A 107,038-nucleotide genomic window follows, 5' to 3' on the forward strand; every position below is an offset into this window, starting at 1 on the left:
AACAATGTAACCAGGCTTGATCAGATATTCATGGAATGGGTTAGATATAAGGTGGATATGAGCAACCTGGCAAACTGAAAGTACAGTCACTAGGTGAACCTACACAACAATATACTTTGTGCTCTTATTATTCCTACAACATAAACCTTCATGGGTTGAACTCCTAAACCCTTATAAACTCCTATATTCTTATAAAAACAAAAATATTTTCACAACAAGCAAATGCACACTACACAGAGCCTGCAATCTGTCAAAGAAGATAAGGTTCAAAAGGAAGAACAGGAAGTTCTGATAAGAAGATGTGAAGCTCCCTGGAGAAGGTTATGTTTAGTTTGTACTTTGTGTAAGGTAGCACAGGATTTGGGGCTCCTCGGGAGAAATTGTACTCACTGCCTGATAGGACTTCTTGAAAACAATGATTCCAGGCTAAAAATTTATCTCTCCCAGATGCCAGGAACTGGCAGGGCAAATATGATCTCCTGGGATCTCTTGGATTTAAATCTTACAATAAAGTGATGGTTGATGGAGGACCAGTATCAAATTGAGGTCAACCGGTTGGACTGGTGGAGTCTGCCATCTCTAGGCTGGTCATCACTGTACTTCAACATCAGTGGATAACTTTATGTACTGTGCAACTTCATTGTGTGCCCTGATTTATCAGTGGGTTTTCTGACCAGGTTGTGCACCTGTATGGCTTTTCCACAAACATATAACCACGTGCTTGGGATGACATGTCAGGATGTTTTGAATTCTCAAGTATGACCTGCATGCCTCTGGGCTATGTTAATTGCATCTTAGCTGCTAAACCCAAAGACTTGTGAATTCTACAGGTAATTTGAATGGAGAATCTGCAGCTGTTAATAAGCCTGAGAAAGTGCTTTCTTTCTTTATGTGAAGTACTTTCTGAGGCAACAGGGGATAGTAGGAATGTTAGATATGCAACTACCTGCAGAGGTATGAGACTGCGATCTGCTGCAGGAGCATCTCAAGCATGGGTCAAAATGCACTTATGCGTCACTAAGACACAGGTCAGTAGCATTTTCAAACATTTTTGATGGCTCAGAGTGGTCTGTATATCCTCTATACTTAGTCAAAATGCAATTTTATTTGTCTTTGTCACTACACATTTGCTGCTGGAGAGCTAACACCAAACCCAGCACTCCTCAACTAAAAGGAGGTGAAACATCAGATGCAGAGTCTGAACAGCCAGCTAGAGCTGGTAACCAGAGAAACAAAGGAGTTGTACGAATGCCTCACCTCCATCACTGAAGGATCCGCTAATAATAAGTATTAATTGTATTCAGTGCTATGGTGAAAAAGCGTGGCTCCACAATTATACTCTTAGTTTATTTCATCTATGATCTGAGCTTCTGTGTTTCTATATCTTTACATATCCCTTTGTACACCACAGTATCGCTAAATATTTCCCAGTAGCAGAACCGTGTTGGATTCCAGCCCCCATGTGTTCTCTGTGATTTGCTGGCCATCTAATAGCTGCATCATGTTTTCCAGTCCAAGTTCATCCATTTTCCATCCCTGGCTTACTGCCCCTACCTTGCCCCAATGACATCAACTTCTAGCACTGAGTGGAGCATGATCTCTTCCTCCTAGGGTTTTCCACTGTGCTGTAAGACTGTGTATAAAACTACTCCCACTCTACAATGTAGTAGAGGCATCTTAACATGAACAGCCGGACATCTTCCCTTTCCTTTCTATCTCCAGGTATTCACCTTATATATTAGACTTGCACATCCAGAAGGGCATCCCATCAGTGGTGACCATCTGTGTGGTAGAGGCAGGAATGCAATGCCCACATTGAGGTATAGACATTTGAAGAGAATGCTAGGCTCATGAGATTTAATTAGGTTTATGTGAGCCACGCAGACAAACAAATTTTCTCATACAAAGCAAATTAAATTCGGAAGACCCTGGCAAAGTATTAGGATTGGTACTTGTTCATTTTTGGGCACTTTCTTGTAATCCCAATGTTGGGAACAGGAGATATTGGGAATAAGGTTCTTCTGCCTCTACAATAGATGTGCAAACGAGAGACGAAGAAGGAGAATTAAAAGAGGGGAGAGACATTAAAAGGAAGAAGGAGAGGTTTCAGGGGGAAAGAAGAATGGCAGTGTGAGGGGGGACGGAGAGTGGGTGAGATTTGGAGATGTGGAGAGATAAGGTTGAGAAAACCTGGCATGTTTCCTGGAATTGCCGTTCAGATGTTTTGGTATACAAGGTTGTAATACCAAAACTGGGAGCAGAGATGTGGAAATGAGAATAAGAATGAAGAGGAATAACTTGGATGGAGGCTAAAGGGAGGGATTGATATTATTTGTGTTTAGGAGAACAGTGAATTTGATCCCAGTCAGAGATATGTAGGAAAACATTGTCTCTTCATCTTCATCAAAAATAGGGACCACATCTTGGTAACATCTTGAAATGAGAAACAGGGCAGGAGAACTTGCCACAAATATCTGCAATGAAAGTAGTTGAAGGTAGTAGAGACGAACTCATGTCTTATGACATTCAGTGTATACAAAGAGATCTCAATGTACTTTCCTTTTTTCAGCAAAGTATTCATTTTGAGATTATGTGATTCATGATCATTAATGATGGAGACATCAGAACATAAATATCTTGACTTTGAGCATTCACTTTGGGATGTATACTGAGTGATTATAATGTAATATTTTTACAGAATGTATCTGTGTAGTTACAGGTTTGTGATCTCTTTTTTTGTTTATTTTTAAAGTAAATTAGAAAAAAAGTTTGTTTTACATGTCAATATCAGTTCCATTTACCACTTCCTCAGCTGACCACAAATAGCCACCTATTCCATCCCCTTCCTGCTTGTAAGGGAGGATGTGGCATTCAGTGGGTATCTTCAAAGTCTGTCATATAATGTGAAGCATAACCTAGGCCCTTCCCCATGTATCAAGACTGAGAGAGACACCCACTATGTGGAATCGTCTCTAAAATTTCATTAATATGCCATGAATAAATACTCATCTACTACCAGAGGCCCCATAGATTTCCAAGGTCTCATCATTGACACAGAAGTTCATCGGTTCTGGATTAGACCTTTGCTTGTTACTCAGCTTTCAGTGTAAATAGCATGAAATCCCACATGTTCAGGTCAGCTGATTCTGTGGATTTCAACAGGCTAGTCTTGTCCCCTTTGATCAACTTTCCTCCCTCACTTCAACTGGTCTCCAGGAGTTCAGTATTTAGCTGTGGGTGTCTGATTTTGCTAATGTTACCTACAGAATGAAGGCTCTAGGATGGCATATAAGGTAGTCATCCTTATCAATATCAGAGATGGGCATTGAAGGCAGCCTCTCCACTATTAGTTACATTAATAGGTGATGTCATACATGTAGACCTCTGGGCACTTACCTAGTGCCAGATTTCTCTTTAAATACATAATGGCTATATCTATATTATCTCTTATCTTGCTCTCCTTTACTTTTCCTTTTTGGGGAAGTCCTGTGTATATGTCAATAACGCACTGTTGGCCAATAGACAAGCAAGATAGGTGGGACTAGGAGTGCAGGAAGACTCTGGGTAGGAGAAATACAGGAAGTTACGATGTAGCCCGCCAGAGAAATAAGATGTCTAGAACTTTGCTCCAGTATAAGAAATACTTAGATTAACAATTATGGGATAAACACTTAAGTCAGAGCTAGCCAGTAAGAAGCAAGAAAGGTCAACAGCTTCATAATTAATACATCGTCTTGTGTGTTATTTGGGAACTACAACGTGGCAGAGCCCAGGCAACTGACGAGAGGTAAACCAAAGTGGCTAGCAAGGAAAAGTCTTCTCTTTACAGTACTTGAATTCTCTGTTACAGTGCAGTATAGTGATGTCACAGTGTATAATTGTTATAGAGCAGTATAGTGATTTCACGATGTATAATTGTGAAGTTATGGTGCAGTATAGTGATGTCACAGTGTGAAATTGTGATAACACAGTGCAGTAGAGTGATGTCACAGTGTATTTTTTGAGATCATACTGCAGAATAGTGATGTCACCGTGTATAATTTTGATCTCACAGTGCACTATAGTGATGTCACAATGTATAATTGTGATGTCATAGTGCAGTGTAGTGATGTCACAGTGTATAATAGGGATGTCATTGGGCACTATAGTGATGTCACAGTGTATAATTGTGATGTGATTTTGCAGTATAGTGATTTCACAAGCTATAATTGTGATGTTATAGTGCACTATATTATATAATTGTGATGTCATAGTGCAGTATACTGATGTAACAGTGTGTAACAGTGATGTCACAGTGCATTATAGTGTTGTCACAATGAATAATTGTGATGTCATAGTGCACAATAGTGATATCACAGTGTTTAATTGTGATGTCATAGTGCAGTATTGTGATGTCACAGTGTATAATTGTAATGTCAGAGTGCTCTATAGTGATGTCTCAGTGTATAATTGTGTTTCATATTGTAGAATTGTTATTTCAAGGTGTATAGTTGTGATGTCATAGTGCAGTATAGTGACATCACAGTGTATAATTGTAATGTCAAAGTACAGTATAGTGATGTCAGAGAGTATAATTGTGAGATCATAGTGCAGAATAGTGATGTCACAGTGTATATTTTTGATCTCACAGTGCACTATAGTGATGTCACAATGTATAATTGTGATGTCATAGTGCAGTATAGTGATGTCACAGTGTATACGTGCGATGTCATAATGCAGCATAGTGATGTCAGAGTGTATAATTGTGATGTCTCAGTGGTCACTATTGATGTCACAATGTATAATTGTGATGCACTATTCTGCATAATTGTGATATCATAGTGCAGTATAGTGACGTCACAGTGTATAACTGTTGTAACAGTGCATTATAGCATCGTCAAAATGTATAATTGTCATGTCATAATGCAGTATAGTGATGTCACATTGTATAACTGTGATGTAACAGTGCATTATAGTGTTGACACTATGTATAATTGTGATGTCATACTGCACAATAATGATGTCACAGTGTATAATTGTAATATCATATTCAGCATACTGATGTCTGTGTATAAATGTGAAGAAACAGTGTTCTCTAATGATGAAACAATGTGCAATTGTGATATGATTGTACAGTATAGTGATGTTGCAAAGTATAATTGTGATGTTATAGTGCATTATAGTGTATAATTGTGATGTCATAGTGCAGCATACTGATGTCACAGTGTGTAACAGTGATTTCAAAGTGCTCTTTAATAATGACACAATGTATAATTGTGATGGGATTGTGCAGTATAGTGATGTCACAAGTTATAATTCTGATAGTATAGTGCCCTATAGTGTATAATTGTGATGTCATAGTGCAGTGTAGTGATGACATAGTGTATAACAGAGATGTCACAGTGCATTAGAGTGCATTATAGTGTTGTTACATTGTATAATTGTGATGTCATAGTGCAGCATAGAGACGTCAAAGTGAATAATTGTGATGTCATAATGCAGAATAGTGATGTCACATTGTATAATTGTGATGTAACAGTGCTCTCTAATGATGACACATGTATAATTGTGATGTGATTGCGTAGTATAGTGATGTCACAAGGTATTATTGTGATGTTATCATGCACTATAGTATATAATTGTGATGACATAGTACAGTTTACTGATGTCACAGTGTATAACAGTGATGTCACAGTGCATTATAGTGTTGTCACAATGAATAATAGTGATATCATAGTGCACAATAGTGATGTCACAGTGTTTAATTGTGATGTCATAGTGCAGTATTGTGATGTCACAATGTATAATTGTAATGTCACCGTGCTCTATAGTAATGTCTCAGTGTAAAATTGTGTGCCATACTGTAGAATTGTGATGTCACAGTGTATAATTGTGATGTCATTGTGCAGTATAGTGACGTCAAATTGTATAATTGTAATGTCACAATGCAATATAGTGATGTCAGAGTGTACAATTGTGAGATCATAGTGCAGAATAGTGATGTCACAGTGTATATTTTTGATCTCACAGTGTACTATAGTGATGTCACAATGTATAATTGTGATGTCATAGTGAAGCGTTGTGATATCACAGTGTATAAATGTGATGTCATATTGCACTATAGTAATGTCACAGTGTATAATTGTGATGTCATAGTGCAGTATTGTGATATCACAGAGAATAATTGTGATGTCACAGTGCACTCTATTGATGACACAATATATAATTGTCATGTTATAGTGCACTATAGTGTAAAATTGTGATGTCATAGTGCAGTATAGTGATGTCACAGTGTGTAACAGTGATGTCACAATGCATTATAGTGTTGTCCCAATGTATAATTGTGATGTCCTAGTGCAATATTGTGACATCACAATGTATAATTGTGATGTTATTGTGCAGTATTGTGATGTCACAATGTATAATTGTAATGTCACCGTGCTCTATAGTAATGTCTCAGTGTAAAATTGTGTGCCATACTGTAGAATTGTGATGTCACAGTGTTTAATTGTAATGTCATTGTATAATATTGTGATGTCACAGTGTATAATTGTGAAGTCACAGTGCTCTAAAGTGATGTCACAGCGTATAATTGTGATGTCACAGTGTACTGTCGTAATGTCAAATTGTTTAAATGTGATGTCACAGTGCTCTAAAGTGATGTGACAATGGATAATTGTGAGGTCATAGTGCACTATAGTTAATACATGGTGAATAATTTGATGTCACAGTACAGTATGGTGGTTTAACAATGTTTAATTGTGATGTCACAATGCATTATAGTAATATCACTGTGTAAAACAGTGATGTCACAATGTATACTTGTGATTTCATAGTGCAGCCTAGTGATATCAGTTTGTATATTTATGATGTCATATTGTAATATAGTAATGTCACAGTGTATAATTTTGTTCATAGTGCACTATAGTGATGTCACAGTGTATAATTGTTATGTCATAGTGCAATTTAGTGATGTCACAATGCATGAATTTGATGTCATAGTGCCCTATACTGATGTCACAGTGTATAATTGTGATGTGATAGTGCAGTAGAGTAATGTCAGAGTGTTTAATTGTGATGTCATAGTGCAGTATAGGATGTCACAGTGAGTAATTGTGATGTCATAATGCAGGATAGTGATGTCACAGTGTGTAACTGTGTTGTCACAGTGCACAATAATGATGTCACAGTGTATAATTGTGTTGCATACTACAGAATAGTGACATCACAGTGTATAATTTTGATGTCACAGTACACTCTATTGTATAATTGTGATGTCATAATGCAAAATAGTGATGTCACATTGTATAATTGTGTTGGTGTTGTGCAGTATAGTGATGTCACAGTGTATAACTGTGATGTCATAGTGCAGAATAGTGATGTCCCAATGTATAATCGTGATGTAACATTGTACTATGGTGATGTCACAGTGTATATGTGTGATGTCATTGTGCAGCATACTGATGTCACAGTGTTTAATTGTGATGTCACACTGCAGTATAGTGATGTCACAGTGTATAATTTTGATCTCATAGTGCACTATAGTGATATCACATTGTATAATTGTGACATCATAGTGCAGCATAGCGATGTCACACTGTATTATTGTGATGTCATAGTGCAGTATTGTGATGTCACAGTGTATAATTGTGATGTTATAGTGCAGCATAGTGATGTCATAGTGTATAATTTTGTTTTCACAGTGCACTGTAGTGATGTCAAATGATATAATTGTGATGTCACAGTGCAGAATAGAGATGTCAGAATGTATAATTGTGATGTCATAGTGGAACATAGTGATGTCACAGTGTATAATTTATTTACAGTGATAAATCCACCGTTGCAAGAATCTTATGTTAACTTATAGATGTTGTGCTAGGACATGGATCGCCAACACTGGATTAACCTTGCCTAAAAGCTACGTCTGGAAGGAAGATCAAGTACACCATTCATAAATAAACCAAATAATAGTTGTACCAAGACTATATCTGGAAATAATACCAGTGTACCACAAAATTTCTATATAAACTAATGGGAAGAAAGAAAACACAACAAAAACCCCAATCAAGCAAAACAAAACAAAATCAACACATATTTATCCCTGAAGTTCCACATTCAATTTCATGGAAATTTAAACTGCAACAATAAAATGTGCATTTTTCTTTTTCTCAGTCATGTAAAGCATTTAAAACTTTAAGAAGCAGTCTTACCTGTTATACCTTTTCTTTTACTCATAGGCCAAAGAACTGACAGAGGATTTTGAAAGAGAATCTTGTGTATGAGGCATCAGTATATTCAGCTGCTGAACTACGTGTCCAGTCAGAGCTAATACTGAATACACTGATTGACATTAGAAAGTGAAGATAGGGGACATGGAGAAAGAGATGTCAGACACTGAAAGCAACTAAAGGAGTAAAATCTAATTTCTGAACATCCCTAACAGAATTTAAAATTTGTATTTTAAAATGAATCTAGACTACATAAAACTTGCCTCAGTGTCATAATTAGGAAATTTATTTCACAGATTTTTACATATACTTACAGATTTTCAATTTCTTTTGCATAAGGTTTCAATTTTTACTCTGTTTTTTACTATGTTACTTAAATCTGATGCAAAATCAATTTCTTTTAGACCTAATTTTAAAAGCTTGATTGCCCTTGTAAGGACGTGAGAAAATCTATAATCCATAATAAATGCTAAGTTATTTATATGTGAAATATGTGTATGTTCACAAGCAGATATATAGCATTTATCCAAATGGTTTAAGAAAGACTAAAGACAGAAATAAAGTGATGCCTTATAATAATTAATTAATGCAAAGGAAAGAGGTTAAAAAGAGGAAGGTGGAAAAATAAAAGCTCTTACCTTATTCTCTTTTCTCATCTGTGCTGATAATGGATGCCCCTTGACATGATGACACCCTGACAGTCTGTGGGTACTTAATAAACTCATACCAAAATATGCAAAGGTTCACTGAGCTCATTTTTTACTGCTAAGAATTAAACTATCCCCTTAAACACACCATGCAAAGATAACTCGTTTTTACCTTTTTTGCTTTAAGTTTTAGAACATTCCCATCAGTAAAATAATGTTAAGGCAGTGAAATGCCTGACACTTAAAATGTTGAATATATTCAGAATTAATTTTTTACAAAATTTATGGGCTCATAATTTACCAGTAACATAAAAGGTTTAAAATTAATAAAAATGGGTGTGGTTGGGATGGGTGGTAAACCACACACAGAACTGTATACCATTTTTATGCTTATTCAGTCCCGAATCAGAACATAGACAGATGTATTCTACAATGACAATCCACTGACCAACATTGTATCTCTCAAAATTGTTCAGAGTTACATTTGTGCTTTCTGGCACATTTAATTCCTGAAAAAGCACTGTATGTGAGCTGTGTTTGGGCATCTGGATATTAAGTGTTCAGCAGCATTTATTAAACAGCACTAATTGTCAACTTGGGATTTTGAAAGCAATGAGAAAAAATCAGACTCAATATGGAGAAAATGAACACTTAACACGATTGAGTTATGTTATATATCTCTCAGTCTAGTCAAAACCAGTTATATCTTATTTCCTCTAACATCAAATTACATCTCATGCATTTTGCAGTTAACCACCCGAAAGCACCACCTTCAATACAAGCGATCATTCACAGATGCATTTTCATTGAGAGATGCTTTAAATAGGCAAAAACCATGAGTGGGATTTAGTGTGCACAAATACCAATTTCCAAGCCAGTTACCCCTTTGCATATTTTTCTGAGGGGGCATCAATACATAAAAAACAGAAGCTCATAAGTACATCCTATTCCTTGTTATTTTCCAAGCTGAGAGTTTCATCTTGCATTAGTCACCAAATGGTCTCTATCATAATGGTGGGTGTCAATGAATACATTAACTTTATGGAAATTTACAGTTCTTCCATGCATCTATAATATGGTTAAGTCTGGTAATCACTCACCTACTTTTTAAAATCTCCCCCACTCAAACTAAAATCCACACAAATATAAATCTTAATTTTAATCTCAGATCTTAAAAAATTTTTCCTAAGATTAAAGAACAGTCCACAAAAATAACATAATCTGATGTAGATTATCTGGTTGCACCCTAAATAGAGTTTGACCTGAACTTGATGTCTATTTTGAAATCTATGAATTAAGTTCTCTTCATATTTAAATGAGATAACTAGTAAATAGTTGTCAGAAACTGAAAAATATTAAGCAATGACCACTTTGTAAATATGGTGCAAATCTTTTGTTTCTACCTCAGTAACAACTAAGCCTATAAAAGGCAATACATTATACTCTAACGTAAAGATGATTTTCTTGTCTGTTTGCTTTGGACACTATGAAAAGTCTACATTGTTATCAAAGGAAAAGAAAAAAATACTACCTTGTGTGTGTCACTGAATTTGCTGATCTCTCAGGATATCAAGTCTCTTTTGCCTTCCTCCATTTCTATAGCATTTATATCCTCCTAAAAGTAAAATAGAAAGGAATATGTATTTACATACATAAATGTAAAAATGTCATGATTTAACATTTTTTACAGCTATTAACACAACTAAGAAAAAATTTACCAACTTGGCAGTAAAATTTAATCTAAAACTAAATAATAACAGTAATAAAATCCCAAATCTCACAACTAGTACCACACACATAAAATCAAAGTTTACAATTCAATGAACCTTGCTGATGACTGGATAAGGAATAAATGGTGCCACTGGAAATCTATAGACAATATGCAGAGGAACACGCAAGACTTTTTAAAAAACAGTTCACATTGTGTTATAATTCAACTGTCTACATATTTACACAATACATTCCTTGTGATATTTTCTTGATTTCAAATTATAAAAAAATATTTTCCTTAAGCTTAAATCCCTCCTCTATCTCCTATAACATCCACTCTTTTCAATAACCCAAATAGAGGAGAGGACAGGAAAAAATGTGTCTTAAGGGTAGCAGGATTTACCAAGAAGTGATGGCCCACACCTGTAATCCCAGCACTGGGGAGGCAGAGTTAGGGGATCACTGTGAATTCAGTCAGGCTGGTGTACAATTCAAGTCCTGTTACACAGAGAAAACCTATCTCAAAAAAGCAAAGCAAAATAAAATCAAAAAGCATAGTAGCAGGATTATTTCCACATCTGTAAGATATAAGAAATAATCATACTTAATAATATTCACCACTTCATATGTACTTGAATGCACAAAAATATATTGGTCTATTCTACAAAAAGATTTGTCGCTGGGTGGTGGAGGTGCAAGCCTTTAATCCCAGCACTCGCGAGGCAGAGGCAGGCAGAGCTCTGTGAGTTCGAGGCCAGCCTATTCTACAGAGAAAGTTCCAAGACAGCCTCCAAAACAACACAGAGAATCTGTCCTGAAAAAACAACAAAAAAAGATTTGCCTATAATTCTTGCTAAAGAGCATTATTTCTATAACATATACTATCATTATCAATTAGTTACTGTCCTCCTTCCACATCAATTGATGAGGAAACATTTTATTTTACCTAATATCTGACAAACTGTATGAATTCTATTCCCAATGGACATACCAAGTAGACCCACTTTAAGGACTAAATGAAAAATAATTAAAGTAATACAACTCTATCTAGTAAAAGAAAAACTTGAAATGCCCCCAAAACACTGAAACACAAAATATAACCTTCTACTACCTCTTAATATCTAATAGGTACTGTTTATAGCACATTTTTAGGGGAAAAGCTCAGGGCAGGGTCTCTCTGTATAGCTCTGAAGCCTGTTCTGGAACTTGCTCTGTAGACCAGGCTGGCCTCTAACACACCGAAATCCACCTGCCTCTGTCTCCCAAGTGCTGGGATTAAAGGCATGTACCACATCCACCCAGCATTAGTTTATAGCGATTTTCATGACATAAACAATCCCTGAGCTTCGAAACAAGTTAAGTGAATTATGCAAGCAGGTTAAAGTGGTAGCAACAAATAAAGAAAATATGTATACCTTGAAATTTTTCAGAAGAACCTTGTACTCTCATCCAGCTCAACACCAAGCCACATTTCTACAAAAGAAAAATAAGAATTTACCACTTAACAAGATGAAATAGTTTTCAAGACAAGTAAGATGACAATTAAATGCTACAGAGTGTGGTAGTTGACACCTGTGATCCAGGAGGCTGAGGTAGAACAAACAAGTTTAATGGCAGAATGGTTCACAATATGTGACCCAGTTTCAAAATACCACCACCACAAAAAGTAAAAGCTTAGCAAGATCATGCCAGTAACTAAGCTTCTTAAAATAAATTACTAAGCCACCCATAAACATGAGACATAAAACAAATTGCTTAAACAAAAACAAAAAACATAAGGCTTTAACCAGGCACTGATGTCACACTTTAATCCTATCACTCAGGAGTTTGAGACCAGCCTGATCTATAGAATGACTTCCAGGACAACCAGGACTACAAATAGAAACCCTGTCTGGAAACACCAAAGATGATCCGGGCAATCATAGAACATGCTTTTAATCCAAGCACTGAGGAGGCAGAAGCAGGCAGTTCTCTGAATTTAAGGCCAGCCTGGTCTAGGGACCAGGTCGACAGCGTGAGTTCCAGAGAAGTTAGCCCCGAATGCCATGTACTTCTGGACTGGGACACTCGGGGAAGCAGACACAGATTTTTGCCAGTTTCTCAAGCAGACGCAGCCTAGGGCACTTCCTCTACCTCCTGCCCCATCCAATCCTGTAGGATGGCCACCACCGATGGCAGCCAGCTGCTCCAGGCAGCCTGGGAAAGCAAGCAATTTTGGACCAAAGATCCAAGGGGTCACACTCACCCTGGCCACGTCAGAAGAGCACCAAGGAACCCTAGGTCTCCGGTTTCCTATGCGGGGTTCCTCTGTCTCTGCCTGGTCGTGTCCTGCCCCTCATCCTCGAGGACACCTGCTGTGAGAGCCATAGACTCAGGCCCTGGCAGCGAACATTGCTGGCAGGGCCACCATCAGTCCCACACACTTCTGGCATGCAACTTCTCTCTACATGCCCGGGCAGTCTACTGGCATCCTAGGTTTCTGCCTCAGCTGCCACTGTTGTTTCCCACCAGAACTTGCAGCCCACAGAGCAGGTCGTCCCATGCCCGATGCTAGAGGCCTAGTCAGTGTCATAATTCCTGGCCTCTGTGACATTGGCCACTAGCTAGGGAGAGAACTGAGCACCAGGGATGACACCAATTTGCAAGCTAAGCAATAATGGAGAGACCAACTCGAATGCCCATTCCTGATAATGAACTCGAATGCCCATTCCTGATAATGAACTTGATGTCTATAACCATCCTGGAGCCTTCATCCAGTGACTGATGGAAGCAGAGGCAAACACCCACAGTTAAACACTGAACTGAACCCATAGCACCCAGTGACAGAGAGAGAGGCACGCTGAGCAAATTGGCAAAGAATGGGCTGGCAAAAGCAGCAGGGACAGCTGATCCAAACAGGGGAGAGCTCTTGGACCCCAGACCAACAGCTGTGAGGCCAGCATGGGACTGATCCAGACCGCCTGAATGTTAGAGTCAGTGAGGAGGCTTGGGCAACCCATGCGGCCCTGAGCAGTGGATCAGTGTTTATCCCTAGCATATAAACGGATTTCATGTGTCCATAACACAAAGAGGGATGCTTTCTCAGGCTGGATTCTTAGGTGAGTGCTTGGACCCTGCCCTGAGTGAAATGACAGACTCTAGATATCCCCTATGTGGAAGGAAGTAGTGATAGGGTGGGAGGGTGGGGTGGATGATGGGGGTGCAGAAGGAGGGGAGGGAGAGGGAACTGGGATTGACATGTGAAGCAACCTATTTAAAATTAAAGTAATAAAAATAAGATAAAGCAAGTAAGTAATGGTCTTTCATATTAACTCCCACAAGGTGGCAGCAAATTTAAGCTCCCATGGATGATGTGATGAACGACTTAAATAATTAGATAATTCAATAACAATGACTTAAGTATGTAGATAATCAATTAGTGAGATAACATCCCATTATTCACCCCTGGGGAGACACACAAGACCTGTAAATTTGATTGAAGTGATCAAATAATGCACAATTACATCCAAGAAGGTGGAGACAGAATCTGTTCATGCTCAAATAGATAATAACAGATCTGAATAATTAGAAAATCAGATGAGGAGAAGTTCTGTCCCCCTTGACACCCACAAGGTGGCTCCAAACCTCACTGCTCACAGATTATGACATGAAGGCTTTAGATAATTAAGTTATTAATTAATTGTACGGTTTCGTATCATCAGCTCCCAGGAGGAAAGACAACACCCAGCTCATGAAGGACGCCATGTTCACGGATTTTAAAAATCCAATAATTTAACTGTCACAGGATCTGATGACCTCACTTGATGAACCCTGTCTGGAGGACGTCATCACCGCGGTCAACCAAGTCTCCGCAGTTTTGACATAGTCACAGCACTGCAGGACTGGACCTAGGCATCCCCTATCCCTGCAGAGCCGCCTGTCGTGAACTGTGACGTCATCCCTGGCAACGCCCCACCCCTCAGATGCTGTGGCAGCAATGGCACCGGCCCCCCACATGCTGCTGTCAATTGTGCTTGTCATAGTGGAGTGCAACACATGCGAGGACGTGGAGGAGGAGCAGCGAGGCGCTAACCTCGACCACCATGCTCAGCTGGATGGAGTATTTGTGCTTCCTGTTGGTGGGAACCATGGCGTCTTCAGGACTACATCTCCCAGTGTCCCTCGTGCTCTTGACAACCGGCATCACCGCCCCACCCCTAATGAATGATGTCATTGTGGATGAGAATAATTCAATAACTCTATGGTCCTGCAACATTGAAAAGACTGATGCCAAATTAAGTGTGATTCAGGTAAGTAAAATTCTATGCTTTTCTGGTAATTCACAGTATTCGTGTTCTATTTAAGAGAAATTGAATACCAGTTGACCATAGGAAGAAAGGCCTTGGTTCTGATAATTTTCACCATGAGAAAAATATTATTTTCTTTTCTGTGATGCTACATATTCACTGCCTAAGATACCTACCATACTTCAGAGATACATTCTACTCCCCAGTATTATTAAGAAGCATATTTTTGCTTGAGGAGGCCTACAAACCCATTAAAGTTGATCAACCCTCAGTTGTATCACCCATGGATCAAGGAAGAAATAAAAAAAGACATTAAGAGTTACTAGAATTCATTGAATACAAATATATTACATAGCCAAACTAATGGTACACTTTCAAAACAGGCCTAATAGGAAAGCACATAGCATTATCTGTCTACATAAATAATCTAGATAACTCCCACACTAATGACACAGCATGATACCTGAAATCTCTAGAAATACCTAGGAGAATTAGGTGTCAGCAAATAATCAAATTGGTGGTTGAAAACATAAAAATAGAAAGAAAAGTAACAATACCAAGAATCAATGAAATAAAGAGTGGGATCTTAAAGACAATAAACAAGGTACACAAACCTTTTCCAATCTAAGCAAAAGGCAGAGAGTAAATATGAAAATGTACAAAACAGAAATCTAAGGGGAGACATAACAATGCGCACTGAGGAAATTCAGAGGATAATCAGGGCAAATTTTGAAACCTGTACTCCACAAAATTGGGCAATTTTCTCAATAGGTATCACACACCAAAATTAAATCAAGAACATATAAACAATTTACATAGACCTACAATCCATAATGAAACAGAAGCAGTCTTCAAAATTATACAATCCAAAAAGAACCCAGGGACAGCTGGATGCAGGGCAGAATTCTACCAAAATTCAAGGAAGAATTAATATCAATACTCCTCAAATTATTTTTTCTAATAAAAATGAAGATTCAGCGCCAAACTCTTTTTTACACATATTCAATCACCTTGGTACCAAGCCACACAAGATACAACTAAAAAAGATAATTAATTGGATTATTTGGTGTTTTTTTCATGACTAGATTCTTGAGTTCTTTGCATATCTTGGAAATCAGCCTTCTGTCAGATGTGGGGTTGGTAAATATCTTTTTCACCCTATGGGCTCTCATTTTGTTTTGTTGACTGTGTACTTTGCCTTACGGAAGGTTTCATGAGGTCCCATTTATTAATTGTATATATCAATGTCTGTACTAATGGTATCATATTCAGGAAGTATTCTACTTTACCAATTATTTGAAGGTACCCCCAATTTCTCTTTTAAGAGGTTCAATTTTACTGGTTTTATTTGAGGTCTTTAATGACTTTGGACATACTTTTTGTGCATGGTGATGAATATGGACCAATCATTGTTATTTCAAGAGAGTTTGAAACCTTTTCTTTACTGGTTAAGTGAGGTGTCCCTGAATTCATGTCCTTTCCAGAAAAGCAAAGAAATGTTTTGGGAGCATCAATATGAGAAAACTGTTTAAATATAGTGTTTAAACTAGGAGACAAACAGTTTTTACATTAGGATCATTCACAGGGAACTCGGCTATTCCAATTCCCATTCCCATTACTACAAGAGCATTCCAAGATCTCCTTCCTAGTACATGTCTCCAAGGTTTACAATCACTAACTTAGACAATGTTTGCCAGAGACTGTATGCCCAGGGTGATTCTGTAGAATGGTAATGGGATTGAAGATTGTATAGGATTCAAATTCTCATACACTGTAACACTCTGCCAATGCAAAGGCATCATGTGAATCTTCAGAGAACATATATACAGAAAGCTTATGGAAACCACATTCTTAGTCAGCAGTATCTAGATGTATCAGAACAAAATTCTTTGACACTGGGCAGAGTCTGATTCACAGATTTCTCAGTACACAATTTCAACATCTTGACATGGACTGTGGCAATGAACGTTAAGCTGTCATCTGTACAACAATTTCATTGGTATCCTACAATTAGTACAATCTCGCTAGGTGATACTGACATTTGTATCTAGGGTTTTAGAGGTCATCACATAAAAGAAGTAGGACATGTCCCACATTAGAGATAAACTCCTGTGCATTTTTCCACATTCTTCTCTAAGAGATGGAATAAAATCTTGCTGAAGGTAGGCAATGATGGAAAGCTCTCCATTTTATCGATAACTCTGAGTCCTTTAATAATCTTAATCCACAGTTTTACTTTGTAGGAAGAAAAACATTCATCCACAACAGAGCTTGAACTGTTTATCAACTCAATATATTTTCTCTGATATTAGGTAGTCTTTACTTGGAAAATATTGATAGCTACAGGCAAAACACAGAGATTTTTCTATGAACAGGTTAAGAGAATCAGTGTATATAGATGCTGTCATTAAAAAATATACAGATGGTGAAGTGACTGAGAAAGAAATTAGAGAAACATCACCCTTTACAATAGCCAGAAACAGCATCAAATATGTGGGAATAATGTTACCCAAGGAAGTAAAAGAGTTTTATATCAAGAAGTTTGAGTCTTTAAAGAAAGAAATTAAAGAGGACACCAGAAAATGGAAAGATCTCTCATGCTCTTGGATTGGTAGGATCAACATAATAAAATGCCAATCTTGCCAAAAGCAGTCTACCGATTCAATGCAATCCCTATCAAAATTCCGGCACAATTCTTCACAGAACTCGAAAGAAAAATAATCAACTTTATATGGAAAAACAAAAGGCTCAGTATAGTCAAAACAACCCTGTACAATAAAGGAAATTCCGTAGGCATCACCATACCTGACTTCAAGCTCTATTATAGACCTATAATCTTGAAAACAGCTTGGGATTGGCACAAAAATAGGCAGGTAGACCAATGGAACCAAATAGAAAACCCTGATTTTAACCCACACACCTATGAACACTTGATTTTTGACAAAGAAGCTAAAACTATTCAATGGAGAAAAGAAAGCATCTTTAATAAATGGTGCTGGCGTAACTCTTTGCTGGTATGGAGAAGACTGCAGATAGATCCATGTTTATCACCTTGTACCAAACTTAAGTCCAGATGGATCAAAGATCTTAACATAAATCCAGCCACACTGAAACTTTTAGAAGAGAAATGGGAGATACTCTTCAACGAGTTGGTACAGGAGACCACTTCCTGAACATAACACCAGTGGCACAGACACTGAGATCGACAATTAACAAATAATACCTCCTGAAACTGTAAAGCTTCTGTAAGGCAAAGGACACAGTCAGCAAGACAAAATGTCAGGATACAGAATGGGAAAAGAATTCACTAATCCCACATGTGACTGAAGGATAATCTCCAAAATTTACAAAGAACTCAAGAAGCAAGTTTCCAAAACACCAAAGGATAAAATTAATAGGTGGGGTAAAGAACTAAATAGAGAATTCTCAATAGAGGAGGCTATAGTGGCCAGGAAACACTTAAGAAAGTGCTCAACATCCTTCTCCATCAGGGAAATGCAAATCAAAACAACATTGAAATACAATCTTACTCCTGTCAGAATGGCTAAAATAAAAAGAAAACACCGGAGACAACTTATGATGGAGAGGATGTGGAGAGAGGGGAATACTCCTCCATTGCTGGTGGGAATGCCAACTCATACATTCACTTTGGAAAGCAGTATGGAGATTCCTCAGGAAAACGTGAATCAATCTACCACAACACCCAGCATTACCCCTCTTAGGCGTATATCCAAAAGAGGCAAATTCATACAATAAGGGCAATTGCTCCACTATGTTCATAGCAGCATTATGTGTAATATCCAGGACCTGGTAGCAACCTAGATACCGCTCAACTGAAGAGTCAATAGAGAAAATTTGGTACATTTACACAAGGGAGTATTACTCAGCAGAAAAAAACAACAACAACGGAATCTTGAAATTCACAGGTAAATGGATAGCACTGGAAGAAACCATCCTGAGTGAGGTAACCCAGTCACAATAAGACAAACATGGTTTGTACTCACTCATATATGGATTTTTGACATGAATCAGGATAGTGCCCGTCTGCACTTCCACTGACAGAGAGTCTGCGAAACAGAAAAGAACCTAAGAGATATGCATGGCACCCTAGAGAAGAGGAATGAGGCACGATCTTCTGAACAGATGGGGAAAATGGCAACGCATGGGGGGGAATGGAAGCTGGGAAGAAGAGAGGGGTAGAAGAAAAACAAAGAGTAGGTCATGGGGGAACAGGAAGGATGAGTTGAAGGTAGAATAGGGAGATGAGGGAATCAAAAATGTTTTAGAATGCTACTTTCCTATTACTCAGTGACACATCAGTGGATTTTGACCCAGGCTTGAGATGTCCTTGCAGAGGATCTCAGCTCTCACATCTCTGAAGGTAGCTTCATGTCTTATGCACCTGCTTTCCCCTGTCCTCTGAGCACCTATTTCACATAAATAAAGAAAAAACTTACTCAGGTTTATTCACTGCTGCAGAGTCTCCAATCAAATTACCTGAAGAATCCACAAGTCTGTGTGTTTAGAAGCAAGGAAGCAATTGCCATAGTCCACAGGCATGCATGTCTTTCCTGAGAATCAAAAACATCCCTACATCTCACTCCGAGCACATGGTTATAGGTGGGAGGAGAATCCAGAGAGGTCCAGAATATGATCTTCAGACTCAATAAGTAATGTCACTGACAACTCAGGGCACACAGAGAATGTCCAGAACACCTAAAGTTATCCAATGATATTGAAACAAAGTAATGACCAGCATAGATCTGGCACACTCCACTAGCCCTCCCTCCACTTGGTCTCATTTTGATCTGGTCCTCAATTAACCAATACTGTACTGTAAGATTTCAAACCAAGAGCTACCAGGAGAACAGCTATTTACTTGTCTGTTCCTGGCTTCTGGTAGATACAAAATAATAGACTGGAATCCTTGACTTCCAGAAGGCCTGTCAGGCAATAAAGCCCAAATTCTTCCCAGAACCCCCAATTCCTGATCTCCATTACTCTAAGTCTAAGCTAAACACAACCTTCTACAGGGAGCACCTCATCTTCTGCCCAGGGCTTGCTATACTTCCTTTGGAACCTTTTCTTATTTGACAGTTTATACTGGAGCTTAATATCAGTCTTCTCCTTCCTCTCTGTGGTCTGTTTCCACTCCAAAAGCAGTAGGTGTTGCTACAACACATGTTACCTCACAGGATTCCATGGTCACGAGGACACAATGGAATTTCAAGGAAGGGCCTGCTTATGTCATGTGGAATGAACATGGCCTCCCCGCTAAACAGCGTTCCTCATAACACAGCAGAAGTCAGTTTTTACTATTTGGGAATCTCTCTTGGGACACAAAGCAAAACCTAAAACAGTTCTTTCTTCCAACTAAAGATTGTAAATCCTTTGAGTCGCCCACATGTTGGGTTAACTCTGCAGATTACAGACTCTCTGAAGTGTGCATTTGCTCCCTGTGAAAAAAAACTTTTCTAGTTATTAGAGTAATTAGGGGTTGAGGACTTGAACCCAGGCATGTTTGTGACCTGTAGGAATAATATGAGCCCAAAATAAAATGTTGGGTAGGCTCCCATAGTGACTCTATTTTCATTTTGCCTGAATTCGTAGATCCACCTGGTATCTAATCCATGCCATGCATATCTGATGTGAGCTTAAGCCTTTCTACACTATTGCGTTTTAGCGAAAAAGAACCTCCAGCCAGTCAGAGTCTTAACCGGAATTACCCCAGTCTTGCCCAACTGACATGAACATCTAGCTTAAAGAAAACACTTCTCCACCTAGGGTTTTTCCACTGTGCTATAAGCCTGTATATAAGGCTGCTCTATCTCTATAATAAAGAAGATACCACTTAGGACAAAGAAGCAGACATCTTGGTGCCAAACTCCGGCGATCCCAGCTAGGTGAGCTTGGGTCTCCGGGGGAACCCCCTTCTGCTGCCTGACCCCCATCCGCTCGATCTTCCAGGCCACTCCTGGCAGACCTGCCCACACAGGAAAGACATCAGCCCTTCCAGGCTCCAAAATCCAGGGATCCCAGCTAGGAAAGACATCAAGCCCTTCCAGGCCCCAAACTCGGGCGATCCCAGCTAGGAAACACATCAGCCCTTCTAGGCCACAACTCCGGCGATCCCAGTCAGCTTCAGGAAGGAAGGAGATCAGTGGAGATGGAAAGACCCCACCAGCATCTACTGGAAGAAGAAATGGGAAGAAGACAGAATAAGAGCTCACTCAGCAGTGAAAAGACAAACATGACTCCACCAGAATCTAGGGAACCCATGCCAGCAAGACCTGAAAAGCACTTCATAAATGAAGTAGAGGAGACAGACCTTAAAAGTCATTTTATGAAGATGATAGAGACCCTCAAAGAAGAAACGAGGGTGTAGCAATCCTAATATCTAACAAACTATACTTCTAATTAAAATCAATCAAAAGAGATGAAGAAGGACATTTCATATTCATCAAAGGAAAAGTCCATCAAGAAGAAGTCTCAATTTTAAACATCTATGCCCCAAATAAAAAAGCACCTACATTTGTGAAAGAAACATTACTAAAACTCAAATTGCACATAAAATCGCACACACTAATAGTGGGAGACTTCAACACTCCTCTCTCACCGCTAGACAGGACCTCCAGAGAGAAACTTAACAAAGAAACAAAAGAACTAATAGAAGTTATGACCCAACTGGGTTTAACTGGCATCTATAGAACATTCCATCCAAACACAAAAAGATATACCTTCTTCTCAGCGCCACATGGAACCTTTTCTAAAATTGACCACATAATAGGAAACATAGCAAATCTCCACACATACGAAAAAATTGGAATAATCCTCTGTATCCTCTCAGACCACCATGCATTAAAACTAGAATTCACACAATTCACAGAAACCCCACAAACTCATGGAAATTGGACAATACTCAATTGCACCATCCCTGGGTAAAGGAAGAAATAAAAAAGAAATTAAAGTCTTCCTGGATTTCAATGAGAATGAAGACAGAACATACGCAAACCTATGGGACAATTTGAAAGCAGGGCTAAGAGGAAAGTTCATAGCACTAATTGCCCACATGAAGAAACTGGAGAACAGTCATTCTAGAGAATTAATAGCACAGTTGAACGTTCTAGAACAAAAGAAGCAAACTCACCCAGGAGGAGCAGACGCCAGGAAATAATCAAATTGAGGGCTGAAATCAATCAAGTAGAAAACAGGAGAACATTGAGCACAATCAATGAAACAAAGAGTTGGTTCTTTGAGAAAATCACAAAATAGACAAACCTCTGTCCAAACTAACCAAAAGACAGAGAGAGAGCATGCTAATTAACAACATCAGAAATGAAAAAGGGGACATAACAACGGACTCTGAGGAAATCCAGAGAATCATCAGGGCATAGTTTGAAAATCTGTACTCCACAAAAATTTGAAAATTTAAAGGAAATGGACAATTTCCTGGATAGATATAAGTAGCAAAAAACTAAATGAAGAGAAGATAAACAATCTAAACAGACCTATAACCCTTAATGAATTAGAAGAAGTCCTCAAATGTCTCCCAAACAAAAAATGCCCAGGCCCAAATGGCTTCAGTGCAGAATTTTACCAGAAATTCAAAGAAGAGTTAACTCCAATACTCCTCAAAGTATTCCTCACAATAGAAGCTGGAGGCTCACTGCCAAACTCTTTTTACGAGGCTACAATTATATAGATACTCAAACCACACAAAGACACCAGTAAGAAAGAAAACTATAGACCAATTTCCCTCATGAACATTGATGCAAAAATACTCAATAAAATACTAGCGAACCGAATTCACGAAATATCAGAAATATTCTTCAGAAATATCATCCAACATAATCAAGTAGGCTTCATCCCAAGAATGCAGGGATGGTTCAACATTAGAAAATCTATCAATGTAATCCATCATATAAACAAACTGTGAAAGAAAAACCATATGATCATCTCACTAGATGCTGAAAAACCCTTTGACAAAATCCAGCACCCCTTCATGATAAAGGTCCTAAAGGGTTCAGTGATAACAGGAACATACCTGAATATAATAAAAGCAATATACAGCTAACATCAAACTAAATGGAGAGAAACTCAAAGCAATTCCACTAAAATCAGGAACAAGACAAGGCTGTCCACACTCTCTATACCTCTTCAATATTGTACTTGAAGTCCTAGCTACAGCAATAACACAAAAAAGGAGATAAAGGGGATAAAAATAGGAAAAGAAGAAGTCAAGCTTTCAATATTTGCAGATGATATGATAGATTACATAAGTGACCAGAAAAACTCTGCAAGGGTACTCGTAGAACTGATAAACACCTTCAGCAAAGTGGCAGGATACAAGGTAAACTCAAAAAAATCAGTGGCCCTATTATATACAGACGATGATGTGACTGAGAAAGAAATCAGAGAAACCTCACCCTGTATAATAGCCATAAACATCATCAAATATCTGGGGATAATGTTAACCAAGGGGGTGAAAGACCAGTATATCAAGAACTTTGAGTCTTTAAAGAAAGAAATCAAAGAAGATTCCAGAAAAATGGAAAGATCTCCCATGCTCTTGGATTGGTAGGATCAACATAATAAAAATGGCAATCTTGCCAAAAGCAGTCTACAGATTCAATGCAATCCCTATCAAAATTCCGGCACAATTCTTCACAGACCTGGAAAGAACATTAATCAATGGAAAAACAAAAGGCCAAGGATAGCCAAAACAATCCTTTACAATAAAGGAACTTCAGGAAGCATCACCACACCTGATTTCAAGCTTTATTATAAAGCTATAGTCCTGAAAACAGCTTGGTATTGGCACAAAAATAGGCATGTAGGCCAATAGAACCGAATTGAAAAACCTGATTTTAACCCACACACTTATGAACACTTGATTTTTGACAAAGTAGCTAAAACTATACAATGGAAAAAAGAAAGTATCTTCAACAAATGGTGCAGGCATAACTGGGTACTGGTATACAGAATACTGCAGATAGATCCATGTTTATCGCCTTGTACAAAACTAAAGTCCAAATGGATCAAAGATCTCAACATAAATCCAGCCACACTGAAACATTTAGAAAAGAATGTGATAGATACTCTTCAACGAGTTGGTACAGGAGACCACTTCCTGTACATAACACCTGTGGCACAGTCACTGAGATCGACAATTAACAAATAGAACATCATGAAACTAAAATGCTTCTGTAAGGCAAAGGACACAGTCAACAAGACAGAAAAGCAGTCCACAGAATCGGAAAAGATATTCACTGACCTCACATCTGACAGAGGGCTAATCTCCAAAATTTACAAAGAACTCAAGAAACAAGTCTCCAAAACACCAAAGGATCCACTTGAAAGGTGGGGTACAGAGCTAAATAGAGAATTCTCAGTAGAGGAGGCTAAAATGGCCAAGAGACACTTAAGAAAGTGCTCAACATCCTTAGCCATCAGGGAAATGCAAATCAGAACAACTCTGAGATACCATCTTCCTCCTGTCAGAATGGCTAGAATCAAAAACACCGAAGACAATTTATGCTGGAGAGGATGTGGAGAGAGAGGTACACTCCTACACTGCTGGTGGGAATGCTGACTAAAACAGCCTCTTTGGAAATCAGTATGGAGATTCCTCAGGAAAATGGGAATTAATCTTCCACTAGACCCAGCAGTTCCACTCTTAGGCATATATCCAAAGGTGGCAAATTCACACAACAAGGGCATATGCTCCACTATGTTCATAGAAGCATTATTTGTAATAGCCAGAACCTGGAAACAACCTAAATGCCCCTAAACTGAAGAGTGGATAGAGAAAATGTGGTAAATTTACACAATGGAATATTACTTAGCAGAAAAAATAATGGAATCTTGAAATTCGGGTCTGGTGTTCTCCCAGGTTACAAGAGATGACATTTTCCCCTCGTTTTCATGGTTGAGACAGAGAGTCCTGTGTTCTCTGCTGGTATCAAACACCATGACATCAGATGGCCTTGAAAAACCTAGTGGTAGAATGGAGGGAGGATGGAATCTTATGTTAGAAGACAGATCAGGCACCAATGTGATCTCTAGTGATCTAAAGTGATGACACCAATTGGCAAGCTAAGCAATAGTGGAGAGACCACTTCGAATGCCCATTTCTGATAATGAACTTGATGTCTATAACAATCCTGGAGCCTTCATCCAGTGACTGATGGAAGCAGAGGCAAACACCCACAGTTAAATATTGAACAGAACCCAAGGAACCCAGAGACAGGGAGAGAGGAGCGAAGAGCAAATTGGCAAAGAATGGGCTTGCAAAAGCAGGAGAGACAGCTTATCCGAACAGGGGAGAGCTCTTGTTCCCCAGACCGACAGCTGGGAGGCCATCATGGGACCCATCCAGAACCCTGGAATGTGATGCCTGGGCTGCCTATGGGGTCCTGAGCAGTGGATTAGTGTTTATCCCTCAAATACTAACAGACATCTTGTGTCCATAGCACAAATAGGGTTGCTCTCTCTGCCTGGACTCTTAGAGAAGTGCCTGGACCCTACCCTGAATGAAAGGATAGACTCTAGATATCCCCTATGCGGAAGGAATTGGCAATAGGGTGAGAAGATGGAGGGATGGTAGGGGGGTGTGTGAGGAGGGGAGGGAGAGGGAACTGGGATCGACATGTAAAACAAGCTATTTAAAATTAAAAAAATATTAAAAAAAGAACTAGACATCTTGTCATTCATTTTATTTTTTATCATTTTTTATTTTAATTTTAAATAGCTTGTTTTACATGTCAATCCCAGTTACCTCTCCCTCCCCTCCTCCCGCACTCCCCTTCCACCCTCCCTCCCACACTATTGCCAAATCCTTCCACATAGGGAATATCTAGAGTCTATAATTTTACTATTGGTAGGGTCAAGGCACTCCCCTAAGAGTCCAGGCTGAGAGAGCATCTATCTTTGTGCTATAGGCACATGAAGACAGATTGTATACCAGGGATAGACACTGATCCACAGCTCAGGGCCCCATAGGTTACCCAGGCCTTCTCACTGACACTCACATTTGGGGGGTCCAGATCAGTCCCATTCTGGCCTCCCCACTGTCGGTCTGGGGTCCAAGAGCACTCTCCTGTTCAGATCAGCTGTCTCTGCTGGTTTTGCCAGCCCATTCTTTGCCAATTTGCTCATCACTCCCTCTCTCTCTGACACTGGGTTCCTTGGGTTCAGTTCAGTGCTTAGTTGTGTGTTTGCCTCTGCTTCCATCAGTCACAGGATGAAGGCTCCCGGATGGTTATAGACATCAAGTTCATTATCAGGAATGGGCAATCGAGGTGGTCCTTCCACTATTGCTTAGCTTGCCAATTGATGTTATACCTTTAGATCACTCGAGGTCACTCTGGTGCCTGATCTGTCTTCGATCCTATGATTCCCTCTTACCCCTATTTTACACCCACCCCCTCAACTTCCTGTTCCCCCATGACCAACTCCCTTCCTCTTTACACCCTCTATTCTTCCCAGGTCCCACTACCCCCCTCGCCGTGTTCCCCATCCATTCAGAGGATTTTGTCTCCATCCTCTTCTCTTGGGTACTATGCATATATGCATATCTTTTAGGTTCTTTCATGTTTCCCAGACTCTCTATCTGTGGAAGTGCAGACTGGCACTATCCTGATCCATATTTAAAATCCATATATGAGTGAGTACATACCATGTTTGTCTTTTTGCGACTGGGTTACCTCACTCAGGATGGTTTCTTCAAGTGCTATCCATTTCCCTGCGAATTTCAAGATTCCATTGTTTTTTTCTGCTGAGTAATACTCCATTGTGTAAATGTACCACATTTTCTCTATCCACTCTTCAGTTGAGGGGCATCTAGGTTGCTTCCAGGTTCTGGCTATTACAAACAATTCTGCTTTCTTAAGTGTCTCTTGGCCATTTTAGCCTCCTCTACTGAGAATTCTCTATTTAGCTCTGTACCCCACCTTTCAAGTGGATCCTTTGGTGTTTTGGAGACTTGTTTCTTGAGTTCTTTGTAAATTTTGGAGATTAGCCCTCTGTCAGATGTAGGGTTAGTGAATATCTTTTCCCATTCTGTGGCCTGCCTTTTTGTCTTTTTGATTGTGTTCTTTGCCTTACAGAAGCGTTTTAGTTTCAGAAGGTCCCATTTGTTAACTGTTGATCTCAGTGCCTGTGCCACTGGTGTTATGTTTAGGAAGTGGTCTCCTGTACCAACTCGTTGAAGAGTATCTCCCACTTTCTCTTCTAAAAGTTTCAGTGTGGCTGGATGTATGTTGAGATCTTTTTATTTTAATATTTTTTTATTTTCCATTTTAAATTTAGATAAGAAACAAGGTTGCTTCACAAGTCAGTACGAGGTCCCTCTCCCTTTCCCTCCCCTCCTCCCGTGCCCTCCCCCCATCCCCCCGTTATCCCCTCATTCCCCCAGGGAGGGTGAGGCCCTCCATGGGGGTGTCCATAGTCTGTCATTTCATATAGGGCAGGGCCTAGACCCTTCCCCAAGATTTCAGGGTGAGAGTGCACCTCACATTGTTCTATGGGAGTCCACAGACCGTGTGTATAATTGGGATGGGTACTGATCTGCTGTCCAAGGCTCAATAGATTACCTAGGCCTCCTCACTGACACCCAGATTCAGGGGGTCTTGATCAGTCGATGCTGGATTCCCAGGCTGATGCCTGGACTTCAAGAGTTAACCTTTGTCTGGTCAGCTGTTTCTGGGGGTTCAACCAGCCCAGGCTTAATCCCTTTGATCATCAGTCCTCCCTCTCTGATACTGGCTTTCTTGATTTCAGCTCAGTACTTAACCAGCCAGTAAATGAAGTTACTGTTTCCCAGACTCTCTGGCCATAAGATCGTATGTTGAGATCGTTGATCCATTTGGACTTAAGTTTTGTTCAAGTCGATAAACATGGATCTATCTGCAGTCTTATGCATACCATTACCCAGTTATGCCAGCACCATTTGTTGAAGATGCTTTCTTTTTTCCACTGTACAGTTTTAGCTTCTTTGTCAAAAATCAGGTGTTCATAGGTGTGTGGGTTAAAATTAGGGCTTTTGATTTGGTTCCATTGGTCTACCTGCCTATTTTTGTGCCAATACCAAGCTGTTTTCAGGACTATAGCTCTATAATAGAGCTTGAAGTCAGGTATGGTGATGCCTCCTGAAGTTCCTTTATTGTATAGGGATGTTTTGGCTATCCTGGGCCTTTTGTTTTTCCATATAAAGTTGATTAATGTTCTTTCCAGGTCCTTGAAGAATTGTGATGGAATTTTGATAGTGGATTGCATTGAATCTATAGACTGCTTTTGGCAAGATTGCCATTTTTATTATGTTGATCCTATCAATCCAAGAGCATGTGAGATCTTTCCATTTTCTGGTATCTTCTTTGATTTCTTTCTTCAAAGACACAAAGTTCTTGATATACAGGTCTTTCACTTCCTTGGTTAACATTATCCCCAGATATTTGATGCTGTTTTTGGCTATTGTAAAAGGTGATGTTTCTCTGATTTCTTTCTCAGTCACTTCATCATCTGTATATAATAGGGCCACTGATTTTTTTGAGTTTACCTTGTATCCTGCCACATTGCTGAAGGTGTTTATCTGCTCTAGGAGTAACCTTGCGGAGATTTTTGGGTCACTTATGTAAACTATCATATCATCTGCAAATAATGAAAGTTTGACTTCTACTTTTCCTATTTGTATCCCCTTTATCTCCTTTTGTTGTCTTATTGCTGTAGCTAGAACTTCAAGTACAATATTGAAGATATATGGAGAGAGTGGACAGCCTTGTCTTGTTCCTGATTTTAGAGGAATTGCTTTGAGTTTCTCTCCATTTAGTTTGATGTTAGCTGTTGGTTTACTGTATATTGATTTTATTATATTCAGGTACTTTCCTGTTATCCCTGATCTCTGTAGGACCTTTATCATGAAGGGGTGCTGGATTTTGTCAAAGGCTTTTTCAGCATCTAGTGAGATGATCATGTGGTTTTTCTTTCGCAGATTGTTAATATGGTGGATTACATTGATAGATTTTCTAATGTTGAACCATCCCTGCATTCCTGTCATGAAGTCTACTTGATCACGGTGGATGATTTTTCTGATGTGTTCTTGAATCCGGTTTGCGAGTATTTTATTGAGTATTTTTGCATCAATGTTCATGAGGGAAATTGGTCTATAGTTCTTTTTCTTAGCTGTGTCTTTGTGTGGCTTGGGTATCATGGTAATTGTAGCCTCGTAGAAAGAGTTTGGCAGTGAGCCTCCTGCGTCTATAGAGTGGAATACTTTGACGAGTATTGGAATGAGCTCTTCTTTGAATTTCTGGTAGAATTCTGCACTGAAGCCATCTGGGCCTGGGCTTTTTTTGTTTGGGAGACTTTTGATGACTGCTTCTATTTCATTAGGGTTTATAGGTCTGTTTAGATTATTTATCTGTTCTTGATTAGTTTTGGCAAGTGATATCTATCCAGGAAATTGTCCATTTCCTTTAAATTTTCAAATTTTGTGGAGTACAGAGTTTCAAAGTATGCCCTGATGATTCTCTTGATTTCCTCAGAGTACGTTGTTATGTCCCCTTTCTCATCCCTGATTTTGTTAATTAGCATGTTCTCTCTCTGTCTTTTGGTTAGTTTGGACAGAGGTTTGTCTATTTTGTTGATTTTCTCAAAGAACCAACTCTTTGTTTCATTGATTCTTCTCAATGTTTTCCTGGTTTCTACTTGATTGATTTCAGCCCTCAAATTTGATTATTTCCTGGCGTCTGCTCCTCCTGGGGGAGTTTGCTTCTTTTTGTTCTAGAACATTCTGCTGTGCTATTAATTCTCTAGTATGACTGTTCTCCAGTTTTCTCATATGGGCACTTAGTGCTATAAACTTTCCTCTCAGCACTGCTTTCAAAGTGTCCCATAAATTGGGTATGTTGTGTCTTCATTCCCATTGAAATCGAGGAATTCTTCAACTTCTTTTTTTATTTGTTGCTTTACCCAGGGATGGTGCAATTGTGCATTGTTCAATCTCCATGACTTTGTAGGGTTTCTGCGATTTGTGTTATTGTTGAATTCTAATGTTAATGCATGGTGGTCTGATAAGATGCAGGGGGTTATTCCAATTTTTTGTATCTGTGGAGATTTGCTATGTTTCCTATTATGTGGTCAATTTTAGAGAAGGTTCCATGTGGTGCCGAGAAGAAGGTATATCCCTTTGTATTTGGGTGGAATGTTCTATAGATGTCTGTTAAACCCAGTTGGGTCATAACTTCTATTAATTCTTTTGTTTCTTTGTTAAGTTTCTGTCTGGATGTCCTATCTAGCGGTGAGAGCAGAGTGTTGAAGTCTCCTACTATTAGTGTGTGAGATTTTATGTGCATTTTGAGCTTTAGTAATGTTTCTTTCACGAATGTAGGTTCCTTTGTATTTGGGGCTTAGATATTTGAAATCGAGACTTCGCCTTGATGTTTTTTCCTTTGATGAATATGAAGTGCCCTTCTTCATCTCTTTTGATTGATTTTAATTTGAAGTCTAATTTGTTAGATATTAGGATTGCTACGCCCGCTTGTTTCTTGGGGCCGTTTGATTGGAAGATCTTTTCCCAGCCCTTTATTCTGAGATAATGTCTATCTTTTGTGTTGAGATGTGTTTCTTGTATGCAGCAGAAGGAAGGGTTCTGTCTTCGTATCCATTCTGCCAGTCTGTGTCTTTTTATAGGTAAGTTGAGGCCATTGACATTGAGGGATATTAATGTCCATTGATTGGTGATCCTTGTTTGTGCTTTATTTATTGTTAGTGAAGTTATTTTGTGTAGTTTCTCCTCCCTTTTTCTTTTAGTGTTTTGTAAAGTATGATTATATATTGCCTTTGTGAATGTAGTTATCTTCCTTGGCTCTAGGTTTTCCATCTAGCATTTTCTGTAGAGCTGGATTCATGGATACGTATTGTTTAAATCTGGCTTTGTCATGGAATATTTTGTTTTCTCCATCTATGGTAATTGAGAGCTTTGCTGGATATAGTAGTCTGGGCTGGCATCCTTGTTCCCTTAGCGTTTGTAGGACATCTGACCAGGATCTTCTGGCTTTCATCGTTTCCATTGAGAAGTCAGGTGTAATTCGGATAGGTCTGCCTTTATATGTTACTTGGCCTTTTTCTTTAGCTGCTCTTAATATTTTCTCTTTGCTCTGTAGGTTTGATGTTTTGATTATTATATGGCGAGGTGACTTCTTTTTCTGGTCAAGCCTATTTGGTGTTCTGTAAGATTCTTGTACTTTCATAGGCATATCTTTCTTTAGGTTAGGGAAGTTTTCTTCTATGATTTTGTTGAATATGTTTTCTGTACCTTTAAGTTGAAGTTCTTCACCTTCTTCTATACCTATTATTCTCAGGTTTGGCTTCTTCACGGTGTCCCATATTTCCTGGATATTTTGTGTTAAGGATTTGTTGGTTTTGAGATTTTCTTTGGTTGACGATGCTATGTCCTCTAATGAGTCTTCAACACCTGAGATTCTCTCTTCTATCTCTTGTATTCTATTGGTGATTCTTGCATCTGTAATTCCAGACCGTTTACCGAGCTTTTCTATTTCCAGCTTCCCTTCATTCTGTGTTTTCCTTATCGTTTCTATTTCAGCTTTCACTCCTTCAACTGTTTGAGCTGTTTCCTTAATTTTCTTGGTTGTTTTTTCGTGGTTCTCTTTAGATTCTTTGAGAGATTTGTTTATTTCTTGAATTTTTCCCCCATTTCATGGATTTTTTTGTTTGTTTTCTCTTCTATTTCTTTAAGGGATTTCCTCGTTTCTTCTTTGAGGCTCTCCATCATCTTCATGAAATAATTTTAAAGGTCTGTCTCCTCTTCTTCATCTATGTAGTGCTTTTCAGGTCTTGCTGGTGTTGGATCCCTGGATTCTGGTGGGGTCATGTTCGTGTTTCTATTGCTGAGTGATATTTTATTCTGTCTTCTTCCCATCTCTTCTTCCAGTGGGTGCTGGTGGGGGCTTTCTGTCTCCACTGGTCTCCTTCCTTACTGCAGCTGAAGCTGAAGCTGGCCTCGCTGGGGTTGGGGTCTTGGAGGGGCTGATCTCTTTCCTGTGTGGGCGGCTCTTCTGGAAGCCGGGAGTGGCCCCGAAGATGGAGGGGGATGGGTGATGGGCGGGTGGTCCCAGCCGGAGACCCAATCTCACCTGAAGCTGGGCTCGCTGGGTTGGGTCTTGGAGGGGCTGATCTCTTTCCTGTGTGGGCGGCTCTTCTGGAAGCCGGGAGCGGCCCCGAAGATGGAGGGGAATGGGTGATGGGCGGGTGGTCCCAGCCTGAGACCAAATCTCACCTGAAGCTGGACTCCCTGGGGTTGGGGTCTTGGAGGGGCTGATCTCTTTCCTGTGTGGGCGGCTCTTCTGGAAGCCGGGAGCGGCCCCGAAGATGGAGGGGGATGGGTGATGGGCGGGTGGTCCCAGCCTGAGACCCAATCTCACCTGAAGCTGGACTCCCTGGGGTAGGGGTCTTGGAGGGGCTGATCTCTTTCCTGTGTGGGCGGCTCTTCTGGAAGCCGGGAGCGGCCCCGAAGATGGAGGGGGATGTGTGATGGGCGGGTGGTCCCAGCCGGAGACCCAATCTCACCTGAAGCTGGACTCCCTGGGGTTCGGGTCTTGGAGGGGCTGATCTCTTTCCTGTCTCTTGTCATTCATTTCAATCTCCATGGTTTCACCTAATATTTAGTCTTGCTTGTTGCGTGGGTGCCACACAATACCATTTATGCTTAGTTGTGTTAAGATCTACTGGCATGTGTTCTTTGCTTTTCTGACAGATTGAAGGGTGATCCCCAATATCTGCTTCTGTGCTGCTAATTACCTCATTAGAGAATCCATCTTCTTTGTAAGGAAGAAGACATAGTGCAGAGGAAGAAGCGTTGGCATCCATGGTATGTACTTGCAGGAACTGTAAATTATCCAGTTATATTGCTGTTGACTGCATGTGCTTTGTCTATTATTTCTTCTTTGCCAGACAGAACACTGGTTCTCTGAGGTTAAAATTCTCAGGAAGGATCAAATATCAAGAGATTGATTATTGTGGGTTGCTTTAATGAACATGTTTTGAGCCCTGAAATAGAACCTGGGTCTTGTGTGGGTCTTGGATTTATTCATAGTGAGTTAATACACGTAACACAATTAATAATCTAAAGTCTAAAAGGGAAAGAGAGTGGAGGCAGCTGGGGGAAAATGTCATTTAGAAACTTGGAGGCCATAGACTTTGATTAAGTTATTCTTTACTGTGTCTGTTTTCTTTAAATGAAATGGTTTTCAGAAGCAAAAAACTTGTGCTCTTGAAGGAAGTTAGATTAGATAGAGAATGTTTTCCTGGACTTATTTCTCATTGACTAGGACATGAACTTATATCTCATTCATTATTTTGCTATGTCACCAGATATTGTCACATATCCAGAATCTGCCTTTATTCACTCTATTACTTTCCTCTCCATCAGGATGATAATGGAGTGAATCACTGAAACTGTAATTAAGAAAACACGATTAAATATTTCCTGTATAATAGTGGCTGTGGTTATTCTGACATTTCATAGCAATAAAACCACTAATCCACCCAAACATATCTTCATCTTCCCCATTGCCAGCCCTCTACTGAAGCTCCTACAGATTCCACAGTTACAAGCATATCCCACACCAGTCAGAATAGCAGACTCCAACAGCCACATACAACACATAAAGACAGAAAAACCAGAACATATGCTGTATTTAGGAACTCAAATCCCCACAAATGTCAGCTGAGAAAACCCTACTAAGTATGGATACTTGTCACTCACCAAAGCCTCTCAATCCAGAAGGCAATTAATTAAACAAATAATAGAGGAACAAGCCACACACCCAACAAAGACAACACAAGGAAAAGCACTCATAACTATAAGCATCCTATACCCAGATGAGTAAATGAAAATACAAGAACATATAAAATATAATGATGGACAATGTGGCATCAGCAAAAATTGATAATCCTACAACTGTCTGACCTGAACAGTCCAACACAGTTGAAGTAGAATAAAACAACCCTAACAACTACTTTATGAGGTTGATAGAAGCTCTTAAGTAGGAAATGAAAAATTCCCTTAAAAATTGAGGAAAATGAAACTTCATTAATTGAAATTTCTTCTGACAGAACAGCTCCATCCTATCCGTGAGTTAAAACAAAAGGTTCAAAAAGTCCCTCATGGCCTTCACAATTTTCCATTTCCAACTTTAAATATTCTGTTGTAGCTAAGCAGTTTAAGAGGAGTTTCAGTGACTAACAATACCATCAGGTCCATCGCCAAAGGTCGGAAAATTTGGAATTCCTAATGAGGTGGGTAAAACTGAGTGTGTGGTACCGTGACCATCACAGTTTTGTTGACATATGTCAAATCCTGTAATAGAAGCCATTTTCCTAATTTTTTTCTGATAACAAAAACAGGTGTGTTCCAAGGGGTGGTGGAAAGTTCAATACATCTAGCCTCAAATTGTTCTTGTACCAGCTGATGAGCAGCCTCCAATTTTATTTTAGATAGGGGCCACTTGTCTACCTACCTGGGTTGGTCTGACTTCCATGTGATTGGAGTAGGCGTTATGATTGGATGCTTAGTCACAATGGCAAAATCCTGTCCAATTTTCCAATTTACTGGTAACAGAATTTCTTAAAGCAACTGGATGAGTGGTAATAACTGGTTGAGTGGTAATTAGTTCTGTGTGCCCCTCATCATCTCTCCATTTGAGAAGATCTGAGTTAAAATCTGGAGCTACAGCCGTACCCACTCCTTGTAATATGTCACAGCACAATGGTAACCAATCACTAGTAGAACAGTTTAAGGGTCAAATTAGGCAGTATTTTACTATTTGTTCCTCCGCAGCAGCATTTTTCAGGACAGTAAGCCAGAACTACGAAATAGGATGCACTTGGATTGGAAAACCGGAAGCACGTCTTGGCTGACAAGTGATTCAAAGAGACCGTGTTGCGACTGGGATCCAAGAATGTTCTGCTTCTGGGAAGCAAAAGGATACCCTACATGTTTAGAAACACAGAAGATCAGATCATAGATGAAACAAATTAAGGATGAGATTATAACCAACATGGTAACCATTTCAATAGAAAGAATTAATGCTTGTTATAAGAGAATTGTTCAGTGAAGGAGATGAGGCAGTCTCAGAGATCATTTGTTTCTGTGTTCACTTGCTCATGGGGGGTGTTCAGACTCTCCATCTGCTGTTTCATCTCCTTTTTGATTAGGAGGGCTAGGGTTGATGATAGCTCTCCAGATCACTCTGAGCCCTAAAAAATATTTCAGAATGCTCCTTGTCTGAGACTCAGTGACACAAGAGTGGATTTTGAGCCATGCTTGAGATTCTTCTACAGGGAATCTCAGCTCTCACAGACCTGTAGTTAGTTGTATTTCTCAGCCACTGCTTTCCCCTGATCCTTCAGCGCATACTTCAGGTAAATTAAGAAAAAATGTGCCCAGGCTTATTTAAAGATGCAGATTCTCCATTCAGCTTACCTGCAGAATTGACAAGTCTGTGGCTTTAGAATCTAAGAAAAAATTATCATAGTCCACAGGCATGCAGGTCTTTCTTGAGAATCAAAAATATCCTGATATATAACTCCAAGAAAATGGTTATAGGTGTGTGGAGAAGTCATAAAGCTGCAGAACATGATCACCAGACACACAAAGTAATGTCAATGATTACTCAGGACACACAGAAAAGTTGACCATCATGTAAAGTTATCCACTGGCATTAAAGAACAGTGATGACCTGCCTGGAGCTTGGCACATTCTGCACATTCTTCCCTCCTGCTGGTCTCATTTTGATGCTGGTCCTCCATCAACCATCACTATAGTTTAAGAATTAAAATCAAGAGCTCCCAGGAGAACAGCTATTTACTTGTCAGGTCCTGGCTTTTGGGAGAGACAAATTACTAGCCTGGAATCCTTGACTTCAGGCAGTAAACTCCAATTTCTTCCCAGAAACCCCAATTCCTGATTCCTCTTACCCAAAGACCAAGCTTTTCCATTGAGCTCCTTTTCCTTAGTCCAGGACTTAATGTTCTTCCTTTTGAACTTTTCTTCTTTGATAGTATGAACTGAGGCTGAAGGTCAGCCTTCTTTTGACTGTCTCTAGTCTATCTCCACTCTCCATATTCTTTCTTAAGGAGATAACCCAATCTTGCCAACATGTTCATCTTTGAAACTTAAGTGCCCTGAAGTACTCTCCAAAGGCTGTTGGTGTTGCTACAACACAGGTGACATCACTGGATTCCATGGTCTCTAGGACAAAATGGAATTTAAGATAAGGGGCTGCTGAGTTCATGTGGAATGTACATGTCCTCCCTGCTAACCAGTTTTCCACATACCTTAGCATAAGTCAAGTTTCCCTAAGCAGGAATTTCCCCTGATACACAAATCAAAACCTGCAGCACCTCCTTCTTCCTAAACCAGAGATCTCTGTTTGGTTGGAAATTCTTTAGTGCCTTACACATAGGTGATTTACTCTGCAGAATTCAGGCTTTCTGCAGAACTAATTGTCTTCCTGTGAAAATATTTTTATGGTTATAAGAGGATTTAGAGGTTGAGGAGTTGAACCCAAGCAGGTTTGCCTCCTGTGAGAATAATAAGTGCACAAACTACCATGCTGTGTAGGCTTCCCTAGCGGTTCTACAGTCAGTTTCCCAGGTTGCTCACATCCCCCTGTTATCTATCCAGGCTATTCATATCTGATCTGAGTTCAAACCTGACTACACTGTAACTTTTTATCCATATTAATATATGTAAACAATTGGAGAAATCTTGCCAGCACACTATACTTCAGAAGCAATACTACAAATGGATATTAAAAGATAGGAAAAAACAATCCAGTCCCATGGAGAATAGACCCTATTCCCTTGAGAGAATGCAGGCAATGATATCAGTTGTGGCTCAGGCTGTCTTTTAATCCTCTAGCTAAACAGCTTTAGGACAAATCTTCAGGATATCCAGAATTGTAGTTGCCTGCACAAAAGCCACTTTTCCTTGAAGGAGAGCATATCTGTGCAAGACTAGAAAGTGAGAGATATGATTGATTATGCTCTTTTACAATAACACATCCCAGAATGTACTGAAAATGATTTTTTCCAAATGGCTGGATTATTCTTGTTAAATTCTCCTTTAGAGACATCATCACAAATCTGCCAAAATATTATGAAAGTGGAGAACAAATACCCTACAATGTCTCATTGATATGCAAATTCTTATGTTTGGTCTAGACATTCTCGGTAGTCCCACTATTATATTAAGACTGATTCTGCACACTATTGAATGGAAGACTAAGTCTGCAGTGAGATCAGACTCCATGAATTCCACTCAGGCAGTATTCACAATGTTTATGAATGAAAAGCATCCATGAATTACACTGAAGCCTTTTAATGTCAGAGGTAAATAAATGTATTCAAAGTCTTGGCTTACTAGATGATAAGAGAGGGTTTTGCTTATTGCAGAAAATCCACGTTTGTCTTCCAAAGAGAGGAGAATTTTAGTTATCCAACTGACACCTCTGCGAGAACAGACATGAGAACTCACAGGTCCATGTCACCCCATATTTCCACAGGTTTCCCTGTCAACAATTTATCTTTTTAATTTATATTTATATTATATTTCAGATAGGGTTTTATGTAGCAAAAGCCTGCCTAAGCCTTCTGATGATCCTGTCAGTAATTTATGGTACTGTGATCAGAGACATGTCACCATACTCCATGCATGGGAATCTCATCATTATTGTATGGTTCATTTAATGATATATATTTCCACATGCTGACACTTTAGGGACATTCTGAAATTTCCATCTGATGGAAAATATTAAAGGTACATGAAGACACACTTGTTAACAGCTACCAGCTATCCAATAGAAATCAATAAGTGCTAACTGGTAGTATAAAATGCCACAGCCAGCAAGGAATGAAGTGGAAAAGATAGTCAATCTTTTCTACTTTCTCAACTGTGCAATTGCTCCCTCCATATAGGTACTTGTCCATTAAGAAAATATTAAGACGTGTGTGTGTGTGTGTGTGTGTGTGTGTTGGTGTGTTGTCATACACAGTTCCAAGTATTATCCTTTTTCACTCTGTGAGCAAAAACACATTACAGAACACCCTTTGAATGCATTTGTAGCACCCACCATAGCAGCATTTTTGCATTTTCTCCTTTCATCCAACCCATGTTCTAAATCTTGAGAGAAACTCTCTTTTCCTTCATTCGACAATTGGCCATTAATATCTGTGTCACTTCGTAGTATTGAGTTGAGTGTTTTCTGGTATGGCAATTGGTGTTCATACTTTTATTGTATTTATACATTTTTGTACTAATACATTTTTTGGGTTGAATAACACATAGGAAGGCAGAGTTAATAAAGAAAATCTAACCTTGAATGTTATGGTTTCTGGAAATGTGATACTATGGAGGGTCACTGGCATGTAACATTTAGTGCCCCTTTGCAGCAACTCTATCTGCAGAAGGCTCTCACCATGCCCTGCTCTTCTTGTAGCTTTTCAGATCTGGAGGAGGAACGAAGGCATTGAGAACGCAGTTATAGTGGGTCTGGTCAAGCCAGAGGTCAAGCTCTGACCCCATAAAATACACAATTGTTCATCACTCTCAACATTGATCTTTTGGCAGAAGCCATTGTTTGTATCACTTAGCTACAGATATCACACAGTAGCTTACCTTAAATATTTTCAGGTATTAAAATCATCACATATTGATCCGAATACTCTATGTATATGCTCTATGAGAAAGAACAGATCATTGTCCAACAGCGTGAGGAGAACATTGTAAAAAAAGAGTAGCATAATAAATTCATAGATGACAGCATAGGAGAACAACAGAGAACATTCTTGGTGAATCACATATGGACTACCTCATTTTTTTGGTTTTTATGAGACAGGGTTTCTCTGTATTGTTTTGGAGGCTATCGCTCCAGCCTGGCCTCGAAATCACAGAGATCCAACTGCTTCTGCCTCACAAGTGCTGGGATTAAAGGCGTGCATCACCACTGCCCGGCTGGGCTACTTCATTTTATAGGCCGTCATAATATGACATTGCAGCTCAGACAAATGTAAAAGGGCATGACATATGTTAATTCCTCCTGCCAGGAAGAGAGCTAACTGGCAGGCAATACGCGAAATTGAGCCTATCATTATGGAGCAACTTTTCCTCAGATGTGTGGCTGAGAACACAAGCTCTTTGGGGGATTCTTCTATTTAATAAAGAAAACCAGTCTTGTTTTCTGTAGGATGAAAGCTGGGAATCAACTTTCTGGTTTTCTACAAGAGTCTGTTACTCAACATCCTGTGAAAATTCTGAACAACCCTGCAACAGTAACATCTGTCCAGGCTCACGTGGAAATGACTAAAACTATGATATATATGGAAAATGTTACATGGGAAAATGGTCAAACAATGGGAAGAGTCAATGATATGTAAATGAGGGACCATGCCTGGGACTCTCATCCCTACAAATTGAGAAAATGTAATTTAACTCAGGCATGGTATGATTAGGAGTCAGAAAGTAGCAGACAGAGATCTGTGAGTTCATAGAAAGCCTTTTCAGTATATTTGACAGAATTCAGAATGGAGGACACAATTCTACAACTCCCAGAATATCAAACATATAATTTCCTGAGGGGAAATTCTTTTTGACTTGGTCAGCAATACTCTGAAGTGTTCTTTTTTTGATATTGTCTAGGAGGCATATCCATTTACAGATTCCACAAAAGGCAGACATACAAGGCATGGGAGATCAACCTGAAACTAACTCCCAACTCCCAGTCTGACTCACACCTCATCTGGGAGACAGCCAAGAAATGCTGCAGTATTTATGATAAGTTATTTTTCTGGATGACCAGATCCATGTCTTTACAGTAGAACTTCAGATTTTCCTCCAGTCTCTTCTGCTCCTGTCCATTTGAAGATTGAGTACTTAGCAGACATGTGTACAGACAGAGATGTGAGTGCACTCTCAAACATTACAAGCACACAGGGGGGATACCAAGAGCTTGATGGTCTTCCTATCTAACCAAAGTACCAAGCTTCAGGGGAAGAAAGAATGTCTGTTTCAGAGTAGAGACTAACAAACCTAGTTGTCTCTTCAAGCCATCATTCATATGCATGATGTACTACACCACTCACATGGCTCCAAACCCCTAAACACCTAGGAGACAGAGAGAGACACACAAATAGAAACAGAACACTAAATAAGTTGAGGAGATATCATACTAGATGATTACATGAGTTTGGACTAAGCACAGAAGCTCTTTTAGAGGAATCCAAGTATGCTGCCCTCCATTCCTCAGGACTAAAATTGCATAGGGTAACATGTTTAGATTGGGCAGTATGTATGTGTTAAGCTTAGTGGAGAAATTTTTGTCTAGAAGTCTCTCATATCCCCCCAAAATTTCTAGCATGTCACAAGCCAATTTCACATGCATGGACAAATCATCAGCACCATGTTGTAAGGTCCATTACAGGAGAAATTGCTAGGGAAACACACATAAAACAATTCTGGCAAATTCTCACTGAACTTTCTTTCAGTGTGAAGCAAATGTTGATCATGGGTGAAGACACAAAACTGAGTTGCAGAGAATGGTGACAGAGAATTTATAGTAGTATCTCCTTGCAAGCTTCTTCCCCACTGTGATCTCACATGATCCCTGCAAAGAAAATGAACCCTAGAAAATGTTACACTTCCCTCATATTACATAACACTCCTCCCAACATATTGACATGTAAGTGTGTGATGTGAAATTAACCTGTTTCCTGCATAAGCTGTGGCTTCAAGAAAAGTAGCTAGGTTTGTTTTCACAATTGATTCTTACAAGAGAATCACTTCCCAGAAATTCTGATGCATGGACACAGAAATGAACAGTTGGATGTCTATCAAATGGGCTACAAACTGGTGTGGGAGGTCTATTAAAGTGGTATGTAAAAGAACATTTGGATTGAAGGTAAAAAGTTTAATGTTACATGAGGAAATGGTGCTTGACCTAATACTGATCCAACTGCTTAACCTAAACCTGAACCAACTGTTTTCTCCTACTTGTTGATCCTGGGTCTGTTGGTCTCTGATGACTTCTTCTTATTCCTTATAGATCCCTTTCTGTTCTCCCAAGCAGGACTCCAACTGGCTCCATTCCTCTGGCACCTTCTTGATTTCTTGTGTCAGGTTTAAACCAAATTCTGCTCCTGAAATTTCTCCAACTGGAGTCAGTGCTACAAATTGCCACTAATGCCCTCAGTAGTCCTTCCAGGTTCCTCTTGCCACTGTTGCCTTCAAATCCCATCAATCCCACTGGTCCACAAATTCTCAACTTAAAAAGTGACTAGAGACAAATGTAGCCATGCCAGCTGCACCCAGGAGGCTAAAACTCGAGGGCAATTCCAAAAAGAACCAAACAGTTTGTTAATATGCCAACAAAAATAGAAATACAGGCATCTCTACCAAAGAAAGCGCATCCTTCAATGCATTTAACTGACCATGGTAATCTGGCAGCATCAGGAGGGAAGAGAGAAATCGATTCAGAAGGAGGATAGGAGACCCAAGCAGTGTAGAGCATCCATGGGCATAATAAGTTTCTGCCTAACACCACTCTCATGTTGCAAATTGTTCTTCTACTTAGAGAAGAGGTCCTCACGACTTCTTTTTGATGACATTACTCTTTTGATGGGTGACATCTCAGATATCCTGTATAACAAATATTATTATAGTGATTCATAACAGTTGCAAATTTATAATTATGCTGTAGTAAGAAAAATGATTTTATGGTGGGAGCTCACCTTAAATTACAAATTGTTTTAATATGATCATGAAACTGGGAAGGTTCACAACCATTGAACTAGGTTCTACTAAGGTTGAGAGTCTGTTCCTGAGAGGAGCTAAGAGTCTCTCTCACAATTAGCAAAGATGAGTGTCAGAGGCACAAGACCAAGAGATTATTGCTAAAGATGCATGCTAACAGGCATAAAGGCTAAAAGCAGAAGTATGGACATTACAGTTCAGAAAAATTCTAGGCAGAGTGACATTAAATAATGCTGTCGTTCCCTGCAAATCAGGCATTACCAATAGAAGAGTGACTCCTTGAATTTATCCAAGGCTTCAGTGTTCTCATTTTCCACAATATGGAGATCTTCCATGACCTGCTTATACTCTATCTTTAAGATGTCTGACAAAGCATTTGACCTATGGTTAGGCATTGACCTAGAAGGAAAAACTTCCATGAATAAGGTTTTCAAGGATCACAAGAATTCAGACTGTGTTCAAGAATAAAGGTGATGATGGAAAGCCACAAAATGCCTCCATATATTGTTGTAATTTATTCTGCTTATTAAATTGGCTATCCTGAACCTACAGCAACAGAGATAGTATATTTAGGGAAAGAGTGGTTAGTACTGCTTATATAGAGGGATCATATAGTTCCTTATGATCTATTTTATGCATTGTGCCCACAAAAATCTGTGATGCTATTTCTCCTGTCTTCAAAATATAAATTCTCAATCCCAGTGCCTGTCACAATGGAGGACAAAATCACACTACAAGGACACTTTTGAATGGGACTGAACACTTTGTAGAATGTAATTCATGATGTTCAAGGAGATATCTATCATGGCAGTAAGTTGAGCATATTGGAATAACTGTAGTGCTCAAAGTTGTAATCCCAATGCTAATCACAATAATCACCTTGAAGTGTGAGACAAGAAAATCCTCATGGCCATACACAGATTGCTGTTTGCCGGGTCTAGGAGGGAACACATGCTCAAATGCACAAACACATAGACAAATACAGAACACATTTGTGTGTGATTGTGTGTGTTAGAGGATGAGGTACAGACACAGAGAGAGAGACATGGCAAGAGGTTGCTACTAAGGGATTTTAAATAATGTATGCATGTTTGTCATCTCAGAGAAGATAAAAATGTGAAGGGATCAGTTCAAGGCCTGAAAAGTGTGAACATGCTGCTCTAATTGATACTTGAAGAACATAGCACACATGTTAGGCAAATAAAGAATCACCACAAACTCATAGCTGCTATCATTCCACAGATGCTGCCACTTAATAGTATTTGTCTCAATCATGGGAATAAAACACTACTGTTAATGTTCCTGAATTATGTGGCTCAGGATATGTGCTCTTGTTTGATTTGAAGAAACAGAATAATAGATTCTGTGACTCTCACTCCTGCCAGGTTTTAGGTTCTGGATATGATAAACATTTAAAGATACTCTGTTGAACAAAGGGACACCATTAATGTTTGTACAGACAGCAGTTCAAATCTCAGATAAAATATATTAAGGGTGAAATTGGAACCAAGATTATCACCATGACATTAAAATAATGAATACCTTTTTTCAGGGGATCCTTCAGTGATGGAGATCAGGTAATCTCGCTGCTCCTTTTTTTCAGGTCACTTGCTCTTTCTGGATGTTCTGACTCTCCATCTGGTTTTACACTTCCTTTTTGGTGAGGATGGCTAAAGTTGGTTATGGCTATCCAGCAGTCATTGTGCAATGATGAACACAAGTAAACTAGAATTGTGTCAAACCATAGAGGATAAACAAATCATTCTGTATCCCTAAAAATATTTCTGATTGATATTTACCTGTGACTCAGGGACATATCAATGGATTTTGTCCCAGGATTGAGATGCCCGTGTAGGTTTTCTCAGCTCTCCCATCTCTCAAGTTAGATGTGTATCTTAACCAGCTAAATTCCCCTGGACCATCAGCACATTCTTGACATGAAGAAAGATAGAACCTCTTTTGGCTTATTCACAACAGCACAGTCTCCATTCAAACTTTCTCTAGAATTCAGATGTCTGTGTGTTTAGAAGCTATGAAGCAATAAACATAGTCCACAGGCACTCAGTCCTTTTTTGAGAACCCCTAACATCCTAAAATGTCACTCTTAGTACATGGCTATAGGTTGTTACAGAAGCAGTGTAGGTGAAGAAAATAATCAGCACAAAAACAAAATCACCTCACTAACAACTCTGCATAGATATAAAGTGCTCAGTACTTTATTCAATGGTGTTGAATTAGTGATGACCACCATGTAGCTGGACACACTCCCCTAGTCCTGCTCTAATGCAGGACTAATTTTGATCTCCTAAGGAGATTGACCAGTATTGATAATATATTCATTGTTGAAACTTATGGACTCTCCAAATGTAGCTGGAGTTGCTACAACACAGGTGACATCACTGGATTCCATGTTCTAAAGGATACAATGGGATTTCAGGGAAGGGGCTACTGATGTCATGTTGAAAGAACATGGCCTCCCTGATAACCAGCATTCCTCATAACTCATGAGATGCTAGGTTTCTCTATCCTGAAATCTCTCCAAAGAATCAAAGCAGAACCTGCTGCACCTCCTTCCAAAACAGAAATCTCTAATTGGTTAGAAATCCTGTAGTAATTTCCACATGGGAAATTAATACTTGAGATTCCAACATCTCTACTGTGTGCATTTTCTTCTTGTGACAATTTTTTTCTGTTTCAAATTTAGTAGTTGAGTAGTTGATCTCAGGCTGTTTGTGTCCTGTAGGATTAATAAGAGTCCAAACTACATTTTTGTCTAGGCAACCCTAGAGGCCCTACATTCAGTTTCCCGGGTGCACACATCCTCATGGTATCTAATGAAGGCCATGGTATATCTCACCTGAGCTCAGAACTTGTTGCACTATTACTTTATTGACAAATTAATATACCTAGAAAATTGGAGTTATCTTGCCAGAACACTGCATTTTTTCAGTTCAACTTCTAGGTGATTTTCCATGATAAGGAAAAACAATACAGGCCCATATACAGTTTGCCCTTATCCCTTTGGGAATGTAGTAATTGATGTCTGTTGTAGTTAGGAGGGACAGCTAAGCGGTTTTGGGAGGAGGATTCAGACTAGCTTAAATGGGAAGAGCCAGGCCAAGTGTCACTTGCCTCTGAAGGAAAGCATGTCTGGGCAAGGCTAGGAAGTGAGAGGAATTGTTGATGCTGCTCTTTTACCACAGCAGATCTCAGAATGTACTGATAAGTGCTGTCTTCCAGATGACAGGTTTATTCTTGTCAAGTGCTTCTGGAATGACTTCAACAGAAGTCCTGGAAAAAATTATGAAGTTGAAAACCAATACTTTACAACCTCTTGTTGACATGCAAATTCCTGTACTTGGCTTAAACCCTCTTGGCAGTCACACTAATATAATATGACTGCTTCTGCACACTGTTCAAATGAACAGAAAGTCTCCAGTGAGCCAAGACCTCATAAAGTCCCTCTAGGATGTAAGTATTCAAATTTTTTTAGGAATTATTGCATTCAAGATAGAAGATAATCCGTTAAGCACACCTAAGTCTTTCCTATTCTGAGGTCCACAATTGTCTTCAAGGTCCTGACTTACTAGGTAGTAGGAGAGAGTTGTTCCCGTTGCTTGATATCAAAGTTTGTCTCTCAAACAGACAAGACTTACAGATCTCTAGGTGACAATTCTGGGAGACCAGACATGAGAACACACAGGGTCAAGTCATTCCATATTTGAACAGATTGCTTTGTCAACCTTCCTACTTTATTATGTCTATTTATGTTGTGTTTTCAGATAGCTTAGTGTGGATGGGACTCAACATTTGGAGAATGGAACTCATAATAGATTTATAAGCTTCCCAATAGGATACTTGTTTGTCACTACGTTGAGCACATTGCCATAACAGTAGTGCTCAAATTGGGAAACCCAATCCTCATCACAAGAGTCACCTGAGGCTTTGAGTCCAGAAAATCCTCATACACAACTGGAGACAACTGATTTCAGGGTCTAGGAGGGAACACTTGTTCAAATGCACAAACTCATAAACAAATACACAGCATGTATTTTTGTTTCTGTATGTGTGTGTGTGCTTGTGTGTGTGAGAGACAGACACATATACAGAGAGATAAAGATAGAGATAGAGATAGAAGATGCTAAGAAGTATGTTAAATTATGCATGCAGGTGTGTCATCTCATAAAGGACCAAAATGTGTATCAATCAGGTCCAGGTCTTGTACCTGTAAAATGAAACATGGGGCCAGGCCATAGTAATTTCTACTTGAAGAATCCAGCATACAGTGTCTTGCCAGGCAAATAAAGGATCCCTACAAAATCTTTGCCAATAACATGTCAGAGAAGATACCACATGACAGGGTTTGTCCAAATGTGTCCTTCCCAATCCCTGATTTACATGACTCATTCTACAGGTTCTTGGTGTAATTTGGAAGTAACAGAATAATAGCCTCTCCACATCTGTTCTGTTGCACTCACCGTGAAATGGGCAAGTCTAATTTATTGTGCGAATGTCTGTACATTGAAATGAAATACAAAACATCTGGTAATTCCTGCTAAGAGGGTTCTTCTTCATTGTAGAGAGGAAGCAGCATTATATACAGGATTAAAGTACAGTGGAAAAGCCCCAGGTAGAAGAGATCAAGTATCTCTCAGTGCCAGATGTTGATGTCAGTGGGTCAAGGCTGTGAGAGTAAGCCAGGAATAGAAAACAGGATGCACCTCTTGGCTGAGCAGCTAATCACTGACAACTCTTTGTGCATGTGTGTGCCTGTCTCAGGTGACTAGGATATTAATGTCAACCTTACCCATTAATTGAGAAATCACCCAGATTGTATGACACTTCATTCGTTGTTTGACTCACCTCTCATTGGCTGCCTAATTTTACTGTATGTTCAACTATTGCAAAGATGAATGATTCTCTGTGGTCCTATTATGACAAATGGAGCTCGGGCTTGCATAGCACCAAGGTTCCTTACCCAAATGAAATATATGATATTAAGTGCTATGTCTATATTTTCCAAAGATGGGGATCCAACACATTCTTTCATTAAGTGGACTGCTATTTGGGATTCCCTAAATATGATCTCTCCAGAGGATGGAGGATGTTGGGTCTCATTTATCCTAATAATTTAATTTGCCAATTGATGCATATAAACTATGGCATGGGTAACACAAATATTCACCAGTGTAGGCAAACAGTTTTAAGGATGATTGTTGATCAAGATTTTAAATTCCTACCAGGACTAAATTATTTAAGGAGCTCTGAATGCTGAGAGCCTCTGTTACTTCCTCTGATGGTTTATACACTGTGCTGGCTGTAGTTACAGTCTGTGAGATGACATTCCCTGATTCAATGGCTCTGGTAGCAGCAACAGCAATAACTACAATAATCCCAGGAGTGATGCCTAAGTCTCTCTTTTGCCCCATCAGTGCAACTTGAAATTCTCTGGAGAAATAACATGGCATAGTCATGATTCCAGGAATACAAACCACCCAGGGCTCATATTTCACCTCTTTAACAACCTTATATATGGCCATGTCCTGTTCAAAAACTGAAAATGGCATGCTATGATTGTCAATACCAGTGTCCAGTTGTTTTAAATGTGTTCTTTCTCCACAAAGGGAGTACTGGAAAATGAATTTTGTCTTTCATGATGTGTCCAGTTTTTTGTTGGCGCCATGATGAAGACTCAGGGGTTTGGGAAGTTGTTGAAGCAGTCCTGTTGAGAAACTGGAAATCTCAAACTGAGTCTTTTCTTTCTTTTTCACACTGTAGGTTGTATGACATCTCTGAACTCTCTCAACTCCTGTCAAAGGTACCATTTTCCTTATTTTTTATAACAAAATCAGGTACATTCGAAGTGGAGGTGGAAAATTCAATATGTCAGGCCTCCAATTGCTCTTGTACCACCTCAGGAGCAACCTCCAATTTTATTATATATAGGAGGCATTGTATGGTAGAACAATGTGTTTGGATTATGTCATATAGGTAGAGGATTTCTGACAATTGCCTCAGCTATTCTGACTTGTGTGGTAATAATTGTTTGAGTGGTAAAATCTGTGTGTACCCCTCATCATCTCTTCTTTTGAGACATTCTGAGCTATACTCAGGAGTGACAGCCATATTTGGCATGGTACAATTGTAAGCAATCACTAGTTTAAGTTTCAGTTTAAGGTTAAAAATGGGAAGTAATTTACTAACTGTTCTTCCTGGGCATTTTTAATATTTTTTAAGGTCAGACATTTGTTCCTTCTTCTTAGCACTATCACTCTATACGGCATCTTTTACTTATCTCCAAATGAGAAAGGTGACAATAGGAAAAAAATTTTGTCCTTCGTTCTGAACAGCCTTTTGGAGGTCAATTTTGACGTTCACAATCATGAATATTAAGCCCTCTGGAGTGTAAAAATCATGGACTTGTCCTTTCCAAAGTTAAATAAATTCTTATCTGTCTCGTTAACAATTCTAATAACTGTTCAATCAGTATTGCCTTAGGAGCTGAAGTACCCATTTTCCAAATACACCCTCATAAACACATACCTCTGAGTGTGATTTCTAGGGTTCCCTTTCTTCTCTGATCTTGGTGCCAGACAAAAGCCCAGAGATGTAATCAAATTCACCCTCATAAACTCCAAGGACAATCTCTCACTTTCCTGAAATTGGTGTTGGGGAAAATCATGGAGATTTAAGTATTCAATTTTACTAACTTTAAGAAGTTGAGGTACCTGTTTTTCAATTCCAGTGTTTCCCAAGTCGGTCTTTTTTTGAGTCTTCTTTCTTTTCCAATCTCTTTTCTTTCTGATCTTTCTCAAACTTCCATCTCTCTCCAAATCTTGTTGGAACCTACATGCCATGAGCAAGTCTAATATATCAGGTGAAAGCCTGGAGATTGAAATGAAAGAAAAGACTTTCGACTGTTCATGGTAAGAGATCTCTTCTTCATTGTAAAGGGAGAGCAGCCTTATATACAGGCTTATAGAACAGTGGAGAAACCCCAGTTGGAATAGATCATGTTTCTCTCAGTGCTAGATGCTGCTATCCATGGAGCAAGACCAGGACAGTATGCCAGGACTCAGAAACAGGATGCACTTGCACTGGAAAAGAGGATGCATCTGTTGGCTGTGACCAGTGACTCACGGAGACCTCATGGGGACTGGGACCCAATAATATTCTGCTTCTGGAAACCATTTAGAGATACTGTGTCATGCAAATGGACACACTAAATGTTTAGAAACGCATACGGTCAAATGTTAAATGATATAAACAAAGGATGAATTGATGGAGTCAAGAATTTCATCATGGCATTAGAAAAAAATACTTATTTTTAGTAGATTCTTCAGTGATGGAGATGAGTCAATCTTGCAACTCCTTTGTTTCTCTGGTTACTTGCTATAGCTTGGTGTTCTGATTCTACAACTGCTGTTTCCCTTCATTTTTGGTGAGGGGGCATTGGATTGGTGATATCTCTCCAGCAGCCACTGTATGTTGACAAACAAAAGTAAACTCACATTGTGACAAAATATAGAGGATATACAGATTATTTTGAGACGTTAAAATGTTCCAAAACACTCCTTTCCTGTAACTCAGTGAAACAACAGCAGATTTTGACTCAGACTTGAGATGACAGTGCAAGATATCTCAGCTCTCATACCTCGGATGTTAGGTTCATTATTCAGCCACCTGTTTTACCTTTGCCAAACAGCACATACCTCATGTAAAGACAGAAAACACTTCAAGCTTATTCACAAGTGCAGACTCTCCATTAAACTTAACTCAGAATCCACAAGTCTGTGTGTTTGGAAGCTAGGAATCAATTATCACAGTCCACACGCAGGCAGGTCTTTCTTCGGAATCCAAAACATCCTGACACGTCACTCTATCACATGACTATAGATGGCTGGAGAATCCATACAGGTGTCGAACATGATCACCAGACCCACAAAATCACATCATTGACAAACTAGGGCACACAGAGATCATACACAACACTTGAAGTTATTCACTGGTGTTGAAGAACAGTGATGGCCAGTCTAGACCAGGCACACTCCGCTAGTCTTTCTGTCCATTGGGTGTCATTTTGAAGCTGGTCCTCCATCAACTACCATTTTACTGTAAGATTTAAAACCAAGAGATTCCAGGAGAACATCTTTTCCTTGCCAGTTCCTGGATTCTGGGAGAGACATATTACTAGCATGGAATCCTTGACTTCCCGAAGACCAGTCAGGCAGTAAAGTCCAATTTCTTCCCAGAAGTTCTAATTCTTGTGATCCATTACCAAAATTTCAGGCTAAACACTACTGTTTCTATGGAGCTCTGCATCTTCAGCCTAGCACCCACTCTACTTCCTTTTGAAACATTTCTTCTTTGAAAGTTTAAACTGAGGCCGAAGATCAGCTTTCTTCTGCCTCCATCTGGTCTGTTTCCCCTCCAAATGCATTTGGTGTTGCTATAACACAGGTGGCTTCACAGTATTCCATGGTTTCCAGGACAAAATGGAATTTCATGGAAAGACCTGGTGATGTCATGTGGAATGAACATGGCATACCTGCTAACCACCTTTCCACATAACTCAGCAGAAATCAGGTTTCCTTATCTAGGAATCTCTCCAGGGACTCAAATCAAAACCTGCAGCTCTTCTTTCTTCAACTAAAGGTTGTAAAACCTTTAGAATCTCCAACATGGGGGATCAAATCTTCAGATTACAGACTTTCTGAAGTGTGCATTTGCTTCCTTTGTAAACATTTTCTGGATATGAGGGATTAGGGGTTGGGGAGATGAACCCAGGCAGGTTTGTGTACTGCAGGAATAATAAGAGCCCGAAATACACTATGGTACACACTTCACTAGAGGATCTACTTTCAGTTTTCTAGGTTGTTTACATCCACCTTTTATCTAATGCATTCCACGTATAAGTGATCTGAGCTTAAGCCTTGCTACACTGTTACATTTTATCCAAATTATATTTGCAGATGATTGGAGAAATCTTGCCATCCCAATTTACTTTTCAGTTCAAATTATAGTGAATTTTATAAGATAAGTAAAAACAAGCCAGGCCCATGTTCACTCTACCCTAGTCCATTGGGGATTGCAGGGAATGATATCAGGTATAGTTAGCAGTGTCGTTTAAAGCTCCAACTAAGCAGTTTTGGGAGGAGGCTTCAGACTAGCCAGCTTGGTAGGAGCCAGAAAAAAACAATTGCCTGTGAAGGAGAGCATGACTTTCAAGGCTAGGACTTGAGATCGATGTTTGATGCAGCTCTTTTACCACAAGAGCTATCAGAATGTACTGAGAAATGGTTTCTTCCAGATGACTACTTTATTGTTGTCAAGTTCTCCTGGAGTGACATCAGCACAAATATTCCATAACATTATGAAGTTTGGGAACCAATATCCTTCAAGATCTCTTTCACAGACAAATTCCTCTGTTTGGACTAGAGCAACTTGGCAGGCCCCCTAATATAATAAACCAGCTTCTTTACACTGTTCAAATAAACACTAAGTATCTAGTGAGCTACAACCCCAATAATTCCTTCCTGGAAAAATTCAAAATATTTATAGCTGATTGAATTCAAGATAGAAGAGCATCCCTGACTTAAACCTAAGTGTTTTGTGTTCTGATTTCTATAATTCATCCAATTACTTGGTGGTAAGAATGGGTTCTGGATGCTGCAGAAAATCCAGGTTTGTCCCTCAAACAGAGAAGAATTTCAGATATCCACATGACATATCTGTGGGGCCAGGCACGAGAAAACATAGGCCAAAGTCATCCTGTATTTCAACATTCTCAAGTGTCCCACTTCTTCATTTCTATTTATATATTTTTTCAGATAGGGTCTTATGTAGCAAAGACGTGCCTAAGCCATTTGATATTTCTGTCACTAATTCTCAGGTACTGGCATCAGAGATATGTCACCAACCCCCATGAATTGAATCTCATCATTATTGTTTGGTTCATTTAGTGATGTCGATTTTCTCTTCAATAAGGTGACTAATGAATGAAAAATAACCTGTTGTCTGTACACTTGTCTGCATTGTCAATATCTGCTTAGTCATCCTGCCAGTCCATCATTACAACCACCGAACTTAAGTGTTATACATTTATATATAGGCTCTCAGTGGTTTTAATTTCAGACTCCTCTTGCTGGAGGACCCAAGTTTGATTTCCAACATCCATATGATTAACAATGTCCATAGCTCAATTTATAGGGTAACTGAGGAAATGTGTTCCATCCACATGGAAATGGATGGAACAAGAAGAAACCCTCCTGAGTGAGGAAACCCAGTTACAAAAAGACAAATATATGAGTGCATATATTGATTATAGACTTAGAGCTGAGGATTACCAGGCTACAATTCACAGAGCCAGAAAAGCTAAGACACAAGTAGTACCCTAGAAATGCCATACATGTTCCCTCAGAAATGGGCAAAGGGCCTAGAATTCCTGAGCAAATTTGGTGCTTGGGGTTAAGGGAATGGCAGCTAGGCAAATGAGAATGGAAGAAGTTCAGTATCCTACAATGCCTAAAATCTTGCAAGGTGATACTGACATTGTGTATCCAGTTTTCAAAAGGCCATCAGATAGAAGTTCAACATGTACCTCCTTGTAGATGAACACTTGTCCTTGATTCCTCAGTCTAGTTTAATAAATGAATTAAAATCTTGTAGAAGGTGTGCAACAATGGGAAACTCACCATTTGATTAATACATCTTAGTCCATTAATTTTCTTAATTCACAATTGTTCCTCTTTGGAAGGAGAATATTCATCAACAAAACTCCTTGAATTGTTTTTCCACAGATTGCATTCTCTAACAGTAGGCACTCTTGAAATGGAAAATATTGATAGGTGTAGGGCAAATTCAAGACTTTGGTCATGGCCTGATTAAGAGAATCGGTTGTTTACATAGGCTGTCATTAAAGTACATGACACTTACCTTGGGAGGGTAAAATATCCAAAGAAAACACTGCATCTCAGTTACACACATTATACCAACATTTATTGTCTCCTAAAAATGCAAGTCTCTTTTAGATTTATGCTTATATAGATATTTCTTGGAAAGTGGAAAATGGGGGTTTCTGTGGGTGGAGTACATTTGGTTTATTTGTAACTCTCCTAAGAATTTTTAACACTTACTCTATCTTTCATGTATTTTTTCCATATTTTCTGAAAATATTTTGTCCCTCAAAACAGTGTTCTATAATTTTACACGAGGCAGTGATGAAATTCTTAGAAATTCTGTTCAATATTTCACACTGTATTTTACTTCTTAATTCATAATAGTTAAAGTATGCATAAGCTCAGAGTTTGTGAGAAAAACTTGAATTTTGAGAAATTTAATATTTTCTACCGAAATATAAATACTTTTTCTCTTCTATTATGGTAGAGTATACAAAGAATGCAGGGAGATTGAGACAGATGAGGGATTCCCATGGTCATTCTTGAGATATTCAGAGAAAACATGAGTATGGAAAAACAAGGACAAAAACAAAAATAAGATCAAACCCTACAACCACTCTCTGAAACAAAAAGTCATACAAACAAACATCATAGATTTCCAATGTACATACTTATGGTTTGATCTTTTTTTGGAAATGAGGAGTTAGCAGGATGTGCCACGTCGTTCTTGCTGGTGAGACATTAGAGGGTAGAGACAGTGGTTGAACTTCCCAAAGAACAAAATTAGTGAGACGTGTACTAAACCTATCCCTAGATTCATCAAAATCCGGGATGCTTCTGACCTGTCCTCTGCCTTTTTCTGGGAAAAGGGAAAAATACAGCAGGTAACCCTTATGCAGGACAACATGTCTCTCAGAGGAAAATATCTCTCTGTGCGATGCCTTTGCTCAACACCCTCTTGGGAGGCCAGACTAAACACTCTACCCTGTGCAATGAACCTAAGTTCCAGGTGTGCAGGAGCTGTTCAGTCGGCAGCCTATTGCTTAAGCATAGTCAACCAGATATCGGTTGACGCCCCTTGCTCGAGCGCAGCCAGTGCTTGTGCTATGACCACCTTATCTCTTTTGTTTTGGGTTCTGAGCTTGCAGACCAGCCAGAGAATAAACACTATTCCGCAGCATAGGACTGCTCCAAACAATCCCACCCCCACCCATTCTTTGAAATATGAAACAGCTGAAGAAATCCACGAAGACAATCCCTCCATGAAGGACAGGTCAACTCAAATTCATAGGTCCAATTCATTGCAATTAGTGCCATCAATGTCAAGTTGTTCCTCTTTGTCACGGAATATGTCTCGCCATCCTTTTGCTCCATAACGGTTCTGGTGAGTCGTTCTGGGACCCAAAAGGATTTTCTTCATTCTGTGGAAAAACACAAACAGCTCCCCTGGATCTTATTAGAATAGGATCCGGGCCTTTCCATTCATTAGTTAGCACATCTTTCCATTTTACAAATTCTTTGGGTCTTTGTGGATCCGAGCAATGCCTTGTTGCTGCATTTTGACCCTTATCATCCAGATTTTAAAAATTCATAGTAAACAATGCCATGGCAATAGCCACTCTTGGTGTTGGGGGCAACTCCTTCATAATTCCCCTTTTTGTTTTATTAGGTAAGACTTAAGTGTGCGATGTGCTCGCTCCACGATGCCTTGTCCCTGAGGATTGTAGGGCAGGCCTGTAGTATGTGTGACTTGCATTTGTGCAAGCTTCCAGTTCCTGAAAAGGGTATAAGCCTTCTCCCTTTTTTGTTTATCTTCTAATGTCCCTCTTGAGGACTGTAAGGGCTCCCCCTTATCCTTAAATTTACCAGGGGGTTATCTTTCTTAGTTACAACCGGTTTCTTTTTACGTGCACCTAACCTCTCACTACGCTTGGTTTCTGACATGCTAGACAGATTGAGAGGAGCCATGATAAAAATAAACACCTGCGGCTCAAATGAAACAAAAGTAACGACCGCGCGCAGCTCTTTTATCTACAAGAGACTAAAGCACACAGTCAGGCACTGCCGCTTATCCTAACAATTGTAACGATGTAACAATTGTAACAGAGGCTCCAATCCAAAGTCCCAGAATAGCATACCTCTCCGAGCGTAGTTACCTGCAGTTCTGAATCCTCCTTGAATCCAAGGGGTCTCCGATGGTGCTGACGATGATGAGGTCTCAAGTTCCCGGGTTTCGGCACCAGATGTCCCGCGCTACCGTCTCGCCAGCAAGAACGACGCGGCACACTTAGGATCCTTCTGCAGAACAGCTTTAATGCGTCTTGAGAGGGAGAGCATAAGCTTACAGAGCGGAGACCCGGGAGCGAAAAGCCCAACCCTTATATAGCTCAGCAGTCCCCGCCTTGGACGTGTCATCTCCTGACTGGCTCCTGCTCGTCAGCCCATATGATGCCACAGGAGAGGCAGAGAGTAAGGGATGGAAAAGTAGCAGGCACATGCGCACCAAGGTTGTTTACTCCAACTGACAACGGGTGTCAGCGCCATCTTGTAACGGAGAATGTGGGGGCGGCTCCCCACAGCAGGACATGCATATCATATGTTCATTCAGTACTGCACTAAAAAGAAATCCTTCTTTTTTAAAAATAAAAATTACAACTAAAAGAGTGTCAAACATTTTGTTCGTGCATATCCATGCACAAAAAACATTCTCAGGGAGAGGGAAGAAACTCTAGTCATCCCTATTTTTATGCATTGCCTAGGAACTATTGAGTGAAATTACTTTAAAAGAATGACATGGAGACTAGTGGGCACATTATTTTGCACAGGACTGTAATCTAATCATAGTGAAATGGAAAACAGAAGAGGGAACATGAATCACGAAAACATAGGAAAACCTTGCCTCAAAAGAGATAACAAGCAGTGAACCTAGTGCCATGGAGGGATACAAATTTTTGACACTAGGGTTTGAGTACAGCACATCTTAGTAGGGACAGAAGAGTAAAAACAAGACAATGCTCAGTATTGTACCTGGACTACATACAGAGAAGATATCTCACTTGGTAGAAGAGGAAAGATGAGGCAGTAGGGTGATGCAGAAGCCTGTTGGCACATTTCTGTGTTTCCAACCCTGAAAATTGGTGGTCTGCCAAGAGAGAATAGTAATTCTCAGTTTTTCTTGAGTTTCAGAGAGAACTTTTAGAAAGAATAATGAAATCAAACAAAAGTCAGCATAGTGACATGTGGCATTGTGGGGTCAGTTTTTATGGTGTGCAAGCTTGTAATATCATAACTGGGAGAAGAAGAGAAGTTCAATATAGAGTAAAAATAAATTACAATAACATGGGTGGAGACTGAAGGGAGCGAAAGAGAGTAGTTATATTTAGGAATACAGTGAATATGATCCCAGCCAGAGATATGTTGAGAAACCTTGTCCCTTTATATGCATATAAAAAGTAACCATAACTTAGTGACATCTTAACTTTAGAATCAGTGCACTTTAGCTTGATACGAATCTTTGCAATGAACGATGTTGATGATAGTTGAGAAGAACTCAAGTCTGAGGCCTTTAAAATTATATAATGAGACCTCACCATACTTTTTTCATTTTTAGCAAACTATTCATGGTGAGGTTATGTGCATCATGATAATCATGGATTGAGACATCAGTACATAAATATCATGACATTGAGCATTCACTTGGGATATATATTGAGAGTTTTTAAAGGCTCAAGGATGACACATATGGTAGTCATCAATCTCATTATAAGGGAAATACATTTAAGAAGTCTCACTTCTAGTCATTTGGTTGTCATTTGGTGCCACCCTTTTCGGTCTCTGGAAATCTCATTAGTGTCATATCTCACCTCAAACCTATAGTGACCCCCTCGATTAGAGTATCTTTCATCCTGCTCTCCTCTATTCTTCCCCAGACTCAACTTTCTTGCTTCCCCATGTCCTACTCTCCCCTACTCTTTAACCCATCTCTTTCTCTCACCTTCTTCTTACCTCCTTTCATGCTCTCAATACCCTGAGCAGATTCTATCCTGTTTGCCTTTTTGGGAGTTCCATGCATATCTCTCTTAGGGATCTCTCTGATTCCCAAATTCTCAGGCAGTGGGATTGTAGGCTGGTAATCCACTGATGCTTGTGTAAAATCCATATATGACTGACTACATAATGTGTTTGTCTTTTTGTGACTGGGTTAAATGATTTAGGAAGGTTTCTTCTAGTCTCATCCATTTGCCTGCAAATTTCAGGATTCTATTTTTTTTCACTCAGTACTACTCCATTGTGTAGACGTAACACATTTTTTTTCTATCTACTATTCAGTTGAGGGTTGCTTCTTGTTTCTGGCTAATACAAATATTAATGATATGAACAGAGTATAACATATACTTGTTGTATGAATGGGCATCATTTGGGTGCCTAAGATTGGAATTGCTTGACTTTTGGTAGACTGATTCCCATTTTCCTGAGGAATCTCCATAATGATTTCCAAATTTGATGATGGGCTGGCACTCCAACTAGCATTGGGGGAGTGTTCCCCTCTCTCCACAACCTCTGCAGCATAAAATGTCATTAATGTTTTTGATTTTAGCCAATCTGAGAGGAGTGAGATGGTATTTCAGAGTTGTTTTGATTTGAATTTCCCTGATGTCTAAAGATGTTGAGCACTTTCTCAAGTGTCTCTCAGCCATTTTAGACTCCTCTTGAAAATTCTCTACTTATTTCTGTACCCTACTTTTTAAATTGATCTTTTGGTGACTTGAACACTTGCTTCTTAAGTTCTTTGCAAATTTTGGAGGTCTGCCCTCTGTCAAATGTGGGATTAGTAAAAATCATTTCCCATTCTGTAGGCTGCCTTTGTATCTTGTTGACGGTGTCCTTTGCCTTAGAGATACTTTTAGGTTTCAGGATTTCCCATTTATTATTTGTCTCTCTTAGTGTTTGTTCTACTTGTGTTATGTTCAGTATGTGCTCTCCTTTACCAATTCATTCAAGAGTACCTCCCACTTTCTCTTCTAAGAGGTTAAGTTTCACTGGATTTGTACTGAGGTCTTTGATCCATTTGTACTTAACCTGTGTTCATGGTCATAAACATGGATCTATCTGCAGTCTTCTACATGCCAATATCCAGTTATGCTAGCACCATTTGTTGAAGATACTATCTTTTTCCCATTGTATAGTTTTAGCTTTTTTGTCGAAAGTCAAGTGTAGGTATGTGGGTTTATTTCAGGGTTTTTAATTCCATTCCATTGGTCTACCTGTCAATTTTTGTGCCAATAACAAGCGGTTTTCAGGAATACAGCTGTATAATACGGCTTTGAGTCAGTGATGGTGATGCCTCTGGAAGTTCCTTTATGGTACAGGGTTGTTTAGGCTATACCGGGTCTTTGGTTTTCCCATTACATTTAATTATTGTTCTTCCAATGTGTGGGAAAAATTGTGCAGGCATTATTATGGGAATTGCATTGAACCTGTAAATTGATTTTGGCAAGATTGCCATTTTCACTACGTTGATACTAACTACCCATGAGCATGGGAGGTCTTTCCTTTTCTGGCATCTTCTTTAATTTATTTCTTCAAAGACTCCAAGTTCTTTCTATACAGGTTTTTCCCTTGTTTGGTTAGTGCTATACACAGATATTTTATGTTGTTTGGTACTATTGTAAAGGGTGATGTTACGCTGATTTCTTTCTCAGCCCATATATGTTCTGTGTATAATAGGGCTACTGAGGTTTTTGAGTTAATCTTGTATCCTGCCACTTTGTTGAAGGTAATTATCAGCTGTAGGAGTACCAGTGTGGTGTTTTCAGATCACTCATGAAAACTATCATAAAATCTACAAAAGACTCAAATTTTGACTCCTTGCTTTCTAATTTTTATCCCCTTGATGTCCTTTTGTTGTCTTATTGATCTAGCTAGAATTTCACTTACAATATTGAAAAGATAAGGAGACAGTGGACATCCTTGTCTTGTTGCTGATTTTAGAACCATTGCTTTGAGTCTCTCTACATTTAGTTTGATGTCAGCAGTTGGTTTACTGTATATTACTTTTATTGAATTCAGGTATGCTACTGTTACCCATAATCTATCCAGAACATTTATCATGAAAGGGTGTTAGATTTTGCTAAAGGCCTATTCAGCATCAAGTGACATCATATGATTTTTCTTCTGCAATTTGTTGATAAGGTGAATTACATTGGCAGATTTTCGTTTGTTGAACCATCCCTGCATCACTGTGATGAAACCTACTTCATCGTGGTGGATGATTTTTCTTATGTGTTCTTGGATCTGATTTGCTAGTATTATATTGAGTACTTTTGCATCAATGTTCATGAGGGATATTGGTCTGTAATTCTCTTTTTTATTTGCTTTCATACAGTATATTTTGATCATTACAATTTCTTTTGCGGAAGGATTCCTCTGTATTGTTTGGGAGGCTGTTCTAGGACTTGCTTTGTATACCAGGCTGGCATTGAAATAACAGAGATCTGCCTGCATCTGCCTCCTGAGTGCTGGTGTTAAAGGTGTGGGCCACCAACCCATGGCTCATTTTTAACAGGTGATGATTCTTAATTTTATGCAGAATAAAAATTTTTAGATATCTTCATGGTTATTATTTAATATTATGTTTTGAAGTTCAAGACAGAGTTAACCAAGCTGGCCTCGAACTCAGATACACACCTGGCTCTACATCCGAAGTGCAGGGGTTAAAGCTGTATATAATTTGTGCCTGTCTTGTTATTTATATTATGTTTGTATTAGCCTGTGTGGACCACCCCGTCCTGTGAGTCACAATTCTTATTTTGGTTTTGAGGTACTAGGAATAGGATATAAGATTTATTAATGAGGAAGCAATACATTGTCCAAATGGATTGGGATCAGTCATACACAATCCTATATCATATTATTTAAAAAATTCATAGAATAAATGTAAAAGAATATACTCCCACTCCTGTTTTCTTCTATTAGGAGTCAGTAAGGCTCCTTTTTCTTTTTTCTTAAGGCTTCATGGGTTTTCGGTTTTGCTATTTCAAGAGAGCATTTCTCAGTAGCTATGGAGACAGCCCTGGAACACACTCTGTAGACCTGGTCTCTAGACAAGCCTGGCCTTAAATTCAGAAATCTTCCTTGCCTCTTCTGCCCCAGTGCTGGGATTAAAGGCATGTTAAAAGATTGCCTGGCTCATTTTTGGTGTTTCCAGACGGGTTATCTCTTTGTAGTCCTAGCTGTCCTGGAAATCATTCTATGGATCAGGCTGGTCTCAAACTCTGCCTCCTGAGTGATGGGATTAAATTGTTATACCACTGCCTGGTTAAGGCTTTATGATTTTGTTTAAGCAATTTGTTTTATGTCTCATGTTTATGGGAGACAGCAATTTATTTTAACAAGCTTAGTTGCTGGCATGAATGTCTAAGCTATTTTGTGCTGGTATTGGTATTTTGAAACTGAGTCTCACATTTTCACCCATTCTGCCATTAAATTTGTTTGTTCTACCTTAGCCTCCTGGATTACAGTTGTGAGCTACCACACTCTGCTACTTTTTTTGGTTTTATGAGACAGGGTTTCTCTGTTTTGGAGGCTGTCGGTCCAGCCTGGCCTCGAACTCACAGAGATCCACCTGCCTCTGCCTCCCGAGTGCTGAGATTAAAGGCGTGTGCCACCAACGCCCGGCCACACTCTACTACCTCTAATTTTCATCTTACTTGTCATGAAAATTATTTCATATTGTTAAGTGCTAAATTCTTATTTTTCTTTTTAAGAAATATTGCTTGGTGTTGAGTTGGAAGAGATTACAAGGTTCTTCTGGAAAATTTCAAGATATACATATATTCTTTATTCGTTGTTACGACTTTAACATGCTTGTGTAAGTCACTTAGCTTGTTTTACTTTAATTTTCCTATTAGAACATATTAAAAGATAATTTAGATTTTTTGGCTGAGATTTGGGATTGAAAAATTCAAAAGTTGAAACAAAAATGAGGTAGTAGAGGAAAATTTAATACATTAAACTGAACAAATCTGGTAGTTTCTTCTTAAAACAAGATTTTGTAACTGCCTGTGAGTTTTTGAATGACTTTCTGCATGTGAGTGCAGTCCCACCAAAGCTGGAAGAGATCCACTGGAGCTGGTGTTATAGCTGCTTTCCAGCTTTCTGACAAGGGTCCTTGGAATCTGCCTTCTGTTACAAGTGTGTTGTGCTCTTAATTGCTAAGCTGTTTCTAATTCTACCACTAGTTCTTGCTTGATTAAGGCACTTTTAGTATGAAAGGAAGGCCATCTGGTCCAGTTGGATTGATTAGAGCTCAGGAATAAAAGAAAGATAGGACATGACTTATTATTTATTTATTGAGATTTATGTATTCATTAGTTTGTTTTGGTTTTTCAAGTCAGGGTTTCACTGTGTACTTTTGGAGCCTGTCCTGGAACTGACTCTATAGACCAGGCTTGACTTGAACTCACAAGAGATCTGCTTGGCTCTGCTTCCTTAGTGCTGGGATCAAAGGTGTAGGTCAACACTGTCCATCGAGATCATTTATTTTTAAGTTGGGTATTTGAATTTGTGCCTACATGTATGTACCTCCTGTTTTCAGTTTTGCAGACACCAGAAGAGAGTGTCAGATACCCTGAACCTGCTGTTCTAGATGATTATGAGCTGCTATTGGGTGTGGTGGGAACTTAACTGAGTCCCTTGCTATGACAAACATACCTTTTGAGACAGTGTTTATCTGTGTGTAGTCCTGGCTTTATTGGATTTCATTTTTCAGATCAGACTGGCCTCCTATTCACAGAGATATGACTGCCTCTGCCTCCCAAGTGCTGGCATTAAAGCCATGTGCTCCCACTGCCCAGCTTTAGCTGCTCATTTTGTTGTGTATATCTAGGCATGGTTGATTTGTTTCTTAGATCTTAACTTCGTTCTACTTTAATTAGATTCTGTTGCTAAACTGAGTTTGTAGATTCTAGTTAGTATAGCTAGCCCACTTGGCCAGGGTTTCCCTATGTTTGCCTCTGGGGTGCTGGGATTACTAGAGTTTGCTTGTTACATCTGCTCTTGTGTGAGTACTCGGTATCCTTTTTTGTTTTGTTTTTCAAGACAGGGTTTCTCTGTATTGTTTTGGAGGCTGTCCTGGACCTCGCTCTGTAGACCAGGCTGGCCTCGAACTCACAGAGATCCACCTTCCTCTGCCTCCCGAGTGCTAGGATTAAAGGCGTGGGCCACCAACGCACAGCTGAGTACTAGGTATCCTAACTCTGGACCTCACACTTCTATGGCAGCTGCTTCCCAGCTGCAAAGACCTATTACTTTTGAAGTAAATTATCTTTCATTCTAGACAGAAACATTATTTAACTTCTTGCCCCTCTTTCTCCTTTTGGTACTATGGATTAAGTATAGTGCTTCATATATGCAATTGTTAGTACCTCATCTTGATTTAGAAGTATCTTTATTATCGGTAATTTATACATGTATAAAATTGAGATGGAGAAGCAACTCCAAGATTATCATCATACAATTTTAATAATTATCAGTCATCATACAACTTTAATAATTATCAGTTTAAGGTTAGTCATTTCACTGGTCATTTTTTTCTGCCTGTCTATCTATCTATCTATCATCTTTCTATCTATCTAATCTTTTTCTTTTTTTAGCCCTGCCTGTCATTGTACTCTGTAGTCGAATCTGAAATTCTCCCTTATCTGCCTCTTCCTCCAAGTGCTGTGATCCAAGGTGTGTACCACAATGCCTGGATTTTTCTCTTTCTGTATTTTAGTATAAACTCTGAATCATAAAAATTCTGTTTTGCTCCTGTCCTTTGTTGGGAAAAAAGGGGCTATATGAAAAAATATCCAAAATAAATTCATAATACCTAAAAATACTGGTTGTTTTCCTAATGTAGAAAAATATAGTCATGTTGCCCAGTTAATATTGAAGTGCTTGTTTATGTTTATCTATTGGTAGATTTTAAATGATTATTTCATTCAGGATCTGTATGAGCTTCCCATATTGGGAATTTGTTCTGTCTTTTGATAGCTATTGTAGTCCTCATTTTCTCTTTGTTAAATAATTTATTTAATTTCAATTTTTCTCCTTTCCTATTGTTTTTTATTTATGTAACACACACACACTCACACAGTTGGTTTACAGATGTTAAATGTGAAATATTTATTAGAGGGATAAAGAGCAAGATTGGAGTGATGACTTCAGTACCCTCATAAGTAATGTCTTTAGTCATTTTACGTTGCTGTATTTTTTACTTTTTAATGACTTAATATTTATCACAATTTTTATTGCTAGCTTTTGGATTTTGTGAGTATAAAGAGCCTGAATCTATCCTCCGTGCTCTCAGATTATTGCATGACCTTCAGATTGGAGAGAAGAAGCTACTTGTCAAAGTTGATGCAAAGACAAAGGCACAATTGGATGAGTGGAAATCAAAGAAGAAGGGTTCTAATGGGGTATGAAATATCTTTTCTAGTCTGGGTGTGTTTGTTCAGTGTGAATACTTATAATTAAATAAGTCTAACATGGGGACTCAGAAGATCATTATTGTAATATGTGCTTATGGATTATGCAGGAGTGTATTTTTTTATTCTGACAGGAGCATCTTGAGTTTCAGGGACTTCCTGAAGCTATCTTCAGTTGTTAACTTTCCTACTCAAGGAGCATCCCTGAAGGATGGAATGTTTGAATTTGAAAAAAAACCTTTCACACAATAACCTTTATCATTTCTTTATTATCTTGTCTTTAAATACTGTCTTCCCATATTCTTTTCCCCTGCACAAATGTATATGATCTCTAATATTTACCGTCTCTTTTCTCACAGCCTATCATACCCTGTCTGATTCTCACATTCTGTACCCTTTCCATATTTCTGATTTTCAGTAGAAGGGGAAATAATTTAACTAACTTTGCTCTTGTACCCACGCAATAACCTAGGATAATGTCTTCCAAATTAATAATGGAATGAGTATTTATTTGAATAAAAGTAATTTTGTAGTTAACTCTTGGTTTCCGCAGACTCTAAGGTAGAAGAATGACAAAATTTTTAAAGAGTCAAAGAGGAACATGAAATTGTATGAAAGGAGTGAAGAGTTTTTCCTAACTAACTTGATTGAAAATATTGAGTCCAGTTGTTTAGACTTTCTCCTCATTCATTCATTCATTCATCCATCCATCTATCTATTTATTTTGGAGATAGGCTTTCATCGTGTAACAGTTCTGGATGTGTTGGGATTCTTTTTGTAGGCCAGACTTGCCTCAAAATGACAGAGCTTCTCTTGCCTCTGCCTTCTGAGTGCTGGGACTAAAGTTGTGCACCATCACTGCCTGTCTCTTTCTTTCCATTTTTTAAAGCTTGTGTTTACTAAAATTGTATTTCATTCCGAGTGGTGGTGGTGCAAGACTTTAATCCCAGCACTCGGGAGGCAGAGGCAGGCAGATCTCTGTGGGTTCCAGGCCAGGTTGGACAGACAGCCTCCAAAATAATACAGAGAAACCCTGTCTCATAAAATGACAAAAATTGTATTTCATTCCAGCTAACCAATCTAATCCATGCCCAACTTGCTGCTTTCTCTTTCCTCAGCAATAAATCAGTAGAGATAGATAAACCTGTTTGATTGTTTCAAACTGTATTTGTTAATCACCATTTAAGAAAAAAACTGATGGGCTGTAGAAATAGCTCACAGGTTACTTATTAACACTGGCAACCTTTGTAGAGGACTCACATTTGATTCCCAGCACACACCAGGCAGATCACAAACTGCATGTAACTCTAAATCTGGGGATTTGAAAACATCTTCTGTCGTCTCCACCACAGCACAAGGCTTACAGGTGGTACACATGTATGTAGATAAAACATCCATACAATTAAAAGAATGAATTGATGACCTGAGTGTGCTTGGCAAATGCCTCTAATCCCAGCATATGGGTGGTAGAGAGGCTGGTTGGTGAGGTCACCCTGGTCCATCTATGACTTCAGGCCAGCCAGGACTACCACCTATCTTAGCAAACAAAACAAAATAATGAGATTAACTGATGATTGTTGAAGTACAGAGAATCTCTGGAAAGCCATGCACATTATATCCTGGTAGATAAATTTGCTCCAAGTGAATATCTTCTCATAACTGCTTCCAAATTCGTCTAGTTAATGTTTTCTTTTTTGAGATAGGGTTTCTCTGTGGTTTGGAGGCTGTCCTATAACCAGCTCTTGTAGATCAGGCAGAACTCCAGCTCACAGAGATCCACCTGACTCTGTATCACAAATCCTGGAATTAAAGGTGTGTGCCATCACTGCCTGGCTCATATGAATTTTGTATTTGGGATAGAAGTTGAAATTAGGAAATGGGATATTGTTTGGGAATTCATCAAGAGCTTTGGATCAGATTTGTCGACCTATCTATGATTGACCTTTCTGACAAAACTTAACTTCTCTGCTTACATGTTCTTTTAATTTATTTTATTTTAATGATAATGAGTAATTAGCTGGGAAATATAACTTAGCCTTCCTTAACTTGCTTACTCGCTCACTCTATCTCTTTTCCTTCCTTCCTTCCTACCTTCCTTCCTTCCTTCTTTCTTTCTTAAAAAGGAGATTTAGAGGTAATTAGCCATTTTATAGGTTGAGTTGAATTAGTTTATTATAAATCCTTCATGTTTATAATTCTGCCAAATAGCTATATTGATTCTTGAATTTTCTGTTTGTTTGGATGGTAATTTAGAGTCTGTGTGTTACTTATATATTAGCAGGCTTTGGAATTTACAGCTCCTATTCTTTTTTGGGGAGCTGAGACAGGGTGTCTCTGTGGCTTTGTAGGCTGTCCTGGACCTAGCTCTTGTAAATGAGACTGGTCTTGAACTCACATAGATCTGCCTTCCCCTGCCTCCCAAGTGCTAGGTTTAAAGCCTTCAGGATGTCGCAACAATATGCTTCTAATGGATAGTTTGATAGTGTATAATTAGATATTAGAGTTCAGGTTTCAGGGATTTGGATTTGATGGCACATAGTTGTAATCTCAGCGCTTAGGTGGCTAAGAGAGTATAGCTAGTCCTAGGCCAGCTTGGGCTGCGTGTTGGTATTGACAAAAGACAATAACAAACTAAACACTCCAGACATGGGACATAAATGTAAACCTTACTGTTACTGGAGCATTCTCTTTCCTATAAAACTTTCAGAGAGGCATAGTATGTCATTGAGAATTTTGGTGACTAGTGTATAAATTTGAAGACTTTATTGTCCTTATTTTACCTATTTAAAATAAGCAGTCACCTCATTTACAGTTGACTACATATTGTTGATAAATAACTTCAATAGTTTAATTACAGTCCTGTGCAAATCATCTTGTCTTTATCTAAGACATCAAGTAGAAAATTGTCTACAAGAAGATTGGACGAAGAGGCAGATTTGATAAAGTAAGAAAAACTCTTAATGGAGTGGGTTTTATCTTTGTCTTTATGCCTTGTATTACTTCTTTTCCTTACTGTATATTCTTAAATGTTTATAGACAACATTCTGATTTAAATATTTGTGCTTTATACTTTCTAATAATGTCAGTGTTCTGAATAAGAATTTTTTCAATTAAATGTTGATTAATATAGAGCTTATTGACTATGTACATGAATATATTTCAATGGTAGAAATTGGTTGTTATGAAATAATTGGTTAAGTTATAATTATTTAAGTAACCACAAAGAAAGAAATTCAACTTCAGTAGAGTTAAATATGCTATGACCAAGAGCCTGTCATTTATGGGAAACATTATAGTTCTTTTTCCAAATGATATATTGATGGTTGAATCCACATGATACCTTAGGCAAGTTCTTTACCATTGAGCTATATATCTTTGGCTCTACTAGCATGGTTTTTGTTACCTGCAAATTGCTATTTAGAATATATATGTGTTTAATTTTGATTAGGAAAATTCCTTTGTACATGTGGTTTTCAATGCTTTTTCCTTCTATTCTTATTTTTCCCCACGTTTTTGAGAAAATGGTTGAAGTGCAAGTGAGGAGAAATCAAAGTTTCCATGAATGCCATAGTATAAATTCTAGTTTTAGTTTTCACTAAATTAAGTATATCTTAGAAGACTGTTTATTTCTGCTAGATAGTGTCTGCTTAGGTAAGGGAAGCTTGCATGGTAGTTACCATCCTGCCTTAGGGTTGTTTTTCTTTGTCATCACTCCTACCTTTGAGTGGAGATAAAATTCTTCATCTTTCATTTGTAGCCTTTGCAGAGTCATCCTATTTTTAAGGCATTTGGGAAGTTGAGGTCTCATGTAATCCTTACTGCCCACAAATTACGCATCCTGACTCCCCAATGCTGTATATACAGGCCCCAACCATTATTGGCCAATAAGAAATTTAATTTTAAATGATTGTTGTCTAATATTGAGAAATATTAAACAACTCATATGTATGGTTTTGATTGATTCATTGTTCAGTTGTTTTTGAGACAGGGTTTCTTTGTATAGAAATGGCTGTCCTGGAACTCTGTAGACTATGCTGGCCCTGAACTCAGAATTCCACTACCACCAACCTCTGCCTCCTTAGTGCTGGGATTAAATGTGTGCACCAACTTTAGTGGCTAGGATTTGTTATTAATGATGTTGCATGTGTGACTCAGAGGTAAATAAGTGTATATGATATATATAGAGAGAGCATGTGGAGACATGATTTTACTCTGTAGCTCTGTTTCTGAACCGATAAACTGACAAGTCTGGTTTTGTTTTTTTATTTTTTATTTTAATTTTAAATAACTTGTTTTACATGTCAATCCCAGTTCCCTCTCCCTCCCCTCCTCCTGCACCCTCCATCACCCCCAGCCTCCCACCCTATTGCCAATTCCTTCCACAAAGGCGAAATCTATAGTCTGTCATTTCACACACGGTAGGGTCCAGGCAATCCCCTAAGATCCCAGGCTGAGAGAGCATCCCTCTTTGTGCTATGGACATACAATATTTGTTTGTATTCCAGGGATAAACCCTGATGCACTTCTCAGGGCCCCATAGGTTGCCCAGGCCTCCTCACTGACACTCACATTCAGGGGTTCTGGATCTGTCCCATGCTGGCCTCCCCACTGTCGGTCTGGGGTTCAAGAGCTCTCCCATGTTGGATCAGCTGTCTCTGCTGGTTTTTCGAGGAGCGATGAACAAGTCTGGTTTTGAACTCACAAAGATCCACTGGCTTTTGCATCCTGGGTACTGGGATTATAGGAATACACCTCATTCCTGGGCAGGTATATGTTTCTGCCGAACCATTGAAATTGTAGAAGCTGGGCTGTTTAAGTGACTTATTAGGTAAGGAAATTTGCTGCTAGGCCTGAGCACCCAAGTTTGATTCCTGAGATCCAAGTGATGGATGGAAGTAGAGAACCAACATCCCAAGTTGTCCTGTTGATTTCCACATGTATAGCTATACCTACCTAGTATTTTTCCTTTTTGGCCTATTCATATTCTTTGTAATAATTTTTTATCTCCAAATTTGTCTTTGTTTTTTAAGACTGCCAGACCAGAGACTGTAACTAATGATGATGAAGAAGTCTTAGTTGAAGAAACAAAGAGAAGAGACAAGATGATAAATGGGGCCATTGAAGTTTTAATATGGGAATACTCCATTGAGCTAAAGCCCCCTCACAGGTGTCTGACACTCACCCCAGAAAGAAGAAGCAGGAAAAAAGGAGGACGTATGTGTTCTGACAATATAGTCATTTCTTTTCTTTTTTAAAAATACTCACACTATTAGGGGTTTTTTGCACATGTGACTTTATGCCAGAAGAAGGCATGAAATTCCACTCTAGATGGTTGTGAGCTACTATTTGGTTGCTGGAAAATTAAACTCACAACTTCAGGAAGAGTATGCAGTGCTCTTAACCACTGAGCCATCTGTACAGTCCCCAAACAGAGTCATGCCTAATATTTATTCTTCTGAAATATTACAGTGTTCCTTTAGAAGCTCAGGGATTGTTTATATCATGAAAAGTGCTGTAAACTAATGCTGGGTGGTAGTGGTGCATGCCTTTAATCCCAGCACACGGGAGGCAGAGGCAGGTGGATTTCTGTGCATGCGAGGCCCTGCCCTGACCTTCCCCCAAAAATAAGGTGCTATAAACTGTACATATTGGTTATTAAGAGGTAGTAAAATGTTATATTTTGTGTTTCAGGGTTTTGGGGCATTTCAAGTTTTGTCTTTTACTAGATAGAGATGTATTACTTTAATTATTTTTCATTTAGTCCTAAAAGTGGGTCACTTTGTATGTCCATTGGGAATAGAGTTCATAGAGTTTGTCAGGTATTAGGTAAAATAGAATTTTTTCTCATCTATTGATGTGGAAGGAGGAAAGTAACTAATTGATAATGATAGGATAACTTATAGAAATACTGTTCTTTAGCAAGAATTATAGGCAAATATTTTTTTGTATTTTGTTTTTTCAAGACAGAGTTTCTCTGTATTGTTTTGGAGGCTGTCCTGGAGCTTGCTCTGTAGACCAGGCTGGCCTGGAACTCACAGAGCTCTGCCTGCCTCTGCCTCCCGAGTGCTTGGATTAAAGGCTTGCACCTCCACCGCCCAGCGACAAATCTTTTTGTAGAAAAGACCAATTTGTTTTTGTGCATTCAAGTACATATCAAGTGGCGAATATTATTAAGTATGATTATTTCTTCCATCTTACAGATGTGGAAATAATCCTGCTACTATGCTTTGTGATTTTTTTGCTTTGCTTTTTTGAGATAGGGTTTCTCTGTGTAACAGAACTTGTATTGTAGACCAGCCTGACTGAACTCACAGTGATCCCCTGACTCTGCCTCCCCAGTGCTGGGATTACAGGTGTGCAGCCATCACTACTTGGCAAATCCTGCTACTCTTATGACACATTTTTTCCTGTCCACTCCAGTATTTGGGTTATTGAAAAGAGTGGATGTTATAGGAGATAGAGGAGGGAATTAAGGTTAAGGAAATCATTTTTTTATAATTTGAAATCAAGAAAATATCACAAGTAATGTATTGTGTAAATATGTAGACAGTTGAATTATAACACAATGTGAACTGTTTTTTAAAAAATCCTTTGTGTTTTTCTCTGCATATTTTCCATAGATTTCCAGTGGCACCATTGATTCCTTATCCAGTCATCAGCAAGGTTCATTTGAATTGTAATTTGATTTCATGTGTGTGGTACTAGTTGTGAGATTTGGGATTTTATTACTATTATTATTTAGTTTTAGATTAGATTTTACTGCCAAGTTGGTAGGTTTTTCCTTAGTTGTGTTAATACCTGCAAAAATGTTAAATCATGACATTTTTATATTAATGTATGTAAATACATATTCATTCCTTTCTATTTTACTTTTAGGAGGATATAAATGCTATAGAAATGGAGGAAGACAAAAGAGACTTGATATCCTGAGAGATCAGCAAATTCAGAGACACACAAAAGGTGGTATTTTTGTATTTTCCCTTGATACCAATGTAGACTTTTTACAGAATCCAAAGCAAACAGACAAGAAAATCATCTTTACGTTAGAGTATAATGTATTGCCTTTTATAGGCTTAGTTGTTACTGAGGTAGAAACAAAAGGTTAGCACCATATTTACAAAGTGGTCATTGCTTAATATTTTCCAGTCACTGACTACTATTTACTAGTCATCTCATTTAAATATGAAGAGAACTTAATTCATAGATTTCAAAATAGACATCAAGTTCAGGTCAAACTATATTTAGGGGCCAACAGGATAACCTACATCAGTTTATGTTATTTTTGTGGGCAGTTCTTTAATCTTAGGAAAACTTTTTAAAGAGCTGAGATTAAAATTAAGATTTATATTTGTGTGGATTTTAGTTTGAGTGAGGGAGATTTTAAAAAGTAGGTGAGTGATTACCAGACTTAACCAAATTATAGATGCATGGAAGAACTGTAAATTCTCATAAAGCTAATCTATTCATTGAGCCCCACCATTATGATAGAGATCATATGGTGACTAATGCAAGATGAAACTCTCAGCTTGGAAAGTAACAAGGAATAGGATGTAAGTATGAGCTTCTGTTTTTATTATATTTATGGATGCCCCCTCAGAAAAATATGCAAAGGGGTAACTGGCTTGGAAATTGTTATTTGTGTATAATAATTCCACTCATGAATTTTGCCTATTTAAAGCTTCTCTCAATGACAGTGTATCTGTGAATGTTCGCTTGTATTGAAGGTGGTGCTTTCAGATGGTGAAATGCAAAATGCATGAGATGTAATTTGATGTTAGAGGTAATAAGATGTAACTGGGTTTGACTAGATTGAGAGATACATAACATAACTCAATGGTGTTAAGTGTTTATTTTCTCCATATTGAGTCTCATTTTTTCTCATTGCTTTCAAAATCCCAAGTTGACAATTAGTGCTGATTAATAAATGCTGCTGACCACTTAATATCCAGATGGCCGCCGGGCATTGGTGGTGCATGCCTTTAATCCCAGCACTCGGGAGGCAGAGGCAGGCGGATCTCTGTGAGTTCGAGGCCAGGCTGGACCTTCAGCCTCCAAAACAGAGAAACCCTGTCTCGTAAAACCAAAAAATAAAAAATAAAATATCCAGATGTCCAACCATAGCTCACATATAGTGCTTTTTCAGGAATTACATGTGCCTAAAAGCACAAATGTAACTCTGAACAATTTTGAGAGTTACAATGGTAGTCAGTGCAGTAGAATACTTCTGTGTATGTTCAATACTCTGATTCAAGACTGAGTAAGCATAAAAATGGTATATATATATGTGTATGTGGTTTACCTCCTCCATATTTACTTATTTTAAACCCTGTTATGTTACTATTAAATTATGAGGAAATCAAGTTTTTAAAAAAAATTAATTCTGAAGATATTCAGCTTTTTATGTGTCAGGCATTTCACTGCCTTAATATTATTTTACTGGTTGGAATGTTCTGAAAAATTAAGCAAAAAGGCCAAAAACTAGAATAAGGAAAGTGCTTTGATTTTTCCCCCTTCCTCTTTTTATTCCTATTTTTATCCACTTTCCTTTTCATTACTTAATTATTTTAAGGAATTACTTTCTTTCTTTCTTTAGTCTTTCATAAACTATTTGCATATATGCTATATATATATGCTTGTAAACATATACATATTTTACATACCAATAACAGCATTTATTATGGACTACATATTATCACTTGCTTAGATAGGGCAATAAAGCTTTTAAAATTAGTTCTAAAAGACATTGTTTTTTCATCATATTTAAGCAACATAGTAAACAACAGAAATAAAATTTAGGCCTCATGCAAAAGAAATTAAAAATCTGTCAGTATATGTAATAATCTGCTAAATAAATTTCTTAAGTATGACACTGAGGTAAGTTTTATGTAGTTTAGATTCATTTTAAATACAAATTTTGAATTATGTTAGGGATGTTCAGAAATTAGATTTTACTCCTTTATTTGCTTTCAGTATCTGACTTCTCTTTCTCCATGTCTCCTATCTTCACTCTCTAATGTCAATCAGTGTATGCAGTATTACCTCTGATTGTACACTTAGTTCAGCAGCTGAATATATTAATGCCTCATACACTAGCTTCTCTTTCATAATCCTCTGTCAGTTCTTTGGTCTATGAGCAAAAGAAAAAGTATAACAGGTAAGACTGCTTCTTAAAGTTTTAAATGCTTTACATGACTGAGAAAAGAAAAATGCACATTTTATTGTTGCAGTTTAAATTTCCGTGAAATTTAATGTGGAACTTCATGGATAAATATGTTTTGATTTTGTTTTGTGTTGCTTGATTGGGTTTTTGTTGTGTTTTCTTTCTTCCTCTTAGTTCATATAGAAATCTTGTGGTACACTGGTAATCTTTCAGGATACAGTCTTGGTACAACTGTTATTTGTGTTTATTTGTGAATGGTGTACTTGAGCTTCCTCCCAAAAATAGCTTTTAGGCAAGGTTAATCCAGTGTTGGCGATCCATGTCCTAGGACAACATCTGTAAGTTAACATAAGATACTTGAAAGGGTGGATTTATCACTGTAAATAAATTTTAATTGTTTTACAGGCATAATGGTGGGCATAAGTGCATGGCTTTTAACTTTTAATTAAAATGATGCTGTTGTGTACATGTTGCTTGAGTGGTTTTCAAAGATTCTGTATTTGGTGGACTATCCATTTTGTAATGGTGGGAGTGGATACTTCCATAATTAAAAAGGTTCTGGCTGAATCAGCTTCAGATTCTTGTGGACAGGGGGCATAATAGAGGACAGAAGATTGTTGTATCATGAGTTGACTGAATTCCAACTCTACTTTAAAATCCTCATCGGGTAACCTTCAAGTTACCAGATGTCTAAGGTTATAATTATTATCACTGTTCCATTGACTTAAGGATACTTATAATAGGCAGAATTAAGCTTTAGCTTATTGATCCATTGTCTCTTTAGAAATTATTAAGAATCACCACATTCTTTGTGGTTATTTTACATATCATGAAGTCAGTGACCAGCCACTCAACACAGTTTTTCCAACCATAAATTGGAGATTCTTGGTTTGTGTAGAGTATATGGTTTTGCACGAAATCTAGCCTTCTGAATGTTTCAGTTTAATTTGTCAAATAAATTCACAGATATTTAAAACCTTGGTGGTTTGATGCTTTTCTTACAAGTATTGGGCATTTTGCCAGGGAAAGTCTGAATACTGGAGCCACAGAACTAACTCTAAAAGTACTTTTCTTGGTTTCTAGAAACTGGAAGAAGAGAAAGGCAAAAAAGAAAAAGAAGGACAGGAAATTGAGAAATAATAGAGAGCAAGAGAGAGGGAAAGTGAAAGGGAACGAGAAAGGCGTGAACAGGAAATAGAAAGGGAAAGAGAACATGAACAAGAAAAGGAAAAAAAACGGGAGCGGGAATGAGAACGGGATAGGGACCGAGATAGAGAGAGAGATCTGGACCATGATTGAGAATGGAGTTCAGATAGAAATAAGGATCACAGTCGATCAAGGTAAGAAGACTTGATATTTGATTGCTTCTCGTAGCTTAATTGAATTACACAATTGTCAGTGTACCCATTTGTATTCAAGTGATAAGGTTTTCTTAGCCTTCTTGTCTTGTATACATAATAATATCATTCATGACTAGTGTTCTCCCTGGTTTTGGGGGACAGGTTCTCTCTGTGTATTGCCAGTGGCCTGGATTTGTTACATAGGCCAGGCCAACCTATAACTCAAAATAGATATTCCTGGTTCTGCTTCCTGGGTGCTGGAATTAAAGTTGTGCACTAGTGTCCCGCGCTACCGTCTCGCCAGCAAGAATGACGCAGAACACTCGGATCCTTCTGCAGTAAAGCTTTAATGCATCTTGAGAGATAGATGATCAGCTTCTTAGAGGGAGACCCCAAGCTAAGAAACCCAGCCCCTTATATAAGCCTAGGAGCTCCGAGTGAGACGTGTAGAGCCGGGATTGGTGGTTTGCACATCACCCCAGATGACGCCACGGGAGAGGCACAGCTTAAACGGTTAACTCCAACTGACAGCAGATGTCAGCGCCATCTTCTAACGGTTAACTCCAACTGACAGCAGATGTCAGCGCCATCTTCTAACGGCAATAGCGATAGCGAGGGCGGCTCCTCACATCTCCCCCTATTCATTTATTTTTGAAGCAATAGGACACCCACAACTTTGGAGTGGAGATAGAGGTCAAATCCCCATGTGCAAATTTGGAACATGTACAAAGCTCCTCTCCAGGGTCTTATCCCCAGAGAGAGCCCTGACCAGTCCGATGTCGTTTTTCTGGGGGAAGGAGATCATGACATAGAACCTTCATGCAAGATGACTTATCTCCCAGGAGAAAGTCGTTATACCGCAGACCTCTCCTGTGCAGTGCTTAGCCTTGCAACTCCTTGGGCTGCTGAAGCCTACCCACTCTATCCCGTGCAATGAGACTAGCCTCGTGGGGTGCAAGAGCTGGGAGGCCAGCGACCTATTGCTTTAACATGGTTAACCAAATGTCAGGGAGGCTCCGTGTTCTAAGGCAGCAAGTGCTTGTGCCACCACCACTTTGTCTCTTTTGTTTGGGCTCTGAGCTTACACACCATCCAAAGCATCAACACTATTCCACAGCAGAGAACTAGGCTAAATGATCCTACCCCCACCCATTCCTTAAAATAAGAAAATGCAGATGAAATCCAGGAGGAGAGGCCTTCCATCAGAGAAAGATCCAGATGCGTCGAATTCACTTGCAGGATCGCCATTCTCAACTCACGGAGTGTCTGCTCAAACTCAAAAGTCCAATTCTGTAATAAATGTTGAGACAGAGCTTGTGACAGGTTAGCTGCTCTTGTAAAATTCTCATATTGTACTGAAGTGACACAAAGGCCAGGCAACTTTTGTTCACATCCCAATTGGGCCATCTGCCACAATATATCCAATTGTTCCTGAACCAAATTAATCTGTTGGTTTACCAACATCAGGCCTCCTTGTATCTGAGAATTGGCAGTGGCCTGTTTATCTAGGACCATGGTCACAGTGGCCTATAGTTCATTAATGGTTTGAGTTGTCTGCACAGTGGCAGAAAGTGCAAGGGCCGAGGCGGTAACCGAAGCAGTAACCGCGGCGGTGGCTATCAGGCCCACAATAATAGCAGAGATCCCAAAAATCTCGCTTTTCCCTAAACAAACTCAAATTACTTGGCGTCTCAACAGGAACTGGAACAAATCGAGGCATGCGCATTACCAAAGCAAAAGGGTGCTTAATAGCATCCCAGCATAATGCATAAAAACAATTCTAAGCAGAGCAATTTATTTCTTTCTGATTCTTACCTAAGGTATCATTACTCACAACCCAAATAAAGGGCAGCTGAATAATTAGTTCTCTTAAAAGGGGTATACTTAACATTGGAGGAGGACCAATCAGATGATCCATAGCTCTGTCCCTCACTCAGACTGTTGCCTAATGCCCCTTTCCAATCAAAAGTAATCTGTCCCTTCTCACTATCATAGGAGAAAGATCAGTACAGCTTCCATTAATTCAAAAGGATTAGCATTAGATCTTTCTGGATCCATATGAATAAAATTATCCTTTAATGAAGAAATCACAGTAAAGCACAAGCTTCCTACCAATGACAAGGTTCTCTCATCCTGAAAACTCTGTATCTGAGGATCTAAAGGCAAAAAGGCAAGCCCCAACTCTCTATTAGTTGTGAAAAATCTAGGGAACACCTGGGCATTCTGCATCACTGGCATCGGTAGGGGGAAGGTAGACATGATGGCCCACCGTAACTCTCCCATCATACTAGGAACCATCATCCCGAGTAGGAGAGTCTTCATCACCCACTTGGCCTCCATCCTTCTTATTCTGGAGTTGTGAAGGAGCTCTTCGAGTGAGTCTTTCAGGGATCCACAGGGGGTTTTCTTCCTCCTGTGGAAAAACACACACAGCTCCCCTGGATCTTATAAGAATAGGATCCGGGCCTTTCTAGAGATCAGTCAAGACATCTTTCCATTTTACCATTTCTTTTGGCCTATCAGGCTCTAAACTGTGGCGATCGGCCGCAGTGTGGCCTTGGGCATCAGAGTTCAAGAAATTAAGGGTAAAAAGTGCCATGGATACAGCAACTCTTGGTACCGAGGGTAGAACATCCTCAATACTCCCCTTTTGTTTAATCAGATATGATTTGAGTGTACGATGGGCACGTTCCACAATGCCCTGTCCTTGAGGGTTATAAGGTAGGCCAGTTAGATGGGTAACATTTATTTGTTGACAAAACTGTTGGAATTTTTGAGAGGTATATGCTGGTCCATTGTCTGTTTTTAAAATTCTGGGTTTTCCCCAAGCACTCCAGGCCTCAAGGCAATGTTGAATCACATATGAGGCCTTTTCCCCTGTTAGGGGTGTGGCGAACATTACGCCAGAACAGGTGTCAACAGAAACATGAACATATTGAAGCCTTCCAAAAGAGGGAATATGAGTAACATCCATCTGCCACATCTGCAATGGTCTAATGCCACGTGGGTTTATTCCCACGTGGGGAGCAGGTAAGAATTCACAGCAATTCTGGCATTGAGTAACAATTTCCCTAGCCTCTTTCCTGGATAGAGCAAAACGACGGCGCAAGGTCTCAGCCGTCACATGAAAGCGCTTATGGAATTCTTTTGCTGCTTGTGCATGGGTAGACAAGGCAGCGGCCACCAGCTTTGTAGCATTGTCCGCTAAGTCATTCCCTAAGGACATGGGACCTGGGAGTCCAGAATGTGCTCGGACATGGGTAATGAAAACAGGAAATCTCCTATTTAACAAGGCAGCTTGTATCTTCTGAAAGATGTTAGCAACTCTGCTGGAGGATCTTATTATTCCAGCTATCTCAAGGAGATTAACTGCATTAACCACATAAGAGGAATCTGATACAATATTGAGGGGTCCTGGAAAAGCCTCAAGAACCTCCAGTACTATCAGACATTCTACAACTTGAGGTGAAGTTTCATTATATTGTTTAGATATAACCCTATCCTTGACCACATAAGCTCCCATACCAGTTTTTGATCCATCAGTGTACACCACAGTCCCATCTGGGAGTGGGTCTTTAGCTGTCACTTGTGGAAACACTATAGCCTGGTTTAGGGCAAACTGTAAAATTGGATGCTTTGGAAAATGATTATCAATTTGTCCTGAAAAGGAAGTAACTAAAACTGCCCAATCACTAGATGTGGCTGCCAAGGTCTGAACTTGTGCAGCAGTATAAGGCACAATCAAGGAATCAGGATCCCTGCCAAAATGTGTAACAGCTGCTTTTATTCCTCGAAGCGCGAGCTGTGCAACAGCATCAGGGTACCAGTCAATAATCTTAGCAGGGGAAGCATTTGGATGAATCCAAAGTAATGGTCCATGTTGCCACAGGACTGCAGTTGGCAATTGAGCTGTCTTAAAAACACACAGATTAAAAGGTAGTGACTCCTCAATACGTTGTAATTGTGCTTCCTGTAAGGCCTCTTCCACCATCTGTAAGGCTCGGTGGGCGGCAGGGGTAAATTTTCTGGGTGAGGAGATATGAGGCTCACCCTCCAGGAGATCGAAGAGGGGTTTTAGATCAGCAGATGGAATTTTTAAAAAGGGCCTCAACCAATTTATATCTCCCAGAAGTTTCTGAAAATCATTTAATGTTTGTAAGTGGTCTTTGCGAATTTCTATTTTCTGAGGAACTATATTTTTGGGAGTAATCATTGAGCCCAAAAAGAGGCCTGTATCTGCAATTTGAACCTTTTCTGAGGCAATCTCTAATCCCCACTGTTTTAATTCAGCCACCAGCATGGGAAAAGCCTTTTGTAAAACATCTAACTCTTTGTGACAAATAAGAATATCGTCCATATAATGGATAACGATTAAAGATGTAAATTGCTTCCTAATTGGCTCCAAAGCCTCCTGCACATACAGCTGACATATTGTTGGGCTATTGGCCATGCCTTGCGGCAGTACCTTCCACTGAAATCTCTTGTCTGGTTCCATATGATTAAGAGAAGGGATAGTGAAGGCAAACCTTGGTCTATCCCGTGGGTAAAGTGGAATAGAGAAGAAACAATCCTTAATATCTATAATAATAAGCTTCCAATCTTGAGGAAGTGCAGAAAGCAAAGGAAGGCCTCTTTGAACAGGGCCAAAAAGATGCATCTGATTGTTAATGGCCCGCAGGTCGTGGAGTAATCTCCACTTCCCAGATTTCTTCTTAATAACAAAAATTGGTGTATTCCATGGGGAGGTAGAAGGCTCTAGATGCCCCAGCCGTTCCTGTTCTTGCACTAATCTTGTGACAGCCTCTAATTTTTCAGAGGATAGAGGCCATTGAGAGACCCATAACGGCTCCTCTGTTTTCCATGGTATGGGTCGTGAAGCCTCAACGGCCCCTAAATAAAACCCAGTCCTTTTCTACCCCGATTTCCGTGTTGCGTAATGGGTTTTATTCTGCCTTGTTCTTGCCTACCCAAGCCTCTACCGTTTGTATACCCCATCTTTGCCATAATGGCTGATGCCTGGGGGAGTATTCATTAGTTAGGGTCATGCCCATGGCTTGTAACACATCCCGTCCCCATAAATTTACAGGGAGTGGCAACACATAGGGGGTAAAACATCCCTGTTTGCCCTCAGCATTCCGCCAGGTTAAGGCTGAGGCACTGATGGCAGGAGAGGACTGGTATCCAAGACCTTGTAGAGAATGAGATGAAACAACAGTGGGCCAAGACTTCGGCCACCAATGGAGTGAAATAATGCTTTTGTCTGCTCCCGTATCCATTATCCCTTCAAATTCTTTTCCATTAATTAACAATTTTATTGTAGGTCTCTCATTTAGGGGTATAGCCAGATAGGCTGAATCACTTCCAGAAGATCCCATAGCCCTTTTTTGTAAAGTGTAGGTTTCTCCATCCCCGAGGGAGGGCAGCAACACCAGTTGTGCAATTCTATCTCCCTGCTTTATAGAAAATACACCCCGAGGGCTAGAACAGAGAACTTGAATCTCCTCTTTATGATACGGGTCAACAATCCCAGGATATATAATGAGTCCCTGTAAAGTTAAGGAGCCACGGCCCAGAATAAGCCCAATGGTGGCAGGGGGCAAAGGTCCAGGGAATGGACTGGGACCGGTTGAACATTCATTTGGGGCATGAGTAAGAAGTCGGAGGCGGCACGCAAGTCCATTCCGGGGGTTCCTCGGAAACCTCTACTTCCTCTTGATTGCTTTTCTGAAATTGGTTCCCATATTTCTGAGGGCCCTGGGACCATGGGCCCCGTGACCCGTTTTTTGATTGGGGTACCTTGGGTTCTTCAATAGGGGGCAGAAGCCTCCCTTTTACATCCCGGACTGACCTGCATTCGCTAGCCCTATGATAACCTTTACCACAACGATGGCAAAGCTTCGATTCTCTTGTTCTTTCAGGGGCTTGACAATCTTTCTTAAGGTGCCCCATTCTCCCACAATTAAAACAAGCTTTTCGATTAGATAAATCTCTATACCTGTGCGTTTGTAAAATGGCGGCAGCTAGTCCTGCATTGGTTAGGGGTCCCCCAGCTCCCTGCACACTCTGAGCCAATCTTGTAAACCTTTGCTTTTGCGAGGGCGATAGCCGCTCGACATTCCTGGGTTGCTTGTTCATAGACAAGTTGCTCAATCAGGGGCATAGCTTGTTCTGAATCACCAAAGATGCGACTGGCGGCCTCTGTCATTCTGGCCACAAAGTCTGAAAATGGCTCTTGGGGTCCTTGGACAATCTTTGTAAGGTGTCCACTGGACTCTCCCCTTTTTGTGAGGGCCTTCCATGCTTTAATAGCGGCGGCCGACACCTGACCATAGACACCCCAGATGTAGTTGGTTTGATTAAGGGCATGTTGACCCTGACCTGTCAGCATTTCAAATGTCCACTGCCTCTGATTCTCATCTTCAGCCGTGGCATTAACTCTAGCTTGTGCCTGGGCTGCATCATACCAGAGAGCCTTCCATTCCATGTATTGTCCCATGTTGGGAAGCACTGCTTTCACTGTCGTCTGCCAGTCAGTGGGAGTCATGGCAAAATTAGCAAGCCTTTCCACCTGTATTGTGGTAAAGTTAGCATTGACCCCATAATTACGAACGGATTCGGCCAATTCTTTGATTTGATTGTAATCTACAGGGGTATGTACTCTTCCGCCTTCCGCATTCTCGAATACTGGAAAAGCTACTTGTATTTTCTCCGTTCCTCTAAAGGTAAAAAGGAGTCAGTACCAGTATTCAGCCGAAGCTCATACTGCGGAGGCGCTGAGGGCGTGAGCCCGCCGGATTTATAGGCGGTGGTCTCACATTCATTTTTGTTTTCAGTGGCCGGTGTCTATCAGGGTGATATCTTTCTTCCTCATACCGTGCCACCTCCTCCTCTAGACCACCTTCTTCGCTAGAATACAGAGTGTCAGAATCAGAATTATCTAGCTCCAAGGCTTCTAGCTCTACTGTAGGGTATAGACTAGATTCTGGCTTTTCTTTTTCTTAGATTTGTTAGGGGTGAATGATCACTCCCTTCTTTCTCTCCCCTTTCTTAACTTCTTGGGGAGGGCCTTTTTTCTTAGACATGTCTTTCCTTTTGCGAGCTCCCATTCTCTCACTCCGTTCAGTTTCTGACATGCTATCCTGAACTTCCTCTAAGGTTCCCTGACTTTCTATTATAGCAGGGTGACAGGCCTCATCCTCCAAGCAGTTTTTAACTAGCTTCCAAATGGCTTTGGTACCTAAGTGGAGATCTCCTTCTGCATGCTTCCTGTCTAGTTCTTTACCTAGCTTGTTCCATGAGGCCACAGTGAGGGACCCGGAACAAGCATACCATGGTGCCACTCTATCTACCTCCTTCACAAAATTTTGAAGTGTTCGTGGTGCAATTTTAAGATCTCTTTGTTTTAGCACAGTCTGTAGGGCAGTAACCACTGACTGTGACAACCCCATCAGCTAGCGGCTTATCTAAAAAACAGCGCTCAACTCCGTTACCAGACTGACAGCACCAGACTGACAGCACCAGACTGACAGCACCAGACTGACAGCACCAGATTCTGTCAGCACCAGCCACGATGAAGGAGAAGGACAAACAGGACTAGCACCAAAGCCTCCACTGACCCGTCCCACGGTGATGACAAACTAAGGCCAAAGTCGAGAAAGGGGGTATTCAGGATAAAGCATACCTCTCTGAACTTACGTCCCTGCAGTTCTGAATCCGCCCCGTCTTCCGAGGGGTCTCCCGCGGCGCTGGCGATGTTGAAGAGTTCCCGGGTTTCGGCACCAGATGTCCCGCGCTACCGTCTCGCCAGCAAGAACGACGCAGAACACTCGGATCCTTCTGCAGTAAAGCTTTAATGCATCTTGAGAGATAGATGATCAGCTTCTTAGAGGGAGACCCCAAGCTAAGAAACCCAGCCCCTTATATAAGCCTAGGAGCTCCGAGTGAGACGTGTAGAGCCGGGATTGGTGGTTTGCACATCACCCCAGATGACGCCACGGGAGAGGCACAGCTTAAACGGTTAACTCCAACTGACAGCAGATGTCAGCGCCATCTTCTAACGGTTAACTCCAACTGACAGCAGATGTCAGCGCCATCTTCTAATGGCAATAGCGATAGCGAGGGCGGCTCCTCACACACTAGCATACCTGGCACGTTATTTTATTTGTGTAAGTGGTTTGCCTTAATGTATATACTTGCACCATGTATGTGCAAACCAGAAGAGGTTGTTAGACTATTGCAAATAATGCTGCTATGAACATTGTGGAGCAGATGCCCTTATTTTATGAATTTGCCTCCTTTGGATATATGCCTAAGAGTGGAATTGCTGGGTCTTGCGGTAGATTGATTCCCATTTCCTGAGGAGTCTCCATACTGATTTCCAAAGTGGATGTACGAGTTGGCACTCCCACCAGCAGTGGAGGAGTGTTCACCTCTCTCCACATCCTCTGCAGCATAAATTATCGTTAGTGTTTTTGATTTTATCCATTGTGACAAGAGTGTGATGGTATCTAAGAGTTGCTTTGATTTGAATTTCCCTGATGTCTAAAGATGTTGAGCACTTTCTCAAGTGCCTCTCAGCCATTTTAGACTCCTCTATTGAAAATTCTTTATTTAGTTCTGCAGCCCACTTGTTATTTGGATATTTGGTGATTTGGAGACTTGCTTCTTGAGTTCTTTGTAAATTTTGGACATCAACCCTCTGACAGTTGTGGGGTTAGTGAATATCTTTCCCATTCTGTGGGTTGCCTTTTTGTCTTGCTGACTGTGTCCTTTGCCTTACAGAAGCTTCTCAGTTTCAGCAGGTCCCAACAAGTAATTGTGAATCTCACTGTTTTTGCTACTGGTGTTATGTTCAGGAAGCTGTCTCCTCTACCAGTTCATTCAAGGGTACCACCCACTTTCTCTTCTAAAAGGGTCAGTGTGACTGGATTTATGGTGTGGTCTTTGATACATTTGTACTTAAGTTTTGTGCATGGTGATAGACATGGATCAATCTGCAGTCTTCTACATGCCAGCTTCCAGTTGTGCCAGCAACATTTGTTGAAGATGATTTCTTTATTCCATTGTACATTTTTAGCTTCTTTGTCAAAGATCAGATGTTCATACATGTGTGGGTTAATATAAGGGTTTTCAATTTGATTCCATTGGTCTACCTGTCTATCTTTGTGCCAATACTAAGTTGTTTTCAAGATTATAGTTCTAAAATAGAGCTTGAAGTCAGGTATGGTGATGCCTCCTGAAGTTCCTTTACTGTATAGGGTTGTTTTGGCTATCCTGGGCCTTTTGTTTTTCCATATAAAGTTGATTAATATTATTTCCAGGCCTGTGAAGAATTGTGCCGGAATTTTGATAGGGATGAATTGAATCTGTAGACTGCTTTTGGCAAGATTGCCATTTTTATTATGTTGATCCTACCAGTCCAAGAGCATGGGAGATCTTTCCATTTTCTGGTATCCTCTTTGATTTCTTTCTTTAAAGATTAGTTCTTGATATACAGGTCTTTCACTTCCTTGGTTAACATTATCCCCAGATATTTGATGCTGTTTATGGCTATTATAATGTGTGAGGTTTCTCTGATTCCTTTCTCAGTCACTTCATCTTTTGTATATAATAGGTCCACTGATTTTTTTGAGTTTATCTTGTATCCTGCCACTTTGCTGAAGGTGTTTATCAGCTCTAGGAGTTTCCTTGCAGAAATTTTTGCATCAATTATGTACAAACACGAGTTTTATAAAATTACTCTTTCTCTCAGAGGGCAGTTTTTGTAAACCTAGAACCAGTTGTTCCCTCAGTGTTAGGGCAGAAAAGTTCCATTATACCCTTGGGTTAGTAGGCAGTTTTTCTATCTGTACTGAGAAGTCAGTTCTGCCAGTATTCTCTTTAGAGAGTGTGTGCATCTGTCTGTCTTTTGACTCTGTGTCTATTTATTTATGTAGTGTAGTAATTTTTCCTTCTAAGCAGGTATGTTTTAATTTAAATTTTTGGTACCTTGTAATATTTAGAGCAATGAGAAAATAAGAAGAGAGCAAAATCTCGCTATGTATTTGGGGCTGGCCTTGAAACTCCATGTAGGACTTCAATGGCCTTAAGGCCAGATTATCTCTGCCTTGCAAATATTAGGATTGGTAGTGTTTACTACCATGCCTGGCAATATTCTTTTCTTTGCACTTAATTATGCAACTCCACATATAATCAGCCAGAATTAGTACATTTTCAAACTTTCATGCAATCTAATATTTATTTTCTGATGTGATTATTAGCATTCACTTCAGAATGCAGTTTAGATTTTTTAGTTAAAATGAAAATCTGACTTTTTTAAAAATTCCAACATGGGCTTTAGAATGTTCGAGTTTGCCAGGCAGTGGTGGCCCATGCCTTTAATGCCAGCACTCGGGAGGCAGAGGCAGGTCTATCTCTGAGTTTGAGGCCAGCCTGGTTTTCAAAGCTAATTCTAGGACAGCAAGGGCTGTTACACAGGGAAACCCTTTCCTGAAGCTCCCCCAAAGAGTTGGAACTTCTTCATTATAGACATATACTTTACCTTAGTATAGAGAAAATACAGTTTTTCAAAAATTAATATTTTGCCATGTTTATATATTGATTTGTAATACATTAAAATTTCCTTTCGTCCCTAATGAAAAAGAATAGAGTGATATGAAATATTCTATATTTATTGTTTTATTTCCATTGAGAAAAAAGCAGAGATCATGAACGGGAACAGGAAAGGGAAAGAGAGAGAGAGCGAGAATAGGAACTAGAAAGAGAGAAGTATTGAAGGAGACAGGGAAGAGGAGGAAGAAGATGCATATGAATGAAGAAAACTTAAAAGAAAGGTGAGAGAGAAAGGGGTAAACAGGAAATGCTTTTTCTTTTAAGGTGTGTTTTGCTCACAAAGGCTGGTGAGCCATGGTTTGTAGAATCTTGTGTGATATTTTAAAGCTTTGAAACTTTTCTTTTAAGTGCCTTAAGAACTGGGAAATCAGAGAATGAAAGAAAACCAGGGAATATGAGAAAGAGTCAGAAAGAGAAGAAGAAAGAAGATGAGAAATGGTTAGAATTTCGGTTTAAAAAAGTTGTTTTTATCAAGTTAAAAAGTTCAATTTTACTGTAAGACAGAAAACCTCATAAATACATGACAGTTAATATTTTTTTCTGTGATGTGGTCTCACTGTAACTCTAGCTGAATATATAATGTAGATTAGGTTGGCTTCAATTTCCTAGAGATAACCTGGATTTTTATTTCAAGCAACTTTGAGATCAACTCAGTATACATTTCTTTCCACTTTTCAAATTTTTTGCTGTCCATTAATGAATATTTCATGATACCAATCTACTCTAGTGGGTTATGGAAACGAAGAATTAATGTGTAATGTGATGTCTTATTTTTCAAGATTCTAAAAACTTGTTGAGGTAGCAAGGTAGTACAGATAGGAGACTTGACTGCAATGTTTACCTGAAAGTTCTGTCCCCAGGAACCACTTGGATTGAAAAGAGAAAACTGACCTCCACATGTGTGTTGTGACATCCAGAGGCACACACACACAATTTATATATAAGTGCCAAAAGTTTTTCTTAAAACAATTCTTCAAAATTGTTGAATTAGTCAGTGCTGTTGTATGGTTTATTGGAGTAGGTTTGTTATGGTGTTTTTCTATTTGTTTGTTTTTGAGATAGGGTTTTAATGGGGGAAGTACAATATATGTTTTTTATTGGTTGATTAATAAAATACTGTTGGCCAATAGGGAACCAAGATAGGTTGGACCAGGTGAGGAGGAGGATTCTGGAAAATGGAGGCACAGTCAATCACCATATCGGGCACGAGAGGAGTAAGAGGTTCAGACCATTTCTCCGGTTAAGAGAGCTCCAAGTGGAAATACTCATATTAGTAGTTATGGGTTAATAATTAAATCTGAGATAGCCAACAAGAAATCATAGCAAAACGGCCAACACCTTCATAACTAATGTAACATCCTGCATGTTAATTAGGGATTGACGCGAATCTGGGATCAGGCTGATGGGAAAAATGATCATTACAGGGTGTCCCTATGTAGCTTTGGAGCCTGTCCTGTTACTAGCCTTTATAGATCAGGCTGGTCTGTATCTCACATTGACTCACCTGTCTTTGCCTCTCAGGTGCTGGGATTAATGGTGTGCACCACCACCACCAGGCTATGATTTATTATTTTCATCTATTTTCATTGGTGTTTTGCTTGCACTCATGTATGTGCAAGGGTGTCAGATTCCCTGGAACTGGAATTGTGAGCTGCCATGTGGATGTTGGGATTGATCCTGGATCCCTCTGGAAGAGCAGCTATTGCTCTTCACAGCTGAGCCTCCCTTTTGTTCCTCTTGGCAGTGTTTTAAGCAGTGCTATATTTAGCATTTACCAAGTAATTTTCTTATGCTACCATGCTCTCTTTGTATGGTCATAAAAGTGAGGTTTGTGTTTAATTTACAGTGATATCAGTTGGTGTATTTGTTTTGTATAGTGATAAATTTGTTTCAATAGTATGTTTTGTGTGTTGACTATGGTGGTGATGTACACCTCTAATCCCAGCACTTGAGAGGCAAAGACAGGCAGATAGATCTCTGTGCAGTCTGGGCCAACCTGTTTTATAGTGATAGAACAGCTGGGTTTACACACAGAAACATTGTCTATTAAAAATACAAAGGTAAGAGATGGAATTAGATGAGGAAACAGGTAATGCTGTTCTTGTTGTGAACATATATTGAAACCTTTCTTTTGAGAAATAATTTTCTTTACAAAACAATTTCGTGAATTTTAAAAAGTTTTATTACATAAACATTTTCTCATGTTTAAGTAACTGATGTGTTTAGTACTAGTGAAAGTTTCCCAGAGTTGTGTACTTTGTTTGTAACCTGTTCTACATATAGCTGTTCTTTGAATATTGTTAATGCACAAGACTGCTGTTATGCCCACAGTGTACCCCCCAAGGGGGGTCTGTGGAGCTTTTTTTGTCTTTTGCATTTTTGAGACAGGCTTTCTCTGTGTAGTTTTGGAGACTGTCCTGGAAATCACTCTGTATATCAGACTGGCCTTGAACTCACAAGATCTGTCTTCCATTGCCTCTTTAGCTCTGGTATTAAAGATGTGTGCCACTACTCCTGGGCTACAATACTGTTATTTTTATCAACATATTTCTCCTTTCATTTATTTTAGTATTCAGCCTTGGAATGGCCATAGAGAAGTGGGAGTTGATGATGGAGGATCTTTTTTTCCCAAGGATTTATTATATATACGGTGTTGTGCCTGTATGTTTGCCTGTGGACCAGAAGAGGGCACTAGATTTCATTATGGATGGTACCTGGGAATTGAACTTAGTGCTCTTAACCACTGTTCCAACTCTCCAGAACTGAAGGATCATTTTTTAAAGATTTATTTATTTATTACATATACACTGTTCTGCGTACATACAAGAAGAGGGCACCAGATTGAATTGTAGATGGTAGTGAGCTACCATGTGGTTGCTGGGAATTCAACTACGAATACATGGAAGAGCAGTCAGTGCTGTTAACCTCTGAGCCATCTCTCCAATTGGAGGACCATTTTTGAAAAACTGTTTAGATTCAGGAATTTGTCTTCAGTGTTTTCAAAAGTTACTCATCTGATCCCTACCTACCATCTCCATATTGGTTCATTATTGTGAAGTTATGAATTGAACCACCCTGTCTTTGACAAGATCACCCATTCTTCTTTGAATTTCAGGCTGTCCTTGAATTTACAACTTCCTGCCTTGGCATACAGATTGGTATTAAAGTCATGTATATCACACCTGCTCATTTTGGTGGGACAATGAACCTCACACTTGTTAAGCATTTACTCAATAGTTTCTGAGTTACACCCTCATCCCCAAAATCTTAGCAGTTCTTTTATTGTCTTCACACCTGAAAAAATACAAATTAAGTGTTTGGAATTCACTTGCACAGGCACATAAATGACGTTTTCTCCTTGAAAATCACCTCTTATCGTTTACACGCATTAGAGTGATTTTTAAATTAAAATGGAAATGTGTGCTTACTTGTTATACATTCATGTAGAGAGCAAACACACTGTCTTCGGTGTTCTGCAGATGTGGAACACATGAATCTTACCTTAGCATTCAGTTTTGTGGTTTCTGGTATTGAGAAAACCACTGCTGGGTACTAGGCAGTGATGTGGTTATTAAGAGTCCTTTAACCTTTGTAAGGGGAGTGCGCTTCAGAAATGGTTGCGTGATAGGGGAAAAGAAATGGAAGCTGATGAATAAGATAGGAAGAGAGAGAAGGAAGAACTTGAGGAAATCACTCCACGCTTACTGGCAGAAGGACACCCAGATCCAGATGCAGAGATCCAGAGTGTGAGTTACTACATCTGACATAGTTTGGTTTTAAATCACTATATAATTTTAAAATCATCTATGTTATATTTGTGTTTGTAGATAAAGGGAATACACAATATGATCTTGGGACTCACTGGTGCTATTATTTGGTAGGTTATTAGTACTTCTGTTATTTTTGGTACAGAAGTCATTAAGCTGAGTTGAATTCACACCTTTATTTGTGTTTTTTGTGTGTGTTGAGGGAGTTTACAGCTGACGTGCATTGTAGAAGGCAGAAGTCAGTCTTAGGTATCATTCCACAAGACTAATCTCCCTTAGTTACTTGAAACAGAGTATCTCAATGTTGTGCTATCAGGCGAGGTATTTGCTTTTCTCAACATATATGCTTGGTTTGGGTATAGTAGATACTAGAAATCAAAGTCCTGTCTTCATGCTTGCACAGCAGTCCTGCATCTAGTGGAGCTATTTCCCAGGCCCTTGAATTCACAGGTCAATTAAGGCTTCCATTAATAAGATTGAATAGAAAGCTGCTGTCCTTATCATATTCTTTGACTTGAAATACACATTAGTTTGAAATATTTTCTTACAAAAAGATTTTTCCATTTTATAATGTATCATTTTTTAAAAATTAGTTAATTTTATTTTATGTGTATGGGTTTGCTTACATGTAGATAAATATATCATATTCCTGCTGGTGCCATTAAAGGTTATATTCTCTGAAATTGGAATGGTGATGGTTGGGAAACTACCATGTGGGTTCTGAGACCTGAACCTGCATCTCCAGGAACAGCAGATTCTTTTCATCAGGGAGCTATCTCTTCAACTCAACAGTCTTATTTTTAAGCAGAACATTATTTTTAAGCAGAACAGACATGCTCTATTTTTGCATCTAAGAATTGCCATTTTTAAAACACTTAGTTCTTCTATCAAGTAACAATGGAACATTTCCACATTTGCTTCAGCAACACCATGTCTTTTCATGTTCCTTTTGTTGTTGTTTACAGGGTATTGGATCCCTTGGGACTGCAGTTTCAGTCAGTTGTCAGCTGTAATCTTGGGAGTTCTAGGAATGGAACACAATGCCTCTGGAAGAGCAAACAGTGCTTTTAACTTGAGCCATTTCTCCTGCCCCTATTCCTCATTCTTATTCTTAAGTTGTTTTGAACCCACTTTTCATATCATTCTTTTTGTCAACTGTTTTACATAATGTGTAAAGCAAAGGTAAGAGTTACAGTTGTGTCTTTAAAAGGTTAATCAGGTTGATTTTGGTTTGCAGATGGAACAAGAGGCTGAGAGGCACAGACAGCCTCAGATAAAGCAAGAGGAAGAATCAGAGGAAGAAGAAGAAAAGCAAGAAAAAGAAGAAAAATGAGAGGAGCCTATGGAAGAGGAAGAAGAAGCAGAGCAAAAGCCTTGTCTCAAACCAACTCTGAGACCCATCAGCTCTGCCCAATCTGTGTCCTCTGCCAGTGGCAATGCAACACCCAACACTCCTGGGGATGAGTCCCCTTGTTGTATTATTATTGCTCATGAAAACTCACTAGATCAACAGCAGCCCGAGGATCATAGGCCAAAAATAGGACTAAGACTTAAACTGGGTATGTTAGAGTTGCCTTCCTTTTTTGTCCCTTTCTCCAATGTCCCAACAACCTTCACTGTAAGGAAAAAGACAATCCATATACAAATATTGCTCCATGGTTGACAGATAGCAAAGTATTCAACCATGCCTATCTAGCTCACAATTATTTTCGTAGTTCTACTAGTGCTCATATATCTCCAGCTGCTTCAAGTTCTAAGAAGTGAAAAGATAAATTTTCTAGCACTTGTGAGTAGAAAGACTTTTGTTTTAAACAGTTGTGATTCTCTGAGAGTGTGGAAGTATATTTGCAATTTATGAGGTATGATGGGTTGTCAAATGTAGCATTTGAAAAATGATATTTTCCAGCTGACTTGACAAGGGTTAGCTCTTGAATCCCAGATTGATGCCTGGGAATCTAGCATGGGACTGATGAAGACCTCCGGAATTTGGGTGTCAGTGAGGAGGCCTAGGTATTCTATTGAGCCTTGGGAAGTAGATCAGTATTTATCCCAGGTATACAAATGGACTTTTGACACCCATCCAACAATTTTGAGATGCACTCTCAACCGGAACTCTTGTGAGAGGACCTAGGCCCTGCCCTGGATGAAATGACAGACTATGGACACCTCCATGGAGGGCCTCACCCTTCCTGGGGAAATGACGGGATATTTGAGGGGTTGGTGGTTAGGCATGGGAGGATGGGTGGGAAACAGAGAGGGACCTGGAATTGACATGTAAATCAACCTTGTTTCTAATTTAAATTTAATTATATTATAAAAATGTGAAAAAATGAAAATGATGTTTTCATAAGAAGATAGTGTTTTTAACTGTAGGTGTTTCCAATAGTCCTTGCCAAACTAATTCTGTGAAGTGAAAGAAACTACCTGTAGATAGTGTCTTTAACAAATTCGCGGATGAAGACAGCGATGATGTGCCCCGAAAAAGGAATGTTGTTCCCTTGGATTATGGTGAAGATGTTAAAAATGCTACCAAAGGCATTGTAAACACTGAAGAAAAGTACAAGCACATTAAAAGTCTGATTGAGAAAATTCTCACAGCCAAACCTGAGCTCTTTGCTTGTCCTCTGGATTGGTCTATTGTGGATTCCATGAGTAGCACATTACATGTTTGGATTGGTATTCAGTGTTATTGACATACAATCATATTTGGTTTTAGTAATAGCAAATAAGTTGGAGTACTCCCCTTGGCATGGTGAATCTTGTCAACTAAGTGGATGTTGTGGCAGATATTTTTGTGTCTCCTTCATAAAATCACTTTATTGTAGCTAGGCAGTAGTGATGCATGCCTTGAAATCCCAGCCCTCAGGGGCAGTGGCAGGTGGTTCTCTGAGTACAAGATAAACCTGGTCTACAAAACTAATTCTAGGACAGCCAAGGCTAAGTAGAGAAACCCTGTTTCCAACAACAACAACAACAAAATCACTTTCTTACAATAAACTCACCAAGAAAAACATTACAGTGCTATATTAAGAAAGCTTTATAAGCCAGGCAGTGGAGGTTCATGCCTTTAATCCCAAAGCTAGGGAGGCAGAGGTAAACCTCTGTGAGATTGAGGCCAGCACAATCTATAGAGCAAGTTTCAGGACAACCAGGGCTACACAGAGAAACCCTTTCCAGGGATGGGACAGGGCAGAGGAGCCACTCCATACAGTTAATAAATTTGTAGACAGAAGTTATTCTGAGGCCATAGATCTTTGCTTATGGTTTGATACTTTCAGTGTCAATTATATTTTTATGTACCTACTCATCACACACAGAATAATAAAAACACCATGTAGTGGAAATTAGAAAAATTAGCTTTAGGGTGGGCGTTGGTTGCATAAGCCTTTAATCCCAGCACTTGATTGGCAGAGGTAGGCTGATCTCTGTGAGTTCAAGAACAGCGTGGTTTACAAGAGATAGTTCCAGGACAGACCCTAATGCCACAGAGATACCCTGTCTTGGAAAAAAAGCTTTATGTCTCTTGTCTTTAACAATTTCAACATCTTTTTTTCCTGAAAAAAATCATCTATTTATTTTACATCACTGACACATCTTCTATCTCCCCCAAAATACTACCCTTTTAAAAGTCACCTATTTTATATCCCTGCTACAGCCTCCCTTTTCAAAAATAATCCTTCTTTTAATTCGTCCATTTACTTTACATCCTGACCTCACCAAAATAACTACCCTTTTAAAGCCTCCTTTAAATGTTCCTCTACTGTACAACCTAATAGTGTTTACACACATGATAAGCTAAGCAACACATAGGAGGGAGACAATAAGGGCTTTATTTCCTCTGTTTGGTTGACAACACTTTTTGTTTTATGCCTAAGTTCATCCATTTTCCTGCAAATTTCATGAGTTTCTTATTTGCTTTTCGTTATATAGATTCTTTGTGATCCAGATACTCAGTTAATCATTAATCTACTGATGAATATTCTGTTTTAAACAAATTAGGAATTGTAGCTAGCTCTTTGATAGAGTTATCAAACATAGAATACTGAGTCATATAGTAATTGTATTTATTTATTTATTTATTTTTTGAGGCAGTGTCCTGGACCTCACATCTTCTTGGTTTTGTCTCCTGAGTCCCAGATTTAGCATCTGTGCCTCTACTGTCGACTTATTTTAATATTGAAAGTTGTTTTAATTCTTTAGGTTTTTCAACCAGGCTTTCTTTTGTAGATAGTGATGGAACGAAGAATCAGGCCATGGATCAATAAGAAAATCATATAATACATAGGTGAAGAAGAAGCTACATTAGTGGATTTTGTTTGTTCTAAGGTTGGTTTTGTTTTTTTCTCCCCTCCTTCATCTCCAATACATAACATGATAATTCAGTTTTAATTAAATGACATCTTATCAAAAGGAAAATTCCTAACTTGAGTCTCATTCTGTAGCTTTGATTCTGAGTCAGGGAGGACTGAAATGGTGACTATTATCAATTACATTTTCTTTTTTTCTACTTTAAATGCCATGCCACCCTTTTGTCTTGGGTTTGCATTTTCTAGAAATATCCAGTGTTTTCTTTCCTCAATTTCTTTGGCAGTCATCCATCTTTGGTGACTGTAATGAATACTGTTTAGCATTTACTAACTGATTAGAGAGAGTTCTTAACAGACACAGCATTTTTGTCTATTGGGAAATTTTCTTTTAATCTTGTAACAATTTTAGGATATATGTTTCAAATGTTGTCCTTACTGTATTTATACATGAAGAAATTGAACCTTATGGAAAGGTTGTGTCTTGGCCATTTTTGTACAGACTGTAGCATTTTAAATCCTATATGCTTTTTGTTTTTAATACAGTTTCATGTAGACCAGGCTGACTTTGAACTTGTCTCTATTTCCATAGTGCTGGAATTAATGGCAGGGACCAGTACACCCAGCCATCATCCAGCAAGATGTGTTGTGTCATGTGTCTACAAAGCATAGTTTAATTTAATAATATGTTTTTAATAATAATATAGTTATTATAGAGGCAGTACCATATTCTTGTAACGGTATAAATGTGTCATTCTTCCACTAGTATTGCTTTTTAATATTTTGATTTAAGACCTGAATAGCAAAGTGTGGCAGATATTTGTAATACTACAGTTGGGAGTGTGAGGCTATGGATCGCAAGTTCAAGGGCACCCTACGTTACACAGCATGAGGGGAAAAAAGCAACTTGTTAGTAATGATTAAACTGTCTTTAGTGATTATGATTGCAGGGGGAAAACTGAGTCAGACAGTAGTGGTGCATGCTTTAATCACAGTACTCAGGAGGCTGAAGAACTCAGATCTCTAAGTTTATGGAGCATGTTCCAGAAAAGCCAATACTCTCCAGAGAAACCCTGTCTTGAAAACTAACCCCCAAAACATATTTTAGAGCCAGGCATGGTGCCATTTTACTTTGATTCACTCCATTAGGGAGGCAGACAGATTTCTCGTTAAGTTCCAAGCCTTCCAGAGCTAAACAGCTAGTGACTCAGAGTAGAGCATTCTCCCCCAGGCACAAGAAATTTCCCTACGATTTAGAGATTTTGTACAACTTTATAACAGTTGTTTCTTTCTTTTAGGTTATGGCACATAGTTCACCACAGAGCATTTTAGATGATGTTGCCATTGCTAGTTAGGAAAAGATTGTTAGATTAATAGCTGTATGAACAAAATACTCTATAGATTTCATGCTGAAAAATAAAAATTCCCAATTTCATTTGATTTTTTATTATGGTCAGTGGTTACTTTTGTTGAACATTATGATTTTATAATCAGAGGGAGGGTAGGGGTGGGTTTGTATTTTAAACGAGAAAAATAGTACATTAAATATGAGGGATTGTTTGAAAGAAAGGAAAAAATTGAGTACAACTGGTAGTTTGAGTGTATTTAGGACTGGTAGTTCAGTGAAGATTAGTAAGAATTAAGCAATTGGGAAAAGATTACTATCAGAGAACAAGATGGTAATAAACTACAACTGGGCATGGAGTTACACTCCTGTAATCCCAGCATTTAGGAGACAGAGGCAGGTGGATCAAGCTTAGCCTGGTCCTCTTAGACTCTATCCCATTAAAAAAAGAAGAAGAAAAAGAAAAAATCAGTCCAAATGATGGCAAGTGCATATCATACAAGAACATTGAGACATGGATTGAGAATAATATTGGAGCTAGGTTTCAGCACCATGGCATATGTATTCTTACCCCAAAAAATACCAGATATGTAATTTTAAAAATTTGCATTAAAAAAGCATTCCATGTGTGTGTGGGGGAAGGCACATGTGGATTAAGGTTTCCTATTATCGAGTATGGTGCTTCCAAATTAACATAGAAGTGAGTACATGCACAGGCGCTTACTTTGCAGACCAGGCACACACACAGAGTTTACACTGTAAAAATTTAAGGCCTCACACATAGAATTAGATAGCTCAAACAAAGTGCTCACTGCTTAAGCATAAGTACTGTACCCAAAACCTACTTAAAATGCCGAGTGTGTTGTTATGTTCTCCCTGTCCCAGCACTGGGGAGTTAGACACAGCAGATCATGGAGCTTGTTCACTCTTTCCTAATTGGTATGTCCCCAGCTCTAGTGACAGATCTTACCTGGAAAAAACAATGTGGACAACCCCAGGTTGACTTCTACCCTTCAAACACACACACACACACACACACACACACACACACAACCAGAATAAAAGCTGGAGAAAGGGATAATCAATAAGAACACTTAATTAATGGTGATGAGAACCAGGTTTCATGTCCCAGCAACCATGTTATAAGTTAGGCGCCCCTCACAATGCTTTAACACATACATGTAAGTGAAGGAACAAATGAATCTTTTGAAAATGCTAACAGGGCCTGTGAATGCTTCTTAGGTATGTAAGATAGATTTTTAACTCAAGTAGTTCTTTATTCCCAATTTTTAAAAAAATCTCTTTTTTTGTTTGTTTTTGTTTTTCGAGGCAGGGTTTCTCTTTGACTTTGGAGGATGTTCTGTAACTAGCTCTTATAGACCAGGCTGGCCTCTAACTCACATAGATCTGCCTGCCTCTGCCTCCTGAGTGCTGGGATTAAAGGCGTACACCACCAACACCCGGCAAAACCTCATATTTTTATGTAACAAATGTTGATTGCATATTTTGTCATTTCTCTTACAAGGTCATTCTCAATCTATGATGATGTAATGACCCAGAAAAGTGTTTAAAAGAAGTGTAAAGAAGCCAGTTTGAAACATAGGCTTGAACCCTCAGATGCAAGTCTGGTACTTGGGCTGAGTATCATTCCCTAGATGCCCAGCCAAAGTTCTTTTGAAACCCATATGATTTCACTCTCCTCAAGAGATATAAATTAGGTGTAAGTTCCAAATATTACAAAGTATTTTAAAGAGTTGTCAGTTGTGTGTGTGTGTGTGTGAGTGTGTGTGTGTGTGTGTATGTGCATGCGTGCATGTATAATGCTATAGGAATTGGAAAGGATACCTAGAATGAAATTTGTGTCTCTAGAAAACACACTTCCTTCTGTGATCCCAAGCATCTGCATTCAAATCCCATTCAAACCATATAAATCACCAGTGAATGTACCACCAATGTCATTCGTCCCTTTGTTAAGGCAGATAGGAATCAAAGAAGAAAGCAGAATAGTCAAAACATTTAGGCCCAGTTCTTTTGAGTGTGCATTCCTCTCACTCTGAGTGCTCGATCTACTGTGTAGATAGCTAAGCTATCCTAGATCAGCCCCAGAGTCTCAAATGGCAGGAAGCTCTGGGGCTGGGAAGGCACCTAGATTTCTTTGCTGCTTCACGAGAAAATATTTGGATTTCTTAAACGAGACAAATGGAGACCAAAGGAAACATATAGCAGGAAATCTTTTACAGGGTAACGAGGTCACATAAGTTTTAATAAGGATTGAAGATGTGTGTCATCACATCCCATGGGTGTTTTTCCTGCATGTGTGTCTGGGTACCACATGCATTTTTGTAGACCTTAAAGGATAGAAGAGTGGAAGATAGGGCACTGGTGGAGCCCTTGGAACTGGAAACATAGATACAGATGTATGTGAGCAGCAGGATAGGTGAAGGGAATTGTGACTGGGTCCTCTAAAAGAACATTGGTTGCTCTTACCTGCGGAGTCATTTCTCCAGTCTAGCAATCGGGAAAAGACCCCAAGTTCTGGCAGGCAGCCAGACCAATGTTAAGAGCTTTTATTATTCGGTGGTATCTCTTAGACCAGAAACCCAAAAAAAGGAGGTTTCACATGCCTTCCACCAGATTTCTTTAATAAATCATGATCTATTCCAAGAAGTGTCCAGTCTGGCTCCAATATGTGTGAGTTCAGTTTGCAACATCATCTCATTATTATTTACTTTAATTATTTAAATTGATGATGATGTCCTCCTTCATGGTTGGAGACTGGCCAGTCCCCCCTGGTAGTTAACAATGTAACATCACCTAATTACTTAATTATGTATTTATTTAAATGATTATCACCTCATCAATGATCACAAGCTCACAGCCACCTTTTGTGAGTTAAGTACACAGGATCATCGTATTATTGATTTATAGAATAATTCACTTCAACAATGACATCAGCGCTTAGGGGTGGGGTGGCCAGGTCAGGGATTTTGTGATGGCCCCCTTGGCATACACAGCTCCCAGGAGCACTAGGGACTCTGTGAGACATAGTCCAGCTGACACCATGGTACCCACTGATAGAAAGCACAAAGACTCCATCCAGCTGACTGTGAATGTCTCGGTGTGCGCATTGCTGCTCCTCTTCCACATACTCGCCTTGGCTGGGCTTCATTTTGATGACCACAAGCTGCTGTGGCACAAGGGGTGCTGGTGCAATCGCTGCCATGGCCGTCGGTGGTCGTCGCCATGGATGACATCACAGGGTGACAACCATCTCTGCTGGAGAAGCTACTGCCCAGGTCCCATCATGCAGAGCTGCAGCAGCATCAAGACTGAAGAGAACTGGTGACCCACGGAGATGACGTCAGCCCGACAGGGTTCAGCAAGCGAAGTCATCAGATCTTGTGATTGTAAATTATTGAATTTTTAAACCTGTGATGATGACAGGGTCCTTCATGAGCCAGGTCTTCCCTGTTCTCCTGGGAACTGATGATACAAAACCGTCCAAGTGTTTATTTAATTGCCGAGAGCCTTTATGATGTAATCTGTGATCAGTAACGTCTGCAGCCACTTTATAGGAGTCAGGGGTGACAAAACTTCTCCTCTTCTGATTTTGTAATTATTCAGATCTGTTATTATCTATCTTAGGATGAGCGGAGTCTCCTTCCCCCTTCTTGGTGTTTATTGTGCGACATCATCTCATTATTTAGTTACTAAAAACAGCCATGGTTTTCTGTGAAGAGTCTGCTCAGGTAGTGTTTTTTCTCTACCTTGCCATTATCACTGGTGTTATCTTTCAAGGAAAATGAAGAACATATACATACATGGGTTTACTTCTTTCTTTATACTCCCACAATGAAGGGTATCATTTCCTTAGATGCATTAGAAAACACAGGGATTTTTCTCAGGAATAGTATCAGCATGTATGTGTATATAGACATTTTTTGAGTACAAGCATGTGATGTCATGTGTGGAACATGGATCTTTTTGCATTACGTAGTAGGTACCAATGATATCCACACCAAATAAACCAACCCCCTTTGTATTTCCAACTTGGAAATTTTAGTATAGTCAAAGTCACCTGGAAATTTTAGATATCCAACTCTGTTGGATTTTACAATTACAGGAGTCTGACTGCACACTTGATTAAATGCTAGTTTAAGAATAGAGAGTTTGAATTTTTTATTTATGAAAATATAGTCAATTTACTCAACAGGAGATTAAACAGGGAATTTGATACATAAATCTTATAGTCTTAGGAAAGTATCAGATATAAAACAAGAACAAATGTAAGACCAAAAAAAACTAACAAAACTTCCAAATAAAACAAAGACATACAAAATCTCAAAGCAAACAAACTTCAAGCCCATTAACCATACAAGAAAGTTAAGATAAGCATTATTTACAACAGTCATTTAGTTAACCTGTCTACACACTGTGGCCAGCTTTAGACACATAATAGGAAGGCAGCCATTAAATCTAACAACTTTTTCATGACAAGTGTAGCCAGGCCACTCTGGGGCATTTGAGGTCTAGCAATCATCAAGGATGGAAGTGTTGATGCTATAGTGGAGAATGTTACTGGTACTGGTTGTCTGTGGATTCCTTCAGCCTCCTCAATTACCTGAAACCATGCTGTGAGAGAAAGAAAGGCAATCAAATCGAAAAGCAACTCTGTCTATACCTATAAAAATCACTCCCATTCACAGTTAGAAAACCAAAGTCAAGAAAGAAAATCCATCCTCAAATGTCATGTATTCTGCAAATGTGAAACAATGGAGAAACACGCGTTCAGTGAAATTTAGTGCTCTGTTACAGCATCTGGGCCTACAGAAAGCTCTCATCATGCCCTAAAGCTTGGTTCAGCACATATTGCAGCTTTTCTGACCTGGAGGAGGAATAAAGGAATTAAGAACATATTCCTAGTGGGGTCCTGTCACATCAACTTTCAAGCTCTAACGTCACAAAAAACACAGGTGTGCCTTGCTCAACATGGATCTTTTAACAGAAGTAAGTTTTTGTATCCCTAAGGAACAAGGGTTACAGTGTAGCTTGTCCTTGGATATTTTAAGCCTTTAGCAGGTTTCACATATTGATCTGACTACTGTATGTTTATGCTGTATGAGAAAGAACAGAACATTCTGCAATAGTCTGGTGACAACATTATGACAAAAGGAATAGCATATTAAGACAATTGATAATAGCATAGTTGTGAAACACAGAATGTTCATGGTGATTTACACATGGATTACATCTTTGCATAGGTAGACATAATATATCATTGCAGCTTAGACAACTGGGCCAGATCATGGGACATCCTCATGCCTCATGCAGAGAAGTAACAATACATCCAGGCAATTTGCAAAATGGAGCCTATCATAGTGGAGCAACATTTCCTCAGATGTGTGCCTATGACCAAAGGCAATTTTTTCTCACTTAATAAAGAAAACCAAAAGATATACATTAATAAACCTAGGATATCTGTCCATCCATGTTCATAGCAACATTATTTATAATAGCTAGAATTTAGAAGCAACCTAGATGACCTGCAAGTTAAGAATTTGTAGAGCCAATATCATGTGTATATGCCGAAGAGTGGAATTGCTGGGTCTTGTGGTAGAATGATTCCCATTTTCCTGAGGAAACTCCATACTGATGTCCAAAGTGGCTGTAGCAGTTGGCACTCCCACCAGTAGCTGAAGATTGCTCCCCTTTCTCCACATACTGTGCAGCATAAACTGTCATTGGCATTTTTGATGTTATCCATTTGGACAGAAGTAAGGTGGTATCTCTACAGTTTGGATATATGCCTAAGAGTGGAATTGCTGGTTCATGAGGTAGATTAATTCCCATTTTCCTGAGGAAACTCCATACTGATGTCCAAAGTGGCTGTAGCAGTTGGCACTCCCACCAGCTGTGGAGGAGTGTTCCCCTCTCTCCACATCCTCTCCAGCATAAATTGTCTTTGGTGTTTTTGATTTTAGCCATTCTGACAGAAGTAAGATGGTATCACAGAGCTGTTTTGATTTTTATTTCCCTGATGGCTAAGGATGTTGAGCACTTTCTCAAAGGTCTCTTGGCCATTTTAGACTCCTCTATTGAGAAGTCTCTATTTAATTCTGTACCCCACCTTTTAATTGGATCCTTTGGTGTTTTGGAGACTTGCTTCTTGAGTTCTTTGTAAATTTTGGATATTAGTCCTCTGTCAGATGTGGGGTTAGTGAATATCTTTTCCCATTCTGTGGACTGCCTTTTGTCTTGTTGACTGTGTCCTTTGCCTTACAGAAGCTTTTTAGTTTCAGGAGGTCACATTTGTTAATTGTTGAACTCAGTGTTTGTGCCACTGGTGTTATGTTTAGGAAATGGTCTCCTGTACCAACTCGTTGGGAAGTATCTCCCACATTCTCTTCTAATAGTTTCAGTGTGGCTGGGTTTATGTTGAGATCTTTGATCCATTTGGACTTATGTTTTGTAAAAGGTGGTAAACATGGATCTATCTGCAGTCTTCTGCATACTAATACCCAGTTATTCCAGCACCATTTGTTGAAAATGCTTTCTTTTTTCCATTGTATAGTTTTACCTTCTTTGTCAAAAACGAAGTGTTGATAAGTGTATGGGTTAAAATCAGGGTTTTTAATTTGGTTTCATTGGACTACCTGCCTATTTTTGTTCCAACACCAAGCTGTTTTCAGGACTATAGCTCTATAATAGAGCTTGAAGTAAGGTATGTTGATGCCTCCTGAAGTTCCTTTATTGTATAGGGTTGTTTTGGCTATCCTGGGCCTTTTGTTTTTCCATATAAAGTTGATTAATGTTCTTTCCATGTCCTTGAGGAATTGTGATGGAATTTTGATAGGGATTGCATTGAGTCTGTAGACTGCTTTTGGCAAGATTGCCATTTTTATTATGTTGATCCTACCAATTCAAGAGCATGGGAGATCTTTCTATTTTCTGGTATCCTCTTTGATTTCTTTCTTTAAATACTCAAAATTCTTGATATACAAGTCTTTCACTTCCTTGGTTAACATTTTCCCCAGATATTTGATGCTGTTTATGACTATTGTAAAGTGTGATGTTTCTCTGATTTCTTTCTCAGTCACTTCATCATCTGTTTATAATAGGGCCACTGATTTTTTTGAGTTTACCTTGTATCCTGCCACTTTGCTGAAGGTGTTTATCAGCTCTAGGAGTTCCCTTGTGGAGTTTTTTGGGTCACTAATGTAAACTATCATATCATCTGCAAATAGTGAAAGTTTGACTTCTTCTTTTCCTATTTGTATCCCCTTTATCTCCTTTTGTTGTCTTATTGCTGTAGCTAGAACTTCAAGTACAATATTGAATTGATACGGAGAGAGTTGAAAGCCTTGTCTTGTTCCTGATTTTAGAGGAATTGCCTTGAGTTTCTCTCCATTTAGTTTGATGTTAGCTGTTGGTTTACTGTATATTGCTTTTATTATATTCAGGTAAGTTCCTGTTATCCCTGATCTCTCTAGGACCTTTATCATGAAGGGGTGCTGCATTACGTCAAAGGCTTTTTCAGCATCTAGTGAGATGATCGTGTGGTTTTTCATTTACTGTTTGTTTGTATGGTGGATTACATTGATAGATTTTCTAATGTTGAGCCATCCATGCATTCTTGGAATGAAGCCTACTTGATCATGGTGGATGATTTTTCTGATGTGTTCTTGAATCCATTTTGCGAGTATTTTATTGAACATTTTTGCATCGAAGTTCATGTGGGAAATTGGCCTATAGTTCTCTTTCTTAGTTGTTTTTTTGGCTTGGGTATCAAGGTAATTGTAGCCTCCTAAAAGAGTTTGGTAGTGACTCTCCTGCTTCTATTGTGTGGAATATTGGAATTAGCTCTTCTTAGAATTTCTGGTATAATTCTGCACTGAAGCCATCTGGGCCTGGGCTATTTTTGTTTGGGACACTTTTGATGACTTCTTCTATTTCATTAGGGGCTATAGGTCTGTTTATATTGTTTATCTGCTCTTGATTTAGTTTTGGCAAGTGATATCTCTCCAGGAAATTTTACATTTCCTTTAAAATTTTCAAATTTTGTGGAGTAAAAAATAAGCAGGTAGACTAATGGAACTGAATTGAAAACCCTGATTTTAACCTACAAACCTACGAACACTTGATTTTTGACAAAGAAGCTAAAACTATCCTATGAAAGAAAGAAATCATCTTCAAAAAATGGTGCTGGCATAACTGGGTGTTGGCATGCAGAAGACTTCAGATAGATTCATGTTTATTGCCTTGTACAAAAATTAAGTACAAATGGATCATAGATCTCAACATAAATCCAACCACACTGAAACTCTTAGAAGAGGAAGTAGGAGTTACTCTTCAAAGAGTTTGTACAGGAGACCACTTCCTGAACATAACACCAGTGGCACTGTCACTGACAACGACATTCAACAAATGGAACCTCCTGAAACTAAAAAGCTTCCGTAATGGAAAGGACACATTCAACAAGACAAAAATGCCATCCACATAATGGGAAAAGATATTCACTAACCCCACATCTGACAGAGGGCTAGTCTCCAAAATGTACAAAGAACTCTAGAAACAAGTCTCCAAAACACCAAAGGGTCCAATTAAAAGGTGGGGTACAGAGCTAAATAGAGAATTCTCAGTAGAGGAGGCTAAAATGGCAAAGAGACACTTAAGAAAATGGTCATCATATTTAGCCATCCGGGAAACACAAATCAAAACATCTCTGAGATACCATCTTACTTCTGTCAGAATGGCTAAAATCAAAAACACCGAAGACTATTCATGCTGGAGAGGATGTGGAGAGAGGGCATCACTCCTCAACTGCTGGTGGGAGTGCCAACTCATACAGCCACTTTGGAAATCAGTATGGAGACTCCTCAGGAAATTGGGAATCAATGTAGCAAAAGACCCAGCAATTCCACACTTAGCCATATATCCAAAGAGGAAAATTCACACAACAGGGGCAGCTGCTCCACTATGTTCATAGCAGCATTATTTGTAATAGCAAGAAACTGGAAGCAACCTAGATGCCCCTCAACTGAAGGGTGGATAGAGAAAATGTGGTACATTTACACAATGGAGTATTACTCAGCAGAAAAAATGATGGAATCTTGAAATTTGCAGGTAAATTGATGGCACTAGAAGAAACCATTCTGAGTGAGGTAACCCAGTCACAAAAGACAAACATGGTATGTACTCTCTCATATATGGATTTTAGACATGGATAAGTGTGAGGAGCCGCCCTCGCTATCGCTATTGCCGTTAGAAGATGGCGCTGACATTTGCTGTCAGTTGGCGTTAACCGTTAGAAGATGGCGCTGACATCTGCTGTCAGTTGGAGTTAACCGTTTAAGCTGTGCCTCTCCCGTGGCGTCATCTGGGGTGATGTGCAAACCACCAATCCCGGCTCTACACGTCTCACTCAGAGCTCCTAGGCTTATATAAGGGGCTGGGTTTCTTAGCTTGGGGTCTCCCTCTAAGAAGCTGATCATCTATCTCTCAAGATGCATTAAAGCTTTACTGCAGAAGGATCCGAGTGTTCTGCGTCGTTCTTGCTGGCGAGACGGTAGCGCAGGACATCTGGTGCCGAAACCCGGGAACTCTTCAACATCGCCGGCGCCGCGGCAGACCCCTCGGAAGACGGGGCGGATTCAGAACTGCAGGGACGTAAGTTCAGAGAGGTATGCTTTATCCTGAACACCCCTTTTCTCGACTTTGGCCTTAGTTTGTCATCACCGTGGGACGGGTCAGTGGAGGCTTTGGTGCTAGTCCTGTTTGTCCTTCTCCTTCATCGTGGCTGGTGCTGACAGAACGGTGCTGTCAGTCTGGTGCTGTCAGTCTGGTGCTGTCAGTCTGGTGCTGTCAGTCTGGTGCTGTCAGTCTGGTGCTGTCAGTCTGGTAACGGAGTTGAGCGCCGTTTTTAGATAAGCCGCTAGCGCGATGGGGTTGTCACAGTCAGTGGTTACTGCCCTACAGACTGTGCTAAAACAAAGAGATCTTAAAATTGCACCACGAACACTTCAAAATTTTGTGAAGGAGGTAGATAGAGTGGCACCATGGTATGCTTGTTCCGGGTCCCTCACTGTGGCCTCATGGAACAAGCTAGGTAAAGAACTAGACAGGAAGCATGCAGAAGGAGATCTCCACTTAGGTACCAAAGCCATTTGGAAGCTAGTTAAAAACTGCTTGGAGGATGAGGCCTGTCACCCTGCTATAATAGAAAGTCAGGGAACCTTAGAGGAAGTTCAGGATAGCATGTCAGAAACTGAACGGAGTGAGAGAATGGGAGCTCGCAAAAGGAAAGACATGTCTAAGAAAAAAGGCCCTCCCCAAGAAGTTAAGAAAGGGGAGAGAAAGAAGGGAGTGATCATTCACCCCCTAACAAATCTAAGAAAAAGAAAAAGCCAGAATCTAGTCTATACCCTACAGTAGAGCTAGAAGCCTTGGAGCTAGATAATTCTGATTCTGACACTCTGTATTCTAGCGAAGAAGGTGGTCTAGAGGAGGAGGTGGCACGGTATGAGGAAGAAAGATATCACCCTGATAGACACCGGCCACTGAAAACAAAAATGAATGTGAGGCCACCGCCTATAAATCCGGCGGGCTCACGCCCCTCAGCGCCTCCGCAGTATGAGCTTCGGCTGAATACTGGTACTGACTCCTTTTTACCTTTAGAGGAACGGAGAAAAATACAAGTAGCTTTTCCAGTATTCGAGAATGCGGAAGGCGGAAGAGTACATACCCCTGTAGATTACAATCAAATCAAAGAATTGGCCGAATCCGTTCGTAATTATGGGGTCAATGCTAACTTTACCACATTACAGGTGGAAAGGCTTGCTAATTTTGCCATGACTCCCACTGACTGGCAGACGACAGTGAAAGCAGTGCTTCCCAACATGGGACAATACATGGAATGGAAGGCTCTCTGGTATGATGCAGCCCAGGCACAAGCTAGAGTTAATGCCACGGCTGAAGATGAGAATCAGAGGCAGTGGACATTTGAAATGCTGACAGGTCAGGGTCAACATGCCCTTAATCAAACCAACTACATCTGGGGTGTCTATGGTCAGGTGTCGGCCGCCGCTATTAAAGCATGGAAGGCCCTCACAAAAGGGGAGAGTCCAGTGGACACCTTACAAAGATTGTCCAAGGACCCCAAGAGCCATTTTCAGACTTTGTGGCCAGAATGACAGAGGCCGCCAGTCGCATCTTTGGTGATTCAGAACAAGCTATGCCCCTGATTGAGCAACTTGTCTATGAACAAGCAACCCAGGAATGTCGGCGGCTATCGCCCCTCGCAAAAGCAAAGGTTTACAAGATTGGCTCAGAGTGTGCAGGGAGCTGGGGGGACCCCTAACCAATGCAGGACTAGCTGCCGCCATTTTACAAACGCACAGGTATAGAGATTTATCTAGTCGAAAAGCTTGTTTTAATTGTGGGAGAATGGGGCACCTTAAGAAAGATTGTCAAGCCCCTGAAAGAACAAGAGAATCGAAGCTTTGCCATCGTTGTGGTAAAGGTTATCATAGGGCTAGCGAATGCAGGTCAGTCCGGGATGTAAAAGGGAGGCTTCTGCCCCCTATTGAAGAACCCAAGGTACCCCAATCAAAAAACGGGTCACGGGGCCCATGGTCCCAGGGCCCTCAGAAATATGGGAACCAATTTCAGAAAAGCAATCAAGAGGAAGTAGAGGTTTCCGAGGAACCCCCGGAATGGACTTGCGTGCCGCCTCCGACTTCTTACTCATGCCCCAAATGAATGTTCAACCGGTCCCAGTCCATTCCCCTGGACCTTTGCCCCCTGCCACCATTGGGCTTATTCTGGGCCGTGGCTCCTTAACTTTACAGGGACTCATTATATATCCTGGAATTGTTGACCCGTATCATAAAGAGGAGATTCAAGTTCTCTGTTCTAGCCCTCGGGGTGTATTTTCTATAAAGCAGGGAGATAGAATTGCACAACTGGTGTTGCTGCCCTCCCTCGGGGATGGAGAAACCTACACTTTACAAAAAAGGGCTATGGGATCTTCTGGAAGTGATTCAGCCTATCTGGCTATACCCCTAAATGAGAGACCTACAATAAAATTGTTAATTAATGGAAAAGAATTTGAAGGGATAATGGATACGGGAGCAGACAAAAGCATTATTTCACTCCATTGGTGGCCGAAGTCTTGGCCCACTGTTGTTTCATCTCATTCTCTACAAGGTCTTGGATACCAGTCCTCTCCTGCCATCAGTGCCTCAGCCTTAACCTGGCGGAATGCTGAGGGCAAACAGGGATGTTTTACCCCCTATGTGTTGCCACTCCCTGTAAATTTATGGGGACGGGATGTGTTACAAGCCATGGGCATGACCCTAACTAATGAATACTCCCCCCAGGCATCAGCCATTATGGCAAAGATGGGGTATACAAACGGTAGAGGCTTGGGTAGGCAAGAACAAGGCAGAATAAAACCCATTACGCAACACGGAAATCGGGGTAGAAAAGGACTGGGTTTTATTTAGGGGCCGTTGAGGCTTCACGACCCATACCATGGAAAACAGAGGAGCCGTTATGGGTCTCTCAATGGCCTCTATCCTCTGAAAAATTAGAGGCTGTCACAAGATTAGTGCAAGAACAGGAACGGCTGGGGCATCTAGAGCCTTCTACCTCCCCATGGAATACACCAATTTTTGTTATTAAGAAGAAATCTGGGAAGTGGAGATTACTCCATGACCTGCGGGCCATTAACAATCAGATGCATCTTTTTGGCCCTGTTCAAAGAGGCCTTCCTTTGCTTTCTGCACTTCCTCAAGATTGGAAGCTTATTATTATAGATATTAAGGATTGTTTCTTCTCTATTCCACTTTACCCACGGGATAGACCAAGGTTTGCCTTCACTATCCCTTCTCTTAATCATATGGAACCAGACAAGAGATTTCAGTGGAAGGTACTGCCGCAAGGCATGGCCAATAGCCCAACAATATGTCAGCTGTATGTGCAGGAGGCTTTGGAGCCAATTAGGAAGCAATTTACATCTTTAATCGTTATCCATTATATGGACGATATTCTTATTTGTCACAAAGAGTTAGATGTTTTACAAAAGGCTTTCCCCATGCTGGTGGCTGAATTAAAACAGTGGGGATTAGAGATTGCCTCAGAAAAGGTTCAAATTGCAGATACAGGCCTCTTTTTGGGCTCAATGATTACTCCCAAAAATATAGTTCCTCAGAAAATAGAAATTCGCAAAGACCACTTACAAACATTAAATGATTTTCAGAAACTTCTGGGAGATATAAATTGGTTGAGGCCCTTTTTAAAAATTCCATCTGCTGATCTAAAACCCCTCTTCGATCTCCTGGAGGGTGAGCCTCATATCTCCTCACCCAGAAAATTTACCCCTGCCGCCCACCGAGCCTTACAGATGGTGGAAGAGGCCTTACAGGAAGCACAATTACAACGTATTGAGGAGTCACTACCTTTTAATCTGTG

The 107,038-nt window shown here is 39.5% G+C and overlaps 1 pseudogene; it reads left to right on the plus strand.

Annotated features, from left to right (window-relative positions):
- Window positions 1–14,763: 14,763 nt before the first annotated feature.
- LOC121135280 lies at window positions 14,764–93,578 on the plus strand (annotated as a pseudogene).
- The last annotated feature ends 13,460 nt before the right edge of the window (window positions 93,579–107,038 follow it).

This window comes from Mesocricetus auratus, unplaced genomic scaffold (genome assembly GCF_017639785.1).
Source record: "Mesocricetus auratus isolate SY011 unplaced genomic scaffold, BCM_Maur_2.0 Super-Scaffold_100035, whole genome shotgun sequence".
NCBI classification, from domain to species: Eukaryota; Metazoa; Chordata; class Mammalia; order Rodentia; family Cricetidae; genus Mesocricetus; species Mesocricetus auratus.